This window comes from Humulus lupulus, chromosome 3 (genome assembly GCF_963169125.1).
Source record: "Humulus lupulus chromosome 3, drHumLupu1.1, whole genome shotgun sequence".
In the NCBI taxonomy this organism is placed as follows: domain Eukaryota; kingdom Viridiplantae; phylum Streptophyta; class Magnoliopsida; order Rosales; family Cannabaceae; genus Humulus; species Humulus lupulus.
The window spans coordinates 47,283,978-47,428,156 of NC_084795.1; the positions used below are offsets into that span (position 1 = coordinate 47,283,978).

The window sequence follows — 144,179 nt, forward strand, 5'->3', positions numbered from 1 at the left end:
CCAAGAAGATCATCAAAGAAATTCATGAAAGGTTATGTGGAGACCATACCGGGGGGCATAGCCTGTCCAAGAAAATCATAGGCCAAGGATATTTTTGGCCCACCATTAAATCGGATTCTTTCGAATATGTAAAGAAATGCGACAAATGCCAGAGATTCGCCACGATTCCTCGAGCTCCACCATCCGAGCTGACCATGTTGACATCCCCATGGCCATTCGCGGTATGGGGAATCGATCTCATAGGCTCTCTCCCAACAGGAAAGGGCAGTGTAAAATATGCTGTAGTTGCTGTGGATTATTTCACAAAGTGGACGGAGGCTGAACCGTTGGCAACAATAACTTCCAAAAAGGTCCTTGACTTCGTGGTAAAAAACATCGTATGCCGATATGGGGTGCCGAGGAAGATTGTATCCGACAACGGAACCCAGTTCAATAGCGACTTGTTTACCAACTTTTGTGAAAAGAATGGAATAATAAAGAGTTTTTCGTCAGTAGCTCATCCTCAGGCAAATGGCCAGGTCGAGGCTGTAAACAAAACTCTCAAGAGTTCATTAAAGAAAAATTTGGAGGAAGCAAAGGGACGTTGGCCCGAAGAATTTCCCCAAGTCCTATGGGGATATAGGACCACAGCTCGAACATCAACGGGGCATACCCCGTTCTCTCTAGCATATGGATGTGAGGCTATGTTGCCTATCAAGGTCGACATCCCTACAATTTGAACTCACGTTTATGACCAAAGCTCGAACCATACTCAACTCGAAGAAACCTTAGACTTAATTGAAGAAAAAAGAAACGAGGCTCAGCTGAGGAACGCTGCCTACCAGCAACGAGCTACCAGGTATTTCAACAAGAGGGTTCGAGATCGAAAGTTCGGTGTGGGAGATCTGGTGTTGAGACGCGTATTTTTGGCAACGCGAGATCCAGTAGCTGGTGTGCTCGGGCCGAATTGGGAAGGACCATACCAGATAGAGTCAGTCATCTAGTCCGGTGTTTACAAGCTAGCGAGATTGGATGGGAGCCTGGTACCGCGAGCATGGAATGGCGAACACCTTAAACCTTACTACCAATAGTATAGGAAAAGTGTTGCCTGTAACCATGATTTTTTCTATCTGTATTCATCTGTCTGCTTTTGAATTCATCAAATAAAGATCTCTTTCATTCAATATGCTATGTCTCTTTTTATTTTTGCAATCTCTCTTAATTTAATAACCTATGGTCAAACTCATAGGATATTAAGGGGGCATCATTGGTATATATACCATCAGCTTAAAAATAAAATAACATACACGAAATACATACAAGTGTTTGGATACAACCAGATGCGTGAGCTTAGATAGTTTGGACGTAACTGAATTATCAAATACATACAAGTGTTTGGATACAACCAGATGCGCGAGCTTAGATAGTTTGGACGTAACCGAATTATAAAAAACATACAAGTGTTTGGATATAACCAGATGCGCGAGCTTAGATAGTTTGGACGTAACCAAATTATCAAAAGATAAAAATGTTTGGATATAACCAAATGTGCGAACTAGGTTAAAAATGTAAGTGTGGATTACAAACCAAACACGAACTTAATATGTTTGGAGCAAACCAGCTAAAACTAATCGACGATAAGTGGGAACCTAAACCTACTTCGAGATAAGTCGAGATCGAGGCTGGAATATCTTAAAGGAAAATAGTTTCGAACTCATAACCTCGGAGAAATAACCAAGGACAAGAAAAAGTAACTAAGCAATAAGATATAACTAAACCATTCGCATTACATACCATACAAGTACTTTCGGGTTCATGGTTGAAGTAATATCCGACCTTGATAAATAACGAGATCGGAAGCGGATAATTCGAGCAAACGATGCATGAATGCGTTGAGTCTCAAGCCTAAATCCAAACTATGTTTGTATGAATAGATAAACATAAACAATTCATTAATATAAAATGTGCAAAATATTTCGAGCCAAGAAATGTAAAGCATATGTATTAATATAAAAAGAAATTGTATCAGCCCTACGGGCATAAATTAAAACAATTACAAAAATAAGGGGACGCAGCCCCAAGATAAGATTTCCCCGAGATCAGATTCAAGAAGGAGGAGTCTCCTTGGCCTTCTCAGCATCGGCAGCACTGGACCCCCCAGGACGAATAGCATGACTATCCTTCTGAGCAGCCTCCCGAGCAGCTTCACTCGCCTCGAGACGGGCATTCCACCACTCTACATACTTGGCCTCAAGAGGACCCAGGAAGCTAGTGTCGAGGTCGGCATTGTCAACCCAAATTTTGTACATGGCCTGGTCGACCACCTTCTCCTTCTGCTCTTTGAACTCGTCTAGGAGGTGGGCCTTCTTGCTTTCCATGATGTCGAAAGTGGCAGCTTTCTCCTCCTCGAGCTTAGCATTAGCCTTCTCCAGCTCCGCAAGACGAGTCTTCGCCTGTTCAAGCTCGGCCTTTATCTTATCCAGCTCCGCGAGATGAGTCTTCACCTTCTCGAGCTCGGTCTTCGAGTCCTTGAGTTCATCAGCCATTTTAAGCTGGAGATCCCTCGACTCTTGGGCCAGAGACATGCTCGTGTGCACCTCGTTGGTCAGCTTATAATTAAGCTGTGCTGAAACGACAAGGGCTTGAAATACAAAGAATGAATTAGCTCACAAGCCGAGACATAAGAAATTAAAGGAGAGTTGCGAAGATTACCATGGCAGTAAGTTCAATACTCTTATCATAAAGAGTATTACAGTCTGAGGCCTTGTGCACAAGATTCCAGTGGTCAGCGCCGAAGCCTGAAAAACTCTGACCCACCCGAGAGAGAACGTCCGAGCTAAGCACAGCCCCTTGGGTCTCAGCAGCACCGTCAAGCACGAACTCCTCAACATGAGGTCGGGCCGTTGGCAGTAAAACCTTGGAGATGGAGGGTTTCTTCGGAGGCCGACCGACTATTATTTCAGTGTCGGCTGGAGGAAGCGAGATGGGCGCGGTTGAAACAGGTGCATCAACCTGGACACTCAGCTCCTCGGCTGTGCTCGCTGTAGCCTGAGCCGTTGGGGTCTTCTCAGAGCGTCTGGGGACCTTGGATGGTCGATCGGACCTCCGCGAGGCTCTCGGGTGCTTACTCTTCTGAGCTCCAGCTCCCTCATCACTAAAAAGCACAGCGTCAAGGTCGGGATCCATAGCGCCTGCACAGTATCAATCGAGGTTAAAGATAATTCTAATAAACTTGGAAAAAAATAATAATAATAAAAACCAAGTAAAGGAGGACCTAACTGGAACTCTCCCCCGAGCTTGAGCTCGGAGACCATGAAATTCCCCCATCTTCAGAAGAGGCGGGGGGAGTACCTTCCCTATAGGTGGACGTCAACCTCGAAAGGTCCCTATAGTCATTGGTCCCATATTGGACGGCTATCCCATCCCACACCTCGTTCAGACTGTACATAATGTCATACTTCCCGAGCCAACTATCAAACCTATGAACTCGGTCATCTACCCAAGTCCATATATAGAAGTGGTCCCTATCATCGAGGCATAAAACTAACCTATCGGGTTTGTGTTTTAATAAGGTGGGGGGCCACATTTTCGATCTAAGGATGACTTTACCTTGATCATCTGAGTCCGAGCTCGAGGCTTCATCATTAGCCTCGTTCCCCGATGGCGGGCTTCTTCGGCGAGCTAGAGGCGGGGGCCTCACCTCTCTCCTTGGAGGGAGGATGCCTGTAGGCAAAGGCATGTGCTCCCACTGGTCATACTTCTTGTTGGACCAGTCCGAGGTGGACTGGCCATCTCCCAAAAGCCCGCAAGCTCGAAGCTTACTCTCATGTAAGAGGTATGAGAGAGACCTCCTGCCGTAAGGGAGTTAGAGCAGAGTCTCTCTATGCTCCTTCATTGCGTCGTCGGGAGTAATACGGTGAAAATTGGCTGGAAAATAAGAGACATTGCAACTAAGTACGAACCTACAAATAAAAGCCCGAGCACAGAAATAAAGAAGGTTTGAGTACTTATGAATCCGTCTGAATGACTATCATCGAGATGGGGACAAGCCATCTGTCCAGAATAAGGCTTTCTTAAAGTCAGGTGGATGATTAGGAAGATCCTCAAACACCTTTTTCTCTTTAGGGTAGCTTGAAAGATAGAAGAAGCCGTCTCCTCCCCGAGCTCGGGAGGGGTTGCTTTTCAGACAAAAGAGATACAAAATCTCTTGGGGTGAAGGTCCTGTCCACTTCAATTCATGGTACAACGACCTCAAGGCAGACAGAACCCTGTAAGAATTAGTATTGAGCTGGAACGGGGCCAACCCGACAAAGTCCGTAAAGTCCTTGAAGAAAGACTTCAAAGGCAGTAGCGCTCCAGCCTTCATGTGCTCCTGGCTCCATGCCGCATACCTCAGCCTGATGTCAGGGTTTCCATTCCCTGGAGCATAGCAGCTTCGTTCACTAGAGGTCGGACCTCGACATCTCAAGGATCTTGACAACCTGAGACCATGGAAAGCCAGGATATCAGTTACCTGATTTATCGAAGTGACCGAGCTCCAGTAGTGCTCGGCCTCAAAGATTTCCCTCCTCGGTTGCGAGGTAGAAGGCTCCCCCATGAGTGAGAATTGGAGCTCTCCCGGACTGTACGCAACAGTCACTTTTAGCCTAGGATCGAGGGGGATCGGCCTGGGCCCTGAATTGGATTCTGGATAAAGAGCCTCCGAAGAGTTCTCCTCTTCTTTTCTATGACCTCAACGATTTGGCGGCGATAGTGAGCTCGGGTCTCCTCCTGTTCGCGCGCGAGATCGTACTCACGAATTAAACGTTGATTCCAAGCAAACAGCGACTCTGGGCTCGGGGTTTTGGGCGAGTAAGGGATTGCCAGCAACGACCCCCACTGTCTTTCCAAATTCTGTGACATCTAGCGAGAAAGAGAAAATGGTGAGGGCCATGCATGCAAGGGTTCAAGAATTGCGAGCTTGAAAAGACAAGCTCGGAACTTAAGAACGAAACAAACTAGATACTGAAACCCTTATTAAAGAGTCGGAACATATATTCTACAAGAAAAAGGAGGAGAGTGGACAAATTTTTTTTTTAAAATCCTGAAATATCAGGGAAAAAGGGTGGCGGTTAGTCAGAAAAGGTAATCTTGGGTATCGTGCGTTCTTTAAAACCAAGATTTTGTACCCGATATCTTGGTGTGCAAGATATGTCATTTAAATTTTGAAACCCAGAAAAAAGAAACCTTGTTCTACACCAAAACTGGATTTAGAACCAGTGATTTAAACCTAGCATGGAGACTTAAACGTGAAAGCCTATTGGTCAAAAATCTCCTAGCGTGAAAAACTAAGAAAGTAAACTAGTGCATTCACAGAAATTGCATTCACAGAAATAACAAGAACAGCACAGACGGAAAACTGGCATAAAGGAAAACAAAAAGATAATCAGATGCTTACACAATGATGGCGATTGCAAAGAAATCGTTGATTGAAGGAGAGGTTGCAGATATGAGCTTACGATCTCGAACAAACTGGTGGTCCTCTGCTTCCTCGGCTGAGAGAACATGCACAAGCAGAAAGTTCTCTGAGATAGTTTCTGGTTTTGCCTCCTTTTTCTTCCGATGAATGCAAAATAAAAGGAAGAAGATGACTTGGGGTCTTATATATAGATGGTAAAAGAGGATTAATCTGAGCCATTGAACCGAATCCTTATAAAATCCAACGGATAGGGATTGATGACATGATGGTACCGAAAAGGCAGCAGACGAACGATCGTGGGTGGATTTTCAAGGTACTCAAGTACCTTGAATGGGCAATACCCAACTGACATGTGTCCATTTTCAAATATGCGACGGTGCGGTTCCTGAAGAAAGTAGTTCAAAAGTTTCCTTCTCATAGGATTCGAACAAATACTTTTGAGGGGCAAAATGTTACACCCATATTTCGAGCCATAAAGATTGTGACCTCGAAAGATGGATTCGTAATAAATGAACTCGTAAAGTCTGGAACATGTTCGAAATCTAAGCATCGAGCCAGCGAAGCAGAGACGACTTCGAAGATGATAGCCTCGAAGATCCTCACAAGCTTGAAAGACAGACCCCGAGGTACGTCTATTCTCGGGATGGCCTCGGATCAGGGCTCCGAGCCTGACGCGTGTATGAGCTCGAAGTCATGTAGCCTCGGGAAGATGCTACAGCTCGAAAGTCAATAAGAAACCTGGGTGAATAGGGCCTTGGTGATATAGGAGAATAACTTTGAATATCCTAATGAGTCATTTATAAGAGACGCGATCTACATTGATTACTATAAATCCCCTATAATCAAGGGATATTATTTAATCAGTTATACGCCCCCTGATCTTCAGGGGACGTTTCCTTGTATATAGGATTGCTGGCTTTTAATGCCATTTAATCTATTTGGATATACAGAATAACTTTCCGAAATATGTGGGATAGTATTCTGAAATCTTCTCTATAAATAGAGAGGTCATGCACCATTGTAAGGGAATTTTTGTGATCTTGAGAGAAAACTCTGGAGAATTCATCCTTGAAGAATTTTCAGAGATCATCTTAAGTTTAATAACAAAGACTCGTGGACTAGGCAGATTTAACTGCTGAACCACGTAAAAAATCTCGTTGGTATTATCATATTTTTATTGGCCATTACTAATTATTGTTTTCGTGCTCTTCTTTCACTGTTGACGAAAAACGGCGTCAACAGTTACCATACCACAAGTTCTACACATTTCAAAACCTCTCTATTCTCTTCATCTTCTTCTTCTTTTTGGTTATTTTCTATGTATTTTTAGAGGAAAAATTTGGGGGTTCATCCTCCAAATTTTCCTATTTATGTTTGTAATTTTTAGTTTGTATTTGCTATTCTAGTTATGAGTTTCTAATCTTTTTTAAGATTATTAAGATGATGATGAAACAATATGTAACTAGATAGTATTTATTTAGTATGTTGATTTCCCATTTTGTGCAACAAAGTTTATGGAATTTTCTTCTTCAAATATCTTCTTTCATCTTAAATATCATGTCTTTTGGATTGTTAGCACATATTTACACTTTGTTCTTCATTAGTGCAAAAACATAATATTCTTTGTGTAAGATGTGTCATTAAATTGTACACATCCATGCTTAGAACAAAAATATTATGTTTTGCCTTATAAATAATGTTCATTGATTTATTTGTTATTTCATTAGATTGATTTACACTAAATGCTTTGAAATTATAATTTTGAAAAGTGAAGAAAAATCTTATCTTTTTAGAAGTAATTTGTGCTTAAAATTATAAATCTATTTGGAAAATGATAGTTTGATTTATTTTAACTATCACTAAAACTTGGGAATCAATGTACTTATAAATATTATTGAACTTATATTTTGTGGATTCTAATCCTTAATAATCTTATTTTACCATCTTATTTACAATTATTAATTTAGTAATATATATTGTCTTTAATTTCTATATTATTGTCTTTTATTTTATTTTCATTATTAAAAAATCTCTTCAATCTTTGGAGCTAGGTTAGAATTTATTAATTTTGGTTTAAAATAGTTTTCTTTTCGATTTTAGACAACTCCTTTGGGTTTGACATCCTTGCTTACACGATCACTATTCTAGATGAACGATTCGTGCGCTTGCGATTTATAAATATTTAAAACATACCCGTTTTGGGTCGATCAGGCTTATTCTTCTTTGGACCACTCTGGCCGCCCTCACCATTTCCCTTTCTCTTGCTTCCTCCGCCCTGGTTATTCTGGGCAATGGTTTGAGTCGTAGTTACGACGTCCGTTTCCGCTCCAGCGGGCTGGTCAGGGACCTGGCCAGTTCCTGTGACCGACGCTCGTGCTTCCTCCAAATTTATCCATCTTTGGGCCTTGTTTAGGAATTCATCCACGGTGTTGACGCCTTTCCTTTGGATTTCTTTCCATAGGTCGCCCCCAACAAGGATTCCAGTTCTCATAGCCATGAGTCTGGAACTTTCGTCCGCGTCTCTAGCTCGGGCCGCAACGTTGGCGAACCTGCTCAGATAAGCTTTTAGGGGTTCCTCGGGATACTACTTCACGTTAGCAAAGGAGTCCGCCTTGATGCGAACTGCCTGAGAAGCTCGGAATGCCCTCTTGAAGTCGGCCAAGAAACTCTTCCACGAACTGATGGAATTTTTCTTGTATTGCTTAAACCATTGCCTAGCTGGCCCGATCAAAGTCGAAGGGAATATCAAGCATCACAGCTCGGGCCCGATATTATGGGCCATCATCAGGGTGTTGAACATCCCCAAGTGATCCGACGGATCCCCATCCCCATCGAATTTGGATAGATGGGGCATCCTGAAACCCGGCGGGTATGTCGTGGCTGTGATGTTGGGGGCAAAAAGCTCGAGCTCGTCCCCTGAGTCATATTCATCTTTGCCCTTTTCTGATAAGAGTCTCTTCATTAGCTCCTCCATCTGAGCTAACCTTTCGAGGGTTTGGTCCTTGATCCCTTGGTTGTTCTGGGGATGTTCAACAGCTCCCGTTCCATTGTACGCGTTAGGCGAGTTATTGTCCCTCCAAGCTTGAGCTTGGTTTGGTGGGACATTCCTGTTGTCACGTATTTCAGAAGGACCATCCTCTCGGCGAGTATGACTTTCATTTCTAGTCGGATCCCCCCTCTGCGAGTTGAGGCAATCTCAAAGGTCGGTCCATGGATCGGCTCGAGGACTTTGTGCCGAACTTAGATGATTTCTCAGATCTCCACCAGATCTGCCACTTTGGTGAGGATCTAGGACATTTCTACGCTCTCACGGGGGGTGAGCAGGAGTAGTGGGAGGAAGATTCCTCCTGTTGTTTCCGTATACAGGAATGTCTCGAGCAGGATGAGGAGGAGATGGATATCTTATCGACGAAGGAGGATGTCTGATTGGTGATGCAATTCTAGTTCCATCAGGTCAGACCAAACTAGCTCGCGGTCTCTCTGCTCCACCGCCTCCAGCCCTTTGCGTCTGGCGATCTGATCGTGGCGTGGGAGGGCTAGCTGGAGCAGGTTGGCCACGCGAGCTCCCCCCAGACCTCCTCCGTGAATTGTCGTGAGCTCTCCTGGGTGCATTCGGAGGTGGAGGCGAACTTGGGGTTGAAGTTCTGACCGATCGGCTGACTTGTTGATGGTTCTTGGGAAAATCATCAAACATAGTTTCCTGGTGATAGTGCGACATGGGCACAGAATTCGGGGTTGAGGTTCTAACCGATCGACTGGGCCTGGGCCGACTATCCCGGCGGGACTTGTGAGTCCTGCCTTTCCTCTTTCCAACGTTAGCGTTAGTTGCAAGAGGGGGTAGTCGGGCCAAGACTTCCTAGATTTGCTTATTTTCTTTGGCTAGATGGCTCCTCAACTGCATGTTTTCCATCTCCACCGCCGTCAGGTAACCCGGGTTCGGATTTGGCAGTAGGGGCGCTGAACTTCCGGTATCATCATGGCCCATCGGCTGTTTTCCCGATCGTTGTTGAATCTCTGGCTTTTGCTCGTTGGACACAGCGGTATGGTGAGCCTCCTACCCACCAAGCTGATCTGTTTCATTACCATGCCTTGAACGAGTGACCAACATGATGAATTTTTTGTGATAGCACTAATCTAAACCCTCTCAATGAAAGCACCAAACTGTTGACGCGGTTTTTCGCCAACAGCGAATTATATGAATAACTAGGGTGGATTAGTTCTTAATGATAAACCGTACTAAGAAAAGGATGTGGGAAGATAAATGCAAAGAAGGTGATCACTCCTTTTTACGTGGTTCGGAGGTTAAAATCCCCCTAGTCCACGAGTCTGTGTTATTGCTATATTTCTCTCTATAATTTTACAGCATCTTGCCTTGCAGAGAAAATCCAACCCTCAACACTACCCAGGGTCTTTGTATTTATAGGAGAATGATCCCTGGGTAGGTGTTGGGGTCATCCCGTGATCCTTTGATCCCTCACATCATATTTGTTACATCAATGATTAATATTTACATTTTATATTACAGTGTGGTCTAATCATTAGGTAAAATGGATCATGGGCCGCATGGTCTAATTTAGGGGTGTGACATCTGATCACGCACATTTATAGAACAGACACATGATGTCTGTTCACGCACTTTTACGTTGCGTAGTCAACGTTATAAAGATCCTGGGGTACGTCAGACCCCTGGTGTACCACGAACTAGCGCACTACCAGCTCGTGCCTATGGATGTTGCATTCCACAAGTGGTTCCAAGCGATATGTTGCCACGAACTCATCATCTCACGCTATTTGTCTAGGGAATCGTGGTAAACTTCCTCGGACAAAAGGTGGACACGTGGAACTTTAATTATATCCTTTTACTTGCCAGCTGTACCTGAGCTGCCTCAAAAGGTACGTGTTGATTTTCAGGGCGTACACTCACACTCTCTCTAATCTATAAAATGTTACTCTCAGGAGAGAACCTCACGAAATGTTTGTCCAACGTCAACATGGTGTTGATTATGGACAACATCGAGTTCGTGATAATCAAAGATATTCCTATTCTTCCTATGCAACGATCACCAAATCCTTCAAAGAGGATTGTTGATGGTGGTTCGAGCAAAGGAAAGAATGTTAATACTACTAAACAAGCTCAAGGAGAAGCTGCTTTAAGCTTCTTCTTCGAAGAGCAAGAGCGGAAGAAATTCATACAAAAAGAACAAGAAGTCCAATGGCAAGGCACCAAATGCTGCAAAGCATCTTGGAGCAGGGCCTGATTATAAGTACACAAAAAAGGGAGTGTTTCCAACTGCAAGGAGACTAGGAATTGGAACAAGATTGCCCAGCACTCAAGGCATATGGAACCCAAGATAATTAAATTTGTCTTGGATGCATGCGATTTTAGAGGATGATACTTCAGTTTTGGATCGCTGAATCAAAATCTACTAAACATGCATGTACCTTTTTTACACCTTTTTAGCATTGGGAAAGCCATGAAGGATAAAAAGCCACAGCTTGGAATCAATCAAGGGTTGTTCGTATCAAACAAGGCAAAGTAGCAAAGTAGTCTTGAAGAGGACTATGTGTCTAATTTAAAACCTCGTAGCAAAGTAGTCTTGGCAAAATTGCAATCTAACTTATCAATTCCTACTATTTTAATTCCATTAATGCAAGTTGGTGAAAATGAAAATATTCCTTTTGATCTTCCTCATGTGACGCAAGTCAAGATTAACGAGGAAGAACAAGAAACCATAGTTCCGATTCAGATAGTTACGATGCATCATCGTAGTGGAAGGGTTTCTCGTACCCTGATCCGCTATCGTATGGATGGTGAAACCAACATGGTCATTGGGGACACACGTGATGATGATCTGTTGTCTTTCAAACAGATAATGGGTAGTGTTGATAAGGATCTTTGGCTTGAAGCCATGAAACAGGAAATGGAGTTTACAATAAAGTAGTAGAAATCATTATGTTCAATCAAATTGCGTTGTTTACATGTTTTATTACATGATTAATTATTATTAATACAAACATTTATAAAATCCCGAACATTTGTATAGTTACAATTATAGTGACTCGGTCACAGTGGATTATAATTGTAATTATATGTTCAAAAGCATTTTGTCCTAAGATTAAATCAGTACACTGAATTTTTACTGATTGGGTAATCTATGTTAAGATCTACTTACACATCTGGTGTGATGTCATATCCAGGACAATGACCAAGTAGATAAGATCATATGTATTTTCTTACATTGGACTAGACCAATATTGATCATTGACAAGATAAGTAAGTATCGTTATTATCTAATATAATCATATCACAACGTTGAACATATATCAATTCAATCTTAATTATGAGTGATTAATATTCTGCTAATTGTATTATTCAAGTCTTTTGATTTGTTCATTACCAGCTTACCCTACGGATTAGTTCATACTTACATATTGGAGATTTGGTAGTATAATTGAGTGGGAGTATTTATCATAGATATGAAATCTATAGCTTTTGTTTAAGAAGTGAAACGATGATTTCCTTATAGCTTGGTTCGAGTGTTAAATGATAGAGTACTTATTTCTATAATTAAGTTAACAGAAATATCATTTACAAGGAACTTAGTGGGATTTAAGGATAAAATACCAATGAGGGATAAAACGGTAATTTGCACCCATCTCATTAGTAGATAATCAATAGAGGATTGAACGATGGTTATGGTTATAATAAAGGATAATGTATTTACATTTGATGTAAAGCATTCTATGAAATCAAGAGTGCAATTCTAAGTCTATAGTGGAGTTACGAGGAATTAATAAGATTGTGAGATTATTTGTTATAAATAAACTCATGGTAACTTATTGGAGCTTGAGTTCATGGATCCATGGTCCTCATGTCATCTCTTATCAAAATGAACCTAGTAGTCTTGAATAATTAATTTAATTATTAATTATAAAAATATCATATTGACTAGGTCAATGAAAATAAATAATGTTAAATTATTTATTGATATTTTGTGAGAAAATAAATAGAAGAAAATTCGAGGCTCTTATTGCAAAGTCTCAAAAAGAGAGTATTATAGCCAATTGGCACAATTTTGTTAATATTGATAAGTTGGTATTAATATTAATAAAATGAATTAAATAAAGGTCAAAATTATAATTGGTTAATTTTGACAAGTATTTAATTAATTTTAATTATTAAATAATTAAAATAAAATGGGTAACTAAAACCTATTGTATGTCCTAGCTAATTGTCTATATATAATAGTGTTATAGAATGCATTAGGTTAGATGAATTTGACAAGGTAAAAATTCACTACTAATATTCTATACCTAGCCGCCCACTCTCTCTAGGAATTCTCTTCTCATGTGTTGAGACTTCCCCACACAAACACTGGGTTGTTTTAGAGAAAGACTTGGAAGATTGTGGTTTTATTTCAAAGCGGTTTGGATTCCTTGCAATACCTAGCATTCAACAAGGACAAAAGGTTAGGGAATCCAAAGGGTGTAGTCATTGTTCCACTATGCATCTCGTAGGTACTCTAATGACTATATTATTGTATTTATGCATCTCTGTAAAATTCACATGCGTGTATGATTTTATGCTTTCTACTATGTATATTGTTTTGAATATATGTTTATTGGGAGCATGCATATAGACTTATATTAATGAGATCCTACACCTTGTAGTCATAGCAGACATCACTGTAAAATTTCAAGAAAAATTAGATATTTTACGGTGCCAAAATTAGGGTTTAAATAGTTTGTTGCACGCGTGCCTTTTTTTATACTTGTGGGAAAACAGATTATTTGAACCCTGTTCAGCACCATAATTTATTTGGATTTTTTCAAAATTTTGCAGGAGGCCTACTATGAATACAATGAGCACCATCATAAAAAAGGGTGGTAAAAATTGATTTACGTGCCTAAAATAGGATCGTGCCTTACTTTAGAATTTTCTAATATTTTATATGTAAAGTTTAAGAAGTAAAATATTATTTATTAAATTATAATAAATAAGTTCTAGTTTTAAAATTTACCACAAATATAATATCACTAGCATTGGGAACACCTTAAACCATTTTTATGTAGTATATTACCAGATAATATTCATAAATTTTATTTTGTGTTACACAATTAAACTTATAAGTACTATATATATTTTAAAATATCTGAAGAAATTTTGTAAAAATAAATTTTTTATATTTATCATAGGAATAAATAGGATTTCCCCCCCCCCCCCCCCAAACCATTGCGATTATTAAATCGTGCTTCTTAATTTTTTTGCAATGTTAACAATTTCCCTTGAAATACGCACGTTATTGAGTATGTGACTTCTATTAGATTTTGTCCTGGGTGGCTAACAAAATTTGGCACTTTGGATGCTAATGCTAGAGCTATAAATGTGGCGCAAGACCCATATTTTCATGCCTCCAAATAATTCAGGCCGAGCCTGTGTACAAATTCATGTCGTGTTGGGCCGACCCATATTTGAAGGAGTATGCCCTTCGAACCATCTTCCTTATTCGGACCCAAATTCAAGCCCATATTATTATTGCTAAAAAAATAAAAGGATGGAGACATACAGTTTAGGGGCTATGTATACAAATAAGCCTAAACTATTAATACTCTCAAGTTGCATGTTCTTATCTAAACTTTTAATACAAATCCAACTTATATATATTAGTATTTTTCTAGATTTAACCTTTTTTATTTCTTAAATTACAAATTTATTTTAATTAAGATTCTTTTTTTAGTTTAAAATAAAATTAATTTGAGTTTTTTTTTTTTTAAAAAGTAAGCACTCTTTATTGAAGATTCTTATTATCTTTTATGTCCCTTTTTATAAAGCTTATCAAATTAAAGTGTTATTATTATGATAAAAAATAGGATTTTTCCTCCAAAACTATTATCACTATCAAATCGTAGCCCCCAAAATTTTCATATTGTTAAAAATTCTCCTTTAACTATGCATGTTATTGAGTTGTGGAACTTATGTTAGATTTCGTTCTATATGGCTCACATAAATCTAATTTGGTACTTTGGGCATTGATGTGGCAGTGACATGTCTGTAATTCAAAATAAAAATTATTTGACATTAAAAATAAATTGAGAAATAAAAAATACTAAAATCTATTAAAATTAAAATAAAAATCTGATTTAATCTAGAGATTAAAATTAAACCATAAAACTAAGTTTTCCCCCATTGTTCTTCTTTTCTTCTCCTTAGATTTGAGGCTACTCCATGTGGTGTTGGTCGTTGGAGATGGTGGAGAGCAAGGACTGGTTGATGGACACTATGGTCGATGAACAGTGAAGGAAGATTAGGATTTTTTTCTTCCTCTCTCTTACCCCTTCCTTCTTTTGGTTATATTGGTTTCAGATCAGCACGAGGACAAGGGAGAAGGATCAGCAGTGGACTTGGAGGACGTGCATCATTTTCGTTCGTGGTGGACATGGAGTTATGCCTTAACCCAAATCGAAACCCCTACAAGCCCCAACCCAAAATGAAAGAAGGGGAAGTCGAATGAGAAGTAGGGCAGAGAGGAGTTGGGGGGAAGGAATGAGAAGAAAGAAAAAGAAAAAAAGAAAGAAAAAAAAGGAAAAAAATAATTTTTTAATAAGAAAATAGATTTTATAATTTTTAAGATAATTTTTAATTTTTTAATCTTTTAAAATAATTTATTTATATTTTTTATTTTGAATTACACATGTGGCATCAACTAGAGTTGTAAATACAAGTCGGACTTTTTAGCACGATACGAAATCGACACGAAAAAATATGGGATTGGGTCAAGCGCGACACAAAGTTACAAATTGGCACGACACGGCATGACATGACAAACCCGAAGGTACGACACAAAAGCACGAACAGACTAGCTGAACGCTTGATACAATTAAATGCCCGATATTTTGATGTTAATAATGATAATAAATTTTTATTTATCAATTATATAAATTAAATGATAATAAAAGTCTATTATTTTTCTCAATATTTATAATTTTATAATTAAAATAATTATAAAATATGAAATAAAAACTATATTAATTTGTTTTAAGATTTGTGGGTTAAAAAGTTGAGCATTTATTAGTAGGTATTCAAATTCTAATAAATATCTTTAATATAATTTTGTGTAAAGTATTATTGAAATATATATAAAAATATCTCAAATTATTATTTAAATAAAGAAATGTATTTAGATTGGTGGTTAGCTCATTGATTATTAAAGAAGAGGTGGGGGGTTCAACTATTTGGCAAGTTGATTCCCATAATTTATGATCAAAATTGATAATAAATTATTATAATGTCATAAAAAAAGTGTAGTTAAGATATTTTTTTATTAAAAGTGTAATACACTTTAAAAATGTATTGTACTGTGTAAATTTTCCTATATTAATTGATATTTGCCCATTTAATCATTTGACCATCCAATAACATAGCCCATTCTCCAATTAGGTTACTTTATATACACATATTTATTAACAAACTATTTTGTCATTTCAGAATTACCTTTCCCAAAATAGAGCTTCTCCAATAAACCACTCTTTCTTTTTCACTTATTATAAAGAAATTTAAAGAGCCTTATGTAGTGGCAATTAATAGTACCATGCTCAAATTACAACATACCTTGAGGTTTGATACAATGCGACCCAAAGAGGCACACGACCCACTAAGACAAGTAGTAAGCAGCTAAGCCTCGTTATTAATTGAGCCACGACACAATACTAAAGACTTAAACTAGGCCTTGACTTGTTCTCTGACCCAAGAGAATAGTCATTGATATGTGGTTGAACTAAACCACCTTGGTATCCTAAGGCTTTGATGGTCTCTTTTTCCTTTGTTTTACAAGTTTTCAGTACCAGTACCCACGAACAAATATTCTCAACAATTGTAGAATTTGCGTTTACACACTACAAGTCTATAACTGATGACTCTTTATAGTGATTTAGCTTAAGAATTGACCTATGTACACTTAATCACTTTTATTGCCCATTTGAGCTTGAGGGCCATTGAATCTAGTGAAATTGTCGCAACGACTCAAACGGACAAGGAAACTTTATTAGCTTGCATTGTCAGTAGTTTACCTTTAGTTAGAAGTAGAGGTAGAGGGCGTCACCAGAGTTTTCTACCACCCTTTCGCTTTAGTTACACAAGAACTCTTATATAGAATGAAGTTTTTAAACTTTTTTCACTATATTGTGCTCTCTCTGTTTGGATCCCTTACCCTCTTATTCATAGTGAGAAGTCTAGGTTACATTTGGGTTGCAGGCTCTTGCTATTGGGCTTAGCCCAAAGATAATGCATACAAAGTAATGACTAAACTAACATGGTTGTATGCCTTGGTTGAGCTGGTACTTCACCTTTTGTGATTGGATTTTGGTACTTCATCAGACATCTACTTTGGGTCTATGAAATACTATGAACGATGCGCCTCTACTCTCTGAACTAGCGACCATAGTCTGGTGGAAGGCCACTAGTGAACAAATCTCTGTGGAAAGGCTCTGACGACTAAGACCCTCTTTTAAGGGAGCCAGCAATAATACTTCGAACAAAAGAAGGGTGATCAAGCCTCGTGGAGATGCAACCTATGATTGGGACTTCACTACAATGTCTGGCAATCAAACACGGACGACCAATGCTTGGTGATTGATGCCTACAACCAAAGTCTTGTCACAAACAAGTTTTGCACGATGCTTCTTAGGCGATCAACATAAGTGTTGACTAGGCTTGTTGAGAAGGCACATGCGACTGGTGTTTGGTGCTTTGAGGTTGGGAACCAAAACCTAGTGCCTGGAGATAAGCGACCAGAACCTGGTACTTGGTTTTATCAGGCTTGTCTTGGATCTTAGTCATCGCTACTTTTTGACATGTCATTGCATCAAAAAACGAGGTTAACAACAACCATTCCCAATCTCATCAAGGTTTATACATTGTAATGTTCTTCATTTTCCATCATCAGGTAAATCAAAGTTAATTATTTAATATTTATTCTTCACAATTTAAAGGTTTTCTCTATTTTAGGGTTTGAGATATTAGATAGTTTGGACTCAAAATTATTGTGGATTTTGTAGAATGATTTAAAATTGTTTATATATTGTACATAATATACAAATCCATTTCATTTAAAATTATATATAATACTTATATTGTTGCTAAAAAAATTTATTTGTTTTTCATATTCATATTGTGCATATGTATAAAGTCTTACAATTTATTTTTTGGGTCCAGATTACTTCTATTCTTCATAAGGAAATTAATAATTGATGCATTTTTCAAAGTAAAAAATATTCAAGACCAACAATTTGGAGAAGATGGTCAATCATCAATTCTAAATTCTGAAAATAGCTCCCACGTATCCTAAAAAAGTTCAAAGAATTGAAAGTGAAAAAAATTGATATTGCCATTTTGGAGCGTGATTATGGAAAACATCTAGTGATTTGGAAATTAATATACAATTAATCAACAAGATGGAATCTATTGAGCTTATAATAAAGTCGAGTCGTATCAAATCATGCTTGAAAGTTATCCATTATATGGATCAAAGGAACATCTTCACCATTTTAGTAGCTCTTGGTTTGAATTATTTTGTTCTTTGCTAGAATACTCTCATTTAATTGATGCAATTTTTTGTTTGCCTAGTTATCTATTTAGTAAGGCAAGTGAACAAATTAATTCAAACAAATATTTTCTTGGAGGTTAAACAAACATTGTATCTGAGCTAGAAGAAGAAGTTTGTATTTAACCAAGTGGGGGAATGTTAGGATTGGTTAAAATACAAAGTCCAAGTTGTCTTACACAAGCTAGGTGTAAAACCCTAAATGATTTTCACATAGTGAAGATGTAAAATTTGACTTTTTGTTGTAGGCATTTAAAAATTGTATTTTTTTTGGTCCATAGTGATACATTGAGGTATCTAAGGATGCCAAAAAAATTTGGGAGCATTCAGAGGTGTCTAAGGTGACTTTTGAGAAGTTGGACTTGCCCTTGTGGCATTGAGTCGCCAAGGAGGGGACGCATTGCCTTGTTGGGTTTTATGCCCTTATAAAACCATGTCAGACATGTAGCACGATTTCATATTATCAATAAAAGTAGTAGAAATCATTTAGTTTGACAACTGTGTTGCTTACTTGTTTTATTACATGATTATTGAAATAATACAAACATTTATAAAATCCCGAACATATGGATAGTTACAATTATAGTGACTAGGTCACAGTGGATTATAGTTGTAATTATATGTTCAAAAGAACGAGTCCTAAGATTAGATCAGTGCATTGGATTTTCACTGATTAGGCAATCTACGATATGATCTACTTACACATTCAGGGTGTGATGTCTTGTCCAAGGCTTCGACCAAGTAGATAAGATCAATAGTATTTAGTTACATCGCACTAGGACCGATATTTATTATTGATTGATAAATAAGTATCGTTGTTATCAAATCTAATCAATGTCACAACGTTGACCATATATTAAGTCGATCTTAATTCTGAGTGATAATATTCTGCTAATTATATTATTTAAATCTTTTGACTTGTTCGTTACCAGCTTACCCTACGGTCTAGCCCATACTTACATCTTGGAGATTTATTAGTGTAATTGAGTGGGAGTATTATTCATAGATACGAAATCTATAACTTCTGTATGAGAAGTGAAAAGATGATTTCCTTAATTGCTTTGTTCAAAAGGTTAAATGATTGAGATCTCATTTCTGTGATTAAGTTCACAGAAATATCATTTATAACGAACTTAGTGGGAGTTAAGGATAAAATACTGATGAGGGGTAAAACGGTAATTTGCACACAGCTCGTTAGTAAGTCATCGATAGAGGATTGACTGATTGTAATGGTTATAACAATGGATAACGTATTTATGGTTTTGAAAATACGTTCTATGAATTCAAGAGTTCAATTCCGAGTCTATAGTGGAGTCACGAGGAATTAATAAGGTAGTGAAATTATTCGTAAATAAATTCACGGTAACTTGTTGGAGCTTGATTTCATGGATCCATGGTCCCCGCATCACCTTTGAGTAAATAATCTAGAATGTCTCAATTAATTGATTTAATTATTAATTAGGATTTTTAAAGTTGACTAGGTCAATTTTGGAAAATTTACAGAGATATGAGATTTAGAGAATAAAAGAGAATCTTTGGGTAAATTTATTAATATTGATAAATTGGTATCAATATAAATAAATAATATTAAATCAAGTTTCAAATTATAATTAGTTGATTTGATTAAGGATTTAGTTAATTAATTAAAAATAAATAAATAAAAGGTTTTGAATTTAGGCCCAGTTGGGATTTAAATTCAAAACAAAGAGATTGGGCCCAAGTCCATTTATGGCAGCCCAAGGCTTTTATTTTTGTTTATTATTTTTAATTAATTTAAATTTAAATAAATCTCATTAAGTTGCCTATATAAGGAATATGATATCTAGGGTTTTAAAAAGCAAGTCAGTCTCAGTTGATTTGGGTAAGTTAAAACCTAGACACTCTAATCCTTTCTTAGCCACAATCTCTTCTTCTTTTCTAGATCTCTATCTCATGTGTTGAGAACCAGCCCACACTAGTTCTAGGTTGATCAAAGGCTTGGTGAAGAAGACTGTGTTGCTGATCTTGTTCAATCTATTGATAATACTCTGTTACAGAAAGGAATCAAGGGTTAGAGAGATTGAATGATGGAGTTGTTCCAGTTCCTCCGCGTAATGTAAGTTTTTACTTTACTCTGTATTTGTATCAATTTCATAGGCGCATGTTCTAGGAATTTTCATGTTTGTTTGATAATATGTAAATTGCATGAAAATAAATAAAGATCCTGCAATGAGTTTTTCCTACATTGCCTAAAACCTTAGGGTTTGGGCGAATTGCAGCAGGCGATGTGTAACGACCCAAAATTACTAATAAGGCTTAAGGGCCTTGATTAGTGTGCCGGGAGGGCATAATTGGAAGTTATGTGAATTAATGGTGTGATATGCATGACTATGTGAAATGCATGTTTATGAGTATTGGATAAGCATGGGGGCCCTGTTTGGTTGCAAGGACATAATTGTAATTTTGGCCTGTTAGGACATAAACATGATTATTTGTGATAAACTGTTAGGACCACATTATTATATGGATATATGTGTTTGCAGTTTTCTTACGGGACGATCCTAGGGAGCAAGTAGCGAGAAAGTCACAACGGGACCCGATACTTGACTTAAGGCAAGTCAAGGGGTATTTCAGGAATTGGATGGTTATTTGAGTTATCGGGTTTGGAAATAAATAATTAGAGATATATTTAAGGTTAGGAAGTCTAGGTGGAAATACTGGAGAATTTTACCATTTTGCCCTCGGGGACGTTTTTGGTACCCCGAGCCTTGGGATTGACTTAAGTACCTAAGGATAGACTAAGTAAATTTTAGAAAGCAGTGGAACAAAAGATAAACCAACCCTTCTCTCTCTCTCCTTCTCTCTTAAGGAAAACTTCTGGAAACTAAGGGGATTTGGCTGGAATTCAGTGATTTGAGCTGAGGATTTGGAGGATTAACTCAATGGGAGCTAAGGAAACTAACTAGAATCTAAGGTAAGCTGTAAGTTTTATGTATGGTGGTTAGAATTCAGTGACTTTGGTTGAATTCTAAGAGATTTTTGGGTTTTGAAATTGAAGACTGAATTGAAGCTAGGAACTTGGGAGTTAGCCCAGAAATAGCTTGGAGAATTGGTTCTGCAGTGAAGGTAAGCTCGAAATTATGATTTAATGCTTGAATTCCGGTGTTTTTATGACTGGTTTGAGTGTTCTTGAGTTTGTGGGTTCAAAGATTGAAATGTTGTTTTGATGAGTTTCTAGACTAGATTTCTGCTGGGTTTTGCTGCTGGAAGCATGTTAAAGAGTTGTGATAATTGAATTATGTTATTGGGATGGTTTAGGGTGGATTTGTATGAGGTTTGAATATTAAAAATGGTGGTTTTTCTGGGTTCGTGGGGCTGGGCAGTGGCTTTGTTCTAGAGTGTCGCGGCCCTACGGAGCAAGGAAGAGCCAAGGAGGCTCTGCGGTAGGGGAGCGCCGCGGCGCCATAAGGCAGAGTCGCGGCGCATGTCTGTGATCAGAGAGGCCTAGCCTCTGTTTTTGGGGGCGGGCCGCGGCACAGGTTTTTAGGGCCGCCTGTGCCGCGGCCCTAAAGGGAATTTTTGGCTAAATGGAGGTTTTAAGCACGGGGACCTAACCTAGAGTGCTCGGGATCGATTCCACGACCGTGTTTGGTGGAATTCGATGTCCCGGAAGCTAGAACTTTACCCGGAAACCTTTATTCGAATATTAATGGAATTCCTTATTGTGGTTGTGACTAGGTAAAAGCTAGGGCTCGGGAAACGGATCGTGCTCAAGGGGCATCTCTTGTAATCAGAGTGTTTGGAAATTAAAGGTAAGAAAACTACACCTGGTTGTGGATTTGTATTGGGACTAAAGGTTCCCTGTTTTTATGCTCTTTAAAAGGATGGTATTATGCCATGTGAATTGTAAATGGATGGTATCACACCATATAAATAGTAATCGAATGACCTAAGAGTGCCGGAGTTTACACTTGCGCACAGGGCGCGGCTCGACCACTGGTAGCTGAGGACAGCTTATTATGCACTGAGCTCGGTTTAAGCGGGCTGGAGTCAGTGGGATAAATAGAGGGTGCGGCCTAAGTTGTTGGGCCTAATTATCATGTGATTTGATTGTTATTACTCTGATGAATATGATATGCTGGTTATTTGAATGACAAATTGTTAGTTTGTTAATCGCTATTATTGAATAGGTGAATGTTGTGTACTGTTGAGTAGCTGGTTGCGTCTTGTGAGATGGCTGGTTATTAATATTGATTGTGTTTTAAATGTTATGTTTTCTTGCTGGGCCTTGGCTCACGGGTGCTACGTGGTGTAGGTAAAGGCAAGGGTAAGATGAGCTGATCATGGGTTGGAGAGCTCTGGGGGCAAGGTGTACATTGTCAGCTGCTCGGCCGCCACGGTCGAGGGATTGTACAGGAACGAGAACCTAAAACGTGTATTTTGCCATTAGAGTGGCTTGATTATTTATAAAGTTTGGAAATTTTGTAATTACGTTATTTAACCCCGATTTGGCATCCCATGTACCAAACACTTATTTAATGAAAATTATTCGTTTACAACAAAAAATCTTTTAAACCTAACCTATTTGTGTCATAAGCTTCACGTTTTTATCTAAACGGCTTGGTTAGCAAGCTTCGCACTATTTCAAACACACTGTGTAACGGTCTTGGTTATCCAAGGCGTTACACGATGCATTGCTTGTCCGGTGATGCATCACCTTACATGTTTGTATAAACACATGTTTTAAGCTCCAAATGATGTGCTCAAAAGTTCTAATCCTATTGGTTGGACTTAATGACCGTGCCTACACTATAAAATGGTGCTCTTAGAGTTTTGATAGACTTGACCACTCTTTAAAATCTCTCTATAACCTCTCTCTTTCTCTAGCTCTCAAGATTATATGTTTTCTCCAATAAAATCATAAAGAAAGTGATTGTCTTTGTGAATTTCAAACCTTGTTCAATCCCAATTCCCTTTCCTACTAGAGAAAGCCTCAAACATCCATCAAGGGCTAGGATATAGAGAATTTGGACGATGATACATCTCATGTATAAGCCTTGGTTTTGATTTTCTCCATCAAATGATTCGAGTGGTGTTCTAACTATTGGGAATTGTGCCCTCAAAGTAATTTTAGTAGACAATGGTTTTAATGTAATAAATGAATGAATTGAATTATTGTATATATGTAGTTTATGTACTATATTATTGTTAATAATATTAAGTAAATATCATACAATTTCCAAGTTCATCTACGTGGTCTCAATCTCATATTGGTATGAGAGGATCGAGATTGAGATAATGAACTTAAATAGTTCGCAGTAAAATAAAGTTATGGAATCTTTAGATTAATTACTTCTAGTACGGTCCACTAGTATTATGAATACATGTGACCTAGATCCGGGTTACTAGTGTAGTAGGAAACTTTAGGGGATGTACTTTGCATATTGAGAGTGGATGTACTTTGCATATTGAGAGTATGTAGAACTGGACCAGATGTGATTTAATAATACTTGTTTAAATACCGTTTTGTAGTATTATAAAACACATCAACTGATGATCATATACAAATTGATATTAATCCTGAAGTTACTATTAACTCCTATATATGTCATTTGATCTTTTGATTCATGCATTACGGTTTGTCAGAATGATCAGGCTAAGAACTATAGTTTTGGGGACATAACTTAACAAACATGGAATCTATACCTTCTTATAGATTGAATGATGATTCCCTATTGGGTTGACTTTTGGAACTGAAAAGATTATTGACGTCAAATTCATAATCAGATTATGAATTAACCTTCACTAGTAAAGTCAATGGTGCATTAAGAATCAAGATATAATTAAAAGGGTAAAACAATAATTTTATTCCCACTTAATTATGAATCATCAATAGAAGATTAATTTGTATGTAATGATTATATCAATGAACACTTTATGGTTATAACAAAGTACTCAATAAATATATGTCTTTAATTCACAAGAGTTCAATCCCATATTTATAGTGGAATAATCATGAGATTAATAAATATGATTATTGAATCAAAGAGTTTTGGTTAATAATCTTTTATTTATTGGAGTTTGTAATTATTGGTTCATAGGTCCTCGGGCAGCTCTATCAACACTAATCAAGGTAAGAGTTGATACAAGAGTTAAACAATGAATGAGCTATTTGAGAGAATATTTATTCTTCGGGATAAATGTGCAATTACGTGATAATTGAAGTTGCACAATTTATTATTGCATTTGTGCAATTTTTGAAATTGTGTAGAAATAGAATAAATTGATTTTAATAAATTATTTTATTTAAGTGTGAATAAATAAATATGGATAGTCAAAAATGGTTTTGATTAGTATATTTATTTAATTAATAATAAGATGATAATGGAAATTCAAATTTTGAATTTTTGAATTTTGAAATTTAAGTTGTTATCTTTTCTTTAAAAATATGATACCTTATTTGGATTTCTAATTATTAATTAATTAAAATAAAAACACATAAAAAAAATCAAAATCCCATTTTTTTAGGGATAAGCCACACGCATAGAGCTTGGACTGCTCTATGCGTGTGGCACTTCTGATGTTATGAGATATTGATTTTTTAATTAATTAATAATACATTTTAAAATGGAATGTTAGACTTTGTCTTTTATCATTATTGTTATTATAAAAAGATGATTGATTTTTTTATTATTATTATGGTAACAATGTCTATATATTCTATATGATAGAAAATAGAAACAATAAGTTTGAACAAGCTTTTACAAAGAAGAAAAACTATAATTTTTTTCACAAAGCAAAAACTTTTTCTCTCTAGCCTATAATCAAAAGTCTCATGAGTTGAGAATACTTTTTATTCACAAAATTGATCATTGTTCTCTATGTGCCCACCCCACATCTTGTGGTGTAGAGAATGTATTGGAAGATCTAAATGTGAGTACTCTGGCAAGGATAGGAAGATCGAAATATATACGAAAAGATTCAAGGATTCTTGATAGGCTACAAGAGGTAAATCATTTCGTATTGTTTTTCATATACATATTATATATATTGATTAACATATTGCATATTAAATGATCCTCATATAAAGTTGTTTGGATGAAATTTTTTGTTGTATAACATTACCGCAATTTTCGCTGCGCACTGGGAACTGTTCCTAACACTAACTAAGGTTTAAAGTTTGCAAAAAGAAGAAGAAGTTTTGTTCTACAACTAGGGTTTGCATTTCTCTATCTCAATCTTGTATTGGACTTTGTCAAGTGTTATTGTGTGTAGATTCTTTTATTGTGGTGTTGTAATCTCAACCTCTCCCAACACCTTTCAGAAGCATTGTTCCTATATCCTTGTCCTTGAGGAGGCAGTAAGTGTCATGAAATTCAACAAACACATGGTTTTCAACAAAGAGTTTAGAGATACTCACTAAGCTTTTACATATTTTAGGTTCACGAAGAACATTAGCTAAATGCAAATATTCATGTTCTTGACATAAAGTAGAAATGAAATCAATATGATAATATCAAGTTGTTTACCATTACTAATAATCAACTTTTCTTTACCTCCATAATTTGTAGCTAACTTCATGTTCTCCATGCTAGCAGTTGTATGATTTGTAGCACCCCGGTCTATGTACCAATTAGGATCCATAACCACTTCAGGTGCAATAATGAGGGTAATTGGATTGGCATTAGTCGTTTGATGTAGATTTTGAGTGCCTTGGAAAGTTTCATCCAGGCAATGCTAGCAAGAGAGATTTGTATGTCCACGCGATGCCAGCAAGTGATAGCAGTATGTTCAAGCTTACTGTAGATTTGACAAGTAGGCTTGTAGTTTGATTTACCACCTTGACCATAGCTAACTCTGTTAGAGCCTCGATCGTTACCACAAGCAGGAGATCTAGATCAGCCTCGACCAGTCCAACCACCACCACGAGAAACATTGTTGCGAACACGACATTAAAAGACAGAATTGAGATTAAGATTCATAGATGCAATCATTTGTTCAAGGCGATACTCTTGATTCAACATGAATTTAACTTTTTTAACATACATTTCACCACTCTTGCTAAGAACAACGACCATTGTATAATCATATTCATTTGGTAGGACAACAAGAATATACGTCACCATATCTTCTTCGAGAACAGAGTGAGCAACTAGAGCTAAACAATCACTAATACTCTCCATTTGAGTAGATTATTTAGAGATGGACATCGCCCCTTTGTTTGTGTACTGAAGCTGGCCTTGGAGCTGCATAACACATTCTTTGGAATGAGGAAAAAAAAAAGAGTGCAGAACACTCCAAACTTCATAAGAATTCTTGCAATGAACAACTTGACTCGAATCATAAGAGACAAAGTAGACAGAAGCCAACTTAGAGGAAGTTAATCATCTCAAGTCCATGCAACAAAATCTGGACCAGAGACCTTAGTCTCAACTCTATTGACATCACGTGAAGTGACAATTTTAGCTGGACAAGTTTGGTACCATAGATGTATCCAAAAAGATAAAATCCTTGAATTGCAATATCGATTTGAGAGCGTCATATCACATAGTTGTTTTGATCAAGTTTGACAGAGATCAATGAAGCCACATTGTTCGTGAAAGGCGAGCTTGAGTAGGTCTTCGGTAGAGCAGGAAACTTAGAAGACAAGCATGATAAGCTATACCTAGCTTCCCTGGTAGAATAAAAAGGAATTGGTAACAAAACAGAGAAAACAAAATGGTGTAGAAAAGAGAAAAAATAGCTGAGAGAGAAATGAAAATGAAGCTTTGATTGCGTGTAAGTATTGTGTGTAGCTAAGCTTTTTCTCATGTGTAACAATATTAATAGTAAAAAATTTTGTCTTAAAAATAAATACAGGTATAGTTTTTACATAAAATTATCAACTTTCACCACAAATTTCTAAAATAAATATTAAACAAAAAAAATGTTTGTCAACAAATGCGCCCTTGAAAAACTAACAATTTTTTTTTGCTGAAGAAAAAAAAAATAACAAAATTGGTCACGTGCAAGTGACACGCACGCACCATGTAAGCATATCCACTGTAATCCTCGCATGTACCAGTTGCAGTTGCAGTTGCAGGTGGCGTAAGAAGACGAAGAAGAAGACGATGAGTGCTGCCAAAGTCGGCATCGCTTCCCCGATCATAACCACCTCAGCGTTCTCCTTCGCCAAACACACCTATTCTGTATGCTTCTTCATTTCCCTGCATTCTCTCTTTTCCCTTTCCTTTTTCTTGTTCTTTTTCTTACCTAGTTTCTCAGCAGCCAAACAGAATTTGGCTTCAATTTTCGGGCTCACCTAAGCATAAAAGCCGTCTGAGGTTGGTGGAATGCGCTCGTGCTTCTCTCTCAAGAACTGGGCAAGGTTCCGTTTTGCCTTTTAACGCTTTAAATTTGTGCTTTGTTGACTGTACTTCTCACTTCAAGTTTCGATTTTTGAAATGTTATTTTTGGGTTAAGTTCACAGGTGCTTTTGATCCAGAACTTCGGTTAGTGCTTGACCTTGCTACAGACTCTGAATTATATGAGCTTGAGAATATCCTTTTTGGTCCAAGGTATATGTCTATTTTCACAAGCTTGTGTGAAGATATACTCAAATTGAAAACTCTCAATCATTTTAATTCAATATGATTTTTTGTTCTCATAAGCAAGCGCATTATGAATTCTGATATTAATTCTTTGAAAACCCAATATGATTGATCTTAATGTGATTGTTAATCTTCAGTTACTTTAGCCCTTTGCTCAAATCGATAACGAAGAGAACTGATGTGGATTACGCCATGATCGAAGAAGATCTTCAAGAAAGAGAGCACTTCATAGAAGCGCTTGAGTCTCGATTCTTATTCCTTGCAGCTGATGCTCGCTCAACCTTAAGGTAATTATGCTTTATATTGGCAAAGTAAATGTGTAGTCAAAGATTTAATTTGTTAGCTTATGAAAGATACTTTGTCTAAGTTGCACTTTATAATTATTTTGGTGGTGCAAATGAATAATTGACTTCAATGTCCTGTTTACCATTTACTTTTTCACGTGTAACTGTATTTAGAGTAATGGATGTTTTGTATTTAAAAGAATCAAGTGATGGACAATTTAGAGCAGTTGGAATTTTTTAATTTATACTTTAAAGTTTGTTTCAAACTATCATTTTGATGATTAGAGTTGATTTGATGCCTTTTTTTAGGGGTTGGAGGCCTTCGTATAGGAATGTTTTACTTGCTGTAAGAAAGGAGTTGAACATTCGTTGCTCAAACAAATTATCAACTGAAGACCTCGAAGCAGAGATCTTTCTTCATTTGTTGCATGATTTCCCAAGGCATATTTCTCAGTTTTTAAATATGTCTTTATTTCCTGTGGCTGAACAAATCTAATTTGCAGTTCCTTATGAGAATTTGGGAGAGATAATAGAAAATAAACCGTTTCCACTGCGTTTACAGAATTAGGATGGTGTTTCTTATGCCGAAATATTACCATTTTGTTCAGTTTGCAGTCAATGTTCCAGATACATTGTCCTTGCTACTATTAAAATTTGACAAAATGGCCACAATAGGATATGTTAGTTATCATTATGGGCTACCTTTCAAGTGACTTCAGCCATGTGGCAGTTACCCACTCAGAGCACTCTTATAGTCATCGTATACTACCTTGCAATGTTGCTTTTGTCGTGCAGACGAATTTTCTTTTCCTATTTGCTGAATGACATTAGATTTGGTTAATTATTACTAGTGTTCATGGCTTTTTATTCCTTTGAAAAGTCAAGAAGCCCTTCCTTCGTTTTATACTATCCCAATGACTTTAAGTATGTAATTGTCTTCATGTAGTGAAGAGCTTGAAGCTTTTCCAGGCTTATTAGAATTCTCCAGAACATCCAATGCCGAAGGTGGTTTAGAACTTGGACTCAGTCGATGGAAAGTACAGGCTCTTTCAGCTTTGAAAGATGTCCGATCAGTGGTTTTGAAGGTATTGTTAATTTTCTTAAAATAATAAAATAGCCTGCAAGTTTTCAGTTCTCCAATTCTCTACTTAAACTAATTTTTTTTCTCCCCCCATATAGGGTGGTGGTATAGTCACTTTGGCAAAGATTCTTCAACTGGTAGGATAATTATATTTCTGTTTTGTTTTTTTTCCTTCTTTGTCTCTGATTTACCATTTTCATTTGTGGTAGTTATCAAAGAGATTATCCGGAAAGGTGTTTGCAGAAGCTGCAAATTATCAGATAAAAAGGGAAGTTATTAAAAAGGTACATGTTTGGTATGGTCCTATCCTATCAATTTGCGAAATATAAATTTTTATCCTTACCGTTATTCATTGTTCAAAGCTTGAAAGGCAAGCTAAATTTCCAAATATAAGCAACTTTATGTGAAAAATTGAAATACCTTGCTATCTGTCAGTCTTGGTAATTTACTTATGGGTGCGCAGATGAATTTAGGGTTTCAACAAATACTGTTTGTTTGTACAATTTGTTGAGTATATTTATGTAGATCAGTTCAGTACATATCAAAGTTGATTGCCTTTGAGAAAAGGGGCTCACATAGTCTTGTTGTAAAACTGTAATTAGCTGAAAATATAATTAGAAAGATCAGGTACAACCAAATCTAGCTAAAATGGAGAGGTGCATCAAGGTGAGAGTAAGATTTATACTGAAACATCAAAAGAAAGGACTAACTGCCTTTTTTGTTGTTGGAGAAAACTTACATTTTAATCGTTTGCTGAAGAACATTGAGACTGTTAGAAAATTCCTGCACAATCTGGTTAGAACAGTAGCCAAAACAGAAATGAACAAGAAATCTGGTCTGTATTAGATAGCCTGGAATTCGAGAGCTAGGGTCTCTCCCAAAAGCTGGTTACAACAACTAAATTCTCCACCCCCTCTATTGCCCTCTACTCACACACTTGTTCCCTTAGCATACCTCACCATAAGCCGTGTGCCTTACTCCCATACAACCTTAACCCCCCTAACAAACTCTCGACCACGTAAGCTATCATCCACGTATGCTCTTCTCATTCTTACCTCTCCGAGTGTATACATATGCGAGGGGAGGTCTATCAATACCCCTGCCCAAAGTCTCACCTTGTCCTCAAGGTGGAAACTAGGATATTGCTGTCTAATGACATTAAAGTGTTCCCAAGTGGCTTCAAACTCTAGTAAGTTCACCCATTATGATCAAAGCTCGAGGCTGTTGCTTGTGAGTTCTTGGACGTACATCGAGCACCTGTTCTGGCTCTGAAGACCATTCCAAATCCGCTGATAGTTCCTTTGGAGTGTTGTAGCAACTTGTTGAGGACCAAGAGCTGCCCGAAGTATCGAAATATGGAAGATTGGATGAAATCGCGATTCAGGAGGCAACTGAAGTTTGTAGGCGACTGACCCAATCTGAGCTAACACCTTGAAAGGGCCAAAGAAATGTGGGCTGAGTTTCTCATTCTTTCTTTTTGCTATAGACCTCTGACGGTATGGCCTAAGCTTAACATAGACCAAGTCTCCCACTGAAAACTAAACATCTCTCCTCTTACGGTCCGCTTGTGCCTTCATTTTCTGTTGAGCTCGGTGGAGATTCACTTTGAGCAATTCGAGAATGTCATCCCTTGACTGAAGTGTTTGTTCGACTGCTGAAACTTTTGTGCTAGCTGGCTCAAAGCGAAGCAAAGGTGGGGGATCATGATGATAGACAACCTTAAAGGGAGTCATTCCTGCTGCTGAATGGTACGAAGTATTGTACCAATATTCTACCCACGGTAGCCATTTCACCCATTTAGTTGGCTTGGAGCTGACGAGGCAACGTAAATATGTTTCTATGCAGCGGTTAACCACCTCGGTTTGGCCATTTGATTGAGGGTGGTAGGCGGTACTGTGCTTCGTGCCTTGCAAACGAAAAGTTTCCTTCCAAAATAAGCTGGGGAAAATTTTGTCTCGATCTGAAACAATAGATCGAGGTAAGCCATGAAGTCTGACAATTTCGCGAACAAAGACTGCTGTCACAGCGATGACTAAAAATGGATGGCGCAGCACAATTAAATGCCCATACTTGGTAAGACGGTCCACCACCACGAAAATTGAATCAAACCCGTTGGAGTGGGGTAATCCTTCTATGAAATCCATTGAGATATTTTCCCAAATTTGAGCTATAATTGGAAGAGGTTGCAGCAGCCCTGCTGGAGATTGGGCCAAATGCTTGTTTTGTTGACATATTGCGCACTCGGCAACAAACTTCTGAATATCTTTTCTCATTCCATGCCAATGAAGATTGGCAACCATCCTTTGAAATGTCTTGAACACGCCTGAATGCCCCCCAACATTGTTACCGTGATATTCTTGCAATATGAGTGGAATAAAGGGTGAAGAAGATGGAAACACCAACCTGCCCTTAAACTTGAGACATCCCTGATTGAAACTGTACCCATCATTTGCCTTACCCAGTTGCATCTCTTGAATAACCTTGGACAAATACGGATCAGCCTACACATCAGGTAGGGAGATGACAGTAGGGGCCAAAATCGCAGCAAACTCAACCCCTTGATACATTCGAGATAGAGCATCTGCCGCTTATTCTCTAAGCCCGATCTATACAGGATGTCGAAGTCATAACCCAGCAGTTTAGTTAGCCACTTTTGATGCTCGGTGCCACCAAATGTTGTTGCAAAAGATACTTCAAGCTCCGCTGGTCGGTACGAACTAAAAACTTCCTTCCCAACAAATATGGTCACCATTTTTGGATTGCCAAAACAATCGCCATAAGCTCCCTTTCATAGATTGGTTTTTTACGGGCTCTCAGAGATAATACTTGGTTGTAGTATGCTATAGGCTGTTGTTGCTGCATTAATACAACACCCAATCCTGAGCTCGAAGCATCAACCTCTAGCACAAAAGAAGCTGAGAAATCTGGTAGAGTAAGGACCGGGACTAAACACATGGCTGCTTTAAGACATTCAAAAGTCGCTTGTGCTTCAGAATTCCACCCAAAAGCATCTTTACAGAGCTAATCCGTTAGAGGCCTTGCAATAGAACCATATCCCTTCACGAACTTCCGATAATATCCAGTAAGTCCCAAAACCCCCCTCAAATAAGGATTTAGGGACTGGCCACTCCTCCATTGCCTTCAATTTGCTTGGGTTAGCAGATACACCCTCTGCTGAAATCACATGGTCAAGGTTCTCCACTCGAGGCTGAGCAAACAGACACATTTTTTGGTTTGCATATTGCTGATGTTGGTGGAGCCGATGCAAAATCAATTCTGGGTGATCCTTGTGGGACTCCATGGTAGGGTTGTAAACCAATATATCATCAAAAAATACCAACACGAATTTGCACCAAAAATCACAGAATACCTCATTCATGAGGGCTTGAAAGGTGGTTGGCGCATTTGTGAGGCCGAAGGGCATCACTAGAAATTCGTAGTGCCCCTCATGAGTGTGAAGAGCTGTCTTCTCTATATCCTTAGCTGCCACTCGAATCTGATGGTATCCAGACTTGAGATCCAACTTCGAAAAAATAGTTGCTCCATGTAATTCGTCCAATAACTCATCAATAACTGGGATGGGAAACTTGTCGGCCACTGTTTCCCTATTCAAAGTTCTGTAATCAACACAAAACCTCCAGCTACCAGCCTTTTTCTTCACTAACAAGAGGGGACTCGAAAAAGGACTAGTACTTGGCTGCACTATCCATGTCCGTAACATCTCTTCCATCAACCTCTTGATCTCATCCTTTTGCACTTCGGCATATCTATATGGTCGAACCGAAATTGGACCAGCTCCCTTTCGGAGAGTGATGGTATGCTCTCAGACTCTCTTTGGTGGCAACCCTGGTGGCATGTCAAAAACGGATTGATGCTGTTGAAGTAACCCCGATACCGACTCCGACACTTGTTGATCATTACTCGGAGAAACCATGGTTAATGGGCTCAATTGAACCCTAAACCCTTGTCCCTCATGCCACACAATTCGAATCATGACTTTTAATGAAATCTGTGATTTACATAGAGTTGGTTCACCTTGCAAAGTCACCCACGCCTCTGCTACTTCAAACATCATAACCATTGTGCGCCAGTTCACTTGCATATTGCCGAGCGTAGCTAACCATTTGATTCCAAGAATCACATCCACCCCACCCAAGTCCAATGGAAGAAAATCGGTAACTATTTGCAATGAACCCAAGTCTAAGGTCACTTGGGAGCATATTCCTTCTGTTCTCACCTTACTACCCGTTCCCAAAAGCACTCCAAAACAAGTTGTCGCTTTGAGTGGAAAATTAGCTTCTTTAACCACATCGGTGGAGATGAAATTATGGGTGGCACCACTGTCGATAAGCACTGTCACTTGTTGCTGTTCAATCTTCCCAGCCAATTTCATGGCGTGTGCTGATGATATTCCAACCAGGGAGTTTAGAGACAAAGTGGCCAAAGTTTCTTCGACAATCTCCTCACTAATCGAGTCTGGGGTAGGTGGTGGAGAGTCCAAACTAAGTGGTGCTTCTTCATCATCCATCATCAACAATACCTGTAAAAACTTCTGCTTGCATTCTTGTCCCTTAAAAACTTTTTATCACATTTGAAGCAAACACCCCGAGCCCTTTTATCCTGCTATTTCGCTATTGTTAAACGCCCCACAAAAGGTTGCTTGGTCGGAGTAACTGTTTTAGCTTGCCCGGAGCTAGACCGCGTCGTTGTTGCCGGAGTGGAGATGGGGAGGGATGTAATGTTTCTGGCCGTTAATGGAGTAAAGTAGGGGTGAACATTTGACCCGCAAAACCAGCCCAACCCGAACCCCGAGAACCCAGTTTTTCGGAAAACCCATTCATTTCGGGCCTAATCCGATCCGAACCCGACATGTGTCTGGTCGGGTTCTAAATTTTAAAATACACAACCGAGTGTATTTAAAAAAAATGAAACCTTAAAAAAATCACCTTTCTTTTCTAATTTCTAATTTTCTATTTTTTTTGAAAAAAGAGTAAGAGGTCGAAATGACCTCCTCTCAATAATATTGAAAACCCTCACTTATGGCGGAGGAATACCGTAGTAACATAGTGAAAAATTAAAAAACAAAAGTTAAGACCACAAATGCACTCACTCCCTACGAAGATCCAGAAAGAACACACCCTCAAACTCTTTCGTTCTATACACCCAAGTGGCAACCCAGAACCTGATTTTATCCCAAAGGTTGTCCACGGAAGAAGATGAATCGTCAAAAGTCCTCGAATTTCTCTCCAACCAAATAGCCCAAAATGTAGCGAGGACGGTACACTGCCATAAACGCGTCACCCTCTTTCCTCCCTCCAAATGAGAGAGAAACAATTGCGCACAGGAGGAAGGCATACACCAACCGACCCCGAATTCTTGTAATACTTTATTCCAAACGATGCTGGCGAAAGAGCACCGAAGAAACAAATGTCCCACTGACTCGCTGTTGTTATTACAGTTAGCACACCGATTGGGCGACAAGGAATGGAAAGGTCTCCTCCTCTGCAAATTCTCATGGACACTCAATTTGTCAAGGAATAATAACCATCCAAACACTTTAATTTTGTATGGGACACCACTTTTCCATAACCTCCTTGCCCACAGCCACTCTGGCCCTAAATGATCATAGGCTAAGCTGCGAAAGGCCGAATGGCAACTGAAAACCCCGCTACTGTCTGGTTTCCAGATCCTTTTGTCTTCTAAAATTTCCGGCAGATGCATATCCTTAATCAAATCTAACATCTCAATCAAGCTAGGAATCTCCCTGTCGAATAAATTCCTTCTAAAACGGAAATCCCAGCCGAGACCTTCCGAGCTAATACCACCATCAGCCACCACCAAGTCTCTGATCGAAACATTCACTGCCTCGGACACCCTGACTAGATCAATGAACCGTGAGCTCAGGGAACAATCACCAATCCACTTATCCTCCCAGAAACGAATCCTGTCACCCCTCCCCACCTTGAAAAAGACCCTACGCTTGAACTCCTCGTACAACATAGAAATATCTCTCCACGGACCACGAACTGAAAATCTACTCCCCACGTTTGTATCCCAGAAGCCAAGCCAGCATCTTCACCATACCTACTACTGATCACCCTATGCCATAAAGAATTCTTTTCCAATGGAAACCGCCACAACCACTTCATAAGAAAAGCCTTATTCCTCAAAACCAAATTCCCAACCCCCAAGCCTCCGTGACTACGAGAATTGCAAACATCGGCCCAGGAAACCAAATGATCGGCACCTGAATTGTCCGCACCTTCCCAAAAAAAGTCGCGCATCAGTTTCTCAATTGTCATCGCCACATTCTTAGGGATACAAAAAAGCGACAGGTAGTACACGGGAATGGAAGACAGAACAGATTGAATAAGAGTCAGCCTCCCTCCTCTAGACAGAAACGCACTCTTCCAGGAATCCAATCGAGTAGCACATTTAGATAACACCGGGTCCCAAAACCCTTTGGAGCGAGGAGAAGCCCCCAAAGGAAACCCCAAATACTGAACAGGCCAATCACCCACTTCACACCCAATCTCACTAGCTTTCTGATCCACCATCTCTTTCTGCAAATTAATCCCCAGCAGCTGACATTTCTGCAAATTGATAGATAACCCTGAAACTCCACCGAAGACCTTTAGAATGTCCAAAAGAACTTCCAGCGACTCCTCATCGTTTGCGAAGAAAATCGTGTCGTCTGCAAACTGAAGGTGGCTCACATCCACTTTATTCTTGCCCACCGAGAAACCTCTTAGAGCCGAGGCACTTTTAGCTTTATCTACCATTCTGCCTAAAACATCCGCTATCAAAGTGAACAAGAATGGAGACAAAGAGTCCCCCTGGCGAATACCCCTGTAACCTTTAAACTTTCCTCTCGGCCGCCCATTCACAAAGACGGAGTAAGAAGTGGAGGATAAACACCCACGCATCCACGTCCTCCAAACTTCACCAAAACCCTTCCTTTCCAAAACTAACTCCAAGAAATCCCAGTCCACACAATCATAAGCTTTGGTGAAGTCTATTTTGAACACCCAACCTTTTTTTCCTTTGCTTCTATATTCCTCCACTGCCTCATTTGCAATCAGAACTGTGTCCAAGATCTGCCTCCCCTCGACAAAAGCACCTTGATTTTCCGCAATTGTGTCTGAGAGAACTCCTCGAAGCCTATAAGCCAACACCTTTGAAATAATTTTGTACAGGCTAGTGACTAGACTGATAGGCCTGTAGTCCCTTACCCGACAGCTGTTCAATTTCTTCGGAATCAGGCAAATGAAAGTTTCATTGATCCTTTCGTGGATAACACTGTCCTTGAAAAAATCATGAAATACATCCATCAAATCCTTTTTCATTACCTCCCAATTGTTCTGATAAACAGCCATGGAAAACCCATCTGGCCCCGGGGCTTTAGTGCCATCACACGAAAAAACTGCTTGTCTGATCTCGTCTTCAACAAAAGGACGCTCAAGGAAAGAAGCCATAACCGACGAAATTGGAGACCAGGAAATCCCGTCCACACCCACCCAAACTCTCGGCATCGCCAAATACAAAGTTGAATAAAAGCCCACAATAGCCCTCTCAATATCGGGGTCTTTATCCCAAATAGTACCATCATCTTCCTCAATCCTGGAAATGAAATTCCTTGCTTTCCGAGCACTAAGAATGCTATGGAAAAGTTTGGAGTTAGCATCCCCTTCCTTTGCCCATCGACACTTAACCTTAAACCACACACTTCTTTCTTCTTCAAAAACAATTTGCTGCCAATCCTCCTTCACCTTTGATCGTTCCAAAAGGAGATTCTCATTCCAAGATCCCCCTTCCTCCAATCTATCCAACTCAAACAGTCTCCGTTCCAAGAAATGTTTCCGCATTTTCCTCTCCCCAAAGACATGATGACTCCACTTCCTAATATGACCACGAATAGAGTCTAGTTTTGACATAAATATCATGCCCGATTCCCTTTGCCCCTTAGCTGGGCCCCACCACTTCTGGAAAAGATGAGAGAAATCCTTGTGCTCCAACCAAGCATTATCAATTCTGAAAGGAGAAGGGCCCCAAGACGGAGGACTAGAGTCCAACACTACCGGACTATGATCAGAAACTACCCGAACCAAAACCTCCTGCCGAATGAAGGGATAATAATCCGACCACGAAGGAGAGTGAAAAAACCTGTCCAGCCTACAACAAATTGGCTTGTGTCTGAAATTTGACCATGTATAACGACCATTTTGAAGCTTTGGATCCACCAATTTTAATTCTCTAATCAAAGCGTCGAACAACTTCATGCTCCTAGTGTTAGAACTGCTATTCAACTTCTCCTCAATTCTTCTAACCACATTGAAATCTCCCCCAACACACCAGTAATCTCCACAAATAGCACTCGACCTAGCCAATTCATCCCAAAAACTCTCTCCTACCATAGACTACAGGACCGTAAACACCTGAGAACCACCAGGGACCCTTCCCCTCAGCCTCCAAGCAAATTGAGACTGAGAAATCCCCAACTAAAGAATCAAGTACAGAAACACACCTCGTATCCCAAACTACCAATGTGCCTCCCGAACGGCCTAATGGATGTTGATAAATCCAAGCTTTAAACCTAGATCTCCAAATGCTTCCAATAAAACTCCTGTCAACGGAACTCCTTTTTACCTCTTGAAGAACAATAATGTCTGGGTTTACTTTACAGATCAATTCCTTAATTGCTTTCCGTTTGCTCTTGTTGCCACAACCTCTAACATTCCAAGTAAGCATCCTCATAAATTGTAACTGTGCCCCAAGCCTCTTTTTTTCCTGTTTCCATAGTTAACATCAAAGCTCAGCCTGCGTAATTCCCGGTAACTTTTCTCAGATAGGCTGACAGAGTCTCCTAAACTTTCCCCTCCCAAAGCAGAATGGATCATCGATATACCCAGAGAATCCATAGACTTAAGAAGTCTAGCGGACTCACTCAACTTCTCCTCTTCCTTGCTCCTAATATTGTCGATAGAGGCAGGCCTTCCCTGCGAAACACCTCCCTCTGACGACCCTTCTACGCACGCAGTCCCCTGATCTTCCTCAACCTGAGTGCATTCTTCATTCCTTCCTCCATCCCACAGGTATCTCAACACAGTCCTCTTTGTCATTTATTTCGCCGTCTCCAATCTCATCCACATATTCATCTTCTGAGCTGCCTGAATCAAGCTCCTCATCGATTGGGAAAACAAGATCCTCCTCTTCTCCTACAGTTTCCAAAGAAGGCTCCCCCCTATCAAGATCTTCCATAAAATACTTACTGTCTATGCCACTGTAATTTTGCCGGCGAGAATACACTTTCAAACCACCCTTGTTATCTTTAAACTCTGACTCCTCCTCAAACTTCTCCAGCAATACACTTTTCTTTGTATTGGGTTTCCTTCGCACCGAATCATCCCAAAAAAAGATAATCCCTTGTGAAAAACTGCCACACTCCTTAGGAGAAATTCTTTTTGAGTTGGCCAGCTTATTTATTGATTCTGTATAACCCAAACCGTGGCCCAAAATATTTAAAAGATTTATTGGATTGAAGAGAGCCCATGGCATGATAATCAAATTAAAAAAACAAGGCCCATTTACCAAATTAATATGAAAACGGCCCAAAGAGAGTGCTGAAACAACCCAGTCTTTATCCTTAATGTGCCACGTGGGATAGTCATTTTGAATCACCTTTTTGAAATAGATGCACGTGCTTGCCATCCCTCTACAATTAATAGATAAATCAGACTTTATTCTATTAAATATTCTCCTTAATGGCAGGCATGAGTTACGTGAAGCAACGGTAAGCTCATCAATGGAACTCGTGTTCGGCGCCGACCCACTCGTTGCTACCTGCAACTTCCGATCAATCATGGCAACCGTGGCGCCGCCATCCCTCTCCTCCACTACCCCGCGCGTCTCTTCGTTCTCAGCGTTGGTCCCCTGCTGCTTCTCCGAAAAACCTCCTTCATCGGGACCCGAGCCACACCCAGACTTCCTGGTCGATTTCCTCACCCAGAATTTGCGGACCGGAAAAAGCTTCTTCCCTCTAGCTTTAACCAAACGCAAGGACAGCTGATTGCCATCATACGGCAAAGAGATGAAGCTTGGAATAAAACCCGAAGCATCCCCCTTCACTTTAATATAGGTACAAAAAAGATTCTTTCTTTCCAAAGTGTGCTTGTCTATAGCTAATAGCCCTCCACAGAGTGAGCTGATCACCTTGAAAACATGGTGGTTCCATATATTCAAAGGAATTCCTTCAATACCAATCCATTCATGTGTACAAGAAATTTTCCAATACTCCATTTGATTCCTCCAACTCCATACAGCAAAGGAAACTGCAGTCAATCCAGGAATAGTAACCGAGCCAGTAGAGATCAGCCTTTCCTTCTCTCCCTCGTTTGCACACCATATTAGAGCCCTGTCGTCTGAGAAATGCGAAACACATAACTTTTTCCCCCACCATCTTTGGATTCCCTCATGAACAGCTGACCAAGGGCACCGGCTTTCCTTTCTGAACATGAAAACAGCCAAACTCCAATCGAAACAGTCCTCATCCCCTGTTAACAGAGTGTGGCAATCCTTAGATAACTTGACTGCCCCTTCCTTTTCATCCATGATCACCTCCTTGGGGTTTCCTTTAACTATAGAAGCCCAAGAGACTTTTCCATCGACCTTCCTTCCGAGATCTCCTTGTGAATCAAAGCCCTTCTTCTTAACCAAGTGTCTCAGGCAATCCTCTAGTCTTTTCCATCCCTGAGCAAAATCCTCCTCCGGAATGATGATCGAATTGAAAGCACTGTTTTTGAGTACGGAAATCTTCAAAAAAATTCCTCTAACGTTTTGATAACATTCCAGCCACACCCTCATGGAAAAATCCCTGAAAGTTCTCCTCCGATGCACCCTAAGGTCATCTCTAGCCTCGATCAACCACATTACTTCTTCTAACAGCCATCTAGAGGCATCTAAGGATAATGAAATCTCATAACCTGATAGTCTTGTCCTCTCACAGATCCTTACGGAGCCGCCATCCTTAGAAAGGGTCAGCATGAACACCTTGAAGGCTGTACGAAAGCTCCAATACCTCTGACCAGAAGACACGAAGGGACCCCCGGAACCAGAATTTTGTCCAAATCCAGTGGGAAAATGGACATATTTCTTCCCATAACCAGTGGGGTTATGGTGCGCTTTAGACCTGGACATACACTCTCTCTCTCACTACACTCAAAGCTAAAAGTTATGAATCCAACTCAAGTTCATAATGAAGTTGTTGATAGAAACAAATAATATGCATTCAAAAACTCTTTTCAGCAACTACTGTTGAGGCATAGGGAAGTTGTTGATTGAGCTTATAACAATTGGGAGGCACAAACCTTTTGATGCTGAGGAGGAAGAAGAAATTGTACAAGAGTTTGGCATGTTCTTGAAGGAAGATCTGTCTTTGGAGTGATCTTGAGTTATCTGAAACTGTCTCCCTAGAGATAAAAGTTGTTCCTAATTTTCTATAAACTTATGTTTCATGATTATTTTTTTTCAAAATTTTTACCGAGGCCCAATTTGTGAAAAAATCAATTGCACCAAACTAACAACAAACTTTCAAAATTGAAAGTGTAAAAAAAATAGTATTTTTGAAAAATTTGTACCAATGCCCATTTTTGGCCCAAAGCCCAATTGGCCCAGCCCAACCCGAAACAGACCCTACCCAAAACTTGAATTTGAACAAAAACCCGAAATTTTTTGACCAGATTCGGTACCGCTTTTCTCCTGCCGAAACCTGCAAAACCCGAACCCGATGCACCAAAAACTCAAAAATTCGACTTGTGTGCACCCTTAGAGTAAAGAAGGGCTTCAGAATCGAGATAGTGCTGGGACTGTATTTTGGGCTCGAAGATGGTGGGTTTGGGCCCGTTTTGAGTAATTGTTGACTTTCCTCAATTCTTTGGGCTGTCTCCATTATTTGGGCCAAGCCCATTGATTGCAAGATGTGCAAAGTCCCTTTGATGTCTTCCTTCAATCCCTTAACGAAGCGACCTTCGAGAATGTGTTCAAGGACGCTGACCATCCTTGACGCCAGCGTCTCGCATCTTACTCGGCACTCTTTCACCGTCGTCTCTTGTACCACCGACAACCATTCATCTGCCGTCGACTCCACCAGTACTGTGCGGAACCGTAATAGAAGCAAAGTCTTCAAGGTCATCTATGAAGTGATCGGTCTCCTCTGGTTTTCCCATTGGAACCAGGACAGTGCATCTCCTTCCAACCTGATAATCGCCACCTCCAACATATGTGCCTCCGATAGCCTTTTGAGCAAAAAGTACTATTCCACCCGAAAAATCCAAACATCCGGATTATTGCCTGAAAACAACGGAAGTTCCATCCGTGGGGGCCGATAATCACGATCATATCCATTGTCGCTGTAATTCCAAGGGTTGCCCAATTGAGTTTGAGGCTGAGGCGTTTGCCGTTGCTCAATCGGCTGTGGACCCGATGTCGACGACATATCAGCTTCAATCGCCTTCCGATGCCGATCGTTGCTAGCAGCTGTGGTCTCTGTGCGTGGCTGTCCAGAAGTTTGCAACAATTGAGTCATGTGACCCACTAGAAAATCCATCTACTTCTGTGTTGAAGCAAATTCAGACTAGGAAGATGCTGAAAATCTGATCGGACCCCTTTGCAAGGTCTCCAAGCGTTCATCAATGGCCTCCAATGGATTATCCTTCTTCGATCCCATATGATAGTGTTGACTCTGATGCCACTTTGTTAGAAAATTCCTGCACAATCTGGTTAGAACAGTAGCCAAAACAGAAATGAGCAAGAAATCTGGTCTGTATTAGATAGCCTGGAATCCAAGAGCCAGGGTCTCTCCCAAAAGCTGGTTACATCAACTAAATTCTCCACCCCCTCTACTACCCTCTACTCACACTTATTCCCTTACTTAGCATACCTCACCATAAGTCGTGTGCCTTACTCCCATACAACCTCAACCCCCTAACAAACTCTCGACCACGTAAGCTATCAGCCACGTATACCCTTCTAGGTTGACTCATTGGAAATTCAGATGAATGATTATTTTAATGGCCTAGATATTAGTATTACTATTACATTATTGATGGTCTCCTAGTTTGTTCTATAAATGAGGGTGAATCCATTTAGTATTTATTAACACATTGTTCACGTGCAAAGCAAGTTTTTTTTTGTTGCTGAAATTAAGAAAGCAAGTTACCTTAGAATGTTTGGTGTTGGTCATTTGGTTGGAAAGAATGCACATATATTTGAAGATGATTGCAAAGGATTCTGGAATATGATTTAGTTGTGGGTTGCTCTGTAGATACAAAATGACAGTTGCTAGTGGTCCTTTATTTTCTGAATTTTTTAAAGGATTAGGTTTCATAAAGTGTGTGTTTTTCATGGTGAGCTCCTGTCCATTTTTTAACTGAAACTCTCTTTCTCGCTTTTGTTTCTTATCAAACAAAGCCCTTTAGATTAGAGATTTACAAGAGAAATGGGATTCTTTGTTTTTGGTTTTTATTTTTATTTTTTTGTTTTCATGATGAGCCCCTGTCCATTTTTTAACTGAAACTCTTTTTCTCGCTTTTGTTTCTTATCAAACAAGGCCTTTAGATTAGAGATTTACGAGAGAAATGAGGTGTACATGATACATGTATAAATATATGGATACCGGTAGTGGTATTATTGGCATTTGAGGTAACTGAGACCACAAAGGAATTATAATCAACACTGAGCCCTCCAAGGAGATGAAGAATACGATCTTGTTCTGGATTTCTTTCTGAGATGGCAGCAAGGCAATCAACATAACTCTTGACTTAAAGCCGTTCTTAACTGTTTGAAGCCATAAGTGGAGCTGCATAATCCATGCTTTAGAAGCACCAGCAAAAACTCGTTAAAGAGTGCTCCAGGCAGTGGCAGAGGTGGAGTGTCCAACAACTTGTGACATCATCTCAGACATGAGAGAAGAGAAGATCCAGCTGAGTATAAGTCGATCTTTGCGGTGCCATTGAATAAATTCAGGATAGAGAGTTTGAGTTCCTTCAATGAACTGAGGAGAAGCTGTGCAAGAACCATATATGTAGTCATCAATGCCTTTTGCAAGTATAGCATTCTCCATTTGTGCTTTCCATAGAATGAAATTCATTTGATCAAGCTTGACTGGAAATGTATGATTGAGGGCTTGACTAACGACAACAAAGCCATCTATTACAGAAGTTGTGAGGCCAGCCACGGTTGATGCAGAGGTAAGAATGGGAGGTTGAACATCAGAATCAGAACCGGAGCTCAAGGTTGACATTGGTAGTAGAAAAGTGAATTTAAGGAACCAAGAATGTAAAGAATGGGATTGAGAAAAGAAAGTAAGGATCAAAGTTCTTATACTATGTAAGAATGTTTGAGTGAAGGTGACTTAACTCATAAAACAATAATTAGCCATAGATGTCTTTTTTATAGGAGGAAAATACAAGAACCATTAACAGTCTTTAACAAACTAACAGAAACTAACTCTAACAGTATAGACTAACTGCTTTCATTGTGTCCTGTATTTACATAATTGTATCTGTGTTTACTTTGCGAAAGTATTTTATTCTTTTATAAGTAGGACATAATACTTTTTTTTAGCATTTGTTGCAGAGTTTTTTTTTTTTTTTTACATGTATGTATCCTCTCGTTCACCATCTAGTTTTAGCAACTGCTTGTTTTATGCTTTTATAGATCTAGTTATATTGGATTTTTATCAGATTTCCTTGATTTTCAGGGTGGGCAGCTAGCTGCAATTAATTTAGAGTCTCGAGCAGCAATGCTTGCTGCAAAACAGGTAATTATAGGCTTATGCTGTTTCAATTTGCTATATCTTCTCTTTTTCTCTGGTATTTTAAAAGTAAACTATGACCTGTTGGGTACTGATGATAAAGAGACATGCCTTGAGACAAACCTAAGATGCTAAATATAGATCCATAAGAGAGAGAGAGAGAGAAAGTACTTAAAATGGAGCATCCAGTGGTAGATTCGCTAACATCATAGGGTTAGTCTTTGAATACTGATTGATGTAGTGTGCCCTTCCAAATCACAAGAAGTCTAATCACCAACTTAGGCATTACCAATTAACTCCATTCATAGATGATATGAACTAAAGATCCCTTATTAACACAGAACAACAATCAATGATAGAAACCCTTTTTTTTTGGGACACCCATTGTTAGATATTAGGAAGTTTCATTCTGTACCAAAAGGAGCAACTTCTTTGCTTGATAGGCGCATATATATTGACATACAAATCAATGTCCTTTTGGAGTCCAATGATAAGATTTTTCTTGAAAACTCCCTTCTACTGCGCAATTACCCGATCAATATTTTAACATCTAACTTGGAAAAAATGCAGGCTAATTCTTTTTTCTTTTGATTAGGACCTGAATATAGATCACTCACACAAACACATACACTTACCCATCCACCCAACCATTTGATCTAGAAATACGAACAAATTTAGAAAGTAAATTACAGATTCCAACACTTAGCCCATCAGCAGCTTTGAAAACCTGAGTATTCATGGCAGAAACCTGTTAGACAAGTACAATAAATAGCCTCTCATGTATGTGTCCAAGCAACTTGAAAACCTTTTATAAATTACAGATGGAATATTTCGCACCCTTGGTCATGGAAATAGCAAGCTCTACTAGTATCCCCTTAATCGATAACATTTAACTTACAATGTTCACCCTTATTGTAATTCTTTTCAACATTCAGTCACAGTCCATTGCTCTTTTCAGTTCTTCGTAGCTTATTGTTTTCCCTTAATTTTTCGACACATCCATTTATATATCTGTGAATTTGCCTATGCAGCTTCTAGGACTTCAACCTCTCAAGTGAATATGAGAACAAACTTTGCATTATTACATGATGTGTTGATTAATTCTAGAAGAAAAAAAAAAAAATTGAAAAAGCCATAAGCTTATTCAAAGGGGAGAAGAAAATTCATCTTATCAGTCTTCTTTCATCAACTTATAAGAGGGTATATACTGGGAAATATCTTATACTCAACTGTTTATGCGCACACTCTTGTAAATATATATTTCTGTATTTGGATTTTGATGATAATGATGTTAGAACGAAGAAATTAATAGAAGGGATATTATACTTATTAATGTAAATGGATAATTTAATTAATGTGTTGGGTGTTCAGAGTTCAGTTGTAAGGATTTTTTTTAGATGTTTCTTCGTTTTTTTTCACAAAAGATATTTCTTCGTCTTTAATCATGTTGGGTTGGAATTTTTTATTTTATTATTTCTTCTCTTTTCTTTGTTAACATATATATAAATATTCAATGAAAACATCTGCGTTTCTTATTTAAATATTAATCCTGCATTTTATATTTACACACATAATAAATATACTATGTGTAAAAATTGAATCATTTTGAATCGTTCAAGCTTCGAGTTTCCATGCAATATGAAAAATCTTCTGAATTCCTTTCAAGTCAATGTGCATATTTATCAAAGAAACTTACTAGCATGAATTAGCACAAACAAGTAACAGCTTCATGTGGAAAAATTTCATTGCACAATTTCTCACAGTGGGTAGCTATTAACAGGGTTTGGTCGGTGCTGCATCAAGATATATAGGTCTCAGAAGCATGATGACTTTACTCGGCCCAATGTACTGACTCTTCTACTGTGCATCTTCTGAACAACTTATTTTGCTTACTCTATTTTCCACATGCTGTCTTGTTTGGTTTATGGTTGCTATCACTGGGAGAGTTGTCTAAGAATAATAGACATCCATGAAGATGTCCCCTTGGACGTCATATTACATGAGTGGTTTATGTTTCCAGTTTATTTTTCTTTTTCAATGATTTGATGTGAGAAATGTTTTTAAATTATGGAACTGTGCAAGCATTTTGAGTTTTACTTCCTTGGTAATTCTACTTGATTGCATTTAAATTTGGATGGAATTGCAATTAATTTTTGTGTTATTGATTCAGACTATTCAACTAGGTAGTTCATACCACCTCTAGAATTCTTAGATGGATGTTTTAGTCACGTATATGTTGATCATGCTATATGTTCATATATGTGATGCGGAATGATAAAGATATGAAATTATAGTGTTCTAAATCACCTCAGGATTATTATTCTTAGGTTTGTTCTTATTAGAATTTATCTAACTTATTTTGTTCCCTGATATTTTTGCTTCGCCTTAAGCGAAAGCTGCTTGACTATTTAAATTTTACTTATGTCTGGATGCTTGCAGGCTTTGGGGAACATTTCTGGCTGATGTTGTCATTCAAATGCTAGGAACAGATTATGCTAGAATCTTACGAGCAATTTATGCTTTTGCCCAGGTATTGACATCATTGCTTCATGTTTTACACCTACGGATTTTTTCTTTTTTTTTTGTGATTGTTGGATATTGATCTTCATTAGGAGACCCCTTATTCATTATGATGGAGCTAGTGTCATCTTTTTGTTTGTTTCATGCATGAATTTTACATATCTATATATGCATGAATAATCATGTCTTGGTTCATAATTAAATCTGATAATTGTCTTGGTTCAATTAATAAGTGGCCTTCAGTTGATGGAACTTTAACATGCGGATTGAGGCGAAAATAAAAATGAAATTAATATCAAAGAAAATATGCATCTTGGTTTTTCAGAAATCTTGTTGAATATTTTTTTTTTCTTTTTTCTTTCCAGATTCGTATTACGCGCACATACAATTTTTCATCTGGATCTGATGAAAATAATGAACATTTTTAGCATTTGGAAGACTTCATGTTTGACATATTAACCGTAGATCTAGAGCTTCTGTTGCTTCCGAGCAGCATTAACAATGAAGATATGTGGATTTTTCTATTCAGTGTCCCAAGCTTAGGTTTGTACTTTGTAGATATTCTTTGTGAGAATTTCCACTGTAAATATTTATCTCTTGGTTCTGTTTAACATATAAATGTTTTGCTTTAGGTTCCTCTATATATTTAATTAGCTCGGGAATTGTACTTGCAAAATTGAAAATCAGCGCCATGTATATGTGAAAACATTTAGAAAAGTTCAATAAGTTATGTAATTTCGACAAAAAAGATTACATATAAAATCCTCTCAATCCTATTCAATATATTTGTATCAAAAGATGTGAGATAAGTGAAGATCAAGTATTTAGTGTTATAATATAGTGAGAGTTTATTCTAGTTTTTATTAAGTAAATGAATTGCAGATTCTCCTTTATTTTCTCCTGGCTGTCTACGTTTCCTTCTCTGTTTCTTTGGTCTGCTAGTCCTGCATCAAAGTTTCACTTTCTTCTGTCTGTTCAAACCAGGGTTTGAAACCAAACTTCTCCTCAGGAGGATAGAGGGTTCTTGTCCCAAATTTCCTCAAGGGTCTTCCATCTTCAGAACTAAGCAGTCTTAAAAACAACCTTTGCTGTGGAATCTGTCCAATCTTCTCCAATTCATCCTTTACTCAGCTCCCAATCAACTATTTGGAGGTTTTCTTCAATTCTCTCCTTGTTTAAGCTCTTCACTACGAAACTCGACCCTTGCTCCAATATCCATCTAAATGTAATCTACATCAGCAAAAGGATTTGAACAATTAGAGATATTATTGTAATTGATAATAAAAGTTAATTAGCAGGACAGGACAGGGCACCTGTTGTGCTGCAGTCTTTCCATTGGACGCTGCAACGTCCTTAAGAATGGAATTCTCTAGGCTGTCAAAGGGGACCTAGCAGTGCTAATGCCACAGATCCCCTTTTCTCTGCAGAATTGAAGCAGTATGGCTTGTCGCCATGAGGTGTTCATCTCTACCTTATGAACCACAGGATGAATGGTTGTGCTTTGAAGGACTTGAGCAATCTTTTTGCTGCCGCCAAGTCTAACCCATAGCTTCCCATTTACCCCTTATATCGAATAGGAGATCCTCTTTTATAAACTCCATGCCTACCATCCTCCCCTTTGGGTTTCGCCGGGAAATGACTTAAGAGATCCACTTACTCCAGTTCCACTCTCCTGACCACTCATTACAACATGTTTGCTTGTACAGACTTTCTTACACAACATTTATACATTAATTTGTATTGCCATTTGGCTCTTAAATTCACTAGTCTTGAAAGTATGGGCAATTATATGGCAGGTTTCATGGTTAGGAAAGAGTAATTCGTGTCATATGGTAAAATTTTCAAAATGAAAAGTTTCAATCATATAGAGACTGTAAATATTACGTATCCATAAATTATGACAAAGTGAAGAAGAGGGCACAGGGTGCTCTTGTGTAACTTCCGGAGGGATTTCTTGAATGCAAAAAGAACAAGGTTAGGATGTGCGAGCACCATAGCTTGGACTGGCATGACCATATATAGAATGAACAAGTTTCAAAGGGTGTAGCCAATGGCAATCGCATGGAGGACCAGGGTGGCTACTAGAGCAGTTCCAAACCCTTGCTTTGATTCCATTTTCTCAACTCTGTTCTGTATTCATTATAAGCAAGATTTGTGACAGTTTCTTTCTTCAAATGTAAACCAAAAGTACCTTATATGAACCAAATATTTAAAAATGTGAATCATATAAAAACATTTTTAAAATGTGATTCATAATTATAAGTGTTAAATAATTAGAATCATTTAGATGTGAACAAGACATAAATTTTAGCGTGACCTTATGAAGAACTCGTATAGTCATAATAGATTTTAGGAATTTTTTCATGAGGATACCTAAAACCAATTTTATTCACAAAAATCACTTCTCTAAAAATAATACCCAAAATATAACTTCAAAACAAAAATAATTACAAAAATTTCCTACCTTGTGGAAAATAATATATTTTACATATCTTCAACTTAAAAATAATCCATTCCACAAAAAATGGGAATTTTGCTAGCTCAGGGGAAAAAAAAAAAAGAGGGCGCAATCTCATTGTTCAATTTTTTTTTTTCCTTTTTGGGATTATCAAAAACTTTCTAATTACTTACTATATTGATAAGTGGTTATCTATTCACAAAAGAATTAATTTTTAAATCATATTATTTAAGATACATTTTGGTTACCTCTAAACTTATTTGTACAAAATGATTATCTTAAGATACTTATTAGTTACTTTTAAAAATATGACTTCATTTTAAGGTTATATTTTGGTGTCTTGTTATTTACGATACTGTTAGATTACCATCAAACCTATTTTAAAAACTAATGAGTTACCATATAGTATAACAAGTTACCATATAGCTTATTAGCAAATGTTACTATTTAGTATACTAGATAGTAACTTTTTATTGACGCGATTTTTCGCCAACAGTGTATTAAGAAATAACAAGGGCAGATTAGTGCTTAATGGTAAACCGTAATGAAAAATATCAAGAATTCACTCAAGAACACATAACTTTTACGTAGTTCAGTGGTTAAAATCTACTTAGTCCACGAGTCAATATTATTGTTGTGTCTCTCTCTATTTTGGCAGAGTTTCGGTATTACAGAATTATCCCCCTTTCTTGTCCAATATTCCCAATATTTATAGGGGAATTCCATGGATAAGGTTGGGCAACCGCGTGAGTCAATCACACATTTACATAATGTCTACATTCCATATAAATAATTTCCATTTATATTGGGATATGATTTGATCACAAAATAAATATGTCCTGTTATCTTGGATAATAAATATGACAGTCTGTTCATGAATAAGCATATAAATAATTCACATTTATATTGGGATATGATTTGATCACAAAATAAATATGTCCTATTATCTTGGATAATAAATATGACAACCTGGTCATGAATAAGCATATAAGCAAATCCTGAATCTTTGGGAATCCTTTAATATGCAATATGTGTTATATCTGAATCACCCGAACTGCATATCTTCCATGGGCTTGCATTCTGACAGCTATTCGACTCCGAGCTAGTGCTTTGACGACTTTTCTTATTCGTAGTTTGTGGTAAAGTCAGAACGCCTAACACCAGGTCTGGCCATTATGAACCTCAAGCTGTCCATATGGATAATAATCAGATAATCTTCTTGACCACTTTTCCACGTAATTATCTGCTAGCTGTACCCGAGCTGAGTGAATGAACTCGTGCTAAGATTAGGGTACAACATTTGACCCTAAGCTCCTGCTCGTGTATGACGTCATCATTTTATGACCTACACAGTAGGGGCTTCTAAACTTCTACTACACAAAACCATGCATGCCTATTACTCGAGTACTAGACACATGGTCTTCTGCAATTGGCGTCTGTTCGGGTTTCGAGGACTGCAATAATTGTCTTGTCAACTTTTTGCCGCCATTTGGTCTATTTAATCTTGGCCCTTGGATCTTGAGCTAACCAAATTGGATGGCCCAGATTAATTTCCATAATTTACGTATAAATAAGATGACCAGATTTCAAACTTCACCACCTTTGCATTTAAAAATTTCCCTTTTCTGAACTTTCAAGCTTCTCTTCTTCCCAGAATCCCCAAAACTGTTCCTCGTGCCCAGACATTCAGAAGCTTTCTAGGAGTTTCCCATTGCCGAGTCTACTCCCTCTAATCAGTGAACGTATTTCATGTAAGTATCTCTTCCCTTGATTTGAAAAGTTTTCCTCTTTTTTCATCCAATGAAATTTCTGTTCTTAACCATGTTTGTCCACAACATTCATTGTAGTTACCATTAGGCTATTTCTAAATGTTCATAGGGAATAGGTTTCGGTTTATGTTCAATGGGTGAGTCCAAACATGTTTTATAAATTAGACGTTCATAAAACTGGGGAAATTTTAGGGTAAATCTGGGTAACCCTAATGGTGAATTGGTTTAGAGAATACCCATTCGGGGTAAATAAACTGAATGGTCTTTAGGGGTTACGTTTTCTTGGGTGGTTTTGCACTAAATCGCTTCCCAAGGAAAGTAGTGGTCTGACATTTCTGACACACGAATCCCTAAATATCAGGGGACTGTTAAGAAATCGAGGCGCGTAGCTTTGGGCATCGCGTGGCCCCACACGATGGGTTTCAGCTAACTTTAGCTTGTATAACAAAAATAACCCATTTTGTCCGTACCTTCGGGCCAAATTATAGACCATCTTAGGTCGCCTACTAACTAGGTCGCTTTGTCGTCAGGCTATCTGATGCCCCCCCCCCCCCCCCCCCCCCAAAGAAGAAATACACGAGATCATCTACCCAATACAAGGACAAATGGAAGCAGGCCGTCCTTGATTCTCCCCTTCTGCACTTCGGTCCGGTAGTGGAGAAAGAAGTTTCTGTCGACCCAACGCGTTCTTCGAGGCCGAGCACATCATTTCAAAGATCACAACTCAGGGGAAGGTGAATAAGATTATGTGAGCTAAAACATAGAGATCGGAGCTAGGACTCTCCTCGCCCGACTTGCGTTCGAAGGGGAACGGAGCTGTGCCCCTTTCCAAGACGACTACGCAGCTTGGAGTGATGAGCACTTGAAGGCTGGGGCCTTCCTTCCCCTGGACCAGTATTTCGTAGATTTCTTAAACTACATAAAACTTGCTCCTTTTCAACTCCCCCCAAATTCAAATAGACTTTTGGCGGGGCTAAAATATCTGTTCTTGAAACATGAGTGGGAGGTTCCCACCCCAGCAGACATTATACTTCTTCTGCCTCAAGGCGAGCCCCGACCAGAGGAGATGCGGTGACAGGTTCAACTACCTCACGCGGTTTCCAAACTCCGCCTCCGTCATTGAGCTCTCTAGCCATCCAAACGACTATAAATATTTATTCATTATGTCGAATGGCTTCAAGAACTGCGAACACCGTTACTTCAACCGACCTCGTAAGTCTTCCATCTTTGTAAATCCAGCTCGAGAACTTTTATTTCTCTAAAATATTTTTCTTGTACACGTCCTGATTGAATTTTCTTTTCATGCAACCATATTCGCTAGGACGGGAAAATCTGTGACCCTCGGGGGTCAGTATGAGAAGTTGTCCAGACTTTCCCCCAGTGAAAAGGACTATCGCTAGGTCGTGAATGACGTCACGATGCTGGCCTGTAAGTTGAACGACGAGGGTCAAACACTGGCCTTGAAGACCCGGGCTCCTCTTCTGGTGATCCCCGAGCTTCCCTCCTCTCAAGAGGCCTTGCCAGCCACCGAGGACACCGAGGAGGAAGAAGACGAGGTGCCTCTCGTGTGAAAAAGGAGGACCCCCGAAGCAGACCAGAGACTTGATCCTGATCGAGCTGTTTCTGGGGCAGCAGCTGACCCCTCCGGCCAAGGTAATCCATAGCTTTTTAGGGAATTAGATCGGGCTGCTGCTAGCTTTAGGTTAATTCATTTCAACCCCAACCAGCTAGTTAGTCGCCACCCTACCGATTCGGACCTAAACATAACTCGCCTCCAATGCGTGGACCGTTTGGTGGTGCACTACGACCATAGCTACCCCAAAGGCACCATTGTGGTTGACAATACATTGCACTTTAGGTTGTCTATTTTTGAAGAATATGGAACCAACCTTAGAACTTGGCCCTCTCTGCTCCAAGGGGCATTTGCTCCTGGGTCTAGGCAGTATGTAGATGAATCTAGCCCTGAGGAGGGACCTGAACCCCCTAGGATTTTAGAGATTGTACCCCTAGATTCCCCATCCTCTCCATTACTCCCAGAGCCGGAGGTCACAATGCTTAGCCTGGTTCATACACTTGAGCTGATGATTATAGATTCCTCCCCCAGCCCGAAGGGCAGGATCGTTATCTTCTCTTTCTTTGTATATGTTTTGACAATTTTTGTGAACTAACCCCCTTTGTTCTTTATAGGCGAATAAATGGAACACGCACGAGCTCCCGACCTACGGACTGCTTTTCAGGCTAAAAAGCCTGGAGCAGGCTCCGTTGTGAAGAGGCCCAGGGTGGCGAAGAAGACCACCCCTGCAGCGAGGAATACTTCAAAATCCCCTGCTAAGGGTAAGGACACGAGCTCAGCTCGGGAGACAGCTCCGGTGACCTCTGTCACCGTTGGGCAGGTTCCCCCTCCCCCACTTCAACTCATGCCTCCTCCTCAAGTGATACAGGCCGATGCCCCCACCGTCTGAATACAGGTTGATCATCAGGTGCTGGAGAGGATCCCTGAAGCCTTTCGGGGTATTATTTATGAGACAACATCTCATATGGTGGGCCACGCCTATAAAGCTAGTGTGAGGGACCTGAGACCCTTAGAGGAGTGCAGCCCGGAGAATGTCTTCGAGTCCGCCATGGGGATGAACCTCACCACGAGTTCTTCTCCCACACCTGGTGGTGACATTTTTTTTACTGTGTTCTTCATCTTATATTTTTTACTTGTTTTGTATTTTGTAGTTCGTCCTGGCCCAATACCGCAGCATAACTCGTGCTAGGGCCAGAAATGAAGATCTCTAAGTCGAGCTGGCCACTGCCAAAGAAGGTGAGCAGGCTGCCAAAGCTGCTTTGACAACTGCTTAGAAGGACGAGCAGGCTACCAAGGCTGCTCTCACCTCTTCCCAAGAAAAAGAGCAGGCCGCAAAGACCACACTATCCGCCTCCCAAGCCCAGACCGCAGAAGCGAACAATCGTGCTAAATAGCTTCAGGTCGAGATTGGTGAGCTCAAAGCGAGACTACTCGAGGCCGAAGTTAAAGCCAAGGAGGAAAAAGCAGTGTCATCATTAGCCATGGAGGAGATGCTATACCATTGCTGGGCTTTCAACTAGGATGAGAACTTCTCTTTTATGGAGCCCGAGTTGTGGGATCCGTACCTTGCTAAATTCAAGGCTCGGTTCTTGCAAGAACCCTCAGAAACTGGTGAGGCTTCTGGAGCAGCAGAGGGAGATGGCGGGGAGGTCACCTCTGCGGGGTGAACTGACGGGGCCCAATGATTTTATTTATGACTTTCTTTGTAATTTTCTAACAGTTTTTTCATATTAAACAATTGCCTTCAGGCTTAGTTCGAGGTTATTTCTCCTCGGTGTGACAATATATTTTTTTGCCTTATTTTTAATATATATCTAACTTTTGATCCATTTGTCCTTTCTTTATTATCTTCTCATGCTTACGAATCCTTAGACTTGTACATTCGAGATTTTAGGAATCGATTTTTAGATCGAGATAGATCTTATCAAACTTGGTTATATCCAAGTTTTTGTTTGCTTATTTGTATCATACATGTTAAGAATTAGGCCTCGAACCTGATTATATCCAGGGTTTTTAATGATTTAAACTTAGTTCGGGATAGGTTTAATGAAAACTCGAGCTTTAAAAAGTCGTTGAATAATCGATTTTTCCAAGCTTCTAAGTTTCGGACCTGGTTACGTCCAGGGTTTTAAATGATTTAAACTTAGTTCGTGCTAGGTTTATTGAAAACTCGAGCTTTAAAAAGCCGTTGAATAATCAAATTTTCCAAGCTTCTAAGTTTCGGACCTGGTTACGTTCGGGGTTTCAAATGATTTAAACTTAGTTCGTACTAGGTTTATTGAAAACTCGAGCTTTAAAAAGTCGTTGAATAATAAATGTTTCCAAGCTTCTAAGTTTCGGACCTGGTTACGTCTAGGGTTTCAAATGATTTAAACTTAGTTCGTTCTAGGTTTATTGAAAACTCGAGCTTCAAAAAGCCGTTGAATAATCAATTTTTTTAAGCTTCTACGTTTCGAACCTTTATCCGAGCAGGCTTAATTTTTCCAACCTCGGTTATGTGTCCCCCAAGTAACTAGAAGGCATAAACTTTCCTGGTTACTTTTACAAATACGAGAACACGAGCTTGCAATAACGACACTAAGAAATAGTTATTTAACAATCCATCTATTATTTAATAAAAATGACTTTTATAAATAAGCCTTACATTGATGGTGGTACTATTGATAATACTTTTTCAAATACAGAGCATTCCAGGTCCGTGGGAATACTTCTCCATTCAGTCGAGCTATCTTAAAAGTTCCCTCGCGTAACACTTCTACAATCTGGTATGGTCCCAGTTTGGGCCTAACACACCATCCTTGGGATCTTTATTCGCCAAAAAGACCCTTCGGAGAACCAGGTCGCCTAATCCTAGTATACGACCCATGACCTTTGAATTGAAATAGCGAGTGATCTTTTGTTGATAATGGGCGAGCTGTAACTACGACTCCTCTCGTTTTTCTTCAATCAGATCGAGAGATGCGTTAAGTAGTCCATCATTCTGTTCTTGATTAAATGTCCTTTGCTTATGAGTAGCTACCATGACTTCGATTAGAAGTACGACCTCACTTCCAAAAGTTAGGGAAAAATGAGTATGCCCCGTGGAGGTCGTGTGAGAAGTTCAGTAGGCCTAGAGTACTTGCAGGAGCTGTTCGGGCCATAATCCTTTGGCTTCATCTAACCTCTTCTTCAGGCTTGCCTTAAGTGTTTTGTTTACAGCCTCAACCTGCCCATTAGCTTGCGGATATGCTATTGACGAGAAACTCTTTGTGATGCCATATTTTTCAGTCAGTGAAGAGATCGTTATCGAACTGTGTCCCATTGTCTGACACGATCTTTTTAGGAAGCCCAAACCGACATATAATATTCTTTACCACAAAATCCAGGACTCTTTTTCAAGTGATGGTTGCCAGAGGCTCGGCTTCTACCCACTTCATGAAGTAGTCGATCGCCACCACTGCGTAACGAACTCCTCCCTTTCCCATAGGTAGGGAGCCTATTAGGTCGATTCCCCATACCGCAAATGGCCATGGGGATGAAATCATTGTTAGCTCGACCGGAGCAGCTTGGGCAACCATGGCGAAACGCTGGCATCTATCGCACTTCTGAACATCCAAGATCGAGTCTTTCATTAAAGTGGGCCAGAATTAGCCCCGGCTCAGTATCTTCATTACCAGGTTTTGCCCCCCAGCATAATCTCCACAAAAGCCTTCGTGTATTTCTTGTAAAATGGTTTTGGCTTCCTCGGGTAGAAAGCATCGTAGGAGAGGCAACGAATGACCACGCCAATATAAGGTTCCATCTACTATTACGTACCGTGGAGCTTGATAAAGTATTTTTCTCGCGTCTTTTCTGTCGTCAGGTAACTTTCTAGTTGCGAGGTATTCCATTATGGGAGTCATCCAGGTTGGCCTTATGTCGATCTTTCGACCTCTATCACTTCTCCTGTCACGCTCAGGCTCTCCAAGAACTCCACTGGCACCACATTCAATGTCTCAACCTCTTTTGTGGTAGCAAGCCGTGCCAAAGCATCAGCATTAGAATTCTGCTCGCGGGGTATCTATTCAACAGAGCTGTACTCAAATTCTAAAAGTTCTCCCTTTACCTTAGTTAGGTAGGCCGCCATCTTGGTACCTTAGGCTTGATACTCTCCCAATACCTGATTGACCACGAGTTGGGAATCACTATAGTATTGGATGGCTTTCTCCTTGAGTTTTCTTGCTACCCTCAGTCCTGCTAGTAAGGCCTCATATTCGACTTCGTTGTTGGATACTTCAAATCCGAACCTTAGAGCTGTGTGAAATCGATGCTCTTCTGGTGAGATTAAGATGATCCCAGCTCCTTATCCATTCTCGTTTGACGACCCGTCAATGAAAATTTTCCATAATTCCTGCATCAACTCCTTCAAGAGCTCCTCTTGAAAATCGGTGCATTAAGCCATAAAATCAGCAAGGGCCTGACTTTTAATTGAGGTTCGTGGCATGTAAAATATCTCGAACTGGCTAAGTTCGATGGCCCATTTTAGAAGACGTCCCGACGTCTCAGGTTTTTGCAGAACCTTCCTTAAAGGTTGGTTGGTATAAGTAGCGTAAACAGATTTGAACTTCTCTAGGGACTTATTTTTCTTCGTCCCACTCTGGTTGCCCTCGCCATTTCCCTTCCTTTTGTTATTCCCCCCTTGGTTATTCTGGGTAACGGTTTAAGCCGTGGCTGCAACGTTTGTTACTGCTCCAATGGGCTGAACAAGGATCTGGCTGGTTCCCGCAATAGAAGCTCGTGCCTCCTCTAGGTTAATCCATTCTTGAGGTTGAGCCAAGAATTTTTCCACACTCTTAACTCCTTTTCTTTGAAGTTCCTGCCACAGGTCGCCCCCGACGAGGATTCCTGTCCTCATTGCCATTAGCTTAGAGCTGTCATCAGCATCCCTAGCTCGTACAACGACATTGGAAAATCTACTTAGATATGCTTTCAATGTCTCACCAGGTTGTTGCTTTACATTGGCCAATGAATCAGTATCAACCTGTGCTACCTGTGAAGATCGGAATGCTTTTTTGAAATCAGAAGAAAACTTCTTCCACGAGCTTATGGAATGCCTCCTGTATTGTTTAAACCATTGCATGGCTGGCCCAACCAGAGTTGCAGGGAATAAAATACACCTTCGATCGAGCCCGACATTGTGAGCCATCATCATGGTGTTAAACATTCCGATGTGATCTGACGGATCTCCATTTCCACCAAATTTTGATAGGTGTGGCATTCTAAAGCCTACAGGATATGTGGCCGCCGCAATATTTGGAGCGAAAGGCTCGAGCTTCTTATCTGAGTCGCAATCGTCTTTTTATTTTCCACATAAAAGCCTCTTCATTTGCCCTTCCATTAAGGCTAGTCTTTCGAGGGTTTGGTCCTTAGTCCCTAGGTTACCTGGGGGCTGTTCGACAGCTCCAATCCTATCGTATGCGTTTGACGGGTTATTGTCCCTCCAAGCTCGAGCTTGGTTTTGTGGGGCATTCCCGTTATCGCGTACTATGGACGGACCTTCTTCTTGTTGCGTATAGCTAATATCTTCATTCCAAGCTAGATTCCTTCTCTACAAATTCAAACATCGTGCAAATTGGGTTGCAGATTATTTCGAGGGCTCTGTGCTGAACTCAACTAATTTCTTAGGTCGCCCTCGGTCCTGCCACTACGACGACTTGGTCTGGTAGCTCCCATTTGTGAAGCTTACAACTCGCGGTTGGGGCTGAGGATTTGGATTTTTGACACATGTTCGTGGGACGTAAGGATTGGCAGATGGGGGAGGATTTCTCCTACTATCTCCATAAGTTGGAATGTCCCGTTGAGGACGAGGTGGTGTCAGATGTCTTATAGGTGATGGGAGATGTCTTATTGGTGAGGCTATCCTCGGTCCATTAGGGCAGACTAAATTAGTCGACCTATGTCTACTCCAATGTCTCTAGTTCTTTGTGCCTAGTGATCTGATCGCGACATAGGATGGTTTGTTGGAGCATTTTGACTTTGTGAGCCTGTCCCAACCACCCCTCGTGGATTTTCATGGGCATTCTTGGGGGCTGGTGAAGAAGGCACCGAACTTGGGGTTGCAGTCCTAACCGACCGACTGACATGCTGATGACCCCTATGATGATCGCTGGGTCGAGCATTCTGGCGATCTTGCCCCGTAGGTACAGAATTTGGAGTTGCAGTTCTGACTGATCGACTCGGTTTGGATCGATTATTCTTGTGGGACTTATGAGACCTACTCTGCCTCTTTCCGACATTAACGTCGGTTACCAGAGGGGGTAACCGAGGAAAAACCTCTTCTATCTGCCTGTTTTCCTTAGCGAGATGGCACCTCAACTATATGTTTTCCAACTCGACGACAGTTAGGTAGTATGGATTTGGATTCGGCGGCAATGATGCCGAACTCCCAGTGTCGCCTTATCCAGCCAGTTGTTTTCCTGGACGTTGCTGAATCTCAATGCCGTGTTCGTCCAGAACAGCAGTATGATGGGCCTCCTGCCCACCAGGCTGTTCCATCTCATTATCATGCATTGAGCGAGTGAGCACCATAATGTGAATTGACTGGGATTTTAATGAAGCACTAATTTGCTGTCAATGAAAGCACCAAACTATTGATGCGATTTTTCACCAATAGTGTTATTATGGCAGAGTGGTTAAAATATTAGTGCACGAGTCAATATTTTACATGGTTAATATCAAGAATTCACTCAAGAACACATAAATTTTATGTGGTTCAGTGGTTAAAATCCACCTAGTCCACGAGTCAATATTATTATTATTTCTCTCTCTATTTTGGCAGAGTTTCGGTATTACAAAATTATCTCCCTTTCCTGTCCAATATTCCCAATATTTATAGGGGAATTTCATGGACAAGTTTGGGTAACCGCGTGAGTCAATCACGCATTTACATAATGTCTACCTTCCATATAAATAATTCATATTTATATTGGGATATGATTTGATCACAAAATAAATATGACCTGTTATCTTGGATAATAAATATGACAGCCTGGTCATGAATAAGCATATAAGAAAATCTCGAATCTTTGGGAATCCTTTAATATGCAATATGCATTATATCTGAATCACCCGAACTGCGTATCTTCCACGGGCTTGCATTCTGACAGCTATCTGACTTCGAGCTAGTGCTTTGAGGACTTATCTTATTCGTAGTTCGTGGTAAAGTCAGAATGCCTAACACCAGGTCTGACCATTACGGGCCTCGAGCTGTCTATATAGATAATAATAAGATATTCTTCTTGACAACTTTTCCACGTAATTATCAGCCAGCTGTACTCGAGCTGAGTGAATGAACTCGTGCTAAGATTAGGGTACAACACTTTTAAATGTAAAATTAAAATACACTTTTTGGTCACTCATGTAATTTACATGTGAATAATAGTAGTTTTTATATTAACCAATGAGAAAAGAAACTTAAAAGATACTTTTGAATCATATCAAAAAATAAAAATTATGGTAACTCTTAAATTTAACTTTTGCTTTACCAAATCAAAAAGTAACTACAAAGTTATTTTTCAAACACAACACGAAAACGATCCAATCCAATCATCTTCTTCGGCGACAGCAAGAAACATATGCTTGCCATATCCCAAAATGACCCCCTCAAAGAGTAGGTCATGATGGTACTACTATTGAGCCCAAACGAGCGGCAGTGTCACTAGAAAAAGCCTCCAAAGCGTGGATATACCCACAAATTCGCTAGAAAACACCGATGATAAAGGGGGAGTGGGTGGATGGGATATGTTCCTCTTGACGAACTCATTCCATTGGTATCACCTCTAGACCTGGTGGCGGCTAAAGTTCGCCTTAAAACGATGTCAAACTGTTGCGACATCACCTTTATCCGACATGTGTAGTGGTGTCTAGCAATGTTTGGTGACGATGTCATGAGCTTGTCCACGATTGAGCTTTCCATCGATCAAGCATGTCTATGAACAAGAGGCACAATGGTCCACAAACAACAACTTGATAGTGGAAAGAGAGAGACAAATGTGTTTTTTTCTTTCTTTTTTGCTGGGATGGAAGGGAGGAGGGGGACTACGAGTGTGGCTCCCCTCTCTGGGTGTTACCATTGAGAGCTCCAACATCGCCAATGACTGTTCACCAAGATCCTACAAAATGGGTTGCCCCAACCTGCGATGGAGTACGTCACCTAAGCCCCATCCAACCATCTAGTACTAAATAGATCCTAAGGCAGAGGGCAAGGGTGTCTGGGGTAGAACACTCTGTGTTCACATTGAAGACTCCTTGGATTGTCGCTCCATGATTCCAGAAGGAGTACTCAGATTCTGTTGGAAAAATATATACATGATCTTGCTTATTATCATAAGATTTCACTTATTTTCATGCGATTTCTAATTTAATCAAATTTAAATGGAAATCATAGAACATGCTTCTATTGAAATCAAACTATAAACACAGAGATAAAGTAAATTACGTACTTATGTGCAGTGGAACTAATAAGACTCCACAATTTCAATTCTCTATCCTTTTGTCTTTTTATGATTGCTAGGAATTGCCAAGAACTGAAACATGAACGCAACCACAATCTTTCCTCAACAATCTTTGATCAAGTCTTACTAGCGTGGGCAACTTTCTCAACACATGATATAGGGATTTAGATGAGAAGAAGATAGAGTGGCTAGAATAGTGTAATTTAGGGTTTTCTTTAACTGAGCACTTACCAAAAACTTGTCTTATGGAAGCCCTAGCTATAACATCCTATTTATAGACACAACCTAGGGCTTATTTTCTTAAATTGAAAAATAAAATGTAAATAAAGCCCATGATGGCCAGCCACACCATGTGGGTATTGTGATCATGATGTGTGTCATAAATTTAAGGCCCAATAGACTCAAATTCAAGAACCATTTATTTAGCTATTTTCTAAATAAATAAATAAATCCGTATTCAAATTAACTATTTATAATTTGAACATTGATTTAATATTATTTATTAATATTAACACCAATTTGTCATTATTAATAAATATGTCCAATATTTTACAATAATTCTTTTCTTTTATCTAATTCATAATTCATGTAAATATCACAAAATTGACTTAGTCAATGCGATATTCTAAATTGATAATTAAATCAATTATTTGAGACATTTAGACTTGATTTAATCAAAGACGACATGGGGACCATGGATACATGAATACAAGCTACAATAAGTTCTCATGAGTTTATTTAAAGAATAAATTATCTCACAACTTATTAATTCCCCATGACTCCACTATAGACTCGGGATTGGACTCTTGAATTCATAGAACATATTTCCACTAACGTAAATACGTTATCCATTGTTATAATCATTGTCGTTAGTCAATCATCTATTGATGATCTACTAATGAGCGGGTGAATTTTACTGTTTTACCCCTCATCTGTATTTTATCCTTAATTCCCACTAAGTTCATTATAAATGATAATTCTGTAAACTTAATTATAGAAATGAGTACTCAACATTTGAACTAAGCTATTAAGGAAATCATCTTTTCACTTATATTATGGAAGCTATAGATTTCATATCTATGATAAATACTCTCATTCAATTACACTATTGAATCTCCAAGATGTAAGTACAGGCTATGCTATAAGGTAAGCTTTTAACAAACAAGTCAAAAGATTCAGATAATATAATTAGTAGAAATATTATGACTCAGAATTGAGATCGACTTGACCTATGATCAATGTTGTAACACTGATTAGATATGATAATAACGATAATTATTTATCTATCCATAATCAATTTCGGTCCTAGTTCAATGTAACTAGATACATCTGATCTTATCTACTTGGTCAATGTCTTGGATCAAACACCACACTATTGTGTAAATAGATCATATCAAAGATTACTAAATCAGTGAAAATATTGTGCACTGATTTAATCTTATGACTAATTATTTTGAACATATAATTGCAATTATAATCTACTGTGACCTAGTTACACATGTTTAGGATTTTATAGACGTTTGTATTAAATAAATAATCATGTAATAAAACACATGAGCAATGCATTGATAAACAAAATGATTTCCATTCTTTATTGATAATAAAATATCTTACATAAAAAATATAGTTTTACAAAGGCATAAAACCCAACAAATTCGAACCCCTGACCTCTAAAATCTCAGGCATGTCACTTTACCACTAGGCCACTTGGTTGGTGGTGGGTTGTTTTTTTTTTCTTTAAAAAAAAAGTAAGCACCCATGGTATTTTTGTAAATGAAAATACCCAATTTTTTTTTTTTTTTTTATGATAAATGACCGAATTCTCATTGGTTAGAATTAGTAAGTACAATGGTTAAAATACAAGGTGGAATTTCATCCAACCAAGTAAACTCATTATTCATCGTAAGTGCATACTTAGTTAATTTATGAGCCGCCTTGTTACAACAACGCAACACATGAACTAGAGATGCATATGGAATGATAGATAACGATCGAGTGCCTAATATTAGATAAAAAAAAAAACCCAGCGAGAAGAAATAGATTGTTGAGAAAAGACACTATTAACAACAACTTCAGTCACTTTCTATTAAATTTACAAAAATATCTAGCAATCCAATGGAGGCTAAAGCTAAGGGCAAGTGCTTTAGCTTCTGTAGGTGAATAGCGCCCTCCAATTTTTTAGCAAAACATGGCAAAGGGACACCATGCATCAGATGCCCTCACAATTGCACCAAGACCAATAATAAATCCAAGCTGAGAATCTTCCACATTCATCTTGAAAGAATAGGTTAAAATACCCAAATTATTAATGTAATAACTATGCCCCGTGTAAATTTTCCTAGATGTCATAGAAAAAAATTATAAACAAAATCCGGTATAAATAAATGATATATGTATAAAAATGGGCATAGGGATATTATTTCTGACGGGATTATTGGATATTTCGATTTTTTTTTTATATTTTACAGACAACTTGTCCTCCACACATCACTCATTCGTTGAGCAATAGGGTTTTTTTTTTTAAAAAAAAAAATTGGAATTTCCATTCTTAGAACTATTAATTTGCTTGAATTTCTCATATAGCGGAGTTCAGCCAAATTTATTAATCAACATGATAGCATTTCCAACTTCATCAAAATTTCTTCAGTGTGCTACTAAAGTAATAAAGTATATATACTTTCATATTGATCAGTGCAATGGCAATTAAAAATTTTATAGGTAGTAATTGGCTGGAATTTTCACCACAATTGAAAATAAGAAGGTATTTGTTTATAATATGTTTCTTGAATACATGGGTCGAACCTATACTAATAAATTAAGTTTAGAAATATATATGGCCTAGGTGATAATCAAACCTAAGTAAAAATGGCTCTGGAAATTTGGAGTAGAAATTAAGCCAACTAGTAAACATTGACGATGATTCATGCAATACATTGCGCCGGCAGCAGGCCATATATATAAGAACTATATATTCGTTACTGCTACAATTGGTTATTCCTACGCGGTTTGCACAGCATCGATATCGTTAATTTCAATTAATAGTAACCAAAAGAAAAAGGCCGTCCAAACTTTACAGCACACACACACACATATATATATATATATATTTATATTGTATTTTCTTTCTTTACCTTTCCCTATATATATACAAATATTTTGTTCCTTTACTATTCAGATACTGCATGCGTAAATACGTACGGAGAGAACTAAGAATTAACTGCTAAGCAATAATTAATTAATAATATTGATTATTATTCTTCAGATCAACTGCGTAATTAATTGAATGGCGAGTAATAATAAGTCCACAACTATCCATGTGGCTCCCTTCATCCTTGCCTTGAGGATTCTTACACTCTTATTATTTGTTGGTTCGATTGCGGTGCTGCTTCTCGACACCTACAAACTCAGCGACGGAGAAAAAACCACTTTCAAGGATATTAACGCATATAGGTACCTACGCACGCACACACACACACACATATATATATATATATATTTATAGATAGAACTACCTAAATAAATATTAAGTATGAATGTATGACCAATACAAGTTATTATATATATAGATATGTGGTTGCGACGGCAGCCATTGGAGCAGTGTACCTGATATTGCAGCTTCCATTTGCAATATATTACGGGTGCACCGAGAAGCGGTTGATACCGGGCAAAGTGTTGGCAGAGGTGGATTTCTACGGAGACAAGGTGGTGAGTTTGTTTGTGGCGTCGGGGGTGGGAGCCGGCTTCGCAGTCAGTTTCGAGCTTAAGGATTTCGTGCCGGGTGCCTTCGACCTTCTTATTTTGGTTGCGCAATCTGCTTCTGGTGGTGGTGGTGGTGGTGCTCTTGATGATGATTATACTCGCTTATTACAAGAAGAGAGAGATAAGATACCTGGTTTTCTTGATAAGGGCTACATTGCCTCTGGGATACTCCTTGCCGGTTGTGTTTTCATGATCTTTGTTTCTGTCCTTTCTTCTATCAACCGAACCAATACTTAACTATATATATATAGCTCATATGATTTGTTGAATGTATTAACATTATCATGATGTGATGATTTATTTGAATGTTTTGTTGAACTATCATTATCTTATCCATTTAATTTTATAGAAATAAAGAAGGGATTTATGCTTTTTTTAAGAAAGTGATTTATGTATTTGCATGTAACAAATTATGATAAATTAATATAAAGCACTAAATTAATTTATATAAATACATAGGAGAATTCTGACGTAGGGATGGTTGATTTGTCCCTATGAGTAGAGACATTTTTTGGTACATGAATTAATGATTCAATGGTGGAAATAATGTATGCAATATGATAGTGATGTTGTAGGTGTTGGAAAACTTATACAAGATCTTTATTTATTTTCGTGTAGATTTAATATTAAACAAGTTAATATGAGACAACCTACAACGCGTTTCTAAAATTGAATTCAAAGAGAAATGATGATAAGAATACTTACATTATACGCAGCGGAATGAATGAGTCATTCATTCAGTTACTCTAACCCTTGTATCATTTCTGTTGCAGAGTATTAACAAGAAACTGAACCGATCTTCAATTTTTTTCGCAGTCTTCCAAAGTATCCTTAGGATCACCTAGACTAGAGTGGGCAATTCTCAACACATGAGATAGATACAGAAAGAAGAAGATAAAAGAACAATAAGGCTTAGAAAATGACTTATGTTTAGAGAGAATCTAAAACCTATCAGAAAACCAGTGTTTGTCATCTGATTTCAACTCTCACTTAACATTTCTTTATAGACTCAGTTAGATCATTTATTTGATTAAAAATTCAATAAAATAATAGTTAATTAACAGTCCTAGGTCGAAATTATCATGGGCTTTAGGCCCATGAAGTTTCCCATTTGATTATAAGCCCATTGGACATAAAATCAAGGCATGTATTATTTTCTATTGATTTAATTTATTAAATAATTATTCAAATCCCTTATCAAATTAATTATTTATAATTTGAACATTGATTTAAACTTATTTATTAATTTAGATACCAATTTATCTTAATTAATAAATCTGTCATTGTTTCTCTTTTCTTCTCAAAATTACATAACTTTGTGAAACTATCCAAAATTGACCTGGTTAACTTTGATAATTCTAATTGATAACTAAATCAATTAATTGAGACTATCTAGATGATTTTATCCAAGGTACAGTGGGGACCATGGGCCTATGAAATCAAGCTCCAATAAGTTATCATAAATCTAACAAATAAATTTACTAACTTATTAATTCCTCGTGACTCAACTAAAGACTTGGAATTGCACTCTTGAATTCATAGAATGCTTTATAAGCAATATAGATACGTTATTAATTATCCATTGTTACAACCATAATTGTCACTCAATCCTCTATAGACGGTCTACAATGAGATGAGACTAAAATACCGTTTTACCCCTCATTGTATTTATCCTTAAAACATTTAGTTCATTGTAAATGATATTTTAGTAAACTAATATTAATTACTGAAATGAGATCTCTATCCTTTAACACCTTGAACCAAACTAAAAGGAAACCATCGTTTCACTTATTCATCAGAAGCTATAGATGTTCATATCTATGATTAACACTCCCACTCAATTATACTATTGAGTTCCCAAGATGTAAGTATGGGCTAGTCCGTAGGGTAAGATGGTAACGAGCAGGTCAAAGAACTCAAATAATACAATCAGTTAGAATACTAACCACTCATAATTGAGATTGAATTGACCTATGGTCAACTATATGATATGACTAGAATAGATGATAACAGTATGTTTACTTATCCTATCAACTGTCAATATCGGTCCAGTCCGATGTAACAAATACATCCGATCTTATCTACTTTGCTAATGTTCTGGAAAGAACGTAACACTACAATGTGTAAGTAGATCATATCGTAGATTGGCAAGTTAGTGTAAATCATGTGCACTGACTAATCTTATGACTAACTTATTTTGAACATATAATCATATTTATATTCCACGGATTACGTCACTATAAATACAATTAGCTATATGCTCGGGATTTAATAGAAATTTATATCAAAAAAATAATCATGCAAATAAAACATGTAAGCAAAGTGATTGACCAAGTCAAAAAATAATTTCTATTATTTTATTGATAATAAATAAGATTACAAAGAAATTGAGTTTTAATTAGGGCATAAAACCCTAACAGTAGGCACTACAACAAAAAATATTTTAGGGGTGACCAAAAAATCTCTTTAGGGGTGATGGATGTCGCCCTTAATAACCCTTAAAGTTTCCCCTAATGACATCAGGGGAGACAAGTCGTCCCTAAAAAGTCGCCCTAATTAGTCAACGCTAATATGCATTATTAGCACCGACACATAAATGTTAGGAAAATATGTATTTGCCTCAATGGAAATAGTAAGATAATACAACTCTATGCAATAATATTACAAATAAATATTGATTGATTGAATAAGGTTACAACTCTATAACTGAAAATAGAAATAAACTAAAGAACAAGAAGAAGAGAAGAAGAATAGAATAGTGAAAAATACAACTCAAAGCAAAATATTACATGTAAAGTAAAAGTGTTTGAAATAAAGACAAGAATATTACAACTCAAAACAAGAAATACAAATAAACAAAAGAGAAGAATATGAAGATGAAGAGAAATAGAATAGAAAGAAAGAACAAAGAAACTAAATAGAAACAACTCTCACTCACACTACCAAAGTGAAGAGTGTTGGGGATCACCAACTTGAACAAGGTTTGAAACCTTTGTCCAAAAGCTTATTTCCCCCTAACTCAAGCACTAAGGGATCTCTCACAGATTATAGGAAATGCTTTCTAGAATTATCAAGCCTCGTGGTGTTTCTAGCCAAGTGCTCTAATGGATAGAAATGTTGTGTCTTTCAATTGAGCTATATGCTCCTATTTATAGAGTTTAGAGACACTCTTTGAATTTCAAATTCCACCAACCCCCATGGCTGTTACCAATGTTTAATTAAATTAATATGGAATTAAAAATGAGATTTTGGAGTTATTTGAGTTTTTTGAGTCGTTCAACAAAGATTAAAAAAACTGAAAAAATTGTCAGTTTTGCCTTGTGGCCGCAACGAGAGACATTAGTGGCCGCGGCCACTACTTTCTGTCCCACAGGCCGCGGCCACCAACATTCAATGGCCGCGGCCACTGACCATTTTCAGTACTTAAAAATGTGATATTTTTCCAAACGGTTCCAAACCCTCCCAAATGATTTTGTAACCCCCAAAACACATTATTGGGGTTAAAATCATATATCTAACAGTCATTTCACATATGGCTTTATGAAATTCATCTCAATATTGTGTAACACCAAATTTACACAATAAAGGGTAAAATTTGGAAGTTACAAAATTGTAATACCAAATATGTTACATTATTTGGATATATCTCATATATCTAAATATTGTAACTCTCTATTATATGTTACAATATGTGACACTCTTTTTCACATTTATTTAATCTAAAACATTATATTATAATATAATATAATATTACATTATATTATAAAATAATATAACAATAAAGTCTCCCCTAAATGTCGCCCCTAATACTTTGACAACCGCCACAAAAAAATGTGCTCCCATAATCAATTTTCGCCACTAATATATTTTTATAAATGAAAAAAAATATTTATTAAAAGAAAATATAATTTTTAATTCATAAAAACAATAACATTCAAATTAAATATCCATAAAAACAATAATTCGTTCAGATTACAAAACTAATATCCATGCATACAATAATATATTAATTAAAAGTAATTGTTTAATATAAAATCTAATCTCTCAAATCCGCGATGTCATCCGTATCATCCCCTTCTGGTGCCTATGGTGTCTGCCAAGTCTGCGGTGGCTATAGTGTCTGCAGAGACATTAATTATGGATACTGTGTAGGTAACGATGATCCTCCAGCTCCATACATGTATGTATAGGGATAGGGCGAAGGTTGAGACGAAGGTCCACTCATATGAGGAGGCATAGGTTGCGATGAAGGTCCACTCATATGAGGAGGATAGGTCTGATGGTATGGAGGCAACGACCATTGATACATGTATGGGTGAGCTAGAGGTTGAGACGACCACGATGGTGCGGGCATGTCGGGATGGCTTGGTGAAGGTTGAGAAGCTGAACCTTGAGACATGTGAGGTGTTTGAGGTTCAGAAGATGAATCTACATACTTCTGGTAAAACCGTTGACATTTATTCTGCATCTCCATGTTTGTTGTCAGACATTTTTCAGGTGCAAGCTGCTGATACATGTATTGAAGCTGCTCATTCATGTTCTTCACCATATCAACTAATTAAATTATATCATCAATTGACTATTGAGGCGACGCCTGAGACTGAGTGTATTGGGAGGGACGGAGTGTATATGTATATATATAGTTAAATATACCTATATATATAGGAGGAGTTGGCATGGTGGGGGTGCCAACGTGGTGGAGGAGGCGGCGGTAGCGTGGTTCCATGGTAGACCCGACGAGAGAGAGAGAGAGAGAAGACGGGGTAGTGGGGGTTATGGTTTGGAAGGTTGGTTTATGAGATTTATGGCTTCAATTTGAAGGTTGAGGGGGTGGAAATGGGGTTTTCCGACAAAGAAAGTGGAGCAGGCGGCAAAGTTTTAGGGCTTTTCGTCAAACCCAAATGAGGAAGATGACCATCAGGCTAGGGATATATAAGACTATTAGCGGCGACATATGTTGCCGTTAATAAAAAAATGGGGTCGTTTGTGTAACGCCCTGGTTACTCCAAGACCGTTACTGTGAGCTTTGAACTGTGCTTAACTCGCTAATCGAGTCATTTGGTTATAAACGTGCATCTAGGTGTTATTAATAGGCTAAGGTGAAAAACCGATAAAAAAGGAAATGATATATTTTATTTAAAACATAAAACTGTTCATGGGCCCATAAAAGCGTTTACAAGTTATTTGCAATACAAAATGGTCATTACAGTGTAAAATTACAACCTGCCGACCTAAGCGGGAAAAATAGGGTTAACCCGTAGTTCCTCCGAGAAACTCCTTGGCCGTGGTGATCAAGCGGTCGCATATGTACACATCTCCACCTAACTCTCCACTCAAGGCTGGGTGAGCTTTTCTTTCCCTTTACCTGCACCACATAGCACCCATGAGCCAAGGCTCAGCAAGAAAACTCATTACTACATGTAAATAATATCAAATGATAATCATACAGAGCTTATAGCCCTGAACAGATGAGTGAATATCACTTCAAGGTTTTGGTAACCTTGCTAGGGTTTGTAGCCATAATCAGATGAGTGACTGATGAGCAAGTCACTAACGTAAACCAGATGAGTGACTGATGAGTAAGTAACTAGCTTAAACAGATAAGTGACTGATGAGCAAGTCACTAGCTTGAATCAGATGAGTGACTGATGAGTGAGTCACTAACGTGGGCTCAGCACCCATAGCCATGTGACGATGCAGTCACTTGGACCTTCTAGCCTTGATTTTAAGTGACTAGTCATGAGATTAGACAAGCGCTTTTAGTTTTCATCGAACTTGAGGTTAGTCCAGCATTAATGCTCATGATGAGTCATTCAATGTTGATGTCGATTAGATCTAATCTTTTCGTCTTGTGTTAAACACGCTAAGAACATTCTTGACTTATGAGTCAATACCATACGACCAGTGCTCAGTACTATTGCTAAACTTGACTAATGAGTCACAGCTTCACAGTTAATACTGACACCATTGACGATTCTGACTAATAAGTCAGTGCCATTCAAAATTAAGCAAGATTGCTAAGCATTTGATATGCAATCAAAGTCCACATTTAAACACTCAGCATGCCTAATGAATAACCATGCATTTCAGGTATGGGGTGCAGTTTTCTTACCTCTTGTTCGAGCAAGAATTAATACAAGAACGACCTTGGAGAACGATCGACCCTTTGATTCCTTAGCGGTCACCTGGTCATACCCAATTATAACCTCCATTAATGAAAATCAACCATAAAAGGGTCTTAACCTAAACCTCATTCCTGGGACCCCGAATTGTACCCAAACGGTGAGTAGATTCGATCCCGAGCCTTAGGAATTGAAACCCCGAGCCGAAAACCCTAAAAAGTGCCCAAAATAGGTATCTGGAAAAGCAGGGTAGCGTTGTAGTGCTACCCCCTAGCGCCCTAGCACCATTGGCAGAGTGAAACACCCCCTGGCTAGCATTGTAGCGCCCATGAATGGGATAGAACCTTTGAGCTATTGGAAGTGGCTTAGAGGGAATACCACTAGGCTAAACAAATCTTGGTGTGGAGAAGTGGGTTCAAGTCTTGGGGTATTTATAAGGAAAGTCAAGGCTTCCTGGTTGGATCAAATCAAGATGAAGGGTGGAGATCATGAGCCTCGTCAAAGATTTGAATATGAGACAAAGACATTGGCTGGAGTTACTAAAAGATTGTGACTGTGAGAATTTATATCATCCAAGAAAGGCCAACATGGTAGCTAATGCTTTAAGCCTGAAGGGTCCGGGGCATATTTATAGTGTGAGGCTAATAGCCAGAGAATTAGCATATGATATGACCAGAGCTGGTATAGAGTTATTGGTGTGCCAGTTGGCCAATATTACGCTACAGTCTACACTGTTGGAGAGAATCAAGGAGGGTCAGTTGGGTGATCCACAGCTGATCAAGATCAGAGAGGATGCTCTGGCTAGAGTATCCAGAGATTATACAGTGTATGATTTAGGCTTGTTGAGATAGGTTGACGGTGAGAACTCGTCAACGATATAAGGTCGGAAAACTCAAGTTATATTGTGAAAGATAGCTAAGAATAAGATGGAAAGAACTTGAAAGAGAAGAAAATACAGAACTACAATGGAGCAAAGATCATATATTTCTTAATCGTTTATCCATACAAAGAATTTTCCAACCCCTGAACTTGAGGGGTCGAAGCCAATTTATATGTGGACTCTATTGGCCCTTGATACAAGTAGGTCACAGGGGACAAGGACTTATGTAGGCACATTGCCAGGGTAGTGGCTCGGGACATAGTGGTGTCTACGCTGACAATGCCAGAGTAGTGGCGTAGGACATCGTACTGTCAACTCTGGCATATGGTCGGGGGTGCTCTGGTAGTGCCTCCACTCTCCGTACGAGTTCGTACCACCACTACTTGTTAGACACGGATGTCAGAGCCACGCCTTTGTGTTCCTCAGGGTCGTATAGCCTGTTTCTGTACGCGTACTTTGTACCTGAAGGTTGCTCTTATATATCCAAGGTATAACCTTGCTCCAAATCCCTTTATATTCTGCTAAGTATAAGACAACTTGTAGCCTTGATTGAGATATATGTATATGGGAGTCGCACCCTGCTGGTGACACCTTCCTTAGAAAATAAAGAAGGGCCTCATCAGTGGGGCATATGCTCATATCAAAGGGGCGTGGGAGATAAGGCCTTTGCATGTTGGTCCGTAAGTGCAAGATGTGAGACGTCTCGTTGCGTGGTATCGCAAGATGGTTGGGAGATGGCAGAGGCATCTCACTGCGTGGACTTGCAAGATGGTAGGGAGATGCACAACTCTCTCGCGCCATGGGACCCCTTGTGCAACGCCCTCGCTTCACAGCCCTCTCGCACCACGGAACCCCTCCCACAATAGGCCCTCGCAAGGTGCCCTCGCGCAACGCCCTCTCACCATGGGACCCCTCGCGCAACGCCCTTGCGTCATGGCCCACTCGCACCAGGGGACCCCTCGCGCAATAGGCCCTCGCAAAGTGCCCTTTCTCCATGAGACCTCTTGCGCAATAGGCCCTCGCGCAACGCCCTCGCGTCAGGGGGCCCTTCGCGCATCTCCGTGTCCCTCGTATAGCAAGGGGACATTCCCAAGGACTCGTATGCGGGTCATTAGGCATGCGTCTCTCTGTGTCCCTCGCATAGCGAGGGGGACATTCCTAGGGACTCGTATGCAGGTCATTAGGCACGCGTCTCTCCGTGGGCCTCACATAGCGAGGGGGACATTCCCATGCATCGCGCCTCATTGTGCGATACTGTCCTCCTTGGCTATGCGTGGCCTTCCATCGGCGCGACATCAAGGGAGCCCCTCCGTGCCTCAGGCCTCGCTATGCAAGGCTGCCCTCCTTGGCCATGCGCAGCCTTCTACATGCCGCGACATCAAGGGACCCTACTCATGCGCCTAGCTTCGCCGTGTGAGGCCCCATACGTATGCGAGGCCCTCTTCTTGAATGCCTTGCCTCTTCAGCGAATTTCCCACATTCACAAGATACAAGGGTCAGATTTGTGTTCCGTTAGACACTACTTTGAGGTGAGAGATTCTGGATGAATCTCATACTACACCTTATTCTTTGCATCCAGGCACCATGAAGATGTATTAGGATGTGAGATCGTTGTATTGGTGGCCGGGGATGAAGAGGGATGTAGTGGAGTATGTAGCTAAGTGCTTGACATGTCAACAGGTCAAGGCTGAGCATCAGAGGCCGGCAGGGTTATGGCAGCCTCTAGATATCCCAGAGTGGAAATGGGAGGACATCATGATGGATTTCGTGGTGGGGTTACCCAAGACTATTGGTCAACATGATTCTATTTGGGTTATTGTGTATCACTATACCAAATCAGCTCACTTTTTGCCAATGAGGACTACATATACAGTTGATCAGTACACAAATCACTATGTGAGAGAGATCGTGTGCCTCCATGGAGCACCGAGGTCGATCGTGTCAGATCGAGACCCCACTTTTACTTCCAAGTTCTGGGGGATTTTACAGAAGGCCATGGGAACACAGTAGAAGTTTAGTACTGCTTACCATCCTCAGACAGATGGGCAATCTGAGAGGACGATCTAGATATTAGAAGACATGTTGCGAGCATGTGTGCTGGACTATGTTTTCCTTAGAGTCTCGCCATGGAAAGGGGTGACAAGATTTGGGAAGAAAGGAAAGTTGAGCCCTAGATTTGTAGGTCCATTTGAGATCCTGGAGAGGATTGGTCAGGTGGCTTACAGGTTGGCCTTGCCTCCGACATTGTCAGACGCGCATAACGTGTTTCACGTTTCAGCTCTTCGGAGGTATGTATCTGATGTGACTCATGTTTTGAGCTATGACGATCTGGAGCTTGAGGCAGATCTCTCTTTTGAGGAACAACCAATTCAGATACTTGACAGAAAGGACAAGGTCCTCAAGAATAAGAAAATACCTTTGGTTAAGGTATTGTGGAGGAATAGCAAGGCAGAGTTTTAGGGCTTTTCGTCAAACCCAAATGAGGAAGATGACCATCGGGCTAGAGATATATAAGACTATTAGCGGTGACATATGTCACCGCTAATAAAAAAACGGGGTCGTTTGTGTAACGCCCTAGTTACTCCAAGACCGTTATTGTGAGATTTGAACTGTGCTTAACTCGCTAATTGAGTCATTTGGTTATAAACGTGCATCTAGGTGTTATTAATAGGCTAAGGTGAAAAACCGATAAAAAAGAAAATGATATATTTTATTTAAAACATAAAAATGTTCATGGGCCCATAAAAGTGTTTACAAGTTATTTACAATACAAAATGGTCATTACAGTGTAAAATTACAACCCGCTGACCTAAGCAGCAAAAATAGGGTTAACCCTTAGTTCCTCCGAGAAACTCCTTGGTCGTGGTGGTCAAGCGGCCGCATATGTACACATTTCCACCTAAGCTCTCCACTCAAGGCTGGGTGAGCCTTTCTTTCCCTTTACCTGCACCACATAGCACCCTTGAGCCAAGGCTCAGCAAGAAAACTCATTACTGCATGTATATAATATCAAATGATGAGCATGATAATCATACAGAGCTTATAGCTCTGAATACTTGAGTGAATATCAATTCAAGGTTTTGGTAACCTTGCTAGGGTTTGTAGCCATAATCAGATGAGTGACTGATGAGCAAGTCACTAACGTAAACCAGATGAGTGACTGATGAGTAAGTCACTAGCTTAAACAGATGAGTGACTGATGAGCAAGTCACTAGCTTGAATCAGATGAGTGACTGATGAGCGAGTCACTAACATGGGCTCAGCACCCATAGCCATGTGACGATGCAGTCACCTGGACCTTTTGGCCCTGGCTCTAAGTGACTAGTCATGAGACTAGACAATCGCTTTTAGTTTTCATCAAACTTGAGGTCGGTCTGGCATTAATGCTCATGATGAGTCATTCAATGCTGATGTCGATTAGATCTAATCTTTTCGGCTTGCGTTAAGCACGCTAAGAACGCTCTTGACTTATGAGTCAATACCACATGACCAATGCTCGGTACTATTGCCGAACTTGACTAATGATTCACAGCTTCACAGTTAATACTGACACCATTGCCGATTTTGACTAATAAGTCAGTGTCATTCACAAGTAAGCAAGATTGCTAAGCATTTGATATGCAATCAAAGTCTACATTTAAACACTCAACATGCCTCATGAATAACCATGCATGTCACATATGTGGTGCAGTTTTCTTACCTCTGGTTCGAGCAAGAATTAATACAAGAACGACCATCGAGAACGATCGGCCCTTTCATTCCTTAGCGGTCACCTAATCATAACCAATTATAACCTCCATTAATGAAAATCAACCATAAAAGGGTCTTGACCTAAACCTCACTCCCGGGAACCTGAATTGTACCCAAACGGTGAGTAGATTCGATCCTGAGCCTTAGGAATTGAAACCCCGAGCCAAAAACCCTAAAAAGTGCCCAAAACAGGAATCTAGAAAAGCAGGTTAGCGCTGTAGTGCTACACCCTGTAGAGTCCAAGAACTTTACTTAGCTAAGATAGATAATAGTATGATAGTATTTATAGCATTATCTTTGTTACTATGGATTTTTGGTTCAGACCGGGAATTATTTGGACACTCATAGTAGTACTTATAGATTTTCTAAGTTTAATCTATAGTTTAAGAATATTAAGTTTAACCTAAGGTTTGATTAATGTGACTGATATTAAGGATTATATTTATTATACTATAAGGTTTAGATATCAACCAATAGGATTTTAAGCACATGATATGAATGGTAATTAAGGATTAAGTATTTTTGAGGATTAAATTTAATAAGGAGTAAAGTTTGAATGTTATAGGGTCAGTCAGCAGCTTTGAATACGTTGAGGGCTTAGTCAAGGCTGTTTACTCCATTCAAACTTAGCTAAAAATGTGTAATTTCGTGTTTAAATATTCAGCGAGTGCCGATATATCGCAGCTATAGGGGGCGATATGTCGCAGCACGTAGATACGGAAAACACGAAACGATGCACGGTCGCCTCGGGCATACTGGCCCAGGCGATATATCGCCTACAGAGGGCGATATATCGCCTCCTTCAGCATGAATTCAAACTCTTTTGAATTCATTTCCTTTCAGCCATTCAAACTCCTTCAACAGTCCAACATCTTTTGAACGAGTCTTCAGCCTCTGCTGAACGATTATTCAAATGATTTTCACCTAAAAAGCCATTATTTTTATTCAAGTAAAATCAAGATATTTTCATTCCCAAACTCTATAAATAGGACCTAGTACCCAGCCATTATTCACCATTTGCTCTAAGTTCAGAAGCTGCTAGTGTTAAGTGAGTGTGAGAGTGTAAACACCTGGTTTGGGGAAAAACTATAAGCTTAAACATCATAAGCTTATCAAACACTTTGGGAAGGGAGTTCTATAGTATTTCGGTGGAAGTTAGATTGATCTTGCAAATCTTTGAGGTAAACCCGAAACTCTACTTCATTTATTTCACGTTATTTCCTTTCTCAAAACCTTCTACTCAGTCCCCTAACCTCATTCTTATTTTGGTTAGGGAATCTAAGTTCTTAAGCATATAAGTCGGTAAGTATGTTTTTTTATGGATTAGTCTTTCCATCCTTTTCATTTCTTTTTCTTCTTTCAACTCACTCTTGTTCATTATGGTTTTAGGAGTGTTCCAAAAGTCCCAACTCAGTCCATTATATCCCGGTAACTTTGGTAAGGAAAATAGGCTAGAATCTATATGTTTATGTTTATGTTATCTTATGTGTTATGTTATGATATGTTATGAATATGTTATGAATGTATGTATGTTTGTAGGCTTGGGCATATGACCCACATGACTAACAAGACCCCAAATGGGTTATGGGCATATGACCTACTTAGCTAGTAGGACCCCACTAATCCCATGGGCATATGCTTGTTTAGTCTATGGGACCCCAAGTAATAATGGCCATTATAATAAGTGTATTATGTGTTATGATATGTCTTTATGTTTCTTATGAAATTATGTTTATGACTATGTGTTAGATTTTTCCTTGCTGGGCATTAGGCTCATTCCTTTATGTTTTATGTGCAGGAAATAAGCTTTAGAGGTGGAAAGATTCGTGACGCTTAGAGGGTGTGTATCGATGGTGAATGGAGTCAAGGGGCCGAGCATTATTCGATTCGAGGATGTAGTCTTGTTTATGTTTTTTATGGTTTTAAATGTATTTTCCGCATTTTCTATGTAACTCTTTTTACTTTAAGTTATTTTTGTTTTAAAGACAATGGGTATCCATATCCTACTTATTTTTATGAAAGTAACCTATGTTTCTACAAGTTTATAATAAATTATGGTATTTCCGCAAAAATGTAAGTTTTATGTATAGATTCGTTAATGGTCCAAATAGTCTAGATTAGTGGGTCATTACACACCCCTAGCACCCCAGTGCCATTGGAAGAGTGAAACACCCCCTGGCTAGCGCTGTAGCGCCCATGAATGGGCGATGTAACGCTACAACCAGGGTTTTCAACCCTGGTTTTTCCCTCCTTCGACTCCTCCATTTCCAACCTGAAAACCAGCTTCCAAACCTCATTTAAACTCCCAAATGAACCCAAAAACCATATACACAAGTCCTAGGCATCATAACCCAAGTAACCCTAGCCAAAAACTCCCATCAATTCTCAATATCCAACCTAGAAATCCCAGCTAAAATCCAATAGAAAAAGAGAGCAAAGCCAGAGTTTTAATGGCTAGAACCTTACCTCAAGCTCAGTTTAGAACCCTCTTCAATGGTGGAACACAACCATAAGCCCTCAAGGTCCACTTCCTTAGCTTGAATCCTCAAAAGAAGCTCAAAAATCCAAGAAGAAAAGAGAAGAAAATGATGTACGGGAGAGAAGAAAACATACTCTATTTTTGGCAAGGTTCTACAACCTTCAATGGCTAATATACATCCTTAGGGTGAAAATACCATATTGCCCCTAGGTCATTTAAAATCTTTTAAAGGCTCCCAAGGGTAAAATCGTCATTTCCCGCCTATTTCGTTAATTATAATTAACACCCTCCAATTCTCGTTATTCCTAATATTCTCAAATACCAATAAATCATTTCTCATTACCCTTTAATTCCCGGCAATGTTCTAATCACTAAATTACCTCGAGACTCATCCCGAGTCCCGAACTTAATTCTGTTATGACCGAATCGCTAACTTGCACTCAAAGATCGTCTCATGCCAAATGGCTCGAACAAATCCACATTATAACATGGCCTCATCAATAGTTCATCAACATTCATGAAAATACACAATTACGCCATCAACGAGCCAAATTATCAAAATGCCCCTATGATGGAATGTGGACCCACATGCATGCATTTGACACCATATTATAATATAATTCACATAAACATGCACATTATCATTTAATAGCATAATAAATCAATTATAGCCCTCATGGCCTACCAATCCAACCATTATACCTCATTAGAGATTTTGGGGCATTACAGTTTGAGTCTCCTTCATTTAATGTCTGTCAGACTAATAGTCATTTCAAAAAATTGGTGGGAAATTTTCCACAATTTTTCAGATTTTTTTCCAATTTTTTAGCTACGACGGGCCTCGTGTTGATATTATCGGTGACAATGTTTATGCTAATATGTGAACGAAGCCATCCCTAATAATTTTTGTTATTATTAAATTAATTCTACTAATATTAGCGACGACTACGTATTGTCACTGCTAAAACTGTCGCTGCTAAAAATCTTTTTTCTTTTTCTTGTAGTGGGGTTAACACAGGGTTTATTTATCCCATTTATTTTCAATATTTTATTAATATTTGTATAAAATTCTTGTTGTTAACCTTTTTTAACTTTATGACTTTTTTGTTTACATTGCTTTTATAACAGGATTTTATTATACATTAAAAGAAAGTGCAGAATTTTTTTTTCAATATGTTAAAAATAATAATCTAGGCTAGTCTTATTGCTTGGACTAGCCTCAATTAGATAATCGTTTATCTCTTCATTAAGACATTGAGTAGACCTTGCCCCAAGTCCTTTGGAAGACGACCATGATTGGGAAGAGGTTAACTTCTTTATGAAGTGTAAACAGTTGTTAAGGCTATGGAGTTTGGCAATTGTCTTGAATGGAGATATATTTGGGTGTTTCTCTTGTATTTTCTCTTTGCTTTAGAAGTGCTTTTTTTTTTTTTTTTTGAAACCAAACATCAGGACTTGTTTTTAATAATATGAGATATAGATTTTGGCTCTTTGCTGAACTTTTTGGATTCCCCCTGCGATCACCATTATTTTACCTAGATTTTAGCTTTAATCTTTCTTTTGTTTTGTTAGTAAAAACATTTCTTAAGCTTAAGTAACTGCTTGATCCTCACTTTACGGGGGATTAGCAAATATTCCATGTACAATCACTTTTGGTGCACATAAAGTAGGTGACTAATGAAAGATCTTTGAGGGGTGGTTCACTCTAGCTTCAGCCCTTTAACATGTTGAGCAACTACAAGGAGGTATACCCCAGTTGATTTTTAATGTTTTCATTATTAGTCATTTGTTGGTTCGCTTTTGATGTGTTTTCTTTGTTTTTTTCTTTTCAAGTGTAAGTATAAGAGTTGTAGTCTGTTATGAGTTGTGCACTTATGTGGAATCACATGCACACCTGTTTGTTATGTTTTGGTGATTTCAATGACTTTGTATTTAAACAAGGCTAATTATATTAGGAAAATTTCATGTTCTATGCATAATAACTGAGTGAATTTTTTTAATATGCCAACATAAATTACTATCCCAAATATATGACCATTTCAATTTTTTGGACAAAAATACTACTACTACAAAAAATGCTTTTTAGAGCTCGCTTTGCGAGTCCTAAAAAAGTTTTTAGGACTCGCACCCGTGAGTCTTCTATTTGAGAGCCTTAAAAATTGAGGATTTTTAAGACTCGCAAAAAACTCCAACGGTGACGGCGGCGCCACCACCCCACGGTGGTGGTTCGGTACTATCCTTTAGTGGGTTTTGAAGCCCAAAGCACAAGGAATGCAGTGGTGGTGGTCATTTGGATCAGGGTGGCTCGAGGTGGTCAAAAAATTCCCAAACGTTTCGGAAAACCACATGGTCGCCGAACTTTGGAGTCTCCGTTGACTAGGCTAAGGGGCGTGTGAGGCTAGGGGCTCGCGAGGCTGGGGGTTTCGGGGTCGAGGAAAACCGTGGGCCGACGTGTGTAGGTAGTGGGTGGCCGGAGAGCCACCGTAAGTGGCTGGGCAGTGGGGTTTCGTGAGAGAAACCCACAAAAGTTTCCGAACATGGAGGCTCCGTCGATTAGGCTTAGGGGCGCGTGAGGCCATGGGCTCGCGGGGCTGGGGTATCGGGGGCCGGGGAATGCCTTGGGCCGGCGCGTGTAGGCGGAGGGTGGCCGGAGCGCCGCCGTTCGTGGCTGGGCAATGGAGTTCGTGAGGAGAGAGAGAGAGAGAAATGGGGGAAGAGAGCAAGGAGAGAGAGAGAGAAATGGGGGAAGAGAGGAAGGAGAGAGAGAGAGAGAGAGAGAGAGAGAGAGAATGGGTTATTGTTTTTTTTTTTGTGATTTAATACATAATAAAACCTTAGCTAAAAAAAATTATTCAAACTTTTAGGACACATATAAGTTTTTAGGGCTCGCTTTGCATGTCCTAAAAAGTCCATGAACTTTTGTTAAAAAAAATTCAAACTTTTAGGACAAACATAAGTTTTTAGGGCTCGCTTTGCTTGTCCTAAAAGAAATTATTTAAGGACTCTCAATGAGTGTCCTAAAAAGTCCAGGAACTTTTGTTAAAAAAAAATTTAAAATTTTAGGACACGCATAAAAGAAATTCTTTAAGGACTCTCAATGGGTGTCCTAAAAAGTCCAGGAGATGTTTTTAGGACTCGCATCTAGGTGAGTTCCCTAAAAAAGTATCCTAAAAGCATGTTTTTGTAGTAGTGGACCCCTGGTATTCAAACACTCATTTTCTCTCTGAGTTCGAACTCTCTCTCTCTCTCTCTAACGTCTCTCATTCTCTCTCTCTCTCTCTCTCTTTCTCTCTCTCTAATCTTGTAGATCTCGAAAAAATACAAAAATTAAAAAAAAATCATCTGAAATAGACATTTGAGTGAAAACATATGAACGTCCAAATTTTTTTGCCAAATTTCAGTGTAGAGAAATGAAATTGCATAAAAAAAGCATCGTTTTGACCAAAAATCAAGTTTTCATAATTGCATCGAAACACCATCAATTTTGCATCGAAAAAGCATCGGTTTGGCCAAAAAACAAGTTTTCATGATTGCATTGAAAACCATCAAAACACCATCAATTTTGCATTGATTTTGCATCGAAAAAGTATCATTTTGGCCAAAAATCAAGTTTTCATGATTTCGATGCAATCATGAAAACTTGATTTTTTTTTTTGCCAAAATGATGATTTATCAATGCAAAATCGATGGTGTTTCGATGCTCGTACGATGCAATCATGAAACATGATTTTTGGCCAAAACGATGCTTTTTCGATGCAAAATTGATGCAAAATCAATGCTGTTTCAATGCAAAATTTATGGTGTTTCGATGCAAAACCAATGGTGTTTCGATGCTTTTGTGATGCAATCATGAAAACTTGATTTTTGGCCAAAATGATGCTTTTTCGATGGAAAATCGATGGTGTTTCGATGCTTTTGCGATGCAATCATGAAAACTTGATTTTTGGCCAAAATGATGCTTTTTCGATGCTCTGTACTGAAATTTGACGAAAACTTTGGAGGTTCATATTTTTTCATTCAAATGTCTGTTTCAATTTTTTTTAAATTTTGGTTTTTTTTTAGATATACAAGATTAGAATGAGAGAGTGAGAGAATGAGAGACGTTAGAGAGAGAAAGAGAGAGGACTGAGAGAGAAAAAGATTGTTTGAATGCCAATGGTATTTTTGTCCATAAAATTGAAATTGTCATATATTTGGTATAGTAACTTATGTTGGCATATTAAAAAATTTTACTGAATTATTATGCATACAACATGAAATTTCCCTTATATTATTGGAGTATGGTGTCTCACATAGAATAAGTGTAAGAATATTGAATCATTAATAAATACATAGATAACTCCACTAATCACCTATTGATTTTTAGATGGAACCCCATGATTCTTATCATTATATCATGAGCATATCTCTAGCGGGCATTCGATACACACCAATCCAAATAGTGAGCCGAATTAAAAAAAAAGTAAGCTGCATGAGATCTGCATAGTGCAACTAGACACTTGAGATCCAAATAGCAAGTTAAGACGCACGAGATCCGCATACTGCAAAAAGATGTTGAGATTGGTTAAATATAATGGTTAAGATGTTTACACATTGAGGTGAAAAACACTTAACGGTTTTCACTTAAAGAGAAGTGAAAACATGAGATTGTGTAGAAGGCATCTAAAAGTGACTTTTATGGGTCTAAAGTGATACAATGAGGTATCCAGACATTCCCAAAATGTTTGGTAGAATTTGGAGCAATTTTAGGTTCATTGGAGGGGTCCAAAGTCAGCGAGGGTGGCGATACATCGCCCCTAAGTGGCGTAGCATCGCCTAAATGCGAAGGGCTTCAAAAGCCCTAGAAGGCGATGCATCGCCTACTAGTAGGCGACGTATCACCTCACACCTACATGCAGGCGATGCATCGCCTAGGCGGTCTTTTAGGGTCATACAATTTACGTAAAATGCTCCAAATGATGTGTTTTAAATGCTCTATTCCTATTGGTTAGACTAATGATGATGCCTACACTATATATATATATGGGTTATTGGAGTTGAAAAGCCTTGATCACACTTTCCAACTCTCTCTCTCTCTCTCTAAAACTCATTCTCTCTCTAGCTATCTAAGACCAACGTTTTCTCCAAGAAACTCATCAAACTTGCTTGACTTTCATGAATTTCATGACTTTCAAAACTTGTTCAATCTCAAATCTCATTCTACTTAGTTGAAGCTTCAAGAAATTGGGAAGGCTTGGAATAGAGATTTTGGACAACAATATTCATATTGTGTATAAGCCTTAGAAGTTCCCTAAGTTAAAGATTCAAGTTGCTCAATACAAAGGTTGTATCTCTCTAACCCTAATCTTGTATTTTGTGATTCTATTATGTTATTCATTGTTAGTATTGACGATTAAATGCATCTAAATTCATCTTATCATCATTTAATCTTTTAGTTCATTATATTCAAGATTAACATTCATATCATGAACATGTTTATTTGATTATCAAGAATTGTCTTCATACTTAGAATTTGAATATTGATCAACATCTAGGGTTTAGAATACTGCGTTATTATCATAATTCATTGTTGATTTGCAAAGAGTAAAGTCATATATTCCCAACAATCAAAATTTTTATTCCTAATTACTTTTAATTTTGTGTTTTGTATTATCAACAATGAGGGAAATTGATCTTCTACAACCTTCAAATCCTTGTTTCAAGATTTGGTTTATGCTGGACACTTAACCATGAAAGATCAAAGAAAGTTCTATTTGGAAATGCTCTACATTAATGTGGATATGGGTTCAAAGTCTTCATTAACAAAGGATGAGACAACTCAATGGGATTACATGCTTAAGGAGATTGGTATCATCAAGTTCTTTATTTCTAAATGTGTAGACTTCAAGAATTTGAATGATATGTGTTTGCTGTCATATTTTTGTGAGTTTGAGATTATTGTTTACATTAAGAGTACAATGGTGAATGTTGATAAATAATTCAAGGGTTATTGTTGTACTTGTTTTGTTTGTAAAGTTATTGATTATCATGTGAGATATGGAAATTGTAAAATTAACCATAATGAGATTGAGTTCAATACAATTGATGATGAGATCTTTATGACCTTAATTGAATTTAATGCATTTGATGAGAAATGTATGATAACCCTAAAGAGAATTGACATGGTTCATGCATGTAGTGATAAGACTAATGCAACCTTAAGAGAAGGTGAACATGTCAATGCAATTGATGTTGAGATCATTGCAACCTTGAGTGAAGCTAATGCAACCCAAGGAAAGGTGCAAGGATGGTGGTATGATACTTGTGCCACCATTCATGCAACCTATGATAAAACTCTTTTCAAAACCTTTGAAAGTGCAAAGGTGGGACTTGAAGTCCAAATGGGAAATGAAAAGAAATCCAAGGTACTTGAAAGGGGCTCCATTGATGTGTTCTTCACTAATGGAAAAAATGACCCTAATTAATGTTTTCTATGTCCCCGATATGACTAGAAACATTATGAGTGGAAGTCTATTGAGTAAATCTGGTATCAAAATGGAGTTTGAATTCGGTAAACTCACTTTGAATAAATTGAACACTTTTGTACGAAAGGGTTATAAATGTGATGGAATGATCAAACTTTGTGCTCTTGATAGTGACAATAATGATATGGCATCTAAATCTTGCAATGTGATTAATTCTAATTCTATTATTTTATTGCATAATAGACTTGCTCATATGGGTTATAGCACAATTAAAAGAGTTGTTAAATGTGGATTGATTAATTGTGATGTGAATGAGCATGATAAATGTGAATTATGTGTTAAATCTAAAATTGTAAAGAAACATTTTCCAAGTGTTGATACATGTTCAAACTTGCTATATTTAATACATAGTGATTTATGTGAATTGAATGGCATGTTGACTACAGGAGGAAATAGATACTTCATGACTTTCATAGATGATTGTTCTAGGTATACTTATGTGTATTTACTTAAGAGTAAGGATGAGGCATTTAATGCATTTAAAATCTATAAAGCTGAAGTAGAAAATCAATTGGAAAGGAAAATAAAGACTCTTAGAAGTGATAGAGGCGGTGAACACTTTTCAAATGATTTCAATGTGTTTTTTGAACAACATGGCATTATACATGAATGCACTGCACCATACACTCTACAAGAAAATGGAATATATGAAAGAAAGAATAGGAATTATCTTGAGATGATTAACTCTATGCTTTTACATGCTAAATTGTGTTATAATTGGTGGGGTGAAGCCTTGCTTGCTGCGTGTCATATATTGAATCGAATTATTATAAAAAAGAACAACGTGTCTCCATATGAGTTATGGAGAGGAAAGAAGCCTAATCTAGACTATCTTAAATTTTGGGGGTGCCTTGCTTATTGCAAGAGCACGGAGCCTAAAAGGACCAAGTTGGGTCCAAGGGCTGTAAAGTGTGCATATGTTGGCTATGCCTCAAATAGGAAGGATTATAGACTATTAGACTTGGAGTCTAATGTGATAATTGAATCAAGAGAAGTGAAGTTCTTTGAGAATATGTTATATTGTGATAGCAACTCTCAAGAACTCATAGGTGTTGGAGAATCTCTTAAAGAGAAAGATCCAAAGGTTGATGAGAAACTTATACTGCCTCGGAGATGCCAAAGGCATAAAGAGTTGGGATCAATTGAGAAATGTTCTCAAGTAGAGATACTCTATGTTAGACTTGAAGAAGTCACATGGAAGTTTCATATGATTCTTCAAGTTAAAGATGATCCCAAAACCTACCAAGAAGCAATGTCTTCGTAAGACTATGTTTTTTTGGAAGGAGGAATTAAATGATGAGATAGATTCAATTATGTAATACCACACATGGGAATTGGTAGACCTCTCACTAGGTTCAAAACCAATTGGGTGCATGTGGGTATTTCGGAGGAAATATCCCACCGATGGGACATACAATCCTTCAAAACTAGATGAGTAGCTAAAGGGTTAAACAAAAGGAATGAATTGATTACTTTGACTCGTATGCACTGGTTGCTAGGACAACCATTATAAGAGTACTATTTGCCTTATCATCAATATATAACCTTTATTTTCATCAAATGGATGTCAAAACGACATTCCTAAATGGAGATCTCAATGAGGAGACTTATATGGAACAACCTGAGGGTTTTGTTAAATAATTATATGGTTTAAAACAAGCACCGAAACAATATCATGAGAAGTTTGATAAAGCTATCGTTTTGGATGGGTGTAGACACAATAATGGACAAGTTATTATACTCTAAGACTTGTGAGGGCTATGTCATCTTGGTGTGTCTATATATTGATGATTGTTGATTTTGAGTAATGAGATGAGCGACATAGCGGAAACAAAGAGGTTTCTATCTTCCACTTTCTAAATTAAGGACATTTGAGAGGTTGATACCTTCTTTGGTATAAAAGTGAGAAGAAATAGTGAGGGTTATGCCTTAAGTCAAGCTCACTTTGTTGAGAAAGTGTTTGATAAGTTTAGTAATCTCAACATCAAAGAGGTGAATACACCATTTGATTCAAGCATAAAGCTTGAAAAGAACAATGGTAGAGCAGTTAGTAAACTAAGTGGGTTTACTAGCAATCCAAGTATGGAACATTGAAAAGTGATTGAGAGAGTTCTAGGGTACCTTGAAAGGACCAAGCATCTAGGCCTCCAATATTCAAAGTTCCCAAAGATACTTGAAGGATATTCCGATGTGAGTTGGATATCAAGTGTAGGAGATAATCTCTCCACAAGTGGTTGGGTGTTTATGCTCGGAGGAGGAGTGGTTTCTTGGAGTTCAAAGAAACAAACATATATTTCACTCAACCATGGAGAATGAGTTTATAACTCTAGCGACAAATGGCAAAGAGGCCAAGTGGCTTAGGGATTTCATGAGGAATATCTCAATTGTGATAAACAAGCCACATTAGCTAGAGCTTGTAATGGCACGAAAAGTCTAGACATATAATTCTAAGACATGAGTATGTGAGACAATTGATTCGAGGAGGAATCGTATCGATCTCATGTATAAAGACAAGTGAGAACTTAGCAGATCCATTTACAAAACCTTTTGCGAAGAGATTAGTAAGTTCTACTTCAAAAGGGATGGGACTAAAACTCCTAGAATAATATATTCACCAATGATGGCAACCCAACTCCAAACTTGTGAACATCAATGGTAAGAGTTGAATGGGTAAGAAAAAATTATTGGGTGAATTGTTTCAACACTAACAAAATCATGAGTTCCTTCCAAGGATGGTTAGTGTTGGTTGCTACCGAGTGAGGGTTAAGCCTAAGGCATTTCATGATGTGCAGTTGTGTGCAAAGATGTTGTAAGAACTTCACCTATGTGAACTTAGAGGTGGTGTCGCCTCTCATGGGAGTTGGAGTTTCTCCCTGGAAAGTTCATGAAATGGATGAGCACATGGCCATATGAGTGCTAAGCGAGAAAAGTGGGAAAATGAACGGTCAAGTGGAGGTGTGTGTGGTGTTACCGGTTTTATCATTAAGGAGTACTTGGTTCAATTTTTAAGACACCAATGTCTTTGATAAGGCTTTGTAATACTTTCACTAAGATAAAGTTCAAATCGAAAGATAATATATTTTATGCACCAAAACTATTAAGTTAAGAAAAGAGGATTATATTTAACCAAGTGGGGGAATGTTGAGATTTGTTAAATATAATGGTTAAGATATTTACACGTTGAGGTGAAAAACACTTAACGGTTTTCACTTCAAGAGAAGTGAAAACATGAGATTGTGTAGAAGGCATCTAAAAGTGACTTTTATGGGTCTAAAGTGATACAATGAGGTATCAAAACATTCCCAAAAAGTTTGGTAGCATTTGGAGTAATTTTAGGACTATTGGAAGGGTCCAAAGTCAGAGAAGGTGGTGATACATCGCCCCCTAAGTGGCGTAGCATCGCCTAGATGTGAAGGGCTTAAAAGCCCTAGCAGGCAATGCATCGGCTGCTAGTAGGTGACGTATCGTCGCCTGTGAGGCAATACATTGCCTACATGCAAGCGATGCATCGCCTAGACGGTCTTTTAGGGTCGTACAGTTTACGTCAAATGCTCTAAATGATGTGTTTTAAAAGCTCTAATCTTATTGGTTAAACTAATGATGATGCCCACACTATATATATGGGTTATTAGAGTTGAAAAGTCTTGATCACACTTTCTAACTCTCTCTCTAAAACTCATTCTCTCTCTAGCTCTCGAAGACCAAAGTTTTCTTCAAGGCTTTTTCAATCCCAAACTCATTCTACTTAGTTGAAGCTTCAAGCAATTGGGAAGACTTGTAATAGAGATTTTGGACAAAAATATTCATATTGTGTATAAGCCTTAGAAGTTCCCTAAGTTGAAGATTCAAGTTGTTCAATACAAAAGTTGTATCTTTCTAACCCTAATCTTGTATTTTGTGATTCTATTATGTTATTCATTGTTAGTATTGATGATTAGATGTATCCAAATGCATCTTATCATCATTTAATCATTTAGTTCATTATATTCAAGATTAACATTCATATCATGAACATGTTTATTTGATTATCAAGAATTGTCTTCTTACTTAGAATTTGAATCTTGATCAACATCTAGGGTTTGGAATACTACATTATTATCATAATTCATTATTGATTTGCAAAGAGAAAAGCCATATATTCCCAACAAAAGATACTTGAGATTTAAAAAAAAAAATAAGTGAGAGAATAAATGTCACTTGTCATCTGGTGATTCAAGATTGGTGAACAAAAAATAGCCAACATCTTGAGGGGGATAATGGAGTATAGTGGCCCACATGGAACAAGTGTAAGAATATTGAGCCATTAATAAGAACACGTGTTTTTAGATGAAACTCCATGATTCTTGTCATATATATTTATATATAAATCATAAATAGTATTATGTAGGCGTTAGAGCAACTCCAACTACACTAGCCAAATAATAGTTAAATTTTAGCTAAAACGCTAGCCACTTTCAATGCCATCATCCCAACCATGCTCTCCATAATAGCTAAAGTTGATTAATTTAATAATTTTTACAAATTTAGATTTCCAACATAGTTTAACTTAATAATTTTTATATTATTAATTCCTACCATCACTTTTTTTATTATTAAAATAATGTGACATCAATTTGGCTAGCCACTTCGCATTAGCTAAATTTGGCTAGTCGAAAAGTAAAATGTTATTATAGTTAGTCTAATGGGTATATAGTTGGAGTGGTAAAAAATTAAATAAAAATGTCACATCATGAGCTAAAATAGCTAATTGTTTAAAATGGCTATCAAGGTTGGAGTTGCTCTTAAAGATTAGTCAAATTCCAAAAAATCTAATTTGATGGCACCACCCAATGTGTACTGCACATAAACAAAAATTGAAATAACTATTTTGACAACTAAATTCCACTAGTTTCTATTTAGCGGATTTCCTCCTCCTCCTCCGCCTCTTGCTGTATATTTTGAGTTGTTCCCCTTTCCATCTTCGCTGTTTTTCTTGTAGTAACTAGGATCCATTGGATCACTCCCATTTGTGCTTTGTATTTCATTGTTCTTTGACCATGCATATGGTGGTTGTTGGAAGATAATTGTAAATAGAGTAAATGACGGTTAAAAAACCCAATATTTTCAAAATATTGCATTTTTATATTTAATCTTTTTTTTTTTGCGGTAAATATACTCAATGTCTTCAAAATGTTACACTTTTACGCCTATTTTTTTTGCGGTAAATATACCTAATATTTTTAAAATGTTACATTTTGATACCTATTTTATAAAATTATTTTGAGAAATAATAAGAAAGTCAAGGAAAATATAGGATTTTAGTTATTTTTAAAATTTTAAATTATTTTCACTTTCAAAATAATAAAAAAAATTAAGATTAGTAAAATTATTAAAATAATTAAACTTATATTTTTCCTTTACTTTTTAAAAAAAAAAACTTATATTTTAAATTTATGAAAATATATAAGTTTTTAATTATTTTAAATCATTTTATTAATTTTAATAAAATATTTATTAATGTTTAATTTAAAATATTTATTTTAAGAAAGAATAAGAAAGAGAAAATAATTTAAAGTTTAAAAAATAATTAAAATCCTATATTTTCCTTCACTTTCTTATTATTTATCAAAATAATAAAAAATAGGTATAAAAGTACAACATTTTAAAAACATTAAGTATATTTACCCCCAAAAAAGTTTAGATATAAAAGTGCAATATTTTGAAGACACTGAGTATATTTACCACAATAAAAAAAGATTAGGTATAAAAGTGCAACTTTTTGAAAACATTAGTTATTTAAGCTGTCATTTACTCTTGTAGATATTATAAATTAATGAAGAACAGGATAGAGGGATTTCTTACCGCTTCTAAATGTACACCATATAACTTTCAACATAAATTTTCTCATCTTATTTTTATCTTTTCTAATTTTTCAAAATCAAAATTAAAGTTAAACATTCATCTTAATATTAATAACCTAAACAAAACCTTCAACTGATAGAACAAATTCACACTTCAATAAATACAAATAAAAAACTAAAAAGAAAATTTTAAAAAATAACCTTTGATATGGGCAACCCTCCAAAGGCAATTAAAGTTTGTTGTTACATTTGTAAGATAAACCAAAAAGATGGACATAGAATACCTTATGCCATTTCCATGTCCAAAAAAAAAAAAAAAGCTTTTAAATTGCATTCCACGAGAAATAAGGCATATCTAACACTTTACTAATTTCAATCACACGCATGCAACCATGACATACTTACACTGAACATCCAAAAGTCTACATAATCCATGGCCCAAAATATGTCTGTATGTTATAGGAACATAAACAATGTTCCTACTATTTAGGGTATGTGGGAATATTTTTTGTCTCTATGAAAATCGAGATAGAAGCGAGGATAGAGACAGTTTTCTGTCTTAAATCGGGGTGGGGTGAAGATAATAGTCTTTGCGCTAATGAGACATATTCAAATAATTTTATTTATTTTTATTTTTTTATAGCTTTCTTCATGTGTTTTTGTAGTATATTTATATATTTTTATAGATTTTTAATTTTATGAACAATATTTAGTATTTGGAATTATAAAAATAGTATAATATTTTACTTTTTATATAATTCATTTTTTATATTAAATTTTTTAGTTTTTAAATAAATAACTATTACAAAATGACACTTTCTCATCATTTTTTTAAATGAGTGTATATATATATATATATATTAAAATGAAAGTAGATTTTATGTTACTTTTTTAAAAATCAAAACAAAACCATTTCTCAACGTCCCAATAAACATCGCTTATTAAAATTATGAGAAGCAGCAATCATCTAAACTTAAAAAGTTACGAGAAAGTCTCACTGCTAAAAACCAGGGATTCAGCACCAACGTTTTTGCCCATTGTGTCGGTTTTAAAATCGACGATGTTGAAGGCGACGCGATTGAGGACATTAGAAGCATCGATCTGTAACCGACACATTTGGACAAAAGCATCAGTCTGTAACTGATGCAGTTGGACATAAGTGTTGGTTATCTTCTGTTTTCCAAATGCATCGGTCTATAACAAACGCTTCTGTTGTCCACATGCATCGGTTACAGTGTGGCGCTTCTGATGTGCAATTGTGTCGGTTATAGACCGATGATAACATTGGTGTCGGTGCAAAACTAACGTTGATGAGTTTAAAAATTGTGTTATGCAACTATTTCTTCAATTTTCCCCTGCCGCAAAGCAGAAGCGAAAACAGGTGGAAACAGCTACAAATACACACATATATATATATATCAAAAATATATATTTATATGAAACTATATACAATGGTCGAGATATATGATTCAAAAAATAATATTCATATACTTGAGGGTAAACAATGACTAAGTTTCTAATCAAAATATACTAACTTAACCATTGTTTAGAGACAAAAAAAAAATAAGTTAGCTGGTAACTAATCTAAGTCAAGATCGACATATGACTTAAAAAAATATATTCATACTCAATCGATATATGGAGGTACATACTATCTTGCCCTAGTTCTCATCAAACACTGAGATGAAGTAGAAGTAACTCCACCCATTCATCTCGTACAACATTGATTTCTTCAAGCAGGTACATCATTGTTGTAATATCTGCCTTTGCATTTTAAGTGTATTTTGGTAATCTGGCTTGCGTTAGGGTATTATGGTAAACTATATGATATTATGTGCTTAATTATATGAACTATTATATGCATGAGTTATGATGTATGCTTATTTTATGTGTTCCCTCAAGCAATCCACACACATTAGCTTATTCAAGTGTTAGGGACCAGTGTAAGAGAAGTTGTGTATTGGGGGCCAAAGTAGAATCATGAGTTCTATGATAGAAAGCGTAATTATCAAAAGTTAAAACTATTAGTTTTGGTTGGAAATTAAAATAAGGGTCTGAAGTTATAATTGATGATGGATTTTGTGGTTGGGGACAGAAAGGTCAATTGGTTTTTCACGAATTAAGTCAGATGAATATATCAAATAATAAGTAAAATAGGTTTAGAAGTCGTATCTTTTCGGACTCTGGTTTTGCGATAGACTAAAGGGGTGACATACCAAGAAAAATCTCTCGTCCTTGATCTGAGTTTTTGAGGGCTTAAGCTTTGATGGAGATCACCAAACTGGGCTATTGAAGGGCTAGGAATCTCATGTTGGATTAGCTTATACAGGATCTTTATTTATTTTCATGTATATCTAATATTAAACAAATTAATACGAGATAGCCTAAAACATGTTTCTAAAATTGAATTCAAAGATAAACAAATAATAGAATACTTACAGTATACGCAGCGGAATTAATGAGTCATTCCTTCAGTTTCTCTAACTCTTGTATCCTCTCTGTCGCAGAGTATTATCAAGAAACTGAACCGATCTTCTATTTTCTTCACAATCTTCCAATGTATCCTTAGAACCACCTAGACTAGTGTGGGCAATTCTCAACACATGAGATAGATATAGAGAGAAGAAGAGAAAATAACAAAGTGGCTTAGAAAAAGACTTGTGTTTAGAGAGAATCTAAAACTATCAGAAAATCTGTCTTGTGACTTATCAAACTTATTGTTTTGACATCTCTATAAGCACTCCTTTTATAGACTCAATTAGGCCATTTAATTTAATTAAAATATCAATAAAATAATAGCCATTTTGAAGCCCTAGGTCGAAATTATCATGGGCTATAGGCCCGTGAAATTTCCCATTTGATTATAAGCCCATTGGACTTAAAATCAAGGCCTGTATTATTTTCTATTGATTTAATTAATTAAATAATTATTTAAATCCTTTATCAAATTAATTATTTATAATTTGAACCTTGATTTAAACTTATTTATTAATTTAGATACCAATTTATCTTAATTAATAAATCTGCCATAATTTCTCTTTTCTTCTCAAAATTACACAACTCTGTGAAACTATCCAAAATTGACCTGGTCAACTTTGATGAATTCTAATTGATGATTAAATCAATTAATTGAGACTATCTAGATGATTTTATCCAAGGTACAATGAGGACCATGGGCCTATGAAATCAAGCTCCAATAAGTTATCATAAATCTAACAAATAAATTTACTAACTTATTAATTCCTCGTGACTCCACTATAGACTTGGAATTGCACTCTTGAATTCATAGAACGCTCTATAACAAATATAGATGCACTATTAATTATCCATTGTTACAACCATAATTGTCACTCAATCCTCTATAGACGGTCTACAATGAGATAGGACTAAAATACCGTTTTACCCCTCATTGTATTTTATCCTTAAAACACCTAGTTCCTTGTAAATGATATTTCAATAAACTAATTTAATTACTGAAATGAGATCTCTATCATTTAACACCTTGAACCAAACTAAAAGGAAACCATCATTTCACTTCTTCATCAGAAGCTATAGATGTTCATATCTATGATTAACACTCCCACTCAATTGTACTACCGAGTTCCCAAGATGTAAGTATGGGCTAGTCCGTAGGGTAAGCTGGTAACGAACAAGTCAAATAACTCAAATAATACAATCAGTTAGAATACTAACCACTCAGAATTGAGATTGAATTGACCTATGGTCAACTATATGATATGACTAGAATAGATAATAACAGTATGTTTACTTATCTTATCAACTGTCAATATCGGTCCTATCCGATGTAACATATTCATCCGATCTTATCTACTTTGCTAATGTTCTGGAAAGAACATAACACTACAATGTGTAAGTAGATCATATCATAGATTGGCAAGTCAGTGTAAATCCGGTGCACTGACTAATCTTAGGACTAACTTATTTTGAACATATAATCATATTTATATTCCACTGTGATTACGTCACTATAAATAAGATTAGCTATATGCTTGGGATTTAATAGAAGTTTATACTAAACAAATAATCATGAAAATAAAACATGTGAGCAAAGTGATTGACCAAGTCAAAAAATGATTTCTATTCTTTTATTGATAATAAAATGAGATTACAAAGAATTTGGGTTTTAATTAGGGCATAAAACCCTAACAAACTCCCACTTGCACTAATTGAAACTAATGCCTTAATTCTACTAATCCCATTTCCTTGATATGCTTATCAAATGTAGCTTCTGGTAGTGTCTTTGTAAACGGATCTGCAAGATTGTCTTCAGTTGCAATCTTCATAACCTTCACATCTCCCCTGGCCACATATTCTCGAATAATGTGATACTTCCTTTCTATATGCTTACTCCTCTTGTGACTTCGAGGTTCTTTCGAGTTGGCTATCGCTCCTGTATTGTCACAAAACAACACAAGTGATTTATCCATTTCTGGAATAACACCAAGATCCGAATATAACTTCTTTAGCCAGACTATTTCCTTAGCTGCTTTTGACGCGGCTATGTACTCAGCCTCCATGGTGGAATCTGAGATTGCAGACTGCTTTACGCTTCTCCAAATCATAGCTCCACCCCCAAGAGTAAACACCATTCCAGAAGTAGACTTTCTGTCATCGACATCAGTCTGAAAATCTGAATCGGTGTAGCCTACAGGGTTCAGAACACCACCCTTGTAGACTAACATATAATCCCTAGTCTGTCTCAAATACTTCAGGATATGCTTAACTGCTATCCAATGTTCCGGTCCTGGGTTTGACTGATACCTGCTCACTACTCCCACTGCATAGCAGATATCTGGTCTAGTACACAACATGGCATACATCAGACTTCCAACTTCAGATGCGTAAGGAACTTTTCTCATTGCATCTTCCTCTTCAGGAGTCTGGGGAGACTGCTTCTTTGAAAGATGAATTCCATGGCGGGACGGTAGACGCCCTTTCTTGGAATTTGTCATTGAGAAACGTTCAAGCACTTTATCAATGTAAGCTGCTTGAGATAGAGCTAAAAGTTTGTTCTTTCTATCCCTGATGATCTGGATACCTAGAACATAACTTGCTTCAACCAAATCCTTCATCTGGAATTGAGTGCTCAACCAATTCTTCACATCTGATAATTTCTTAACATTGTTTCCAATGAGTAAGATATCATTTACATAAAGAACCAGGAATACCACTATTTGATTTGCCTTCAGTTGGTAAACACAGGGCTCATCAATATTTTGTTCAAAGCCATAGGTTTTGATTATTTCATCAAACCTAAGATTCCAGGAACGAGAAGCTTGCTTAAGTCCATAGATGGACCTATTTAACTTACAAACTTTTCCTTCTTGTCCAGATACTTTAAATCCTTCTGGCTGATCCATATAAATGACCTCGTCAAGCTTTCCATTAAGAAAAGCTGTCTTGACGTCCATTTGTCAAATCTCATAGTCGAGAGCGGCTGCTATGGATAGGAGGATGTGAATGGATTTGAGCATGGCTACCGGACTAAAAGTCTCCTCATAATCCACGCCTTCTCTCTGGGTATAACCCTTTGCTACTAATCGAATTTTATAAGTCTCGATATTTCCATCAACACCTCGTTTCTTCTTGTAGATCCACTTACACTCAATGGCCCTAAAGTCACTAGGTGCTTCAACAAGATCCCAAACGGAATTTGAGTACATAGACTCCATTTCCTGTTTCATGGCTTCGAGCCATAATTCCTTTTCAGGGCTAACCATTGCCTGTTTGAAAGACAACGGATCATCATCACTAGTGTCACCAACAACCATATTGGTTTCACCATCCAAACCATAGCGAACTGGGTTCTTCAAAACCCTCCCACTACGACGAGGCTTCGTGACTGTTTGCTCAGGAACAGTGGTACTTTCTTCATTTAAATCGACTTGCGTCGGTTGTACATGAAGAGTGGGAATTTCATCATCAACTTGTGTTGATGACGATGGAACATTGGTTGGAGTCAATTCTTTAACCATCTCCTCTAAAACTACTTTGCTGCGAGGTTCAAAGTTCTGGACATAGTCATTTTCCAAAAAAGTAGCATTTGTAGAAGTAAACACTTTCTTTTCTGAATGACTATAGAAAAGTCCACCCCGAGTACCTTTAGGATAGCCAACAAACATGCAAACTTCAGTTCGCGGTTCTAGCTTTCCCTCCTTTTTCCTTAGGACGTGAGCGGGACACCCCCAGATTATATAATGGCATAAACTAGGTTCACGACCATTCCAACATTCTAAATGTGTTTTGGGGATTGATTTTGATGGCACGACATTGAGAATGTCATCTGCAGTTTCAATTGCATGTCCCCAGAACGAAGTTGGTAGAGTTGAGTAACTAAGCATACATCTAACCATTTCCAATAAAGTTATGTTTCGGCGTTCCGCTACACCATTTTGTTTCGGAGTACCTGGGGCAGTAAGTTGTGATAAAATCCCAAGTTCAGTTAAATGATCTTGGAACTGCATATCCAAATATTCTCCACCCCTATCAAATCGCAAGATCTTTAACCTTTTACCTAATTGGTTCTGAGCCATTGCTAGGAATTCCTGAAACTTTGAAAATGTTTCTGATTTCCTATGCATTAGGTAAAGACATGAGTATCTAGAGTAATCGTCAATTGAAAGTGAAAAAATACTCAAAACCACTTCAGGCTTGTACATTCAAAGGTCCACAAACATCTGAATGCACAAGACCAAGTGGTTCTTGGGCCCTATCACCCTTTGCAGAGAATGGACGCTTGGTCAGTTTGCCTTCTAGACAAGATTCACAGACAGGTAATTCACCTAAGGAGAGTTCCCTCAAAGGTTCGTCCTTTGTAAGTCTTTGAATCCTATCATAGCCAATGTGACCTAGTCTCAAGTGCCATAAATATGTCATATTTTTGTTATCGGTCTTCTGACGTTTATTGGTCCTAGGTTTAGCTACTTTGAATAAATCATTGTTAAGAGTGAGGGGTTCGTTAGGTCGCAGAATATAAAGCCCGTTTTCCAAACATGCAATACACAATTGTGATCCATTGAAAGAAATAGATATATTAAAACTTGTGAAAGTCATAACAAATCGTTCTAATTGCAACATGGAAACTGAAATTAAATTTCTACTAAAATCCGAAATAAAAAATACAACTTTTAAAATTAAGTATTTATTTCCGAACTTCAGACAAACTATTCCTCTAGCTTGGACCTTAACGAACGCTCCGTTCCTAACTCTAAGCTTTAAGCCGCCTTCGTTCACTTCCTCCCACTATTCAAGAAGCTGTAAAGAGTTACAAACATGGTTAGTAGTTCCATAATCATTAATCCAAACAGATTTATCATTCTCTAAAACACATGTTTCTAAGATAAATGAACTATAATCATTACCTTTGTTTTTCGCTGCTAGAAACTTAGGGCAATCTCATTTCCAATGCTCCTTCTCTTTGCAGTGAAAACATTTATCTTTACCTTTCTTGTTTTTCATGTTCTTCCCGTTAGGCGTCTGTGCACTTGGTTGTGCACTCATCTTTGCAGCCTTTGCAGGCTTGGGGTTGTTTATTTGTCCACCTTTCCTCTTGTTTCCAGCTTTCGAAGATGAAGCTTGGTTAGCTTCAGCCTTAACTAGATGAGCAGCAACATCAGTAGTCTTATTTTCACCTACTTTATTAGGTCCACCCATGATAGGTTCAATAATCTGAAGCTCGTTCATGAGCTGCGTCAAACCATAGTTGAGTTGATCACGAACGTGCAGACACGGTGCCATCCGAGAATTCACGGTGCCATAACTTACGTTTGGAGACGGTGTTATCCAAGCATTTATGGTGCTATCAAGAACATGCGGAGACGATGCTCGTTCTAGGGATTCCTCAATCATGACGAACTCGGAGTTGTCACCAATCAACTTTATGTTGATATTCTACTTCCAATTAAGGAAGTTTTTTTTCTTGTGAGTTTCTCCATCGAAAGTTGAGAAAGGATGGGAGTATACACAGACACTACTTAACTTAAAACTACAAATTATCAATAAAATAGAAATCAATCACATTTGCTCAATAAAACTTGTATTCACACAAATTTCAAGAAATAGCACAACATATACCAAAATATGTAAGATATGAGAAAAAAATACCAAAAACAATCATATCTGTATTTCTTTAGGTTTTTAACTAATCTATGATATCCTTGTCCCGGTTGGCGAGAGTAAAAAATACCACTAGTTAAATAGAGTTGTAAACTCATTTAATAATGGACACCACTATTAACAACCTACTATTCGATCAAAATAAGAAAACAAAATCTCTTATTTTATGAGCTAGACCCACGGTTTCAATAATTATAGATTTAGTCCTAGTAGTCACCGTAGGGGTGAGTCTAGTAGAATTTGACCTATAATTATCTATATTTTGAAATCTAACATTGTCAAAATAACTAATGAACACCTTCCGTAGGGGGACGAATCAAAGCGCCTCGAGGCCCCATTAAGCTATTGACTATGTTAAACCAACGGTGGAGATCGAATAAAATCCTTAAAATAAGCTCATTATAAAATTAAAAATAGTATTTTTATTATTTATTTTTAGAAAATTAATGACTATGGTTTTCCCAACAAAAAAAAAATTAAACAGATTAAATTTTTTAAAACCAAAGTCCTATAATTTCTTATTAATTCTAAAGTGTCACATTGAAACAAATTCAATTAATTTAGAATTAATTTATTGCTAATCAATATTTAGGTTTAACTAATATAATGAACCTATACAATTAAGTCCAACTCATGTAAATGTGCCTTAACAATTGGGCTTGTATGGAGAAGGGCTGGGTCCAGTATGTCTACAAAGGCCCCCTATCTTCCATATAAGGTCCAAAAGACAGGAATTTAAACCTTCGTTTTATTAATTGATTAGGCCCATTATAGTCATGCAAAGCAAATGGGCCTTCACAAATTGAATCACCCACAAGAGAGGAATTTAAACTTTACATTTTCTAATGGGCCCAAATAAAACCTATCATTTTATGAATATTTTATTTGGCAAAATATCATATATCTAACAAACATATGGGCCACTATATGCTTCTAAGCCCAATTGCAAAAATATCACATATAGTGCAAACAGACATGTTATAATTGGATGGGCCTAATCATGTTACTATATGAGCAATTCTATGAATTTATGCAAAAAAAAACATAATTTATTTCATTTGCAAAAATACCACAATTAATTATCTAGGATTTATCAAAAAAATTCAAATTAATTAAATTTTTACAAAAAATAAGTCAATTTAAATGAAATTTATCAACAATTAACAATAGCTAATTTAAATTTCATTTATCAACAATTAACTTGGTTTTAGGTTAATTTGATAAAAAAAAATATTAATTTAATTTAAATAGGATTTATCAACAATTAACCAAAGTTAATTTAAATCTCATTTATTAAAAAAAATATTTTATTAATTGGCTGAAAAAAATGATATTTTTCAAAATTTAACCAATTTTAAATTTTAAAATCAATATATTAACTATTTTCCAAAATATCTTGTGTTGTTACAACTATTAGCTAATATTTTAACCATTAAAAAAATAAAATATAAATAGTTATAACAACCCTATAATATCTCAAATAGTTAAACAAATTCAAATATCCATAAAAATATCTAACTAATAATGTTCAAATTTCAAATAATTTAAATATTAAAAACTATAGAATAAAAAGATATTTATATTTTCAAATAAAGATTTTTAAACAAATCAAGGATTTAAATGAAAATATCTTAAATATCTCATATCATAATTCTAATATTTTAATATATTAAAAGATTTCAAATTAATTTCTTAGTCTATTTTTAAATTTGAATTTGAATGTTTGTAGAAAATATCTAATTATTTAAATCCTAACTAACAAAAATATCTTTATTTTAAAAAATTTAAATGATAAAACAAAAAAGATATTTTAGGTTTTGATTATAAATAATAAATTTCCACAATTTTATTTTTCAAAAAAAAAAAAATCTTGATGAACAGTACTCGTATCGGGTACTGTTCACCTGAGTGTGGTGGCTGTTGGTGGCGCGCACGGGGCTGGGGTGCGCGCGCGCGTGCGTGCGCGCATGGGATCCAGTGCAAAAAAAAAATCAAAATTTTTTTTTTGAGCAATTTTTCAAACCAAAATCATTTTCTAATTAATTTTTAACATGTTTTACACAAAATAAAGTATATATAAAAATTAATAGCATAGAAAACACAACAAAATAACCTAAAAATTGCTAAAATTCACATAAAATCAATATGCTTCATAAAAACATGAAAACCATCCAATTATTCAAACATATCAAATAATCCAATTTTAAACATGTTCATGCATGAAAATAAATACTACCAAAGGCTCTGAGGCCAGTTGTTGGATTAGCTTATACATGATCTTTATTTATTTTTATGTATATCTAATATTAAACAAATTAATACGAGATAGCCTAAAACATGTTTCTAAAATTGAATTCAAAGATAAACAAATAATAAAATACTTACAGTATACGCAGCGGAATTAAGGAGTCCTTCCTTCGGTTTCTCTAACTCTTGTATCCTCTCTGTCGCAGAGTATTATCAAGAAACTTAACCGATCTTCTATTTTCTTCACAATCTTCCAATGTATCCTTAGAACCACCTAGACTAGGGTGGGCAATTCTCAACACATGTGATAGATATAGAGAGAAGAAGATAAAATAACAAAGTGGCTTAGAAAAAGACTTGTGTTTAGAGAGAATCTAAAACTATCAGAAAATCTGTCTTGTGACTTATCAAACTTATTGTTTTGACATCTCTATAAGCACTACTTTTATAGACTCAATTAGGTCATTTAATTTAATTAAAAAATCAATAAAATAATAGCCATTTTGAAGCCCTAGGTCGAAATTATCATGGGCTATAGGCCCGTGAAATTTCTCATTTGATTATAAGCCCATTGGACTTAAAATAAAGGTCTGTATTATTTTCTATTGATTTAATTAATTAAATAATTATTGAAATCCTTTATCAAATTAATTATTTGTAATTTGAACCTTGATTTAAACTTATTTATTAATTTAGATACCAAATTATCTTAATTAATAAATCTGTCATAATTTTTCGTTTGTTCTCTAAATTACATAACTATGTGAAACTATCCAAAATTGACCTGGTCAACTTTGATAATTCTAACTGATAATTAAATCAATTAATTGAGACTATCTAGATGATTTTATCCAAGGTACAATGGGGACCATGGGCCTATGAAATCAAGCTCCAATAAGTTATCATAAATCTAACAAATAAATTTACTAACTTATTAATTCCTCGTGACTCCACTAAAGACTCGAAATTGCACACTTGAATTCATAGAATGCTCTATAAAAAATATAGATACGCTATTAATTATCCATTGTTACAACCATAATTGTCACTTAATCTTCTATAGACGGTCTACAATGAGATGGGACTAAAATACTGTTTTACCTCCTCATTGTATTTTATCCTTTAAACACTTAGTTCCTTGTAAATGATATTTCAGTAAACTAATTTAATTACTGAAATGAGATCTCTATCATCTAACACCTTGAACCAAACTAAAAGGAAACCATAGTTTCACCTCTTCATCAGAAGCTATAGACGTTCATATCTATGATTAACACTCCTACTCAATTATACTACCGAGTTCCCAATATGTAAGTATGGGCTAGTCCGTAGGGTAAGTTGGTAACGAACTTGTCAAAGAACTCAAATTATACAATCAATTAGAATACTAACCACTCATAATTGAGATTGAATTGACCTATGGTCAACTATATGATATGACTAGAATAGATAATAACGATATGTTTACTTATCTTATCAACTGTCAATATTGGTCATGTCCGATGTAACAAATACATTCGATCTTACCTACTTTGCTAATGTTCTGGAAAGAACACAACACTACAATGTGTAAGTAGATCATATCGTAGATTGGCAAGTCAGTGTAAATCCGGTGCACTGACTAATCTTAGGACTAACTTATTTTGAACATATAATCATATTTATATTCCACTGTGATTACGTCACTATAAATAAGATTAGCTATATGCTCGGGATTTAATAGAAGTTTATATTAAACAAATAATCATGAAAATAAAACATGTGAGCAAAGTGATTGACCAAGTCAAAAAATGATTTCTATTCTTTTATTGATAATAAAATGAGATTACAAAGAATTTGGGTTTTAATTAGGGCATAAAACCCTAACATCTCATAGGCGGCAAGGGTTTGAGTTTTGGTGGCTGGATATTGATCTGTAAGTGTTCAACTTTAGTTTTAAGTTTTTGTCAATCTATGTTTTTGAAATTATGAGACTGTTGTTATTGTTTCTTGGTTGATGAATGTCTAATATAGGCTTAGAGATGTTAATATCTGGATTCATGGGATTAGAAACATGTTAGGATACCTGTTTTGAGGGTTTGGACTTGAGATTTTATGTTTTGGCTCGAGTTCCAGGTTTAGAAATCGCAACTCCGATCTCTAAAAGTAGAGACCTAGCGCGACCGTGCCCAGCCCTGGCACAACTGCGCTACTCGTTCAGTTTGGCCTAGCGCTCTGTGAGTGCGACCGTGCCCAAGCACTGGCACGACTACACTAGCTGCCCAGAAATACATATTTTGAGGTTTTGATGCACCCATTTGATACAATTGGAACCTTTTTCGATTGGGGTTTATTGCAGTAGAGTTTTAAGATATTCTTAAGAATATTTTGTATTCTTAATATGGTTTTTGTTTTGGCTTGATTTTTAAGCTTTCGATGTTATATGATATGGTAGGCTCGCTAAGGATACTTGAAGGGACGCATTGATGTGTGTGGAGCGCTACTGGACCTGAGGTAAGAAGAGTGGACACCTGTACGCAGGGTGTACGCTCGACGTACTTAAGTGTGGTAATTTTGTATGATATATTACAAATTATGTTATAAGATATACTATGAATTATGTTAGGAATTTTGTTACAAATTATATTGTGAACTGTGCTATGAGTTATGTTAGGAACTATGGTATGAATCATGTTATGAATTATGTTAGGAGTTATGTTATAAGTGATGCATGTTGTGTGTGACTGAATATGTAAGAATATGTGGAATGTTTGTGTGTCATGCTTACGATGTGAAAATGCATGCTCACGTTACGATAAATTGCATGCTTACGTTACGAAAAATGCATGCTTATGTTAATGCGTGCTTGGTTGCACAACTAACCAGATCAACACTGGTTTACGGCCAGAACTACACCAATAATATTGTTATGGATTGAATATGCTATACTAGGATAGGTTATTTTATGCTATGTTTACACTACGCTATGGTTTGGTTGATAGATTACATTATATTATGGTTATGTTACTGGAAATTTGATTGATTATGGAACTTTGTGTGATCAGATATCAACTAGGAGTTGTTTATGTTTTAGGTTGTGAAGATATGAGTTAGTTTATGTTTATGTTATGTTTTACGTTTTATGTTTTATGTCTTATACTATTGGGCTTTGGGGATAGTGTCTTATATAGCTCTTCTTGTTGGGCGTTAGCTCACGGGTACTTTGTGTTGCAGGTAAAGGTATAATCGTAGTGATGAGGCAATGAGTTGGAGCAGGCTCGGTCAGATGTGTGCATGTCGTGATCGATTGACCTAGGGGTCAAAGGGGTTGCTATGTATGCATTGTTTTAAAAGTCTTCAAGTCATGGCTATATGTTAAGTTTTGATAACTTGTATTTTACTTACGATATGCATATAAGGAAATAGATTATTTTTAAATAACGATATCTCGAGTTGCATATTTTGTTAAAGATATTTAATTCATGTTTATTTTCAAATGAGTTTTGATAAATGTTTTGTAGTAAATTATTTAGTATATGTCGGGTCATTACAATTGTGCTTTTGAACTACAAATGAATTCAAAAAATTAGTTATAATAAAATTATAGGGTAAGACTACGGTGCATCCACTTTTTTGGTTGCACCGGTGCATCCGATGGCTTATTTACTACACTTCGATAATTTTTTTTCCAAGTTTTTTTATATGACGGTATACATTGTAGTCATTACATCCTGCAAATTTTCAACAATTTCCAAATAATTTATAGTGCCAAAAATAAGGTTCAAACAATTGAATTTTACATGCGTATACAAAAAAAAAAAAAAAAGCACTCATGCAACAAGTTGTTTGAACCTTGTTTTCAAAACTGTAAACTATTCAAAATTTCTTGAAAATTTGCAGGATGTCTTAAATAACTACAATGTATATTGTCATATAAAAAATTGGAAAAAAAAGTTATCGAGATATAGAAAACACACACTGGTTGCACCGGTGCTGCAAAAAAAGTGGTTGCACTGCAGTCTTTCCCTAAAATTATATATTATCTTACAATAAAATTTTAATAAAATATATAACAATTAATAAATTAAACAATACTTACGTGACGATTCAAGTGGTTCTTTGGGTTGGACTCTGAAACAAAGTCTCATGCAAACTTCATTACATAGTACCCACACTTGATGTCATCATCTTGGTGTCGACACAATTAAACATAGCAAAACTCAATTCAATTATATATATATGTTTAGATAATTTGAAGACTTTGTAAGTTGTAATTAAAAGTGTATTACCATAGAATGGTTCATATCCCTAAATCTTTTAAATTTATTTAAGCTTTTACTCCATCTTTACTCCATCCAGGGATACTGAACAAGGTACTAATGGGGTTGTCTGACACATTTTTCTCAATGTGCATCTGACGTAGAACCAAATGTTCCCAGGACTCAAGCTAAAAAAGATCGACTTTTTTCCAACAACCATTAGAATGATTTGGAACTACCTCATGTTTTTCATGGCACCCTTTTCTTTTCTTACTAGTCTATATATGATTTCCTAGCTTGGATTAGACTTTATTCAACTTATCTACCAATTGCTCTCCAAATAAAGGTGGCAGAGCCATTTCAAATTTTTACTTACCGTTGAATGCCTATTTCCATGTTTGGAAGACATGTTTGTGAGGCAAAATCCTTCGGTGTCCCATATAACAAACTTTTCTCGAGTGTTTTAAATATTGAGAAGAAGTATTCTCTTCATGAATAGGACATGCCTTATACACTTTTACACTAAATCCAGAAAGATTTTCGAATGCAGGAAAATCATTAATGGTCCACATCAATATTACTCTAACATTAAACGATTATTTCCTGTGGGCATCGTACACACTAACACATTCATACCACAATCTACTTAAATCATCAACAAGAGGAGTTAGGTATACATCAATGTCATTACCAGGCTGCGAAGGACCCGATATCAACAATGTCAGCATTGTGAACATCCTTTTCATAAACAACCAAGGCAATAAATTGTACACAACTAGCATGATAGGCCAGCAACAATAATTATGACTAAGGGAAGTATGTGGATTAATTTCGTCTGCAGAAAGAGCAAGACGTATATTCCTAGGTTCATTTCCAAAGTCAGACCATCTCTCATCAATTATTTTCTAAACCGGTGAGTTAGCTGAGTGTCTCATCTTACCATCTTTTACCTTCTCGTCGGCATGCCAAGTTAAACTTTTAGCATATTCAACATTTCAGTAAAACCTAACCAAATGAGGTATAAGTGGTAAGTATCATAACACCTTGACAGGGACACCATCCTTAACTGCATTTGAATTCTTTTTCTTTTGCCATCTAGACTCACCACATGTCGGACATGCAATTTCATCCACAAATCTCCTTCAATATAAGATTCAATCGTTAGGACAAGTATGTATTTTTTTCATATTCCATGCCTAACGAACACAATATCTTCATTGCCTCATAAAAACTCGAGGGCATCTCATTATCTTTGGGTAATAATTCTCCTAAGAAAGAAAGTAACTATGAGAAACTCTTATCAGAAATACCATGCTTGGCCTTTAAATTATACAACCTAATGAGGGTAGATAATTTAATGAACCTTTTACAGTTAGGGTATATAGGTTTATCAACATCTTCTAAAATGTTTCGAAATTTCACTAGATCCACATGTGATTCATGTTGTGCATCATCAATCATTTCTGCAATGTAATGCTCTTCATAATCTAAATCAACATCCTTATCCTTCTTAGAGGTTCCTTCATCTGTAAGATTAATTTTTTCTCCATGAAAAAACCAAACCATATAACTTTTGTCCATCTCATTCCTAAATAAGTGTTCCTTTACTATAATAAGCTTAATCTTCACAACATTACCACACTTAAGATACAGACAAGGAACATAATCTAGATTTTTAAATTTCTTGCACCAAACTGCAAGAAATACTCAACACTTTCCCCGTATTTCAATGATAGCCTATCCGAAGATAACTAATCTCTATCCATTGTCAATTTTCTAAGAAACAAAACAAACAAGCCAAAAAATGAAAATTTTGGCAAAGAATCCTCTATTACAAAATATATATTTACTATATTAAACAATAATTGAGCAACATCTCCCCTATTTTTATAATATATCCCAAATTCATATAGTACATATAAACATCACATAATACACAAAAATCAAACAACCAATCAACATGCATAAGTATCAATCAATATCAAACATGCATAACTATCAATGTTATTATCTTGAAAAAAGATTGGGCAGCATTTCTCCTATTTCTCCACACATTTTCTAATTTAAAAAAGTACATCAATAAAGACCTATGGCATCACTTGTTAGCGTCGGTTTATAGTGTGTACCAACGCAATTGATAATCTTAGTTCAATAGCGTCGATTCAAAACTGACTCAGCCGTTAACTAACTGCTTCGGTTACTACCCTAACGCTAGTGTATGAGGCTCAAATGCGTCAGTTGAAAAACCGACACTTCTGATCTGATGAAATGCAACATTTCATTATTAGTGAAGTTAGCATCGGTGCTAAACCAATGCTATTGAACAATACAACGTTGGTTTATAGGCAGTAGCGTCAGTTTAGCACCGACGCTAACCTTGATATAAGTCAAAATTTGGGACCGTCTCCCTTCATCCCTCCCAACATCGAAACTCTGTGCCTTCGTCATCCCCGAGAGCCCATCCCCCACGACTCTACCCTCCTCACGGATCTCTACCCTCCCCCATGGGTCCGTTGCCCCTCCCAATTCTGAGACCACCCCATGGTTTGAGCTTTTATTTTTAAAAAAATCATTAATACATATAAATAAATATATAATTATATTTTTATTGTTTTGTTAGTAAATTGATTGTAGAATTAGGATTAGGATTGTAAAATTAATTTTGTAAATTTTATTGTATAGGGATTATAAAGAAGATAAAATGTAGTTTAGTTTAAGTTTAAATTTAAATTAATAATATTATTAATTAGATTAAATTAATTTCAGATTAATTGAAAGTTTTTGTTATGATTTATTTTTTTTAATATAATTAGTTTTAATTGTTAATTGTAAATGTTTAATTGTGGTTAGGTTTGACGCTTTTTGTTGTGGTGATCCCATTTGTGGATAGCTCCGAGCCACCGCCCATCGCCACCTCCACAGAGGTGAGGTTAATTATTTTTCATTTTTTTTATAGTTAAGTTAATTTTAATAATTTGATTTAAATTTGATAATATTGAAATTGTGAAATTGTTGTTAGGTTTGTATTTTTTCTTGTGGTTGATTGGATTTGGTGGTTATCCCATTTGACAGCTAAGCATTTATCTTGGACGAGGTAATTCACTGAAACTTTAATAGTATATTTATATATATATATTAAAAGATATAGTTATATTAAATTTAGTGGAATTTATGATTAAAATTTAGTGAAGATAGGTTATGGGACTGTGTGCTGCGGTGATATAAGGTTTGAATTATTCATGTTGATTGATTGTTTGATATTTGTGTATTACATGTTGTGTATATGTACTTTTTGAAATCAGGAAATATTATAGAAAAGCAAAACTCTGCCACCCTTTTATAATAAGTTTTTATTCACAACTTAGAAGTTTTCAAATTATCTAAACACATATATATAATTAAAATGCGTTTTGTTATGTCTAAAAGTGCCGACAACGGGATGATGACATCAAGTGTGGGTACTACGTAATGAAGTTTGCAAGGGACTTCGTTTCAGGTCTGTAACCGACGCTGAACCCCTGATTTTTAGTAGTGACATGTCATATAATACAAAAATATCAAACAATCAATCAACATGCATAATTTCAATCTTATATCAGTGCAACACACAGTCCCATAACCTATCTTCACTAATTTGCAATCCTAAATTCCACTAAATTTAATATCACTATATCTTTCAATATATATATATATATACACACTATTAAAGTTTCAATAAATTACCTCATGCTATCCACAAATGGGATCACCACCAAATCCAATCAACCACAACAAAAAGAGTAGAACCTAACACCAATTAAACTTTTACAATTAACAATCAAAACTAATCATATAATTATATTACAAAAATAATTTAAATTAAACCTTCAATTAATTTAACCTAATTACAAATATTATAAATGTAAATTTAAACTTAAACTAAACTACATTTATCTATATAATAAAATTTATAAACTTAATAATACAATCCTAATCCTAATCCTAATTCTACAATCAATTTTCTAATACAAAAATCAACATATAATTATATATATATGTTTATTTATATACACACACATACGTATATATATTAATAAAAAAAATACAAATCTATGTAGGGGCGGTCGGAGATGCTTGGGCTCCTCCTTCTCGTCGTCGGCGTTCGAGAGTAGGTTGAGAAGAAAGGAGACCCATGGGGGAGGTCTCTGAATTGGGAGAGGAGGCAGAGACATGTGGGGGAGGCGGAGGCACAGAGTTCCAAGGTCGGGAGGGCCTGGGTTTACCAGCTGTCTGTATCGCCTCTGTAATTTTCATTTGAGGGGATCAGGAGGGAATGAGGAAGATGACTAAAAAGTTGACCTATATCAATCTAAGCATCAGTTTATCTACTGTTAATAATCTGACATCATTTTTCTTGATAGCATCGATTCTAAACCGATGTTATCCTAACTAATAATGGAACGCTGTGTTTCATTGGAACAGAAGCGTCAGTTCAAAACCGACCTATTGAGCCTCATGTACCAATGTGTGGTAGTAACTGACGTTGTTAGTTAACAGTTAATTCAGTTGTGAATTGATGCTACTGACCTGAGATTATCAATTGCGACATTAACAAGTGACGTCGTAGGTGCTTTTTGGCGTAGTGTCTCTTTGATAGTAGTGAATGGATATCCTGGGAATTCCCTGTCGCACCCTACCCCGACAAAGGATATACAAGAACAAGATTTAAAATGGTTAACATAGGGCGAGCATTCCATGCCAATTTCTCGCTCCATTTTATATATTCCTAATTCCAACCCATAAATTTATATATCATGTAAAAAAAACAACCGAATCAAATTTCTTTTGTACTATATCATTATGATTATCATTAACATTCAAGACCATTACACTGTGTATTTTAAATAGTGTTTAACTCGCTAAACGAGTCATTAGGCCATAAACGTGCAACCTAATGGGATTAACGGTCCAGGGTTAAAATTTTGGTAAAAAGGAATGGATATTTCATTAAAATGTTAAGTTTTACATGGGATCCCATAATGAACGTTTACAAAGTTATTTACAGTTCCAAAAATGTCATTACAACTCAAAAATTACAACCCACCGACCTACGCAGAAAAAATAGGGTTTAACCCTAGTTCATCTGAGAAACATTGGCCGTGATGGTCAAGTTGCTGCATAAGTACACATCGCCACCTAAGTTCTCCAACTCATGACTGGTCAAGCTTTCCTTTCCCCTTACCTGCACCACATAGCACTTGTGAGCCAAGGCCCATCAAGAAAACTTAAACATGCTCATAAGAAGTTAATAATGCATTATCAAACTGTAACGACCCAGATTTTCAAGACTCAATAATGCGGAAATATAAATGTTTTCATTTAACAAAATGTCTCAAAAACCCATAGAAAAAAAACTTTTTTTAAAAAGTCGTATGGCCATACTTAACATTTAGTTACAAACATGTTTTATAAAGATTAGAGTGAGCCTAGTTTAGGAAAATTACACAACATTTCCAAAAATAAAAAGGCTTCCCAAAAGGTCGGTCCACATGTACATTTGCAAGGAAGACTCCAGCGCTCACTGCTCTGCCTTACCCTTGCACTTACCTACAACATGAAACAACTAGGTAAGCGAAAACGCTTAGTAAGATCAACTTTCAAACAAGCATATAGAGAATTAGGGTTCCGGACCCATCCGGGACCCTACACAATCAATTTCAAGAACGCAAAAGCATCCTGGCAAACTTATGGTCATGCCTGATAACCATTGATAAATTAATTCATAACTAGATAAAAAAATCCTGCACTCAGAAAAATCCCAGAACAAGCAGATATATTATATCACAACTATATCTTATCAACAATTATATCCCTGCACTCAGAAAATCCCAGAGCAAGCAGATATATTATATCACAACTATATCTTATCAACAAATATATCCCTGCACTCAGAAAATCCCAGAGCAAGCAGATATATTATATCACAACTATATCTTATCAACAAATATATCCCTGCACTCAGAAAATCCCAGAGCAAGCAGATATATTATATCACAACATAATTCGAGACCAACGCTCGACAATTCCCAACAATTCATGCGTAACGCACCCTCCAACATAATTGCTAATCTGTAAAAGAGAACCGAGTCCCCACACTAAGATCTAGCCAATAAATACTCTCATCAATGGTAACTATCGTGTTACCTAGGGCATCGCTACTTATACAAGAGTGTAATCCAATTTACACGGTTTTACGGAGACTTCTAAGTTAATCAGTGGTGCTGGTGAGCAGTTGCCCCTAGGGTGTTCAGCCTCACTCAATCTTGGCAACCCCTAGTATCTCTAGGCACTCTCACTGAATGGCCAATATTCACGGATGCTATCCGGGAATAACTTATCAGAGCACTTGCTCGGATTCTAACCGTCCAATGATTAAGTAAGCATGAGGGCCCCTAGGTCCCATTTATCTTGGTGCCCCTAGGTTTAACCAGCTTATCCTCATCTCATGGCCACTCGTCGCGGTAATGAACCGGACATAAATAAAATCAAGCAGTGTGATGGGGATCAACCGTCTAGGATATGACGGACTTCTACCGTTCATATTTTCTAAATCAGCACTCACTAGACTAACGTCTCTAAGCAACTTTCTATGACAGCCTATATATGTGCATGTATCCCTATACTAACATACAAGACAATAATCATTTCATGTTGCATCCATACAATATAAGTTGACTTACTTGGAGTCCTTAGCGCACAGCAGGTTTTCACCCTCCAACGTTCAGTCCAGTTACGCTTAGCCAATACTGTAGTTATCCATACAGTATACTCGGATTAATTATGGCACTCATAATTCATTATTATTATTTTGGGTAGTTTGGTCATTTTAATAAAAGTCATTTGTAAGGATTTATAATCCTTATTTGGTTTTAAACCTATTAAGGAAAGTCATACAAAATATTCGAGACTAAACCCTAAGTCTCGGGGAGACCTATCCTAAGGTCTCGATACCTAGGCTCGGGTATCACAATGGTATTTCCCCACAACCCGCTAAAAATCTTATTCTTTCAAGGTATCGCTATTTACCCGCACTTTCGACTAGTCGGTTAAAATATGTAAGATTTTAGCCGGTATTATATCCAGAAAATACAAATAAATTCCTTAATTATTTTTAAAGAAAATAAACTCTTTAAATTTTCCTTTTATTTTTCTTAAGGTTTTAATATCTAAAAACCGTTTTAAGAAAATTGCCTAATTTGTCTTAATTAGGAAAACCGTTATAAATTTCTCATCTTGACTAATTAATTTTCCAAATGAAATTAATCAATTTTTACTTACTAGAAAAATAATTCATTTGATTATTTTCTCAAAATATAGGGTTTTAAACCCTCTTTTAATTTATTAACTATTAATAAATTAAATCTCTTATTTTTAGAAAGAATAAAAACTCTTTAATAAAAATAATTCACTTAAACTCAAAGGGGTAATTTTAGTGAAAATATGATTTCAAGACTTACCATTTTATATCTTGAAATAAACAAAATTTTACTTTTTACCTTATGTTCCAAAATCTCATTTTTATACTAAGTGTGAAAAACCTATTTTTCACATTTTTAACTACATACTTCGTTAGTTCATAACTTGAAATTTACTTACCCAATTGTTACCAAAATTTCCCAATTCCATTTTTGTTATGCCATTTAGGTCTTTGTAAAATCTTAGGTCAAAATGAGCATTTTTGATTGGTGAAATCATTTTCCAACAATGAGGTAAAAATGACCTTATTTTCAAGTCCTTATTTTTTTTCCAAACTTTGACAGTTAATAACTTTCAAACCGTTCAATATTTTTAACCAAATTTTACAGTGGAATAATAGGTTATGCCAGAAATATGTACACAAAATTTTAGAAAAAACTGGGTTCATTTGCCCTATACAGTGGCTGTCCAAACTTGGTTCCGAAAATAAGAATACGAAAAAAACTGTTTTTTACCTAAACTTTGAAATAGCATAACTTACTCATTTCTAAACATTTTTTAGTGTTTCAAAAGCTCAATTTTATGTACTCAATCTCAAAAACATGACAGTACAATTTAATTTTACAAAACCAATATACAGTGGCTGCTTGACCCCTTGGAAGTCACAGCTTAAAACATGTTTTGTTTTAGGGTATCCTACAAAACCCTTGGGGGTTTTGGTTCCCATTTTCAAAAATCAATACTCATGCATCATAAAAATTATTAAAAAACTACCATTACCTTATTACATCACCAACAAGAAACTTTAAGCATTAGATATACAAAATAATGCTTAAAACTAAAAACCCTACAACAAAATCATCAAAAGTAAACTTTTTACCTCTTTGGTGTTCTTGCTTAAGGTTTGGACCTTCCTATAAGCTTTGACTCCTTCAAAACCTTTCAAAAACCCTAACCAAGTTCCCCCAACAACATAGTTAATTAGCTATTTGAAACTCTATGCTTAAAACTTTACAAAAGCCTAGATTAGTGAAACTTTACCTTAGGGAAAAATACTTCCTAGACCAAGACTTAGCCTCCAAGTTTTCCTTGGTGTTCTTGAGGTTGAATATTGAGAGAACACTTTGAAAGGTCTTCAAAAATCAGATGAGTGAATGAGAGAGGGAGAGTGGTCGGTTCTTAGTGTGGGAATTGCTCACAAAACTCTTCAAAATATCACAAAGTACTTAAGTGCTTTTCTACCCACTTGCCCACTTGACTTCTTCATTAAATGGGATTTAATCTATATAATATTGGGTTCACACCACTCTAAAATACCACATGGCCAGCCACCCTCTTTATTTTATCTATGTTATATATACTTTTTTTTTTATAAAGGTTAATAAAGGTTTCATAAGAAGAAAAGTCCAAATTGGCTTTTGACACCTTTTTCACTTTTATTAAGTTTTAATCACCAAACTTAACATTAATTAATTAAATTAAATATCTCTCACATTTAATTTAATTAATCACATAATAAAATTTAACCTAAGGTCCATTCATGGAATAAAATTCCCCATTTCGGTAAAATTAGGCATTTAACACAAAATGCCCTAAAATTTCCATTTTCTTTTAGGTTTATTATTTTTGACCAAACTTTAACTTTTATGAATGTATTTTATGCCCAAAATATAATTGCCATGATTTTTCGTTTTATTTTCCGAGATTTTTACCCGATCAGGGTTTTTGTCTCGGTCCAGGACCGAAAGTCTTATCTTGACTTTTAAAATCACAAAATTCATATTTTGGCTAGCAATAACTCATGGAATACTTACAAACAAAATATAATATTATTTAAAATAATATTCTTAACCCGGGGGAAAAATCCCTACCCGAATCGTTTAAAGGTACCCAAAAACGTAGGACGTTACACAAACCCTAATAAGCATGCCTAGTAGTAATAACCCTACTCATGCATGCATACCATTCATATAAATGACTACAACGTCATATGGGACCAAATGCCCTAAATAAATGATTAAGTGATCCATATCAGGGCTCGTTGCCCAAGTACATGACTAATAAATCACACTGGGGATCAGCGCCCTAGGATCTGGGACTAATAAGTCACCCCAAGGCCCATTACCCTATTATATGTATAACCAGCCTTGTAGCTGGCCCAGCGTACCTGGTGCTTTAGTTTTCCACGACCATTGGGTCAGACAAGCATATAATGCGCTCCTGATTAGGTCTAACCATATCGACCAACGCTCAGTTCTCTATTGCCACCCTTGAATCATAAGTCAATGCTTTTCGACTAGTGCTCTGCGCTATTATCATCCTTGATTGATAAGTCAATGCTTTTTGACCAGCACTCAGCGTTATTGTCGTCATTGACTGATAAGTCAAGACTTTTCCAATTATACAATGCTAACAAACGTTCATCACATAACAAATATCCATATACAGAGCACTCAACATGCTTAATCAATAATTCACATGCATAATCATAATCATGCGCATTTACATGGGTCCAAGCCCTAATAAAATATGTATTCAACATTCGGGCCAAGCCCTAATCATGTACATCACATATTGGGTGCAGTTTTCTTACCTCAGGTCCAAGTGTAATGTAAAATAAGAACGATCCTCGAGCACGATCCTGGTCTCGAGCCCCTAGTGATAAACTAGTCAAAACCAAACATAGAATCTCATAAAAAAAATGAGTAAATAAAGGTTTCCTGACCGAGTCATAGCCTCTGGGACATCGAATCCTACTATACCGGGTAGTAGGATTGATCACGAGCCCTTAGGTTTTAGTTCCCGTACTCAAAACCTCCCCAAGGCCTGAAATCCCTTAAGCGTCGCGGCCTGCTCAAGTCAGAGGCCCGAGCCTCCTTCCTACCTGAACTAGCACCGCGACGCGCCCTATCAGGCGACACAGCTCAAAATCCCCACAACCACCTGCTTCTCCTTTGCCCAACTTAAGCCGCGGTGCCCCAAGAACATGGTCATGGTTTGACCTATAAACTCAGTTTTTTCTTCTTTTTTCTCATGCCAAATCCCTCCATAAACCTATCCGAACATAGCCAAATCCCATAAACAAAGCTCCCAAACAACTCAGCATCCCAAAACCATCAAAACCCAAGTTACAATCCATTCAAAAACTCATCAAAACTATCAAATCCAATCAAAGCTTAAGAACTCAAAACTTAGAACTTAAAGCTTGGATTACCTCTGATTGAGTCGTTTTCCAGTTAAATCCTCCGGCTATCAAGCTTCTAATCTTCCCTAGAATTGTTATGACTCTAACCTTGCTTAAATCTGAGCCTTAAAACTCGAGTTTCCTTCGAAAATGCAACGAGCAGTAAAAAGGAGAACGGGAGAGAGAAAGAGAGAAGTGTTTGAACGTATATCTCTTTCTGCAAGTTAGTTCGAGCTCAAGTAAACTTAAGTAAAACCCAAGGCTTGGGGTCCGAAAAATTCCCCCGAGGGTAAAATTGTTAAAATTCTCATAATTCTCTCATGATCTTACTAACTCCAAATATATTCTCAAATATTCATTCTCATTACCCAATATCCCAGTAATGTGTTAAATACCCAATATACCTCTTAACTCACCCCGAGTCAAGTATTGGTCTCGTTGTGACTTTCCTGCTAACATGCTCTCTAGGGTCGCCTCGTGCCGAGTAATCCAAATATATCCACATAATAATGTGGTCTCACACATATATCACATATATGCCAAATATACTCATAACATGCTAAATTATAAAAAATTTCATTCTGATAAGAAACGGGCCCGCGTGCATATTTAGTACAACTAAACATGCCACTACTACAAAACTGTACTTAGACGACATACATGAGACAACAGTTTTCGTAGAACTATCGTCTCGTGTCAGAAATTGACATAACACAACAGTAGCCCTCGAACTATCATGCCATGCAAAATAAAACATCCATGAGACGACAATTCTAGTAAGACTGTCGTAACATATCTACTTTTAACACGAAACAACATTTTTACGAAAATTGTTGTCTCATCCAATACAATTTTTTTAACCAAGTAATAATTAAAATTTTAACTTTTTAAATATAATTTAGTATAATATATAAATATATTCATAAAATGTATTAATTAATAATTTACGATATAGATTACTTATTAGTTAAAAAATATGTTTGTTTAATAATTTGTAATATTAATTGTTAATTCAATTAGTTATTATATATTTAGTAAAAGAAGTTTTTTTTAAATAAAAATTCATTAATGATACTTATTATGATGATGTTGTAGTATAAATTTTCTTCTAAATCTAATAAAATTTATTTTTTAATATTTTAATTTAAAACAAATTAAATTTAAAATATGCTATGAATATTAAAAAACAATAATACATACTTAAAAAAAATTAAACAAACTAAATTTAAAATATGCTATAAATTTAAATATGAGTCATATTTTAAAGAAATACATCCTATAAATTAAATTTAAAAAAATTAAAAAAAAATAAATTTTAAATATGCTTTAAATAAAATATGGGTCATATTCGAATTGGGGCTTAATTAGGATCAGGGATTCATTTTTTCTCTGCATAAAGAAGAAGAAAAGACTACGGATGGGTCCTCTGCACCCGTGCTTCTCACTGGCGTCGCCTACTACAAACGGAGGTGAGGGTGAAGGCGAAGACGACGACAATGACGCCTACTACAGAGGGAGGTGAATTCGACGACGACGTTGCTGGGGTTCTCCGCACCTGGGGTCCGTCAAAGTCGCCTGTTCCGTTCTTCCCTTCCGTCGAATTCAAGACCCAACAAGTATTGAATCCTCTCTCTCACGGTAAACTTATATCTCTGAACGTTTTTGAAACATTAATCTCTAAAACTTTTTGAAAATTTGTTCATAGGGAACCTTTCTAACCTATGGCAGACTTACTCATTACTCAAAGCTTATTGTGCAAATCAAAATCGTGAAGTTCCAAAAATAAGAAGAGACTTTGATTGCATCTTTAATTCTTTATCATTATTTTCTTACGATATTTATAATCTATTTTCCTTCAGTCAATGGCTTATTATTAAGAGAAGTATTTTGCTCTGAATTAGATTCTTTTCTTCTCCAACTCTTTGGACCCAAGGAAAAAAAACCGTAGCTGTTGTCCTCCTCTCCTTCTCTCCTTCGATTTCCGATTTTCCCTTTTTTGTAGAATTAATGATGCTTATTTTGTAGGTTAATTGCTTACTCTTTGATGTAGATCATTGCGGTAGAACTATGTAAACTTATTTCTTTGTTCTTGTTTGTTTTGATTATGATTAGAAGTTGTTACTTGTTACAGACCTTGACTTGCTCTGTGTTGGTTTGGTTCTTGAATATGATTTCAGATAAAAGTTCACTAGAAAAGAAAATATCACTGACACCAACTCTTTTGTTAAGTTGGAAATGTGTCATTGGCAATAACTTAAAGTTGGAAATGTAATCTTAAAATTAGGCCAAAGTTATCAGGTTTTCTTTGTAATTGGATTTTTTTGGCTTTAGGTAGGATGTCTGTATAAAAGGTGTGTGTACGAATAAAAGAACTCATAATTTATAGGTGAATTATATTTTATTTTCAAGAATGAAAATATTAATTTTTTTTTATTCCTTAGGCTATGAAGGAAGGTGTGTGCACGAATAAAATAACTCATAATTTATAGGTGAATTATATTTTATTTTCAAGAATGAAAATATATATATATTTTTATTCCTTAGGCTATGAAGGAAAGAATGAGCGATCTTGCCAGAGTTTAGGAATGCCTCAAGGCCTCAATGATGTGCTGAAGTAATTATTTCTCCCCCTTGTACTTGTCTAGTCAATTTTGTATACAAACCATACATAAGTGATAACTTTGTAAGGGCGATAAGTTAAGCATTGTTTAATTTACTCTTTGAATGGAAAGATAAGTTTTTGAATTGATATATCTATGGTCTCAATACCAATAATGAATGTTTCATATTTTTTTCACTATTTTGAACTAACTTGATCATCAGCAGTAGCACCATACAACTTAGAAAGAACACAGTAGAGTGGATGTGAGCAAGAAATGTGCCAATGGCTTTTCCTCCTCTCCTGGTAGTTCATTTTGACTAATTAGATTTTCTTTTATTTTTGTGACGTAAGAAGTGAATTATATATTTATTTGGTACTGAAATACTGCCTTTTCTGCCTATGCACATTACTCTTGATTATTACCATTTCACGGACGCTCTACTTTCTGCATTCGAATGTGGTGTGGGCATTTTTGGTGATTGAAAAATGTCTTGCATTGAAGAATTTTTCTAATGTTTGAATTTAAATTTCTGTCTTGCATTCCAAGTTTATCATAATATACAAGACAGAAGTGAATTACATGAGAATATAATTACTGAACTTGAATGAATGGTCACGAATCATTCACAAACTTGAGGTCAAGGGGTTCAGGGTTATGTGATATTGCAATTTTGGTTGTGGATATTATGCACGACTTAGAACCACAAACAATCGAGTCATTGAATCTTTTGAAAATGAGGAATACTGAGTTTATTGTGGCATTGAACAAGGTGCACACTATAGCTGACCAGTACTGGGTGTCTTCCTTCACCATTTGCTTCACATTTTACTCATGTTTTTTTATTCAATTTTTAAATTTGCAGGTAGACAGACTCTATGGGTGGAAAAGCACCTACAAGCACCAATTGTAAAGGCAAAGAAGCAACAATCTAAGGATGTCCAAAATGAGTTCAACATGAGGCTCACTCAGGTCAGAAGCTTTCCAATTTCTTTTTCTTTTATACTTTGTTTGTTCGATTGTACTAATAAATTTCTTAAATTTGATCAGCTCATCAGATTGTTACCCAGTTCAAGGAACAAGGCTTAAATAATGAGTTCTACTACAAAAACAAAGAAATGGGAGAGACAAACAACATTGTACCTACAAGTGCCATTACATATGATTTACTAACTCTGGGTTCATATTTCAATGTAACTTTTTATTCTCTTTGGACTGTCTGTTTTTGCTTCCTTGTCTGATGTTTTGTGTTTGGGGTAACTATTTCAATGGTGAAGGCATTCCAGATATGTTGTTACTATTGGTTCAATGGACTCAGAAAAATATGGTTGAAAAGCTTACTTTCAGCAATGAAGTGCATGTTTTCTTTATTTTCACCATACCATTACTCAACTCTCACACAGTTAAAACTAGTTTAATCTGATTAAATCTCGTTCTTTTTGCCAGTGTATTGTATTAGAGGTTAAGGTCATGGGACAACTATTGACGTTTTACTAGTCAACAGAGTGCTTCATGAAGGAGATCAAATTGTTGGTTATGGCATGAAAGTAAGCATCTTTAATCCTTCTTCAAAATCCAGCCTAGAGTCTGAGTTTGTAGTTTGTGTAATTCATTATTTTTTCTTTCGATTCATTATTCATATGAAAAGTTATAGATATTACATTAAGATTTTCTCTAATTATTTTCAATATGTATTCTATTTTGAAGGGACCAATTGTTGCTAGCATTCGAGCATTGTTAACACCCCATCCCATGAAAGAGCTCCGTGTCAAGGTAATCTTTTTCCTGAGAAACTAATATTATTCTTGGAGAATCTTCCAGAAGAAATTCAATTACTAATTTTATATTGTGTCTTTCATAGAAGCCTCACCTAAAGTCTTTCTCCACTTGGAAAACTAACTAAAGTAAATCTAATGTGAAGAAACTAAATAGAGAAAAATTGCAAGGAAATTTACATTTGGGCTCTAACATGTGCTGCCAATTTTCCTCCAAGGGTTTTTCTTTACTTTACATTTAGGAATTCTTGTTGTCTATACTGATATAAGCTTTCCATGATTTACTAATTACTCCCAATTAACAAAATTATTATTGTTTAGAGGCCACCAAAGGTGACAAGGTGGAACATTTCATTAAACTTGAATTGCACAATGTCTTGCACAGAGATAATTTTTATGGATTGGGCTGGCGAACTTTAAATCATTAAATATGTTTTCTTACTGTTTTGTGTGGATATTGTGATGTCCTTGTGTCCCTTAATCATAGTTCTGAAATATTTTGATTTTGATTTATCGTTTGTTTGATGTTTAGGGAACCTATCTACATCACAAGGAAATCAAGGCTGCACAAGGTATAAAGATCACAGCACAGGTGATTATTCTTGCTAATCCTCCATGCTTTTTAAGCCCTAAGCTCTTTGGAATTGAACTGGTTACTGATGAGGTCCACATCTGAATTGAGATTTCTTAATTTTCTAATAAATGTTTTATGCTGGGCCTTGAGCATGCTATTGCTGGTACTGGTCTATATGTGGTGGGCCCTAATGATGACTTGGAAGATATCAAGGAAACAACTATGGAGGATATGAAGTCTGTCATGAGCAGGGTCGACAAGAGTGGTGAAGGAGTTTGTGTGCAAGCATCTACTCTTGGTTCCTTGGAAGCATTGCTGGAGTTTCTTAAAACCCCATAAGTAAATATTCCTGTTAGTGGTATAAGCATAGGCCCTGTACACAAGAAAGATGTCATGAAGGCCAGTGTGATGCTAGAAAATAAAAAGGAGTTTGCGAGAATTTTAGCTTTTGACGTCAGAAGGTGGCCATTAAGGTAATATTTAATGTGATGTTTGATGCATGTATTAGTCAAGTTGAATTTTTTGTCTGTTGTGTTGCAAGTATGGATTTCATGCGTTGTCAACATTATCAATTAAGTAAAATATCAGGTTTATGGCTTGGTGCAACTTTCTTGAAAGTTAACTGGACTGGCCAATCTTAATTTCTCTCTTAAAATTAAAAGTGAAATTGTGAAGTTGATCGTATGAAAAATGATACGCCCAATTCAAAATTTCACATTTATTTGGGATGTGCAAATTGTTGTTTAATTTTTGTGCACCATAGATTTGTAATCAATATTTATGTATGCTTCTTGCTGCGCTTTAGTCTGCCAAGTTTAAATTATGCTGTAGTTTTCTTTACCCAGATGGTAAATTGTTTAAGAAAATAATGTTGATTTCTCATTTTAACAAGAGTGAATTAATATTATTATTTATAGCTCTTTGGTACGTTGGTTTAAGGCTGAGAATTGTACACTTTCATTTCATGGTAATATGTAATTTTATAAACACAATTTTAAGTTCTGAAAATATATTAGCAACCCGAAAGTTGAGCTTATAGCTTTGTCTATACATTCTAATTTTTCATTTATTTTGAAATATCTAGTGTTTCCATGCACTTCTGCATGGTAGTTAGAGTTTGGAAGTTTTAAGTATTCAATAATTAATAATATAAATATACTTAAGACTTTGATTTGGATTGATGGACTTGAGAAACTCATGGAGTAAGATCTACGCTAGTGAGGTAAAGGTTAAGGTTTGAAGTAAGTAATGTGTCACTATGTGATTTGCTCCTTACACCATTCCATTTTTTTCTCACTTTTTGAGTCTAAAATATATATATTTTTTATAAATTTATATATTTGAAGCCATGAAGTTTGGTAAGCCAATTATTTATCAATGTGGTTAAAACTACATAGTTACTTGAGAGACCTTCCCAAAAGATGCTCAATCTTTGAATGTGGTGTTTTATTACTTGTGATTTATTTGTGAGAGTGGAAGTGTTTATAAAATATCCATGTTAACTATACATAAAATGACTTATATAGTTTCTTTTAAATTAATAAACATTATATAATTTAGTTTCTTTTTAAGTATAAATATAATATCATTAACTTTCATGTATGTAGTATAATATATTTTGAGTTGTGCGATAGAGAGAGATCACACTTTTTTGGTTTCATTGAGCCATCATGGTCATCGAGAATTGGAGCAAATATGGATAAGCAGGCTAAAATTATCTCAGAGTGTATCAATTACGCAGTGATGGGTCAAACTTGGTTAATGCCATATCATTTTTTGTAAGTAAAATTTTCATTTAATATTAATTTTACTTATATCTTATGATGTTTATTTTAATAACTTCTTTTTAAATGCAAACGTCACTGGATGTTAGTGATCATTGATCCAGATTACCTTACATTTTACTATCTTGATCCACTTAAAAATCTCATCCAAATGATTTTAAGAACCTTATGAACAGGTAATACATTTGAAACTCATTTTAGAATATAATATAGTTATTTGATATGGAAATAAAAAATTAATGTGCTCTTCATATTGATGTATATATAGTGTCTCTTCACACATCAAGCGAAAGACAAGAAGGAATGAAAAAAATTACAAGTGGAAAATAGTCAATTGTCCTCGTCAAACATCATCAGTAGAGTGCGACTTTTATATCATAAGGATTATGAAGGACTATTGCTTGAATGAGACGCCCATGCGATGACTAACTAGTAATGTAAGTATTTATAATTATTGAACTACAATTCTATTGAATTTAATTTCTAACTTAGTTTTTTATTTTGTGCTTTGTAGTGTGCTGGGAAGAATACATATACACTTGGCGAAATCAATGAAACTCGAAATGAATGGGAAGCCAAGCTTCTTGAGCGGATGAGTCATAGCTAGAGTAACTTTTGAAATCAGAATTAAAAAAATATACTAATTGTAATTTTTAGTTAGCACTTACATAGTTATTGCAAGTATATTTTGATCTTGTACTACCTATTGATTTTGACTGGACTATGTTGTAATTACACAGGAAATTATGAATGAATATATAGTGGTTGGAAATAGAAAAATTAAAAAATTCTCATATTCTACATGGGACATCGGTCTCCACAAAACTGTCGTCTTATGTATTGCAGGGGACGATGCTTGCACATAAATTGTCATATCATGTCCTGCACGAGGATGACGCTTGAGTAGGAACCGTCGTCTCATGTATCACAAGAGATAACGTTTGTATAGGAACAATCATTTCATGTACAACAAGAGATGACGCTTTTATTTAAACCGTTGTATCTTGCTTTACATGGCATGACATTGCATGGGACGACAGTATTAGAACCGACGTACGAGAGTTCATACGACGATTTAAAACCATCGTCCCATGTCAATTTTGTAGTAGTATGCATATCAAGTCATATCATAATGTAACTCAGATAATCATGTAATGATAAACATAAATATCACATAAGCACATAACTTTCCTAGTTTGCCATCCTGACCCTGTAATCGAGGCCCTGAGCCTTATTAGATAATTTGAGACGTTATAGAATTGGTATGTTAGAGGATTTAAATTTGTAATACACTTACACTACAAATTGTATTAGAAATTTGTAAGTAATTTCTTTGAACAAGTTTTCCAAGCAAAACACATTCTTTTTATTCTTTTTAGTAAAAAAAAAACAAAAATAGATGAATCAAAAGTGGTCCTACCAATTAATAATCTAGTAAGTTCAAAAATTTCTTTCACAGCTACATTTATAATTAAGTTAATTGCAAATTGTATCAGCAATTTCTATATGTTTTCCGCTTTTGTGATATTTCTGCAAGCTTCAATTTACAATTAGTAATGGTGTTTGTGATAGCAACATTCTTTCCAAGGTCAGAACTCAGAATATCAAAATCTGCAGAAGCATATATACAAAGGTAAATTAATATATCTTTTTATTTTAAGTTGAATTTGTGTTTAAGTAGGTTGTATCTTGTATGTATGGTTTGTTAAAAATTCAACATAATTTTGGCTAATAATAATAATAATCACAAAAACAGGTCTGCCCTTCACAGTTTGGGCCTCACTAAAAACCAGTCAATAATACAAAAGTGTACGACAAGCCCAAATACTTGGAAGCAACGTTAAGAAACCCTTTTTTCATTGGATTCCACTAATTAAATAGACTTAATTTTCTAAATATATATATAAATATAAATTTGTCCTTGTTGCATGGTTTCACCCTATCGATCAATCCGTTGTAATGAAACATATATGTCAATAAAACTTGAGGCATCCTAGGAACTAGATAACTCTAATAATATTCTTAGCCAACAACTTAAGCTGTCATGCTCATATGATTAAATGTTACCAATTGAGTTGGCTGAATCATAAAGCAACAAGTCAACTATTTTATCAATTAGTAAAAACAATAGTAGTTGCCCCATAAAACCAGGTCAAAAGGCTTCAATTTCGCCACTGACTTTTCCAGAGACCAGCCCCTGATGAGAATTGGTACGTATACCAAAAGCTAAAAGGTTCATACCAACTACGACAATTATGTATTGCTCGTGACATTCAAACTATGTATATTTTTACAGTTTCTATGGCAAAGATTTATTATTATTATTATTATATTTATATTTCATATAAAAGTATATAGATAATAGAAATTTTAACGGTTTATTTTGTTAATTTTAATAGAATATTTTAAATATTTAATAGAATATACTTTTAAAATTAATTAAAAATAAATATTTATTAATTATATTAAAATAAATTTAAATTTAAATTCAAATATTATAAAATATCATTATTAAAATAATATTTAATACAAGACTATATATTTAATAATTATATTAATATGAATTCAAATATTATAAAATAATATAATAATATATAATAAAAGATTAGATATTTAATACTTATATTAATATCAATTTAAATATTATAAAATATCATTAGAATAATAATACATGATACATAATCTTAACTTTTATTAAAAAAATTATTATTTATGTTTTAAAAAGTTATCATATTATATATATATTTAAAAAAAATAAGAATCAGTGTTTTAGTTTAATTTTTTATTTAATATGTTTATGTCATTCTTTTATATATAATATTATTTATTTATTTGAAATTTATAGAACAATGATATAAATTTACTAAAAATAATTAATAAAATTTATAAATAAAACTAACAAATATGTATTACAAATTATTTATATCTAGTATATATATATGTGTGTGAATATTGGGGTAAAACGTACACCACGCCATAAAATGATGAAATGGTGGCAAGATATATAATGGATGAATAATGGTATGTTTTTGTATCTCTTAAGAAACTTATTAAAGAATAAAAGCATGTATATATTATCAAGCACACTTATCAAATAGAGTTTTTCATTGGATCTACAAAAAGTACTATAAATTCAATTATTACTATGTATAGTTTCTAGCTCTAGGATTTAAAATATCTATGGCCCTCCCTTCCAACTTTTCTTTTCTTTTTTTGTTGATCTTTTTAGGTTTATGAATCATAATAGAACCTAAACTTTTATACATGCATGTCTCTACAAAGCAGGTCCATATGATTATTAACATAAACGGTTTTTTAAATTGTAAAAAATTGGGAAGTACGAAAAGAATATGTAATTATAGGCACTCGAAGGCTAAATAAGACAAGTGTATTGATTTCCCATAAATATAAGATGGGATCAACTTGTCAAATTTTGACCAGTTTATTAGACCCTTTTATTTACAAAGTAAAATATAGCTAGCTTAATGAGACCACAATGTAGGACCAAATTCCATCATTTGAGCCTTAACATGGCTTAAAACTTTAATCGAAAACTTTTGTGTTAATAATAACTTCTCCTCTAAACATATATATATATATATAAATATATATATAAAGTTTGGATTCTTTTTCTGATTCTTCCCTTCTTTTCACAATTGCTATTGAGTATAATTATAATCTGAATGAATTATATAATTATACGTTTAAGGCTGTACACGCGTGCCAGTTGCTAGGTGTTTTCTCTGTATTTATACAGATCATTGTTTTATGTAGTATTGAATGAAATTTTTAAGATTGATCGCTTTTATTCTAAACTTTTTTGTATTTCTTAGTTATTATAATTAATTAATAATGCTTTGTTTTTTCATATTTGGGCACAAATCAGTAGGTTTAATTCATACTACATAATCAAACAACCGATTTTCTATACAAATGTTTAGATAAAAGTACTAGTTGTTGTTCCAAAATTAATTCGTAAATTATATAATTCTCATATATATATATATATCCATTATTGTGTATATATGTGTACGATCAATAATGGAGAACAAAAGTGCAAAGTTCTCTTCTCTAGACTGACCTCATCAGTACATATAATTAGGTATTTGCTTTCTTAGACCGGAGGTGAAGACTGAATAGTGGCTCAGTACATATAACCGTTCTCTAGCTTTTAGACTCTAAAATATTTAGCTTTCTTTCTTTGAAAATTAAATAGATAGACAAAAATGAAAGACATATATAGTCTTAGTCGGCAGTACGTACATGATTATGTTTGGCCAACTTTGTATTAATTTCTTTTCCATATATTTTATTTTTTTCGCAACATATATATAATATATATATATATATATATTGATTCTTAATTCCATTATTATAGAAAACTTACCCTCCCTCCCCCACATGGTAAAATTATTTAGGAAAGTAATTAATTAGTTATGGAATTATATAAGGACAAGAATATTATATTAAAATGAAATTTAATGGGAGAGATTTAAATGTACAAATTTTTTATTAGATATACCACATATCATTTTTTATTAAGAGCATGTTTGGAAATAATTGGTTATTTACTAGACTGTGTAATTATTAAGGTAGTAATTACATTATATTTTAAAATACAAAGAGTGTTTGGATATCAAGTAGTAATATTCTTATTATAATATTTGGCAAAACGGTTAGTAATTACACAGAAAAATAATATTATGTAATAAATATGTTTTAAAATTAATAGTCTTTAGTAATTACACAATGTAATTACACCAAATTCTCATGGGACTATGAGAATTGTAGAGTGTAATTATTGAGACTGCTCAATTACATAGTTACTGTGTAATTACATGGTCAAACAAACACGCAAAATTGAGTAATTACTCTGAATTACACTCAATTCCAATTACATAGTGGCTTTCCAAACGCACCCAAAATATCATTTGATATAATAGCTACACCATATATAGTTAATTACATAATATCCTCCATTATATATATGGGATATTTGCGGCGAAAGTACGTACCCAAATTATTACGTTTGTAGTACTTAAGTATCCAAGTTATTTTTTTGTGGGCGAAAGTACCTTCCGTCCATATTTTGTTGCAGTTGTTTATTTTGCCGCTAACTTCACCAAGTGATGTCAAATTTTTTTATAACCTGGGTACTTTTGCCGCAAATATCTCTCATAACATGAGTACTTTTGCCGCATATATCTATTAAATTAGGTATTTTCACCACAAATATTTATTTAATTTGATACTTTCACCAACATGTCACAAACGTAACAAAATATAGACGAAATGTATTTTTGCTAGCAAAAAAATAACTTTGGTACTTAAGTGCTACAAACGTAATAATTTGGGTAATTTTGCCGCAAATATCCCTATATATATTAGGATATATATAGAATTTTGCAAGAGCAAACTTTTGTCAAACAGAATTATTAGTAATTATTATTTTCACATACAATTTAGTAATAATTGAGTTCTTAATCATTTCATTATTATTAGGAAAATTTGCGGCGAAAATACTTAAGTTATTCAAAATTTTACACGTATTTAAGTACCCAAGTTATTTTTTTACGGCAAAAGTACCAAAGTTTTAACTTTTACTTGCACCGTTAGAACCTAATATTACCATTAAATGACAAAATTAATGGCGGGTACTAACAATGCAAGTAAAAATTGAACTTGGATATTTTAACTATAAAAAAAATAAACTTTGGTACTTAAGTGCAAATCCAGACAACTTTGGTATTTTCACCGCAAATATCATTTTTTTCATTAACTTTTATTATAAAATTATAAATTTATAATCTCAAATACAATAACAAACCATTAAAATCAAAAGAAAGATATCCATTTTTTTATTTGAAACAAAGTTAAATTTTAATTTTATTTATCCTAAAAAATTGATAAAAGTTGATTCATTTTTACCAATATTTTAATACAAAGTTACAATTTTGACATATTGATTTTTACCCTAATATATTAATATAATCCAATCAAAATAAAAAATTTATTTGATCATATCTTTTCAAATAAAAATAAATAAAAAATTGAAGATATTTCTTTTGATTTTAATGGTTTGTTATTCTATTTGAGATTATAAATATACAAGTTTATAATAAAAGTTAATAAAAATAATGATATTTGCGATGAAAGTACATAAGTTGTCTGGATTTGCACTTAAGTACCCAAATTTATTATTTTTAATTTTTTGCAACAAAAGTTCTAATGTTCAATTTTTACTTACATCATTAGTACCCGCCATTAACTTTACCATTAGATAATAACGGCGGATACTAACGGTGTAAATAAAAATCAAACTTTGATACTACCGCCGTCCAAAAAGAACTTAGGTAAGTGCAACATTTTGAATAACTTTAATAGTTTTGCGCCCAAATATATATCATAAACTTTTTCGCAGCGACTAGATTGGAGAAAGATTAGTGTTGCCTTTCATCTAACTTGTTACATCATCATCTTATTACTTAACCTTATTAATTTTGTCGTCTTTGGGGTCATCCTTTTCCGTCTCATAAATTTTCTCAAAAACTTATTCTTTTCTTTTTTATTATTTTCCTAAAAGAACAAAGAGAATCCAACAAAACTTGGTTCCTGTCCCATTTAAAATACGCCAATTTGGGACTATTATTATTTATCACGATCCAAAAGGTATATATGTATAAATACATCTCGAGAGCCAAACAGCAGTACTACTATATATATATGGTTCCAAAACAAAGAAACTTTTACAGATTGCATGTATTGATGATCATGATCATGAACATCATCAATTCACCGTTGCCCGGCCAGTAGAAATAAAAAGGATCATTATTATTTCTTTCTTTTTTCTATGTATATATAAATATGGTTATAGCTAGTACAACAAAAAATTATTCAACAGGGAGTGGCACATATTGGCACTACTTGGTCCTTGTATTTACTAGCGGCCTAGGTTCATTCATAGCTGCATATACTAGCTATGCTATATAGCTAGAAATGAAGGCTGCAATGTATATAATTGCACGTTGGTTTGCTTTTTATAAAGAGAAGTGGGCTTTTGATCTTTTGGATTTGATGCTTTGACTTTTGGACTTTCACTAGCAAACTTCTCTTTTTGGATTTAAAGATAAGTCTCCCCCACTCACATGGTTTGTTTCCTGAGCCATCACTATTCAACTTTTGCTATTGGCCAAAGGCAAATTCTAAGGACTATGGATCAAAAAGATGCCCCAAATTAGGAGGGCCCCAACATTGATCTAAATTCATGATTAGGGTTCGTTGGCCCAACTTTTTATTTTCACATTTTTCTCTCATCATCCCTCCCCTCCCTCTTTCATATAAATACATATAAAAGAAAGAAATTAAAAATCTAAAAAAAAAAAGAGTGAAAAAAAGAAAATGGCTTTTTCATTGATAAAACAACAACAATAATAATAAAAAATTATTGAATTGAAAGAAAAAAGAAAAGAAAAGAAAAACATTGTGTGGCCTTTAGATCCTTCCCTGCAAAGCATATGTCAAGTCATGAGGAAGCTTTATTGTTGTAAATATATGAACCACTTTTGATAAATCTTTATTCTTTCTAGTAGTGTGAGTGAGTGAGAGAGAGAGAGAGAGAGTGTGACATGTTACCACTTCTAGCTTTCTTTTTGGTCACTTTTTGTTTGTTTTGTTTTTGTGACCTTATAATGTTTCAAAACCAGTAGGGGAACCAAAACTCTGTACTACTCCATGCACTCACATAATGACACGTACGGATATGCAGCTTTGGCGTACGTGTTACTACTACTCCAAACCTCAAAACTTACATTAGGTAGTCTTGGGTGAGGATATATATATATAAATATTGTATGTATCCCTACGCTTTTAGGGCATTTGTCTTTCGTGTCAATAAATAAATAAATATATATTTATATGAAGGTGATGGAGAAGCACATGGAGACTAAAAGGTCGACATCTTCCCAGAAAAAAAGAGTATACATCACAACTCAAAAAGTTAAAGAAGAGAGAAAAAGATATATATGAATGAAACTAAAGAAAGACCAAGAAAAAGGTTATCAACAGCCCACGCTCCTCTGTCCTTTCCTACATTATTCAATCTCTCTCTCTCTCTCCCTCTCCCTCATATATATATATATATATATATAATTGTACTCATTTTCTTAATTTTCTTTCTTTATATAAATATAAACTTCATTTTTCATGGGATAAGATCATAATTAAATTATTAAGTAGTACTACGTACTGATGAGAACTTATTAATTAGGGGTGATGAGGAGGTGTATTAAAAAAAAAAAAAGAAGAAAGACATCATAATAATATTTCATATAGGAACATTATTAATATCTTGCCTTTGATGATTCAGTCATATCTTATTCCAATAATTTTGTCAAATATATGTAAAAAGATGCATATATAGATAATGATATGGAAATTAATAATAATTAAGAAATAAAATAGATATATATATATTATATAGTAATGTGAAGAGTACTACTTGCAAGTTGAAGAAAAGATAAGAGTAGAGAGAAACATATATGAATAAAAAACCAAAAAAAGTGCGTAGTGAATTGTGTTCGAAAAGAGGTTTCTTTTTGGCAAGTAATATAAGTTGTAAAAGCTTAACTTGCTTCACGAGAACTCACTGGAAACCCAAAGTAATCTGTCCCTTTTTTGTTTGGCTCATATTCATTAAGGTGTAGCGATAAACTATATACGGATTAGCTTTATTCTTCGCACCACCATTTCCCTTTGTTTATGTCTCTCGAATACTATATTTATTTCTAACTTTTGTTTCACTAAAGATCAGGGAACAATATATTCAGACACTCACTCACTCACTCACTCTATCTCTCTTTTTAATAATTGAAATATATATATATATATACTTGGATTCTTCACATTTATATATAACAACAAAGAAATAAATATCAATCACTACTATACCAACTTATCATGCTATATATGGTAGACTTCAAGTACTATACTTTTACCCCATGTAATTAAATCATTATAATTGATCGTGTCTTTTCTTGAGTTTGCAATAATTCACCAAATAAACCAGCTTTCACCATATCTCGTAATTAGTTTGACATATAAATTATTTATAATTTTCTGAAAATACGACAGCGTGCAATTAGGATTTACCAAACTTATATATTAATAAGTAGTAGGGTTTGATAGACAAGTTGATTTTATTAATTATATTTAGTTTCTTCATGTTTGAAGGCTAGCCTGTAACACTTGAACAAAAATCATAATAAATCTTAAAATAAATATACCTATTTTTTATTTTATGATAATTGTAATAATAAAAACATGCCCAATGCGGTTCATTGGTTTATCATGTCGTAATAATGTGTAGGAATTCGATTAGTAATATATATATATATATAAATATATGGTAATCACTAATCAATAATCATCACATTTTTTTGAAAACTTAAAATAAATAATGAATAAAATGGCATATATATTAATATCGTGTTGACAAAAATATACTTATATACCTTTAAATTTATAGATGTTTTGGTGCACAAGAATTAAGATTTTTACTCATATCCTTTTTATTAGAAAAAAAACACTAATATATATGCCTTCTACAAAAAATTTGGCGTAGACATGAATTTTTTTTAATCTTATAAATCCCACATTTTTGTTTTTGGTGGCATATATCTGGGCTTTTTGCGAAATTATATAGTAAAATGTCACTTTCTACCCAACACTTTATCTGATTTTCTATGCTGATGCAAATTTGTATCAACATATAAAAAAAGAACGGAAAATGGATATTTTGTAGACATGAGACATCAACACAGCAGGAAAAAGTACTGTTTCTTGCACTGCTGTTACAACTGTATAAGGTTAAAAAAAAGTACTTTATTATTATTTTTTTAAATAAAAAAGTTTTTTTCTTTAATTGACTTAGAATGATTATTTAATAATTAAGTAGGGATAATTAAGATCGAGAAATAATAATTTCATATTATCCCATGTGGTGGAAATAGAGAATAGTGATTTCAAATGATTCTTTTTATTAGAATTAATGAAAATTCATTAACCAAAGTCATATCGTATATATAATTAAGAGAGGTAGCTGGAATTAATATAGATATAATTAAAGGTCGATAAATTAAAGCAGACATGATGATATATACGATGAGAGACGTAAGGTAGTTATTATTAATATACGTACGTACGTACCCATGAAACATATATCCCATTACTTGTTAATTGGGTGGCATATATATATATATATTAATTTAGTTGGTGAAACAATATATATTGATGATGAAATGTTGTATTTGTCTTGAGCAAAAGCTGTTCATCAAATTTGACATGTTCAACATTATTTGGGGATATCTCTTGTGTTTGTCCATGTAATATATATGAGTAGATATATTATGGTAAATTGAGAAGAAAACAAGAATAAAGGAGAGGAGAAGACGAGAGAATCTTATCAATAATAAATCATGACAACGTCAGGAAACATATATGTCTTCAATCAGGACATAATTCCAATAGAAAATAACAATCATATCATACATGGCGAAACTCAATAATGAAACCAAAATATGGGCCCTTTTGAACAAGACAATAATTTAGGAGTATTGTGATTTGAAGGAATTACTACTTGCTTCAAATTCAACTCATCATCTGTGATTTTCAATTTCCATATCATCCCCTTCCATCCCCTAGCCTATAAATATATATATATATATTCCATTATATATATACGTACATTTCACCTGACCAGGCCCAATTATACATATGCATGTAAGGTCTTTTCCAAATTCATTATAGAAAAAGGACTTTAATAATAATAATAATAAAAAAAATGGAAAACCATTGTTGTAATTGTCCTAGCGTTCTTGTCTCTACTGTGCATTACGGAGTTGAGTTGGCAAAAATTATCTTTAGCGGGGCGTTTGACCAATTGCGCCAGTAAAAAACTTATCATTTGCTGGTGCTAATTTGCGCCAGCATAAGTAGTTTTTATCGGTGTAGTTTGCATTGCCGCCGGTAAAAGTAACTTTTGTCGACGCAATAACTAATTGCGCCGGCAAAGGGTTTTGGACTTTTAAGACATTATTGTGTTGACAAATGTGATTTTTCCCCGAACCATTTTTTGACAGTGCTACTTTTGCCGGCGCAATTTAGTCATGCACCGGCAAAAATTATTTGAACATGTTGGGAAAAATAAAAAACGTGACGGAAAAAGATAAAATTGTGCCAGTAAAAATATTACATAATAGAAATACACAATTTTTTCCAATTTTTGTAGTGATTATAATTTTTTTAGTATCATTCATAAATTAATGATTATTTACATCTAATTAAGGGTATAATGTCATTAGATTGTTCTAAGATCAACAACAATACTAGTGAACTTTGTAATTATCAACTAACACTACAAAAACGTAGGTCTTTGCCGGCACAATACGGAATTGCGTCGGTAAAAGAAACCTTTACCGGTGCAATTCACGAAAGGCGCCGACAAAAATACAATCTTTTGCTGGCGTTAATTTGCGCTGTTATAGGTTATTTTTGCCGGCACAATTCGTAATTGCGTCGGCAAAGATTTATGAACATTGGACGGGGTCTTTGTTAGGTACTTTTGCCGGCGCATTTCACCTAACGCGCCAGCAAAATCAACGTTTTACATTACTGTCCATGCACGTTTTAAAGAAGGTTGGTGGGTAGACTTTTGCCGGCGCGTTTCGTTGCGCCAGCAAAAGTCTACACTGTGTCAGTAAAAGTCTTAGTTATTTAAACGGTGTCGTTTTAGATTAGGATTTTCGAGCTTGAATTTTGTCGACGCATTGTAGACTTTTGCTGGCAACGAAACGCGCCGACAAAAGTCATAACGATATTACACAGCCATCGAGCCTTCTTCCCCATTCTTCTAACTCTAACTTTCTAACTCCCTTTCTCTCCCTTTCTTCAATCTCCACCACCACCACCACCAAGCCTCCAACGCCACCCACCCCGACCCTCCAACGCCAACCCACCCCCGACCCCGAGCCTCTACCTAAGGTAAGTTTATTTTACTTTTGTATTTTATTTTTTTAGTTTTTGCTATGTATTGAATTTCTTTTGATTTTTTTTTTAATTTCTGTGGAGTCTCCCAGCTTTGCCGACCCCGAGCCTCTGCCTAACCACTGTCGACCCAGAGCCACTGCCGACCCCGAGCCGCTGCCAACCCACTGTAATATATATTTTTTTTATTTACTATTTTTATAATATATGCTCTTAGTATTTATTGAAAAATTTAAAAAAAAAATTGAGTGTGTATTTTTTTTTTAATTTTAATGCTTTATATGTATATTAAAAAAATAGATTAAATTATTATATTATATCATATTGTATATTTGTATTATACTTTATTTTTTTAGATTAAAGATTATTTGTTTATAAATATTTACTAAATAAATTTTTTTGATGTTACTAATATAAAAAGATTTGATATATGTTATTAATCTTGGTTTATGTTGTGCATGCTCTGGGAATATTTTGTATATTGCTAATATTCTGTTTATTTTTGTGTGTAGTTTGCAGGTTTTTATAAAATTTTGGGATAGTTTAAAATATAGTCGTTATGCAGCCCAAATTTTGTTAGTCTTAGGAAAATTAACATTAATTACAAGAAATAATAATTAAATTTTAAGTAAACTTTAATTTTTATTTTAAGTAATGTTGAAAAAACAATTAATTAAATCAAATGTAATTAAGTAAAATACAAATATAATAAAATTGTTATTAAATAATAATTAAGTAAATAATTAAATAAATTTGAGGAATAATTAAAAATAATTACAAAATGCAATTAATATATAAATAAATAATGAATAAATAAAACCAACAATTAATTAAATGATTTACAAAAAATATAATTGCATAAGACATAATTGAACGATTCTTCCATAATACATCATAATTTGTTGATTTGAATATAAGAGGTCGTAATACATCATAAATATTATTATAACTTAGTGATAATTTGTTCTCTTAATAATTTTAGTTGGGAGCGACAGGAGCTGGATGAGTGCAAGGAATCGTTGGTCTCTGGAGTATAAAAACGGTGTTAAGGAGTTCTTCGAGGTCGCTCAAAATATGGTGAACGATCGAGGTTTGACTCGTTGTCCGCGCAAGAAATGTGGGAATGCTAAGTTACAGCCTATAAATGCAATTTCGTTGCATTTATTCAACAATGGCAACATACAGTCATCCAACTCTCCTAATTCCACAGTGAGTACAAAATTTGATGAAGTACTATCATGCATGACATCAACCTCGTTATCATCATTGATATTTGGATGATCCCAAATCTTTCGATGATTGACTTCTTCTACTACCGTCAAATTTTTGTTTCTTGAAGGATCTTCCAAGTAGAAAACTTGTTTTGTTTGAGTGGCGAGAATAAATTGCTCGTTCTTGTACCATTCATAATTAATCATGATACTTGTTATATTATTCCCAATCACATTTCGACCCTTGCTTGCATCGGTGTTGAACCATTTGCATCGAAACAATACTACCGAGTAACCATGGGAATAACATAACTCTACAATCTCCTCAAGTTGGCCATAGAAAGTGAAATCATCGGTCTCTGGCCCCGAAGCTCTACTATTTTGAGTGGTACATCTTTCGTCACGACTATGTACAAAAAACTTCACACTCTTAACAATGGAAGCAGTGTAGGAGTATGCACTTGTTGCAGATGACCCATCTATAGAGTATGACACAAAAAGAAAACACAATGAGATGAGTATTAATCGATACGAATTTCGTAAGAATTCTACAGTTTTGATATTTTACCTTTAATTTAAACCAGCTGGGAAAATCTTTTTGAAGATTTATGTTTGAATTTCTGGTGGTCCACTTTCCCTCAGTTTTTTTAGACCCTATTGCGACGACATGTCGTCGCTATACACTAAAAAATAACTACCCACTGGATTCAATGAGTCTCTATAGCAACGACATGTCGTCGCTATAGGGAGTGAAAATTGACAACCAACTTTTGGCAGTCAAGTTCCCTCCTTACCCTATAGCAACGACAGACGAAGATATTTCCCTTTTTTTTTACGATGACTTTACAGCGACGATATGTCGTCTTCGTAAAGTCAGTTCACATCTCTTGTTCCCTCCAAATTCCTAGTACCCTACAGCGACGACATGTTGTCGCTGTAGGGACGTCAACAAGACACGACCAGACCCTCCAAATTCCTGGTACCCTACAACGAAAACATGTTGTCACTGTATCTTATTTTTTTTAATAAATTACAAAAAAAAAAAAAAAGAATTTTTCGTGGATTTCGGCTACATACAACGACGACTTTAGAGTCGTTACAGTAGATGTCGTCATTGTAGAGTCTTTTTATTGTAGTGTTTCTTCTTCATTTCTCTTATTCATCATTCAGTACTCTCTCGCTCTCTCTCTCTCTCTCTCTTCTTCCCCTCCCCACCATCGACGCCACTCCACTCCCACCCTCATCCACCACCACCATCGACGCCAACCCACCACAAGCGGCCACCCCACCACCCCATCGACACTACCCTCTGAGTCGTTCCTCCACCAAGCACCTCCTAGCTCTGACCTGCCTCCCCACCGCCTCCCTCCGAGCCGCTCCTCCCTCTAGGTGTGTTTTAATTTTTTTTTTATTTAACAACCTTTTATTAATTTTCAATAACTTTATTTTTTTGTGTGTGTGTAGCCTTTTCCTCGAGCCTAGACCCCGAGTCCCCTTGGCACAGCCTCTGCCCTAAGCCCCTTGGCCAAGCCTCTATCCCGAGCCGCCACTGTAATATTCTTTGTTGTTTATATTGTGTGTTAATTTATTTGTATATTATATGTTTGTAATATTTGTTAACAAAATTATTTTGTATTTAAAAAAACATATTTAAATTTGTAATAATATGTATTTTTCATTTAATGGTTTATGTGTTTATTAAAAAAAACAGATTATATTATTATGTTGTATTGTATTTTTGTATGATACTTGATTTTTTACATTAAATATTATTAATTTATAAATATTTTTTAAATAGATTATTTTGGTGTTATTGAAAAAAAAATTGTATATGTTATTAATCTTGCTTTATGATGTGCATGCTCTGTGAATATTGTATACTTTTGTTTATAGTTTGTAGGTTTTATAAAATTTTGGGATAATTTGAAATACAACTGATATGCTACCCAAATTTATTTAGACCTAGGAAAATTATAATTAATTTAGAAAAAATAAAAAATTAATTTTAAATAATGAATAAATAAAAATAAAAGCAACACATAATTAAATTATTTTAAAAATTTGTAATAATTAATAATTAAATAAAAATTTAATTATAATATAATTTCTTACTAATAAGGCAAAAAATAAAATTGCATAAGACATAATAAGTTATTCTTCCATAATATATTATAATTTGTTGTTTTGAAAATAAGAGATCATAATACATCATTAATATTTATTTTTGCAAAAAATAGGATATTATTACCACTTAGTGATAATTTGTTCTCTTAATAATTTTAGTTGAAGATGGCGAGCGACAGAAGCTGGATGAGTGCTAAGAATCGTTGGTCTTCGGAGTATAAAAATGGTGTTAAGGAGTTCATCGAAGTTGCTCAAAATGTAGTGAATGATCGGGGTTTGAATCGTTGCATGTGCAAGAAATGTGGGAATGCTCAGTTTCAGTCTCTAAATGCAGTTTCGATGCACTTATTCAACACTGACAACATATAGTCCTACAAAGTGTGGCTTTACTATGGAGAGTCACTGCCGCTACCACCACATGTGGTACGAGATGAGGATAGAGACGAGTGGCGGATATCCTTGAGGATGTTTACGCTGAAGATGACACTACTGTTGGAAACTATCATGATCATCCCCAAGATGATATTCACCATCGTGACAAGTACGACAATTTGTTCAAGGAAAATTCAAGTGAACTGTACTTGGGTTGTAGAAAGTATTCCGCATTTAACTTCTTGGTGAAACTGATGCATCTAAAAGTTATTAACAAGTGCAACAACCATTACTTTGATGGTTTATTGGAATTGTTAGTCGATGAGAGGCCTGACGAAATGATTTTACCAAAGTCTCACTACGAGGCGAAGGTAAAGTTGCAGAGTATTGAATTGGGATATAAGTCCATCTACGCTTGCAAACATGATTGCACACTGTTTCGGAAGGAGAATGAGAATTTGTAATTCTGCCCAGTTTTTGGTAAGTGTCGCTGGCAAGATAATCGTGGGAACAGGAAGAAAGTGGCTCATAAGGTAATGTTGTACTTTCCATTGACGCCGAGATTGAGGATATTGTATAGTTCGAGATATAGTGCAGAGGATATGAGGTGGCACTATTCTAAAAGGCCAAAGGAAGATGGTGTGATGAGACACCCAGCTGATAGTAAGGCGTGGAAACACCTTAATGAGGTGTACCCATCTTTCGCAACCAAACCTAGAAATGTTAGACTTGGGTTGGATACGGATGGTTTCAATCCTTTTGATAACATGAGCAACTCTTACAACATGTGGCCTGTGATACTATCCATTACAACTTGTCGCTATGGAAATGCATGAAACCACAGTCATTAATGTTGTCTCTTCTTATTCCAGGTCCTTCACCTGGAAAAGATATTGATGTCTATATGAGACTTTTGCTTGACGAGTTGAAGGAGTTGTGGGTGAATGGTGTCGAATCATGAGATGCATACAATAGTACATTATTCAATATGCGTGCAGAATTCTTGTGGACTATTAATGACTACCTAGCGTATGCTATGATGTTTGGGTGGAGCACAGGCAAATGGTGACAGTGAAGCTCCAACGGTAATAGGACTTTTGCCGATGCGTTTTTGCATTGGCAAAGGGTGACAGCAGAGTTCCATCGGTAATAGGACTTTTTCTCGACGCACAATGAACTATGCCAGCAAAAGTATCTTTTACCGACAAAAAAGGGGGCACGTTGAGAAAAAATGTTTCCACGATACATCACGCTGGAAAAAGTCTACCTTTTTGGCGGCGTAAAAAAATGTCGACAATTGCGCCGGAAAAAGTCTACCTTTTTCTGGCGTTACAATATGCCGACAAAAGTTTCATGATTGCACTGACAAATATTGGTTCTTTTTGTTGTTTTAATATTTTGCAAGCGCATTTTTGCTCCGGGAAAAGTGATATATATTTATTAAAATTAAAACAAATTTTAAATTTTAAATCATTTTTTATTTAATAATTTTAATATATAATTATATTAAATTGATTAATTATTTAATTTTAATTCATTATTAATATTTAATTAATATAATAATTAATTAAAAATAAAAGAAAATTTCATTTTGGACTAAATTAAAATTAAATTAGAACTATTAATTTTAATTGTCTCCACTAAAAATTAAAAACAAAAGTAGTCTACTAAATTAAAACAAGCCTTGTCTCTAATAATATAAACTAGAAATAAAGAAAAAGAAAGTCTACAAATGGGTACTGGTGTCCTCATCCTCACCCCCGTCAGTTGCACCATCTTCATCATCATTGTCATGATCCTCTTCTGGTAAGTCTGCAGTAAAGTCAAGAGTCATAGTTCCTATCTGCTTCAACAAAGCATTGATCAAGGTCTTCTACTGCCGCTGACGACTCTCAAGTCTCTGATTACGCTTGAGTAATGCATCCATGTGAGGTGACACTTACTCAGACATTTGTGAAGATGATGATGATGAAGGTGTTGGAATAACTTATACAGGATCTTTATTTATTTTCATGTATATCTAATATTAAACAAATTAATACGAGATAGCCTAAAACATGTTTCTAAAATTGAATTCAAAGAGAAACAAAGAATAGAATACTTACAGTATACGCAACGGAATTAAAGAGTCATTCCTTCAGTTTCTCTAACTCTTGTATCCTCTCTATCGCAGAGTATTATCAAGAAACTGAACCGATCTTCTATTTTCTTCACAATCTTCCAATGTATCCTTAGAACCACCTAGACTAGTGTGGCAATTCTCAACACATGAGATAGATATAGAGAGAAGAAGAGAAAATAACAAAGAGGCTTAGAAAAGGACTTGTGTTTAGAGAGAATCTAAAACTATTAGAAAATCTGACTTGTGACTTATGTTTTGACTTCTCTCTAAGCACTCCTTTTATATACTCAATTAGGCCATTTAATTTAATTAAAAAAATCAATAAAATAATAGCCATTTTGAAGCCCTAGGTCGAAATTATCATGGGCTATAGGCCCGTGAAATTTCCCATTTGATTATAAACCCATTTGACTTAAAAATCAAGGCCTGTATTATTTTCTATTGATTTAATTAATTAAATAATTATTTAAATCCTTTATCAAATTAATTATTTATAATTTGAACCTTGATTTAAATTTATTTATTAATTTAGATACCAATTTATCTTAATTAATAAATCTGCCATAATTTCTCTTTTCTTCTCAAAATTACACAACTTTGTGAAACTATCCAAAATTGACCTGGTCAACTTTGATAATTCCAATTGACGATTAAATCAATTAATTGAGACTATCTAGATAATTTTATCCAAGGTACAATGGGGACCATGGGCCTATGAAATCAAGCTCCAATAAGTTATCATAAATCTAACAAATAAATTTACTAACTTATTAATTCCTCGTGACTCCACTATAGACTCGGAATTGCACTCTTGAATTCATAGAACACTCTATAACAAATATAGATACGCTATTAATTATCCATTGTTACAACCATAATTTTCACTCAATCCTCTATAGACGGTCTACAATGAGATAGGACTAAAATACCGTTTTACCCCTCATTGTATTTTATCCTTAAAACACTTAGTTCCTTGTAAATGATATTTTAGTAAACTAATTTAATTACTGAAATGAGATCTCTATCATTTAACACCTTGAACCAAACTAAAAGGAAACCATCATTTCACTTCTTCATCAGAAGCTATAGATGTTCATATCTATGATTAACACTCCCACTCAATTATACTACCGAGTTCCCAAGATGTAAGTATGGGCTAGTCCGTAGGGTAAGCTGGTAACGAACAAGTCAAAGAACTCAAATAATACAATCAGTTAGAATACTAACCACTCAGAATTGAGATTGAATTGACCTATGGTCAACTATATGATATGACTAGAATAGATAATAACGGTATGTTTACTTATCTTATCAACTGTCAATATCGGTCCTGTCCGATGTAACAAATACATCCGATCTTATCTACTTTGCTAATGTTCTGGAAAGAACATATATAACACTGTAATGTGTAAGTAGATCATATCATAGATTGGCAAGTCAGTGTAAATCTGGTGCACTGACTAATCTTAGGACTAACTTATTTTGAACATGTAATCATATTTATATTCCACTGTGATTACGTCACTATAAATAAGATTAGCTATATTCTCGGGATTTAATAGAAGTTTATATTAAACAAATAATCATGAAAATAAAACATGTGAGCAAAGTGATTGACCAAGTAAAAAAATGATTTCTATTCTTTTATTGATAATAAAATGAGATTACAAAGAATTTGGGTTTTAATTAGGGCATAAAACCCCAACAGAAGGTTCTGCCCTCTTCTCGCCAACTGCCTTCAGCCTAAGAAATGACTTGAAACCTTTCTTGTAGTGCGAGCGGGGCCCAATGACATCAATGAAAATGTCCATATAAGGCGGGAACTCACTGTTGACATGATCGCCGACACAGGAAGCAACAGATATTGCAGCGGGCGTACTCTGCAATGCTCGACGCTAAGTCATCTCAGTCTGCACAATAAAAAATACATATATCAGATTCCAATATAACATTAAAAGAAAACCTAACTTAGAAAGAAAAATAACTAAACAATATGAACATTTCTTAAGCAAAATTATCGAAGCACTGGTTTCAAAGTAGAACTTTATTATCTATCTACCAACATCCCATCATTAATGACTTCAAAACAGTGATTGGAAAAGCATGTCAGTAATTTTGTTCATGTATATGGGAGCAAATGAGCTAAGTTAATTTGGTCATGGAAATCTATATCTAAATATAAAATATGCAGATATTGCTGACATATATGCTAAGAGCGGTTAATCCATGAAGGAGTTTCATCTCTTAACATATATATCAACAATATCTTCATATTTTTTATTGCGATATGGATTTCTACTACCAAATTAACTTAGCCCATAAGTTCTCATATATGAGGACAACATTAGTTACGTTATTTTCTATCTTGGTCCACAATCATATTAATCATAAAGATATTGGCACATAGATCATAATGTTTTAATTGTTATTAATTTAGTTAATAATTAATAAGTAATTACTAATTGACATGGTTGACAACGTTTTTTATCAACTAAGAGTAAGAGCAACTAATCACTTATAATAAAGGAAGAAAAGAAAGAACAAAGATTTTTTCGCTGTTCAGTAGTTAAATACCTACATCCATGAGAGTCACTTTTATTGAATGAAAGCTTTGCGTTTAAAGCCTTGAAAGAAATTTCACAGAGCTTTAAATAAAATTTTATGCGTGAAAAATAAATGACTATGTCCAGGCTATTTATAGACCCGGTTTACATAATATTTTTCTCTTAATTTCAGGGAACTTACAAAATATCTCATTTGAGTTGGAGAACTTCAGTGGTGACGTGCACATATGCGCCTGCTCGATCACCACGGCCGAGGGTTTCTCGGAGGAACTAGGGTTAAACCTTATTTTGCCGCTTAGGTCAGCTGGTTGTAACTTTTGAATTATAATAGACCTTTTAAACGTTATGTTGGGATCCCATGTATGAACGTAACTATTTTTAATGAAATGGTTATTCCTTTTTTACCAAATTTTTTAACCCTAAACTGTTAATCATGTTTAGTTACACATTTACAGACAAGAGACTCGATTAGAGAGTCTATGTGACAACCCGAATTTGCTAATCGGGCTTAGGGCCTTGATTAGTGTGCCTGGAGGGCAATAAATGATTTAATATGCTTTAATATGTTAATGGGTGAATTAATGTGAATATATGATAGTGATGCATGTTTAGTGAGTTAAATGTGCATGTGGGCCCTGTCTAGATATTAGGGGTATGAATGTGATGTATGTTATGTATATATATGAAATGTCTGTGCGGCACGATCCGAGTCAGTCCTGGGGAGCGGTTAGCCAGAGGGTCACAACGGGGTTGAGACTCGGACTCGGGGTGAGTCGAGGGGTAATTTGGGTACTAGGTGTGCTATGGGATTATTGGGACATGAAAATAAATATTTGGAGATATATTTGAGGATAGAATGTCTAGGCGGGAATATTGGGGAAATTTACCATTTTGCCCTCAGGGACGTTTTGGTACCCCGAGCCTTGAGGTAACCCTTTAGACTTAAGTCAAATAAAACAAAAAGGGGAAATATTTAGAAGCTATAGAAACCAACCTACTCTCTCTTCTTTCAGCTAAGGATAGTTTTATCTCTTCCTTCCTCATTCACTCTCTAAGATAAGCACAAGGAAAATTAAGGGAATCAACTTGAAGGTCTAGGGGAGTTCAGCTGTGATATTATAGGAGCTTTAAGCTTAAGGCTTGAGGATCAACTACAGGGATTGAATTCAGCAAGGTAAGCTTTAATTATTGGGATTATGTTGAGAATTGTTACTGGTTTGCTAGAATATGCATGCTAGGTAAGTTTGACATGTTCATGAGTATTTTAGTTGGGTTTTGGAGCAGATTTTGATGGGGTTTTAGTGTTGATATTGAGCTGGTATGTATGTGTTAAATATCTGGGTTTGATAGGTGAGTTTTGGGTGAATTAGCTTGAGGAAAGGTGTAGAAAAATGGTGGAAAAACTGGGTTCGGTGGGGAGCGTCGCGACCCTAGGAGGGGTGCACCGCGGCCCGTGTGCGCGTGCGGCCATGGGAGGCCGAGAAGGTTCATGCGTGCCGTGGCACTTGGTGGGCGCGCCGCGGCCCGTGTGGGGGTCAATGTGGTGCTAGCCTCTGTTTTGAGGCTAGCCGCGGATCTTGAGGGTGGGGCCGCGACCCTTAGTGCCAGTTTGCATTTTTAAGGGTGTTTAGGCTTGGGAGTTCAACGGTTAAGGCTCGGGATGTATTTTATCACCCGGATTGATAGAATTCAAGGTTCCAGAGGTTAGGGTTGTGGCTCGAAGCTATTCATTGGATTAGAACTTGATGACTGGATATTGGTGATGTGTTGTGACTAGGGATTTCGGCGAGGCTCCAGTTAGAGGACTGTGCTCGGGACATCGGTGCTTGG

At 36.0% G+C, this 144,179-nt stretch overlaps 2 protein-coding genes and 1 pseudogene across 6 annotated transcripts; all 3 read left to right on the forward strand.

The window, feature by feature from the left end:
- Positions 1 to 27,035: 27,035 nt before the first annotated feature.
- LOC133822635 (uncharacterized) lies at positions 27,036 to 47,025 on the forward strand. Of its 5 annotated transcripts, none has more exons than XM_062255036.1 (12): positions 27,047 to 27,203; positions 27,280 to 27,382; positions 27,485 to 27,572; positions 27,743 to 27,892; positions 28,199 to 28,330; positions 28,836 to 28,974; positions 29,069 to 29,107; positions 29,180 to 29,254; positions 43,726 to 43,785; positions 45,560 to 45,624; positions 46,219 to 46,309; positions 46,665 to 47,025. In XM_062255036.1, exons 1-12 carry the CDS (start codon positions 27,126 to 27,128, stop codon positions 46,725 to 46,727), a joined length of 1,083 nt encoding a protein of 360 aa, XP_062111020.1. In that variant the 5' UTR covers positions 27,047 to 27,125; the 3' UTR covers positions 46,728 to 47,025. The 5 variants fall into 5 exon arrangements, with proteins under 5 accessions (XP_062111022.1, XP_062111023.1, XP_062111020.1 ...); XM_062255037.1 differs by having other exon boundaries at positions 27,283 to 27,382; XM_062255038.1 differs by lacking the exon at positions 28,199 to 28,330 and having other exon boundaries at positions 27,036 to 27,203.
- A 16,828-nt stretch (positions 47,026 to 63,853) lies between these two features.
- Positions 63,854 to 64,566, forward strand: LOC133824080 (CASP-like protein 4D1). Its single transcript, XM_062256947.1, has 2 exons — positions 63,854 to 64,020; positions 64,137 to 64,566. Exons 1-2 carry the CDS (start codon positions 63,854 to 63,856, stop codon positions 64,564 to 64,566), a joined length of 597 nt encoding a protein of 198 aa, XP_062112931.1.
- Positions 64,567 to 118,180: 53,614 nt separating this feature from the next.
- Positions 118,181 to 122,681, forward strand: LOC133822637 (eukaryotic translation initiation factor 5B-like; annotated as a pseudogene).
- The last annotated feature ends 21,498 nt before the right edge of the window (positions 122,682 to 144,179 follow it).

Excerpts from the sequence above, each read along its gene's own strand:
- LOC133822635 (XM_062255036.1), top strand. The coding sequence starts at position 27,126 with ATGAGTGCTGCCAAAGTCGGCATCGCTTCCCCGATCATAACCACCTCA. Across the intron at positions 29,255-43,725 it reads AAAGGGAAGTTATTAAAAAG|GGTGGGCAGCTAGCTGCAAT; the intron begins GTACATGTTTGG and ends CTTGATTTTCAG. Across the intron at positions 45,625-46,218 it reads ATGACTTTACTCGGCCCAAT|GCTTTGGGGAACATTTCTGG; the intron begins GTACTGACTCTT and ends GGATGCTTGCAG.
- LOC133824080 (XM_062256947.1), top strand. The coding sequence starts at position 63,854 with ATGGCGAGTAATAATAAGTCCACAACTATCCATGTGGCTCCCTTCATC. Across the intron at positions 64,021-64,136 it reads AAGGATATTAACGCATATAG|ATATGTGGTTGCGACGGCAG; the intron begins GTACCTACGCAC and ends TTATATATATAG.